The sequence below is a fragment of the Eschrichtius robustus genome, chromosome X, assembly GCF_028021215.1.
Source record: "Eschrichtius robustus isolate mEscRob2 chromosome X, mEscRob2.pri, whole genome shotgun sequence".
In the NCBI taxonomy this organism is placed as follows: Eukaryota; Metazoa; Chordata; class Mammalia; order Artiodactyla; family Eschrichtiidae; genus Eschrichtius; species Eschrichtius robustus.
The window spans coordinates 76,633,585-76,777,763 of record NC_090845.1 but is presented as its reverse complement, the minus strand read 5'-3'; the positions used below and the strand labels follow the sequence as shown (position 1 = coordinate 76,777,763).

Sequence of the window (144,179 nt, the reverse complement as noted above, 5' to 3'; positions counted from 1 at the left end):
TAACAAAGATCAATAAAACTAAAAGCTGTTTCTTTGAGAAGATAAACAAAATTGATAATCCATTAGCCAGATGCATCAAGAAAAAAAGGGAGAAGACGCAAGTCAATAGAATTAGAAATGAAAAAGAAGTAACAACTGACACTGCAGAATTACAAACAATCATGAGAGATTACTACAAGCAACTCTATGCCAATAAAATGGACAACCTCGAAGAAATGGACAAATTCTTAGAAATGCACAACCTGCTGAGACTGAACCAGGAAGAAATAGAAAATATGAACAGACCAATCACAAGCACTGAAATTGAAACTGTGATTAAAAATCTTCCAACAAACAAAAGCCCAGGACCAGACGGCTTCACAGGTGAATTCTATCAAACATTTAGAGAAGAGCTAACACCTGTCCTTCTCAAGCTCTTCCAAAATATTGCAGAGGGAGGAACACTCCCCAACTCATTCTATGAGGCCACCATCACCCTGATAGCAAAACCAGACAAAGATGTCACAAAGAAAGAAAACTACAGGCCAATATCCCTGATGAACATAGATGCAAAAATCCTCAACAAAATACTAGCAAACAGAATCCCACAGCACATTAAAAGGATCATACACCATGATCAAGTGGGGTTTATTCCAGGAATGTGAGGATTCTTCAGTACACACAAATCAATCAACGTGATACACCATATTAACAAATTGAAGGAGAAAAACCATATGATCATCTCAATAGATGCAGAGAAAGCTTTCGACAAAATTCAACACCCATTTATGATAAAAGCCCTGCAGAAAGTAGGCATAAAGGGAACTTTCCTCAACATAACAAAGGCCATATATGACAAACCCACAGCCAACATCGTCCTCAATGGTGAAAAATTGAAACCATTTCCACTAAGATCAGGAACAAGACAAGGTTGCCCTCTCTCACCACTATTATTCAACATAGTTTTGGAAGTTTTAGCCACAGCAATCAGAGAAGCAAAAGAAATAAAAGGAATCCAAATTGGAAAAGAAGAATAAAGCTGTCACTGTTTGCAGATGATATGATACTATACATAGAGAATCCTAAAGATGTTACCAGAAAACTACTACAGCTAATCAATGAATTTGGTAAAGTAGCAGGATACAGAATTAATGCACAGAAATCTCTTGCATTCCTATACACTAATGATGAAAAATCTGAAAGTGAAATTAAGAAAACATTCCCATTTACCATTGCAACAAAAAGAATAAAATATCTAGGAATAAACCTACCTAAGGAGGCAAAAGACCTGTATGCAGAGAATTATAAGACACTGATGAAAGAAATTAAAGATGATAGAAATAGATGAAGAGATATACCATGTTCTTGGATTGGAAGAATCAACATTGTGAAAATGATTCTACTAGCCAAAGCAATCTACAGATTCAATGCAATCCCTATCAAACTACCACTGGCATTTTTCACAGAACTAGAAAAAAAATTTCACAATTTGTGTGGAAACACAACAGACCCCGAATAGCCAAAGAAATCTTGAGAACGAAAAATGGAGCTGGAGGAATCAGCCTCCCTGACTTCAGACTATACTACAAAGCTACAGTAATTAAGACAGTGTGGTACTGGCACAAAAACAGAAGCATAGATCAATGGAACAGGATAGAAAGCCCAGACATAAACCCACACACATATGGTCACCTTATCTTTGATAAAGGAGGCAAGCATATACAGTGGAGAAAAGAGAGCCTCTTCAATAAGTGGTGCTGGGAATACTGGACAAGTACATGTAAAAGTACGAAATTAGAACACACCCTAACTCCATACACAAAAATAAACTCAAAATGGATTAAAGACCTAAATGTAAGGCCACACACTATAAAACTCTTAGAGGAAAACATAGGCAGAACACTCTATGACATAAATCACAGCAAGATCCTTTTTGACCCAGCTCCTAGAAAAATGGAGATAAAAACAAAAATAAACAAATGGGACCTAATGAAACTTAAAAGCTTTTGCACAGCAAAGGAAACCATAAACAAGACAAAAAGACAACCCTCAGAATGGGAGAAAATATTTGCAAATGAAGCAACTGACAAAGGATTAATCTCCAAGATTTACAAGCAGCTCATGCAGCTCAGTAACAGAAAAACAAACAACCCAATCCAAAAATGGGCAGAAGACCTAAATAGACATTTCTCCAAAAAGATATACAGATTTCCCACAAACACTTGAAAGAATGTTCAACATCATTAATCATTAGAGAAATGCAAATCAAAACTACAATGAGATATCACCTCACACCGGTGCGAATTGCCATCATCAAAAAATCTAGAAACAATAAATGCTGGAAAGGGTGTGGAGAAAAGGGAACACTCCTGCACTGTTGGTGGGAATGTAAATTGATACAGCCACTATGGAGAACAGTATGTAGGTTCCTTAAAAAACTAAAAATAGAACTACCATACGACCCAGCAATCCCACTACTGGGCATATGCCCTGAGAAAACCATAATTCAAAAAAGTCATGTACTAAAATGTTCATTGCAGCTCTATTTACAATAGCCAGGACATGGAAGCAACCTAAGTGTCCATCATCAGATGAATGGATAAAGAAGATGTGGCACATATATACAATGGAATATTACTCGCCATAAAATGAAACAAAATGGAGTTATTTGTAGTGAGGTGGATGGAGTTAGAGTCTGTCATACAGAGTGAAGTAAGTCAGAAAGAGAAAAACAAATACAGTATGCAAACACGTATGTATGGAATCTAAGGGAAAATAAAAAGGTCATGAAGAACCTAGTGGCAAGACGGGAATAAAGACACAGACCTACTAGAGAATGGACTTGAGGATATGGGGAGGGGGAAGTGTAAGATGTGAAAAAGTGAGAGAGTGGCATGGACATATATACATTTCCAAACGTAAAATAGATAGCTAATGGGAAGCAACCGCATAGCACAGGGAGATCAGCTCTGCGCTTTGTGACCACCTAGAGGGGTGGCATAGGGAGGGTGGGAGGGAGGGAGATGCAAGAGGGAAGAGATATGGGAACATATGTATATGTATAACTGATTCACTATAAGTCAGAAACTAACACCCCAGTGTAAAGCAATTATACTCCAATAAAGATGTTTTAAAAAAAATTATTTATTTAAATTTTAAATTTATTGAGTTTAAAATTGTATTTAGTTGATGTATAATATTATATAAATTATAGGTATACAATATAGTGATTCACAATTTTTAAAGGTTATATTCCATTTATAGTTACTATAAAATATTTGCTATATTCCCTGTGTTGTACAATATATCCTTGTAGCTTATTTTATACCTAATAGTCTGTACCTCTTAATCCCCTACCCCTATATTGTCCCTCCTCCCTTCCCTCTCCCCACTTGTAACCACTAGTTTGTTCTCTATATTTGTGAGTCTGTTTTTGTTATATTTACTAGTTTGTTGTATTTTTAATATTTCACATATAAGTAATATCATACAGTTTCTGTCTTTCTCTGTCTGATTTATTTCACTTAGCATAATGTCAAGTCCATCCACATTGCTGCCAATGGCAAAATTTCATTCTTTTTTTATGGCTGAGTAGTATACCGGTGTGAAAATATATATATATATATACACATACATCTTCTTTATTCATCTGTGATGGACCCTTAATTTGCTTCCATATATTGGCTACTGTAAATAATGCTGCTATGAAAATTGGAGTGTATGTATCTTTTTGAATTAGTTTTATTTTTGTTGTTGTTTTTTTTTGAGATATGTACCCAGGAGTGGAATTGCACAAACTCATAAATTTACTCTTTTTCTTCCTTTTCCTTTGTAGTGTTCCAGGTGATTAGAAAAAGGATGGGTTGATTTTTCTGTTTTATTGTTTTTTCTATTTTCCTAAATCACGTCCTCCTTCGCATTAAGCTTTAAGGTTACATTGTCCTAAAAAGACATAGTGTTATTTAAGACTTCATTTTTAGGGTAGTTTTAGATTCACAGCAACATTGAGAGAAAGTTACGAAATTTCCCTATACGCCCTTCCCCCCACAAATGCATAGCCTCCCCATTATCAATATCATCCACCAGAGTGGTACATTTGTTACAATAGATGAACTTACACTGACATATCATAGTCACTCAAAGTTCATAGTTTACCTTGGGCTTTACTCTGGGCGTTGTACATTCAGTGGGCTTATACAAATGTATAATGACATGTATCCAGCATTATAGTATCATACAAAGTACTTTCACTGCCCTAAAACCTCCCTGTGCTCTTCCTATTCATCCCTCCCTCCATCACTGACTCCTGGCAACCACTTATCATTTTACTATCCCTGTAGTTTTGCCTTTTCCAGAATATCATGTAGTTGGAATCATACAGTATGAGCCCTAACAGATTGGCTTCGTTCCCTTAGTAATATGCACTTAAAGTTTCTCCATATCTTTTCATGACACAATAACACATTTCTTTTTAGTGCTGAATAACGCTATTTATCCCTTCACCTATTGAAGGACGTGTTGTTTGCCTCTAAGTTTTGGCAATTATGAGTAAAGCTGCTATAAACATACTAGTGCATGGTGCATGTTTCTTTGGACATAAGTTTTCAATTCTTTTGGGTAAATACTGAGGAATGAGACTGCTGGATCATTTGGTAAGAGTATGTTTAGTTTTATAAGAAAAACCAAGCTGTCTTCCAAAGTGGCTGTACCATTTTGCATTCCCACCAACAATGAATGAAAGTTCCTGTTGCTCCAAGTCGTCACCAGTGTTTGGTGTCGTCAGGGTTCCAGCCTCATGATTGTTTTCACTTGCATTTCCTAGATGACATATGATGTGTAACATCTTTTCATATGCTTATTTGCCTTGTATATCTTCTTCTTGGGTGAGGTGTCTGTTAAGGTCTTTGGCTCATTTTTAAAAGTGGAGTATTATTTTTTTATTGTTGAGTTTTAAGCGTTCTTTTCATATTTTGGATACCAGTCTTGATATTGTCTTTCACAGAGCAGAAGTTTTAAATTTTAATAAATTCCAGCTTATCAATTATTTCTTCCATGGATTGTGCCTTAGTTGTGGTATATAAAAAGTCATCACCGTTATCTGTATACACATTAAGGATTTTTATGTCTTGGAGAATTGACCCCTTTATTATTTGTAATCATTATCATTATGTAATGCCCTTATTTATTCCTGATAACTTTTCTTACTTTGAAGAATGCTGTATCTGAAATTAGTATAGCTACTCTTGCTTTCTTTTGATTAGTTTTAGCATAATCTATTTCTCTCCATCCATTTACTTTTAATGTATATGTGTTGATATATTTAAAATGGGTTTCTTCTAGACAACATATAGTTGAGTCTTGTTTTCTGATCCACTCTGACAATATCTGTCTCTTAATTTTTACATTTAGACCATTGACATTCAAAATGATTATTAATATAGTTGGATTAATATCTACCATATTTGTTACTGTTCTCTATTTGTTGCCCTTGTTCTTTGTTCCTATTTTTGCCTTTCACTATTTTTCTGCCTTTCGTGGTTTTAATTGAGCATTTTATATAATTCAATTTTCTCTCCTTTATTACTATACAGGGTTTACATTCTCTGTTCTGTTAAGCTGTGACTCCCTATATTCACCTGTCTCTCTCTCCAAGATTGATGGCTGCTCTTTTCCCTGTGTCCTCTCGTCTCTTATGGATCCTAGAAGAGTTGCTCATTTTTCAGTCTTTTCTTCTTTGTACTTCTTGTTAGGATGGAATGGTGACTTCCAAGATCCTTACATGCAGAACCAGAAACCCAGAAATGGTATTTTTTATAGTACAGTTTAACTGGGCAGGACCCTATGCGGCCTTCCCAGGACAGACCCCCCTCCACCATATCCTCTGCTGTAGCTCCTCTCTGATGTACCCAGATAATAGTATCTCATGCATATTTCTTGAGTTGTTCAGATGCTGAAAACCCCCACCAAATGGAAGAAATAACTACTTGATGATCATGAGCACATACCCCCAGACCTACTGACAGCTAAGGATTGATAAAGTCAACCTCCCTGTTACCTCAACATCAACCAATCAGAGAATTGTGCACGAGCTGGTCACATACCCTGTGACTCCCCTCCCTCACTTGGCCTTTAAAAATGCTTTTCTGAAACCCTTCGAGGAGTTCAGGGTTTTTTGGACACTAGCCATGCGTCTCCTTGCATGGCTCTGCAGTAAACCTTTCTCTGCTCCAAACTCCGATGTTTAAGTTTGTTTGGCCTCACTGTGCATACAGCACAGAAACTTGTGTTCAGCGACAGGAGAACTCTTAAGTGTGGATTCATCTAGGAATATCCTGTCATATGTTAAAGGATGGTAGAGGAATCTAGAAAAACCTTTCTTAAGACATAGCCCAGATGTCAATAAACTTTTTCTGTAAAGGCAAAACAGTAAATATTTTGGATTTTGTGGACCATATACAGTCTCTGTTGCACCTACTTAACTATGCCATGAATGTATATGAATGAGCACGGCTGAGTTCCAATGAAACAAACAAAAAAACAGTGAAGAAAAGCTGGTATGACCAAAGCAGTGCTACTTTTCTAACACTGAATAACCTCCGACTGTCTCATTCATACAAGTTTGAAAGGGGCTCATTTAAGTGAAATTTTTACCCAATACTCCAGAGGTTCCTATATGCACAAATGACAGACTTATACTGTTAACCCTGATATTTAAATTCTTAACTCCTAATTATGTGCTAAATCAGTGGTTTCTTTTTTTAAATTTGTTTCATTTCATCAGTGAAGCATCTCTCAAAATCTCCTGATTAAGAAGAATAGCTTCTTGTTCTGAGAGTTCTTTTTGACCCCTATAACTACACAACTGTGTAACATGAAATGTTATGTTTCATCCATCACTGGGGATGATGACCAATAAAATTTAATGAGACTCACACAGAAGTGACCCATCTGACCCAGAAATGACAACAATAAAATAATGGAAATTTTTCAAAGCTTGAAAATCTTTACTTCTCTAAATAAATATGTAGAAGTGGAGACATCTAGTGTATATCTTCAACATTGATTTCTGTTTGTCTGTTAAAAAGAGAAATTGTTGAGTACCAGTTGTTAATTCTCCTAATCAGGAGAGCACAGAAGCCTAGGTTTCTGGGGATTATAGATTCTGGGGTCATTAACACTATGTGATTTTCCTTTCCTGGCCCCCTTCCCTGGTAGCTGATCCCAGAAAATCAATTCTGATTTCAATCCTGTTTTGTTCCTTCTCTCCTGAAATCTGAGATGTGACTCATCAATGGACCTTATTTCCATGCCTTTGCTTCTTGGTACTATAGACCTTGGAAGAGAAATTTCCTCAAGTTAAGTAGCTGAATAACTTCCTGGAATCCCTCTATGATGTTCTGTGGTTTTCCTGCTTTGACTGTCCCTAGTTACCTCCTCAGCATGAGTCACTGTGGCCAGCCAGACAGTCCTTACAGCCTTGTGAGAAAACACAAGCCTCCTTCACTCTAGCAATACAAAAGTTGTCTCCGGATTACATCTGGAAGGAGAATGTCCAGGTTTAGAGAAGATACTTGACCAAACAATCTCCAGTCTGTCACACATTTTGCAAGTTTAGCATTTCTCTTCTCATTCTCTCACTTATGGATAAATGCCACCACCACCATGCTGGCCTGCAAGGATAGGATTTAGCTCCACTTAAATGTGTTGTTTTAAGCATTGCCTCTATATGTTTCATGAAACCACCTGCCAAGCTGGGATGTACTTCACAGAACTTTATTGAACATTGTGGAAGAGGCACAAGATATTAGGTCACATAGAGCTGGCCATAAGTCTACAAACAAAATGCCTGACAAAGCCTTTAAGTTGTTTACGCTGACATAGTCAACAACTATGAGCATAGATTATTCTCCATGATCTGTAGGCCATGTGCTACTGTATAAATGCCACTGGGGATATTTACACTGTACCTAGAGTTAGAAGTTTTAGTAAATAAAGATATGGGATACCAGTTAAATTTGTATTTCAGATAAACAATGAATAATGTTTTAGTATAAGTATGTTCCATGTAGTGCTTGAGATATAATTATACTAAAAATGTATTCATTGTTTATCTGAAATTCAAATTTAATAAAGTCTTTTTTTTTTTTTTTTTGCAACTCAGATTCAAGCCCCCAGGTCTTACATTTAGGTCTTTATTCCATTTTGAGTTTATTTTTGTATACAGTATTAGAGAATGTTCTAATTTCATTCTTTTGCATGTAGCTGTCCAGTTTTCCCAGCACCACACCAACTTTGTTCTTTTTTCTCAAGATTGTTTGGCAATTCAGGGTCTTTCGTGGTTCCATATGTGGACAAAAAAATGTTGCCTGTCATTTCAGTAAACAAGGAATGTTGCAGCCATCAAGCCATCAGCCACTACAGCAGCCCCCAGTGGTGCTCCCTGAGGGGAATTCAGGGTGGACAAAAACAAGATACTTACTGGCCCTAGATAATTAAGAGGCATATCAAACAAATAATTTAAATGAGCCCAAACTCTTGCATCTTCCCAGAGAAAGGCACTAACATCATTAACTTGAGATGTCTGTTTTTTTTTTTTGATTACCAGTAATCTTTTGATGTTCGACTACATGTGTTTGTTGTTGTTGTTGTTTTGTTTGTTTGTTTTCAGAAACAACTCCTATATATCTTGGCTCTTCCCTTACTTCTTTGGAACAGTCTCTCAGAGCTATCCTAGAGGATGTCTTCCCAGGCTATAGTCCTCAGTAATATCCGTGAATAAAACATAATTCTCAACTTTTAGGCTGTACATTCTTTTCAGTTGACACATTTAAATTTTAGGATTATTTGTTCTAGTTCTGGAAAAAATGTCATGGGAATTTGGTAGCGATTGCATTAAATCTGTAGATTGCTTTGGATAATATGGACATTTTAACAATATTAATTCTTCTAATCCAATACATGGAATATCTTTCCATTTCTTTGTACCATTTTCAAATTCCTTCATCAATGTTTAATAGTTTTCACAGTATAGTTCTTCCACTTCCTTTGTTAAGTTAATTCCTAGGTATTTTATTCCTTTTGATGCAATTTTAGACAGGATTGTTTTCTTGTTTTCTCTTTCTTATAGTTCATTATTAGTGTATAAAAATGCAACATATTTCTGTATATTAATCTTGTGTCCTGCAACTGTACTGAATTTATTTATTAGTTCTAATAGTTTTTTGGTGGAGACTTCAGGGTTTTCTATATACAGTATCATGTCATGTGTAAAGAGTGACAGATTTACTTCTTCCCCAAGGGAATGGTTTCCTTCTTGCCTAACTCAGGGCATTGACAGTAATGGTGACATAGTTTGAGTGTCAGATTGGAGGCCAATGAAAGCAGTTGGTGTAGGCTTAAAAATGTTCTTAAATTTTTTTGATTGTAAATTATTAGTGTATAGAAATGCAACTGATTTGTGTGTGTTGATTTTGTATCCTGCAACTTTGCTGAGTGTTTATTAATTCTAACAGTTTTTTGGGTAATCTTTAAGTTGTCTACATATAAGATCATATTGCATGTGAACAGAAATAATTTTATTTCTTCCTTTCCAATCTGGATGCTTTTTATTTCTTATAAAATTACTCCAACTAGGACTGGTAGTACTGGGTTGAATAGAAATGGTGAAACAAGTATCCATGTTTTGTTGAAAACTGAGGGTTTGAAAAAAATATTCACCTCTCCCAGTCTTCACAGACTGGCTCTGTGCAGGGGAACACCTCCTCTAATCCACCTATCATGAAAGCTGAAGGTTTTCTCAGGCCTTTTCTGAAGATGCATCTCCTGTAAGTATATGTGTCCTTTTTTTTTTCTTTTTTTATAATGCTCCCAAATACATGCCTATTTTTAAATGTCTTAATTTACTGAGGAGTCTCACCCTTGCTTCTTCTCAGGGCCATAGATGTTCTATTGTTTTCATCTGTCTGTTAATTTCATCCTCCCAGGCACCCACACATCTGAAATCCCCTTGAAGCTCTCTTACATTGAGGCCCCCATCAATTGCTTTTATTCGCCTTCAACCTGATATCCAAACTATGCCACCATTCCTGTCAGTGCCCTGAGTAAGGCAAGACAGAAACCATTCCTTTGCACAGCTCCCAGACAAGCCAGAATATAGCAAGTTATACTCTATGTCCTGAGTGAAGAACCAGGAATTGGGACTGTGCCATCCTGTGTAGCTCTGGAGATGGTTGGGGCAAAGGAGATCAAACACTTCATGAAATTTCCTACTATTTTGAGTGTGTCTTTTTCTTGGTTAGGCTTTGGTTACTGCAGCTTATTAAACTATTTCTAGAGATACCACATAGCTACTTTTGTCTATATATTGTTGTTTATTTGGCATTTTCATGGGGAAATAGGGACTGAAGCTTCCTAGTCTGCCATCTTGCTGGTGTCAATCTCCTCAAATTATCTTTTAATTCTCAAACTACAGTGGCTTGGGCTCCCATCCATATGATAACAGTACAAACTCCCTTATTTCCTTGTATCAGTTTATTTCTGAATCCTCAAAGATGACCTCACATGTGCCCCCCAAACCGACATCTTAGTTACAGACACCATATGGCATTTCTCTCCACACTGATTCCTCTTCTTCTCTAGTTGCCACTTGTTTTTGAAACTCACTGTTGCCACTGCTGAGAATGCCTAACATTCTGTGCAAAGGATGGGTATCTCTATATTCCTAAATTTGCTCCTGCTATGGCAATGTCAGACTAAATGGTGTCTCCATCCCTAGCCCCTGCCTGCAGCTCTGAGCTGGCCCTTATATCTGGGTTGGCAAGCAGCTCTGTTTATGCCCAACATATCCCAGTCTCCTTTGATTTTCTTCTATTAGCTTTTGACCCTGATCTCTTTAACCACAGTGAGTCAAACCCCATCTGTCTTATGGAGGTGCTCCATTCAGGGTGCTACCTGAATACCACAAATTGGGTAGCTTTTAAGGAACAGAATTTTATTTCTTACAGTTTTGAAGGCTGGGAAGTCTGAGATCAGGGTGCCAGCATGCCACCAGACCTCTTCTAGGTCACAGACTTCCTGTATCCTCATGTGGAGGAAGGAGGCAAGGGGGCTCTCTGGCTTCTTTTTTATAAGGTCATTAATCTCATTTATGAGGATTCTGCCCTCTTGACCTAATAACCTCCAAAGGCCTCACATACCAATACCATCATATTGGGCATTACAGCTTCAACAAATGAATTTTGAGGGAACAAAAACATAGAACCATCCAAAATACTGAGTTTGGAATACCCATCTTTTCAATGCATTCACTCTTTTCCTTACAGCCCAGCCCATGCTCTACAAGTGAAAAATCTCCTTCAACTCTCAGCTATAAGAATTATTTTATCAGTGGAGTACTATAGATTTTCATGTAATTTAGGTAAGTTATATATTCTATACTAATTTTGCCTAGGCCCATATGAATCATCCAAAAATGCCCTGATGCAATCAGAAAAGGCTCTATTGTTCCCAAGAGGACAGATATTAGTGTGACTTGGTAATATTTTGAGATATTAACTTATTACTTTTTCTCATTCTGTTTCCCTCTTTCCCTTCTCCTAATACACGAAAGCAACTTGGTTTTCATTGCCTTAGGGGAAATAGGTGGCAGGTAGGAAAACAGATACAGCTTAAACTTCTTTCTGACCTTGGGATTGTCATATCTTAAATCCTTAGAGGAAAGGGATGTACAGTCAGATACAGAATATCTTTAAGAAATAAGAAAAGAGAGAACTTTCTACCAGATAGGAAAATTACACTTCATGGTGGGAAAAAAAAAGCAGATATTCAAGAGAAGTTTGTGAGATCCAAAAGCATAGATGGTCTGTGTACTTGCAAATGACACCACCTTAGTGACAAAAATTAAGAGAGGAATGACTGAGTAGTGCATCACAGAGAACTGAACAACTCACAGCCTTAGTGGATTCAAGGGTGTCATGTAGGGCATAGAAGTAGCAAAAAAGTCCAGTCATGAGGAGACCATGCAAGTGGATACCCTTACTCCTTCAGCCAGAGGGGAGAATACTGAATTAACTTTTTGCTTTCCATTTTTTGTATTGGTTTCTTGACAGCCTGGTAGAATGGAAGTTTGGATTCAGAAGGTTGTTGAGTTATAAGAAAAAAAGAAAGCTGTCTTTTCAACCTGAGTTTGCATTTTAAGATTTATACCCACTAAGTAAATATTCAACTACGTGACTTGGGACAAGTGTTAAAAACAGAAAGTATTGCCAATATGTCTAACTTATCTAAAGAATAAGACATGCAATAAACTTATGAATTATACCATCCCTTTTAGGAAAGTACAGAAAGGATAAAGTAGAGGAATGAAGTCAGCAAGGTGTCAGAATAGGAGGTCCTGAGCATTTGTTTCCCCACAGAAACACCATTTGGTAATTATCCACAGACAAAAGAACCATTGTAGGAGCTTCAAGATCTGAGTAGGAGTTTGTGACAGCTCAGTGGAGCCCACGGCCAAGGAGAGTGCTTTGAGAAGGTGGGCCTGTGCCCCAGGGAGGTGGTCCACCAACCACAGACCCAACTGCAGACACAGAGTCAGCCCCATCCCACGTGGACTCAGCTCCAGCCCTACTTGTCCATGGTCACAGAAGCAGTCCTATCTTCCCGGGGTACCCAGCAGAAACCATGTCCACCTATATCCCTGTAATAGGCCTGCTGATTACAGACCTGACTGCAGACATAGATGAAGCCCCATGGCCCAGATCCAACCCCACTTGACTGCAGTCCCAGAGGCAGTCCTGCCTGCCTGGGGACCTGGCAGGAGCCATGCCTACCTATAACCCAGGTAACAGGCCAGCTGGCTGCATACTTGTCTGTGGAACTGGAATCAACTCCATGATCTGACTCCATCCCCACTCAGACATGAACCCACGGCAGTTCTGTCTGCTGGGGACCTTGCAAGAGCCAAACCTACCTATGACTCTGATAGCAGGCCTGCTAACTGGACCCAGAAGCATCCCTACTGTCTACAGACCTGTCTCCATCCCTGCTTGCCTGTGGTCTTGGAGGCAGACCTGTCCACTCATTGACCTGGTTCCAGACCTGCTGGCAAACATGCCTCCAGCCCTGCCCACTTATGACCTGATGCTCCCACTTAAGGATCCTGGCAGTAAGCCCACCTTTGGAAACCACCAACAGGATCATTCACAGATCCTGTCTGCTAACAATACCATACTCTCTGACTAGGCTGAATGGTGAAGGTCTTTACCTTCTGAAGCCAGTCTGTAAAATGTAAATGACTCGAAAACTGCTCCTCCAAATGCACAGACACAAACCCAAGGCTACAAGTATCACAAAGAATCAGGCAACCACCAAAAGAAACTAATAAAGCTCCAGTAATTGACTCTAAAGAAATAGAGATCCATAAACTGCTTCACAAACAATACAAAATAATTGTCTTAAAGAAGCTTAATGAGCTACAAGAGAACACAGATAGACAACTAAACAAAATCAGGAAAACAACATATGAACAAAAAAAAGTTCAATGAAGAAATAGAAACCATAAAAAAGAATCAAATAGAAGTCTTCAAGCTGAAGAATGCAACAACTGATCTGAAAAATTTAATAGAGAACTTCAACAGCAGAATCAGTCAAACAAAAGAAAGAATCAACAAACTCAAAGAAAGGTCATCTGAAAATAACCATTAGAGGAAAAAAGAAGAAATGGAGAATGCCCACAGTTCTTATGGACATCTTCAAATATTAGTATACATATTACAGGATTTCAAAAGGAGAAGAGAGAGAGAAATGGGCGAAAAACTTATTTGAATAAATAATGGCTGCAAACTCCACAAATATAGGATCTGAAATGGACATCCAGATTCATGAAGCCCAGAGGATCTCAAGTAAGATGAATCAAGAGAAATCCACACTGGGTACATTATAATTAAACTGTCAAAAGTCAAAGACAAAGAGAGGATTTTGAAAGCAGCAAGAAAGAAGTGACACTTCATGTATAAGGGAGCCTCCATAAGACTATCAGTGGATTTCTTAAAAACAAACACATAGACCAATGGAATAGAATCAACAGCCCAGAAATAAACACATGCATATATGGTCAACTAATACTTGAAAAGGGAGCCAAGAATACTCAATAGAGAGAAGACATTCTCTTCAATAAGTAGTGCTGGGAAAATTGGATATTCACATGTAAAAGAATGAAAATAGTACCCTACCTTATACCACTCACAAAAGTTAACTCAAAATGGATTAAAGACTTAAATTTAAGACCTGAAACCATAAAAGTCCTAGAAGAAAACACAGGGAAAAAACTCTTTGACATTAGTCTTGGCAATGATTTTTGGGATATGACACCTAAGCACAAGGAACAAAAGCAAAAATCAACAAGTGGTACTACATAAAACTACAAAGCTTCTGCACAGCAAAAGACGTGATCAAAAATGAAAAGGCAACCTAGAGAATGGGAGAAACATTTGCAAACCATCTATCTGAGAAAGGGTTAATATCTAAAATATATAAGGAACTCCAACTAAATAGCAAAAAAACAAAAAGAAAACCAAACAAAAAAATTGATGAAGAAATGGGCCAAAACCTGAATAGACATTTCTCCAAAGAAGGCAAACTAACAGCCAACAGGTATATGAAAAGGTACTCAATATCACTAATCATCAGGGAAATGCAAATCAAAACCACAATGAGATATCAATTCACATCTGTTAGAATAGATATTATATGAAAACACAAAACAAAACAAAAGACAAATGTTGGCAACAATGTGAAAGAAATGGAACCCTTTTTGTATGCTACTGGTAGGAATGTAAATTGGTGCAGCCACTATGGAAAACAATATGGGTTTCCTCAAAAAATATATAGAATTTCCATTTGATCCAGCGATCCTACTCTTGGCATATATCCAAAGTAATTGAAATCTGGATCTCAAGGAGATATCTGGAATCCCATTTTCATTGCAGCATTATTCATAATAGCCAAGATACAGAAACAACCTAGATGTCCATGGATGGATGAGTGGATAAAGAAAATATGGTATATACGTGCAATGGAATATTATTCAGCCTTTAAAAAGAGGGAAATCCTGACATTTGCGACAACATGCATGGGCCTGGAGGACAATATATTAAGAGAAATAAGCCAGACAAAGACAAATACTGTATGATCTCATTATTATATGGTATCTCAAATGGCCAAACACATAGAAGCAGAGAGTAGAATGTGGTTCCCAGGGACTAAGGGCTGGAGGAAATGGAGAGGTCTTGTTCAAAGGGTACAAAGTTTCAGTTATGCAAGATAAATAAGTTCTGGGGATCTGCTATACAACGTAGGGTCTGTGATTAGCAATATTGTATTGTGTACTTGAAAATTTGCTAAAAAAGTAGATCTTAGATTATGTGCTTTTAGCACAAAAGGAAACATAATAAAGCAAAACAAAATAAAGGGAGCAGGAAGAAACTTTTGGAGGTGATGGGTAAGTTTGTAGCATCAGTTGTCATGATGGTTTCATGGATGTATAATTATGTCCAAACACATCAAGCTGTATACAGTAAAAGTCCACAGCTCTTTGTATGTCAATCATACCTTAATTTTAAAAAAATACCTAAGTGTTGAAAGTTATATTAAATAATACATGTAAAGAATTTAGCACAGGGTTCAGCACATAATAAATACTTAAATATTAGTTATTAAAAAAAAATGGGTAACCTGTGAGTCCCTACTAACTACTTCACTCACCACGTGTAGCCTCCAGAAAAGAAGGTCCCTACCAGGTCAAAAATAATGTAGGGGTATCGATTTTCCTTTTACAACTTTCCTGTGTTTTTCTAATGTAATTCTGGTTATGCCTGGATCATTAAGGCCTCAATGTAGATAAATAACAATTATTTCAAATATGTTGATCTACAAACCACTGCAGAAGTGTGGAAAATAGTAGTACACACCCATGTTCAGTCCCCACCTCCTTACTGAATAAACATGAAGACCACTCTCCCTTACGCCTCTCCAGTTAATGGGTGCCATGTGACTGGTTCTATTTAATGAAATGTTAGTGTGTGTCTCTTCTGGGCTGAGGAATTTAAAAGTCACTATGCTACTCTACACTGTCTTCTGTATTAGTGGTCTTGAGGTCACGTGTTGGGATGTTAGTGTCACAAGATGTAGAGAACCCAAGTATCCAAGTCACAAGACGAAAGAAAGTCCATTCCCATCTTCAACCCATGCTACCATCCCCCAACTGTGCACGTGCACGTGCACACACACACACACAAAGCGTGCATCAGGATTTGCATGAATGACAAACATGTGATATGCTAATCCAGGAAGATTTTGAGGTTTCTTTGTTAGGACAGCCTTGTTTGACCTATTCTGATGACTGTAAATATTGTTACAATTTTGTTTTCCAATGGCTGATGAACCCGATTCTATGAATTCCTTGGACATAGTATCCTTTTTGTACAGAGCATCTTTATGGCATAGTATCCTTTTTGTACAGAGCATCTTTATGGTGCCATATAGTAAATTTAAAGCTTCCATAGTCAGCAGTAATATGTGAGCAATCCTGGGATTTGCTAAGTAATTCATGAGCCTCATTCTGTACTTCTTTACAGTCACTTTTAGATAATAAATCTCTTCCAGAGAGATAATTATGACATTCATATATCACATTTATGTGCTTTGGATTCAAATAAATCCGGCCCCGCTACTTAGTAGCTGTGTGGGTTAGGGCAAGTCACTTAACCTCTCTGAGGTTCAGTTGTCTCATTTGTCAAATGTAACTAAAACAAATCTATCTAGGGATGCTGTGAGGATAAAATGAGGTAATACATGAAAATCATTTAACATGGTACCTAGTAAATATGCATACTATAATTTAACTGTTAGCTCATTATACAAGGGGATTTTCAGCACTGATGTCTGTAGCAGAGGCATTTGAAGAACTTAAAATGCTTTTCATGTTGGCCCAAATCTGGCCCACCCTAACATAGTGATAGGAGCATTATTATTCCAAGAGTCAATTAGTGCAGATGACTCCATCCCATGTCTACTTTCATGGAAGGCAGTCCAAACCAAGGAAAAGTATTATATCTGGGAACAATGGATGGTTAGGTATCTCAGGATTAGCAATGATGAGTAACCTTAACCAGCTCTAAACCTGAAGGACAAGGGGAGGATGTAGTTAGTGAAATCCAGAAAAATATGTAGCTATAGGAGAGAGATGCCCAACAGAAGCTGTGGTTTTCTGTAAAACACATATACTGCCACAGTGCCCTGGCAGAAAGAGAGCCGGGATAATAAATAATCTTTCTCTCCTCTTACTCTCTCCTACAATCTCCTTCCAGTGCCTCTGGTTGAATAGTTCCCCAAATGAAAGTCAGAGCAAAGGTGCTGTGTTGATAGAATCCTTAGAAGTCAGCCTCCCAGGGCACAGAGCAGAGTGGAAAAGGGCACAAGTAGATCTAGAGGAGCAACCAGAGAATAAAGAGCAAATCTATTTGCTTACCCAAAGCCTGAGTTTCTAGAGAAGGTTGCATAGGAGGAAGGTGGCAGAGAGGCTGAAAGAAATTTTCTCAAGCTAGAAAGGCTGCAGAGGTGTTGCTACCTGAACATGCTCTATGGTGGAAGAAGGACAAAAGTGGAAAGACCTCAGAGGGGACGGCTGAGGGTTGAACAGAGGGAGGCTAGGAACTTCTAGGTCAGTGTAGAATATGACTTAGTTCTTTTAAAATAAAGAAACATGACATCTGACTTTATGGAATAAGAATCATATCTACGAAACACATACTATTACTCTGTGTGATTTTCCAAATTGTAACAAAAGAAACCTAGTTATTTTGTGCTGGTAAAAGTTATAGGTTATCTTCCTAAATCCATCCTATATAGCAATGTTATAAGTTATCTTCCTATATAGTCCTTCCACTTATCTTCTTAAAAAATGACTACTAGACATTTAAAACTGGCACCAGTATATATCTGTTAACATTGTGCTATACTTGTTTCCTGTCTTTTTTTCTCCAAAAGTGCCAACCACTAACATAAATTTAGTGTATATCCTTTCAGTCAATTGTTTTGTACTTTTACATACACATGTAATGATTTTTTAAAAAGGTTTGTGGAAGTGGAATTATATTATCTTAGCCCTTTTGAGAAACAACCTATCCTATCTGGTTCTTGAGTACATTCCTCTCCAGTCTGACATACAGAAATCAGAAGAACATCTGAGTGTTTAGCTCTATGGTTCCCTACAAATCTTCTGTATCAGGTGTATCAATTGTTCCAGCAACAAGACCACCCTGCAGGTACACAGGTAACTTATATCCTCATTTAGGGGGCCATGGGAACTCCTGGACAGTCTCCTACCACATTTATGGTCACAGGAAACTAAGAGCTTATTTTTATCCACTTTACCCCTAGACCTACATACTACACAATGATTTCTGATTTACAACTGCTTCAGCATAATGCTGGAGATTGCTATCTCCCTAGGATTTATCCTAGAAAATAAGGTATATACCCTATCTGAGGGGTCTATTGCCCCTAGGTCTCAGCCAAAGAAGGTAAGGACATGGCCAGTTCCCTCCTCCCCCAAATATATACTCATGTCTGTCTTGTTTCATCACCAATCCTCTCCTCAAGAATCTTTCCCTCCAAACTCATGGTATCTTTATCTACTCTTAGTGGGGAACCAGGAAAAATCCTGCTTCTAATTTAGCATAACTTTTTGGTAAATCTTTCTTTCTTATACCTAGATCAATGGTCTTTTGAATTTATAAAGTAAGATTTTATTCTTTACTCCTGATTGGGACTATAGTGTTCCAAAGTGCAGATGGTTACAGAATGAGAGTGAATTCCAAGAAGCAAAGAACATCTCAGATAATATGTAAATCATTACTCTGTTACACAAGCAAAATCATACAATATGTGACATTTTGTGTCTGACTTCTTTCACATATCATAATGCTTTCAAGGCTCATCCATATTTTAACACATATCAATAGTTTTTCCTTTTTGTGGCTGAATAGTATTCCATTGTATGGATATACCACATTTATATAATTATTCACCAGGTGATGGATATATTGTTTTTTCCCCCATGCTTGACTATTATGAATAAATCTACTATGGACATCCAAGAACATATTTTTGTGTGAACAGATGTTTTAATTTCTCTTAGAATGTGCCTAGGAGTGGTATTGTTATTGGTTATTATAGATATCTATATGGTAGATAACTCTATGTTTAACATTTTAAGAATCATCAAATTATTTTCCAAAAAGACTGCATAATTTTACATTTTTGCCTGCAATGTATGAAGGTTTCAGTACTCGCCATACCTGTTATACCCTGTCTTTTAAAATTTTAGCCATCCTAGTGGGTGTAAACTATTACCTTATGGTTTTGACTTGCATTTTCCTGATAGCTAATGATTTTGAGCTTGTTTTCATGTGCTTATTGGACATTTGTATATCTTCTTTGAAGAAATGTCTATTCAAATCCTTTGCTCATTTTAAAATTGGATTATGTATCATTTTATTAATGAGTTATATTTGTTTATAAAATTCTGGATACAAGCCACTTACCAGATATCAGATTTATCCCAGTCTGTGGGTTGTATTTTCACTTTTTTGCTAGTGTCTTTTATAACACCAATGTTTTAAATTTTGATGAAATGTAATTTATTTTTTTCTTTTATCACTGTGCTTTTGATGTCATTTCTAAGAAAACATTATCTATCAGAGTTCATGCAAATTAACTCCTATATTTTGATCTAAGAGGGCTATAGTGTCATGTCTTACATTTAGGTCTATGATCCATTTATTTTACTTTTTTTATTTTAGTAAAGTATACATGACATAAAATTTAACATTTAAACATTTTTAAGTGTAAAATGTAATGGCATTAAGTATATTTACATTGTTGTGTAACCATCACCACTATCCATTTCCGGAACTTTTTCATCATCCCAAACTGAAACTCTGTGCCCATTAAACATTAACTTCCTATAATCCCCTGCCCCAAACCCCTGGTAACCACTACTCTATTTTCTGTCTTTATGAATTCTATTATTTTAAATACCTCATATAAGTGGAATCATACAGTATTTGTGTTTTTGTGAGTGGTTTATTTCACTTAGCATAACTCAAGTTTCATCCATGTTGTAGCATGTCAGAATTTACTTCTTCTTTAAGGCTGACTTGTTTTTTGTATTTATATTCATCAGGGATATCGCCAGTATTTTTCTTTTCTTGTCGTGTTCTTATCTAGCTTTGGTATCAGGGTAGTGCTGGCCTTGTAAAATGAGTTTGGGAGTACTCCCTCCTCCTTGCTGGAGTCCTTGAGTGCCATGGTGCTGAAGTGGATTGTGAAAGCCTGGGACACGGTAGTCAGCTTGGCAATGGGCCCTCCTGGATTCCCCCTGGAGCCTGTGTCACAGGCATTGATTGGGAGCCTGAGGCCACAAAAGCCATCCAGGGCAGTAGGAGCCAGCCAGTGCTGGAATGTACTGGGAAACTGCTGGAGCTTGATGGAAGTCTGTTGTCACAAGGGCTACCTGATGCCATAGGAACCAGCTGGTGCTGGTGCAAGCTGGGAGTCTGCATTCATGGGAGTTTGTCAGGAACCTGATTCCAGCTGAGTCAGCTGGCACCTTGCTGGGCTGTGATCCTGGGACCACTGGAGATGCCTAAGACTGTGGGAGCCAGTAGGCACCAGAGTAGATTGAGGGCCTTGGTTCATGGAAGCATTCTAGGAGCCTGGAGACAAGGAAGCTGCCTGGAGAGGAAGAATCACCTGTGGCCACCGGCCACCTGGGACTACTGAAGCTGGCCAGTTCCTTGGTGGGGAACTGAGTTTGCAGGGGCCCTCTAATAACCTGGAGCCAGGAAGCTGCCTGAAGTTATGGATGTTGTCTGTGAATGCTGGAGTAGCAGACACCAATGTGAGATGGGAACTTGACTTCCTGGAAATCTGCTAGAAGCCTGGTGCTGTGGAAGCCACCTGGGTCCTTAGGAGCTGCCTGGGGCCACTAGAGTCAGCAGATGTCAGATGAGCTGGGAGCCTACTGGAAGCCTGGTACCACAGATGCTACCCAGTGCTTTGAGACCCACCTGGGGTCACAGGAGCTGCCAGATGCCAGGGTTAGACGGGGGGACCTGGATTCACAGGAGCCCATTTTGTGCCTGGTACCATAAATGCTACCTGGTGCCACTAGAGCTGGCGGGTGCCAGGGTGAGCTGGGGCCTGGCTTCCTCAGAGCTCACTGGGAGCCTGGAATCACAGGAGCCACCAGGGGTCACAGGAGCAGCTTGGAGCCCCCAGAGCTCTCAGGTGCATGGGTGTGATGGGGGCCTGTGTTCCCAGGAGCCTGCTGGGAGCCATCCTATAGAAACCACCTGGAACTGTGAGAGGTGTCTGGGACCACTGGAGTAGGCAAGTGCTAGGGTGAACTGGAAGCCTAAATGTGTGGTAACCTGCTGGGAGCTCTAGAATGGAAGCTGCTTGAGATGCTGGAGTAGGCATGTGCCAGAGTGAACTTGGGTCTGGCTTCACAGGAGCCCATCAGGAACTTTATACCAAAAGTGTCACTTGGGGCCACTGGAGCCAGTAGGCACCAGGGTGAGATGGTGGCCTGGGTTCCTGGGAGCCTTTGGGGAGCCTGGTGCCAAGGGATCTACGCGGAGCTGTTAGAGTTGACAAGTGAGCGGGGACCTTGGTTCCTGGGAGTCCTCCAGGAGTCCTGTCATGGAAGCTGCCTGAGACTGCTGGAGTAGGCAGGCACTGGGGTCAGCTGGGGTCTGGGTTCATGGGAGCCTGCTGGGAGCTTGGCGCCAAGGATGGCATTTGGGGCTGCCAGAGCTGCCTGTGGTCACTGGAGCCAAAAGGTACCTGGGTGAGTGGGGGTCTGGGTTTTCAGGAGCCTGCAGGGAGTGACCTACAGCTGTGGGAATTGGCTTGGTGCCTGGGTGGGTTCTTTCTGGGGTTTGTGGTAAAGTTGGGTACTCATTTTACTCCCCTCTCATGGGGAAGGTGTCTTTCTCCACACTGAGCTGCCTTAGCTTAGGAGAGGGGTAATGAGGTAGTGTGAATCTGTCTTTCTTACACTCCTCAATGTGTCCTTTCTTATTTCTTATTTCTGTGGTTCACCCAGGTGCTGTGATTGCCTCACCTAGAGTATTTGCTCTTGTGAAGGTATTTTCGTGTTTTCAGACCTATTTTTAAATAAGACTAGTTGTTCTCTGATGGCCAGAACCTCTATGTGTTCCAATTCTATCAAGGTCTAGTTAATTATGATCCAGATATAGGATTATTTAACCACTCGTATAGATACTAAAGCTTATGGAATCAGGCTGTTTGTATGAGGGTCTCCATGACCTTAGATGAAATGTGAATTGGGAAAATTCAGCTGGCCTTTGTAGAAAAGAAGCCACCAAATACTGATTCTCCATTACTTGGAATATAATCTAAATTACACAGACCTGGATTTGGTAGAGATTTCATAAACTTAGCCCTAATTTATGTATATATCACTAGGGCCTAAGACACAGTAGATCCTTAATAAATATTTGTGATGCAGAGATATTATTTTCAAAGACTATTAATGTGTTTTTCTCCTTTTAATGTTTACTCATGTATGAGATTCCAGTATTTTGCTAGATATGCTCATTTCACCCATTGTTTGTGTATAATCTGAGTGTGTGTGTGTGTCTGTGTCTGTGTAAGGGAGGGGATTAGGATTACAAAAGGAAGGCAAAAAAAGTGGATATCAATATTAAACTTTAAGCATGTCAAATAGGATTTTTTCCCTAGTCTGTAGTAGACAATAATCTTGAAAAACAAGTATTGTCAAGAGAGGAAAAATATGCTATAGATTTTTAAAAGTGTTTCCTTTACATATGGAGAGGCAGGTTGATGAAATATGAAGTTTATGTGGTATCTTCCGCAGACTAGAGAGGAGATACTCCTTCCATTATTCAGTTGGGGCTTAGTGTCTCTAGCAAGTGGTATATGATGTAAAAGAAGTCCATTACAAAGAGGAAAAGTAACTGAAAAACCTGCCCTCTTCCTCAGGTGACTGTGATAAGAGAAAAATGACATCTGAAAAAATGTATGTTTTATGGTGTTTTTTTCTTTTCCTGGAATAAGATCTTGAGGTGGGAATCTTGTTGGAGAGCTTAAGAGAAAATCTGAAATCAGAGGAGTTTTTGTTCTCTTTTCCATTTGGGACTATAGGAGGAGACTTCCTTTCAGTGTTCCCTCCATATCAAAACGTGGCCGCAACCACATCTGAGTCAAGTTGATGTATGGTAGAGTTAGACAGAGAGAGAAACTGAGTTTAGTGCCCCAGAGTCTCCTCTAAGGTCCTGTGTAGTATAGAAAGTATCTATAAGTTCCTTCATGCCCTATGGAAATACTGGGAAAGTAGCTGATGATGTTGTCTGGAGAGTCATCATAATATAGGTTGAGGGCTGCAGAGCAGGGGGACCCTGAGAGCAAGGTCATAGTGATTACAGAAAAATCAAGAACCAATATTTTCTTTCCAATCTGAGTATAATGTCTAAATGTATCAGCCTTTACACTTGTTGAAAGAGTATATAAATTAATAACTCCCTTTCTTATCTTTGTTAGCTTAAACCAAACTGATAGGTCATCTCCACTATGCTATGGTAGCAAAGGTCCTGCCCCTATAACTCCTTTTCCAAACTAGATTTGACTGAAGCAAGCATAGTTATGTTTCAGTACTCTGAGCCTCTGCAGCTCTCCATTCTGACTGCTCAACTCTGCTCAGATTTTGGCAGCCCAGCTAAGCCATAGTAGCCCAAGCACAATTTTTTTCCAGTTTTTTTTGACACATAGCAAATACATCACTGTATAAGTTTAAGGCCTACAGCATGATGGCTTGATTTACACATATTGTGAAACGATTATCACAATAGGCTCAGCTAACATCCATCATTTCATATAGATACAATAAAGGGAAAAGAAAGAAGAAAGGAAAAAGAAAAAAAAATTTCTCCTTATGATGAGAACTCTTAGGATTTATTCTCTTAAAAACTTTCTTATGTATCATATAAAAAAGTGTTAACTATTATCATTGTTGTACATTATATTCTTAGTACTTCTTTATCTTATAACTGGAAAGTTGTACCTTTTGACTACCTTCCTCCAATTTCCCTTTCCCCCACACTCTGCCTTTAGTAAGCAGGTCTGATCTCTTTTTCTATGAGTTTGGTTTCTCTTTCTCTCTCTCTCTCTCCCTCTCTCTCTCTCTCTCTCTTTTAGATTCCACATATAAGTGAGATCATAAAGTATTTGTCTTTTTCTGACTTATTTCACTTAGCATAATGCCCTCTAGATCCATCCATGCTATTGAAATGGTAGGATTTCCTCATTTTTTATGGCAAAATAATATTCCATTGTATAGATAGATAGATGATAGATAGATAGATAGATAGATAGATAGATAGATAGATAGATAGAAAGATAGATATACCACAAGGTCTTTAACCATTCATCTATCAATGGACACTCACTCTGTTTCCATGTCTTGACTATTGTAAATAATGCTGCTATGGACATGGGGATGCAGATATCTTTTCTTTCTTTTATTTTTATACATCTTTATTGGAGTATATTTGTTTGACAATGTTGTGTTAGTTTCTGCTGTATAACAAAGTGAATCAGCTATATATATACATATATCTCCATATCCTCTCCCTCTTGAGCCTCCCTCCTACCTACCTTATCCCACCCCTCTATGTTGTCGCAAAGCACCGAGCTGATCTCCTTGTGCTATGCTGCTGCTTCTCACTAGCTATCTATTTTACATTTGGTAGTGTATATATGTCGATGTTACTCTCACTTCATCCCAGTTTCCCCCTTCCTCCCCGTGTCCTCAAGTCCATTCTCTATGTCTTCGCCTTTATTCCCACCCTGCCTCTAGGTTCATCAGTACCATTTTTTAAAAAAATTCCATATATATGTGCTAGCATATGGTATTTGTTTTTCTCTTTCTGACTTACTTCAATATGTATGACAGATTCTAGGTCCATCCACCTCACTACAAATAACTCAATTTCATTTCTTTTTATGGCTGAGTAATATTCCATTGTATATATGTGCCACATCTTCTTTATCCATTCATCTGTCGATGGACACTTAGGTTGCTTCCGTGTCCTGGCTATTGTAAATAGTGCTGCAATGAACATTGTGGTACATGTCTCTTTTTAAATTATGGTTTTCTCTGGGTATATGCCTAGTAGTGGGATTGCTGGGCCATATTTTTAGGTTTTTAAGGAACCTCCATACTGTTCTCCATAGTGGTTGTATCAATTTACATTCCCACCAACAGTACAGGAGGATTCCCTTTTCACCACACCCTCTCCAGCATGTATTGTTTCTAGATTTTTTTATAATGGCCATTCTCACCGGTGTGAGGTGATACCTCACTGTAGTTTTGATTTGCATTTCTCTAATAATTAGTGATGTTGAGCAACTTTCCATGTGCCTCTTGGCCATCTGTATGTCTTCTTTGGTGAAATGTCTATTTAGATCTCCAAAATATGCAAACAGCTCATGGAGCTCAATATCAAAAAACAAACAACCCAGTTAAAAATTGGGCAGCAGATATCTTTTCAAGTTAGTGTTTTCATTTCCTTTGAATATAGTCCCAAAAGTGGTATTGCTGGATCATATGGTAGTTCTGCCTTTAATTTTTTGAGGAACTGCTAAACTGTTTTCCATAGTGGCTGTACCAATTTGCATTCCCACCAACAGTGCACAAGGGCTCCTTTTTCTCCACATCCAGCATTTGTATTTTTGATGATGGCCATTCTAATAGGCATGAGGTGATATCTCATGGTGGTTTTAATTTACATTCCCCCAATGACTAGTGATGTTGAGCATCTTTTCATGTACCTGTTGACCTTTTATATATCTTCTTTGGAAATATGTCTATTCAGGTTCTTTGCCCATTTTTTAATTGAGTTGCTTGCTTTTTGCTACTGAGTTGTATGAGTTCTTTATATATTTTGGATATTACCCCCTTATTAGATATATGTATGGTTTGCAAATATTTTTTCCCCTTCCATAGGTTTTTTTTCATTTTGTTGATGGTTTCTTTCACTGTACAGAAACTTTTAAGTTTGATGTAGTCCCACATGTTTATTTTTTTTATTTTTTTGCTTGCTGAGCATGATTTTCAAATGCAGCCCTGGGCAACATATACATACCTCTCCTACTAGTCAATATCTGATCAAAATGAAGCAAGCCTAACTGGACCATCAAGAAGATGGTATTCTTTCTCTGTTTGCCTGACCAAGCATGACTCTGGACATGATTTCCCTATTGGTGCCATCTAGCTGTGACTGGAGCATTGGCAAGCTGAGCTGTGGTAGGTCCTTTGACCTTTCTTTTTCCCACTGGCTCACACTCCAATTTAACTTGACAGGCCAAGCTTTGCTCTGGAGATAAAAGTTTAAGTAACTCTACTTCTGCATTGACTTAGATAAGGTATGAATTTAAAGATCCAACAGAACTCTCTGCGTGTGTGTTTATTATTTTTTACAGCATCTCTATGTTTCCATCTCTACCCCTAGAACTGAAGATGTCTATAACCCTTTATTTAGAATTAAAGACAATGGCAGGAATAAGAAACAAAGCAGGGGGATTTTATTTTTGTATTTAAATACATTAGCTACTGGAAAAATAAATATCAAAAGGTCAATTCAAGCTGCACTTGACATAATGTAAAGCCACACTTTATAAGCAGAGGAAATAGATTTTATTTAAATTCAGTTTGTCAAAGTACAAATATCTTTGTACAACCTATGTTGCTCTTTTTTAAAAACTTAAAAGGTAGTAGTACGTTTTATAAGCATCTCTGGATTTTATTTGTTGGTTTCACATACTACAATACAAAGCCCATTTAAAAGGACATATTGCAGAAATTCTAAAATCGTAATTTAATTGAAAAGTTACTTTCATAAAGAAGGTTTTTCAACATTTTATCTTAAATATTGGGTTGGCCAAAAAGTTCGTTTGGGTTTTTCCATAACATCTTATGGAAAAACCCAAACGAACTTTTTGGCCAACCCCCTCCCCCCCTTTTTTTAAATAATTGGACACGGAAGTGAGAATTTAAAGGTAAAATACTACCCAGCTAGTCTTTTTTGTTGTTTTTTAATTTAAAAACATTTGTAGTGCATATATCCTTAACATTCTCTACTGGATGAATATAAAATTGACAGAAAACCATGTACTGGTACATAAAAGATAATTATAGAATTAACCACGGATGTTGAACATTTTGGTGTTTCCATGTGTTAATATTGTAGAACATCGCGATTTTACTGCTGTTGAAAAATTGCTTTGTTTTTGAAAACTGGTTTAACTTAATGGCAGGTGTTTTAAGAGTTCACAGAAATGTTTGAGGAGAATGTTACTGTCTATACAAGTGAGGCCCTGACACTCGAAAGCTGAGGTCACAATTTGTATCAATATGATAAATATTCACCATTTTATTGTATAGATTGTGTATATGGAATTACAATAATATTTTACTGGTAAAATAAATGTTATCTAACAAGACAACATGTTAAGGAATACCAAATCTATATGTGTGCTTTGGAAAATGGTACTGTAAAAGAGTAAGTCTGTGAAAATTTTAACCTACTGTGATCAGCATAACAAATTATGTCAATGAGTTTTTTTTAAAAAAATCTCACCACAGTAAAAGCTTTCTTCTTGGTAAATGCGAAGTATTACTTAGCTATTTGGGATATTGTTCAGAGAAAAGAATGATGTCTTACTGAAAATCAAACCTTATAATTTAAGCTTTAGATGTTCTCTTTTATGTTAGTTACGTTCCAAATGATAGGGTACCTATTTTTTTTTTTTGAAATAGAAAATGTTTTTAACTTATTAGACTCAAAATTACCAATGCTTTTATAACCTTTTATACTTTGGTCACTATCAATTTCCCTTAAACATTTTAACATTTTAAAGTAACGAGGCTAAACCTAGACTATTGGATTTTCATTTATATTATTAGCTGCAACAACATATACACTAAACACCTATATGTAATTAATGTTTGAAAACTTGCTTTGGCTTCACAAATGAGAGCATTTATAACTACATATTAAAATGACACAATAATTTTCATGTTTGATTACTAATTGAAGGAAAGAACGTATTTCTTCTTCCTCTCCTCTTCCTACTCCACTTCTTGAAATTATCCAGTTTCCTTCCTTTTGATAAAGATAGCTTTATGGTAGCTTCACCACCACAACACATGCACCAGCTCTTCCAATGTTAACAGGAACTTCCTAACACAGAAAACAAAAACAAGGAAAGAAATGCTGTTTGAATGAACTCTGCCTTTAGCATAATATATTGGAGTTGAAAAAGTCCTTAGCTATTCTGGCCCAACCTTCATCTTGTATAAAGATATGGGAAAATGCAGCCCAGATAATAGTCCAATGTGGAACGAGCATAGTCTTTAAAATGAAGTAGGCCTGAGTTTGAAGAACAGGTGATCTTGGGTAAATTTCACCTCTCTGATAATTTTCTCACTTTAAAAATTACAGCTAATAATACTCATTCTTCAAGGTTTTTGTTAGGGTTAAGGAAGATAATGAATGAAAATAATTAGGCATATAGTAGTTATAATCTCATTATCTATTAGTTCTCTTTCAACATTTTCAAGGTCACACAATGAAACAGTGAAATGCCTGGAATAGAATCTAGGTCTCTTAGCTACTGGTCTATAATTTTCTGAAAAGTAAATTACAAACATTTTGATTATTGTATTTGACCTACATCCTTGTTTGCTAAATGTTTTCCTCCATTTCTAGCTGGTCCTAACCATTGTAAAGAGCTACCTACATGGCAGAACTTGAATATTTCTGAGGGTCTTCATGAATCATATTTTTGGAGGAAAGAGCTAGGAACCCATTATCAGGTGTCAGTATATTAACACATAACTTATTTAGAACAGTAACCAGCTTACTAAGTAGAAAACAGAGCACCATGAAGTTAGTATAAGGGAAGGTGACGTTTGATACCAAATACAAGGTTTGCTTGTTTGTGGAAATGGTGAAGAGTTAATCATACTTCATATTTTATTAATCCGTCATTTAATCAACAAAACACCATTAGATATTTTGGAATAAGTATAGAGCTATCACTGCCAAAGCTGTCAGAAGCATTAAGTTTCCTTTAGCACCCCCAAGATGTCCTTTCAGTGCCCCTTCTTGTACTTTCCTTAAAATTTCTTCTGTTAGATGACCAGCACTCTTGAGGGAGTTAAATTCCAGTCTCTTACTGTGCACCAAGTCCCTTGAATGACTGATCAGTAGTTAGGAGTGTTGTAATTTGTAGAACCTCTATAAGGAGGGGACTGAAGGATTTTCCTCCTGGGCACCAGCCAATAAGAAGGGGCAGACATTTGTGGGTGAGGACATTATTCTTTGCTCCTCAAGTCATAATACATACACAGAAAGTTGGTCAGAGAGTAAAGCTCTTGGATTGTTGAATCTGATTCACTTTTCTATAAAAGGAATGAGTCCATCAAGTTAAGAGAATGTCTTGTCATCACTTTATATAAGTGCTGATGGATCCTGCTAATGATCAAACAGCTCAGTTAATAATTCTCTATAGGTAAATAAAGCACATGCTATAAATTTCATTAAAAGAATTTGATTCAGCCCTAGAGAGGAAGAGAATGGGATTAATTCCAAACACATATTTTAATTTTTAAATTAAAACCTGAAATATATCAATTTGAATACTTTAAATGAGAGTACCTCTTTCCATTCATCTTTCTGTGCATCATATGACTCAACAGTGTTCAAATAAGTATGTCCATCATATCCTCCAACCACATAGAGTTTGTCTCCAAGGGGACATACAGCAACAGCATCTCGAGGAACACTCAGAGGTGCCACAGTTGACCATGAATCATTTTTTGGATCATACCTTAAGAGGTTTAGGAAGACAATTGAGAAGAAAGTTCAACAGTGTTAAAATTAAAAATAATAGACATTAATAAAATGTACTCTTATCTAATATAAGAAATTTAAAATACCTTATACATACCAAGTGTAATCTGACTAATAAACGTTAAGGATAACTAAATGACAGAATTCTCTTCAGCCACCAGATGTCACTCAAAGCATAGTGAAAATGAATTTCCTTTTAAAAATACCACACATTTCTTTGATCAGTACTCAGATTCTCTATGAGGAAATTTCACATATTGGCATCTTAACATTATGTGGAAAATGCCCCCTCTGTCATTTAGTATGCTAGCTGGAATGGGTTTTTCTTATTCTTTGTTATCCACGTTATATCTGAGATGCCTGATCTTGTTTATATGAGAGCTCACATGTTAAGTAATTCTGAATATAATTGCCTTTTTGTTTTATAAACTATAGTACCCTGGTTTTAATACTCTTTGTAGTTACGATGACCACAGTCGTATTCTTTTTCCTCTATGAGAGTTCTTATTTATATTCACAGGACCCTAGGATTTTTTTCCATTTTAATTTGAAGTTAACTCCTTATCCCCAAACCTATTCTGTAAGCAAAATGAAAGAGAATTCAGTAAGCAATATTAATTAAAATCTTCTCCAGGAATTCTTTCCTAAAATTTGAAACCAATATAGAATACTAAGATCTAAAAGGGGTGAACAATAAGAAAAAACTTATATAATTATATGTGGAAATTATCTCTGATTTTATATTGGCCTATTTGTAAAGCCCAATGAAAAATATTTATTTTACAAAATTTCATTTATTACCATCTACTAATTTCCTTACATTTGTATTACTCATCTTATTTCTGTTTTTCTCTCTTTAATCATAATCTAAATTATCTGATCCCAGCTTCCATTTGAACTTGGTCTCACATCCAGTAATATTTTTAATAATATCTGAAATCAGCAATAATTAAGATATCCTCAATATCCACCATATATTGTTGGGTGTCACCTTAAATTCCTATGTTATATTAAAAAGCAGAACCAGAAAATCCACAGCTGTATGCTTTAGCTAATCTGAATCTTTAACACAATTGCTATTGTTAATTGATGCTGCGCTCAGCTGACACAGTACACACATATATGAATGGTGAACCAGGACTTGCAGAAGGATTCCCTTATAGATTTGCATCCAAAACCCAAGATTTTTCTTCATGTGCATGATAATGAATGCTCAAAAATCTGGCTAATGTTAATATTATCTGGACATTGCTTTATTAACAAGAGAAGTTTGGGGAATGTAGAATCTTCTGAAGAAAAAAAAATGGCACCTTGGTTGTTATCTGTAAAGACACAGAGGATCAGTTATTAAAGAAAAAGTTAGCCACTACCTCACCTTCAAATTAAAACAGCACCCAATTTCTCCCCTTTTGTTTCTCTTTTGCTTTTCTATTTCTCCTTACTTTGGATATAAGTAAATATATTCTAGTGGAAATAAAAAGGAGACTGAAGTAAAGAGAATTAGTCATGGACTTATTCCTCCACTTAGAGTAATTACAGACAATTTGCTTGACTTCTTTGCCTCAATTTTCTCGTCAACATTATAGAAATAATAATCCCTGACCCAGCTAACACAAGTTTATGTATTTTAGAAACCTTTAAATTAAATGATTATCTTAATTAATTGGATGAGACTTCTAAGGTACTGAGTAGGCCATCAATGTTTTACCAGAAAATAGTGTCAGGAATATTGTCTAAGACATGGAAATGAGGATTATCTGATTCCACAGAGTGTGCATCTTTGATTGACTTTCTAACTGACAAGGCTATTTTACAACTCTATAGGTGTAGAAGTTAAGCTGTAGAAAACTGAGTTTTCTTGTGATTCCTATACATAACAATAAAATAAACTTTGCCTGATAGAGATAGAATTAATTTCTAACCCCGAATGATGACCCCCCCCAAATATTACATTTTATTCCCTATAGGTTATTAACTGCTTTTGCATCTATTAACAATTTTTTGCAGCATTCTTAATTGTTTTTATGTCTTTTCTTCAAAGATTCTTTGAAGCAATTTTAACATCTTATGGGTTACCTCATTTATTAATGAATCACACAAAATTCTTTGACACGTTACTATTATATTTGTATGAAAGTCATAATTTTCAAAAACTATACTTTAGCACTAGTTATTTTCTCAAGATCTTTACAAGGAAAATGCCAATAAGGGGATAATGTTAGTAATAACAATAATACTAATTACAAAAATAATACAAACAAAATAATAATATGTGCCAGGCAAGGCACTAAGTGCATTAACATTTATTATTTTATACCCTATGAGGTTGATACTAAAATTATTCCCATTTTTCTCATGAGGAAACAGATGATTAGAGATGTAAAGTAACTGGGTCAAGGTCACATAACTTGTAAATAACAGATCTGGGATTTGAACTCAGAGCTGTCTGACTCCAAGTCTAGTGGTTTTAACTAGTATACTATACATTTTTTGTTATGTATAAAGTGCTTTTTCCCGTTAAAAATTAAAAATAGTATATTTGGAAATATAATTATATCATTAAATAAAGTTAAACATTTAATTATTAGGATACGTTTGTAAGCATTTAATTTTGTAGTCTGTATTATGAAATTTTCTATATCAAAAAAATATGAACTGAGTTTATATTTTCCTAGTTGTGTGTGTAAATGCCTATTTAAATTGGTATAGACACGTCAAGCTATTGTAAGGCTAATTTCATGGTGATCACTCTACAGTGCTAAAACGCACCCCAATTCATTTCTCTTTCAGGTCTTAAGATAGAATTTCCCAGTTTCAGGGGTTCTTGGTAAAGCCAGGAAAATGCTGGCATAATAATGGGAGAGAAGAAGGTGATTTAATTAAAATATTTTATGTATTCTAGATTTTTTTCTTATGAAATGTATTCTTTTTGGACCAAACCTAGTTTCTTAATCCCATACATTTAGCTACAAGGAACCAAGTAAATGCAACACAATTTACGCCACTAAGATACAATAAAAAGTCTCCAAAACTGAAATAGAAAAAAAGCATAGACTTCAGTATTCTAGAAAGAAAATCTCTTACTAATTTGAATTTATTATAAGAAAGTTACTATTATAAGAGCTGAGAGTATTACCTGTCTCTCTGTCTATATATTTATATGATTTAACTTTTAATTCAGATGAAATTTTTGTGAAGTCAGGTTTGATTTTCATAGTAACAAACCTTCATGACTTTTTATTTACTAGATATAATTTTTATAGTATTTCATTAGTTTGTATAAAATCTTTCTAGACAACTTTTAATATTTCTGTAAAGAATGACATGAATTCTCCATATCAGTATCACTCTTTGACCACTGCTTCTCATGAATTTATCACTCCAATATAGTTTAGGCATTAATGGAAATTTGAGAAAGCATAATTATTTTTACATGGATTTGTTTGTACATTTGATCAAGTTTTCCCAAATATAATAATTCCTGATGCTGTCTGTTTAGCTTATAGGAGGTGATATAGTCTTTTCCACGCTCAACTCATATAAAGAGGTGGCTACAGTTATTCTTAGGTATAGAAATATGCATATTTTTACAAGCATAAGAATAGAATTCAATGCCTACATACCCTTTTTTAAAATGAAAGCTACACTTACCTTTTTTGAATACAAGTATCAGTTTTTTGAGAGTATGTATACATTCATTCGACAGGTGGGCCTAAACTTTTGTGAATTGTGTGTTGTCTGTAATTTTTTGTGGTCTATGGAGGGCATCAATAAATTATCTAAGCAATTTGAAATTTCAATGGAATCTATCCTTTTTCGACCTTACAGTGAACTTTAACAAGTATTGAGTCTATTGTATTCCTTTGGCCTTTCTAAAAGGGAAACATGATTCCCATCAGTTATACACACACAAGCACAGAGTAAATGCTTAAAAGTTTGTACACATGATGAAATTCTGTATCTATAAAAGTAGAAAATAGTGGCTTGATGTTTAATTCTATCAATAATACTGAGTGTAGAATAGTGAACTTTTAGTTTTATAATGAAATGGAAAGTCAAATATGACTGGCTTCCAAACTTTTAAAAACTCCAGTTATATGAAAAAAATCCTTTAGCCACTATTTGTCATTTAACAATAGAGGGGTTCAACTGCCACTTCTGTAGGGTGATAGGGATATACTGGATTTTCAAGATCTTTTCCATTTATAATTACATATAATTTCATTATTGTGCTTCAGGATATAAATAAAAGGCAGAGCAAATTCAGCTTTATCTTTTAAATATACAGGTAAGTCAAGGTGATTTTCATGTAGTTTTTATCTTGTTAATGCTGCATCAGTAGGGAGTGATGTCAGCAAGATGGTAGACTAGGAAGCTCTAGGATCTTATTCTGTCACAAAAATATTAAATAAACAAGTAGAGACTGGCAAAAATAACTTTGTAGGAGTTCTGGAAATCAGTCAAAGACCCACAGCAACCAAATGCCAGCTCAGTCAAGAAAAAGATGTAGGCAATTTTGTGAAATTTTTTACTTTCTCTGGCCCCACCCCCTCCTAGAAAGGCATGGCATGGATTGGAGAAAGTAGTGGCCCAGCCCCAGTTCCTTTCCTTGAACCAGAGAGAAAAGAGCAGAGCTAATATGCAGCAACACAACCTGTCTCAGTTGTTGCCAAAGGGATTATCTTCTGTGTTACCTAACTCAGAGCTCAGTCAAAAGTGGGACAGCTCAGATTTCAGGCTAGGAAAAGCCATGGGAAGTACTGTACATGGTTCATGAAAGCTGTCGGGAGATTACAGATGCATAGACAACTGGGACAAGAGATTATTGGTACTATGAGAGATTACTGATTACTCCAGTAGAATAGCTAAGGCTCTGAAAGGCAGCAGGGCTGAGAACCTTAAGGAAGTTAAGGCATTTAAAAGCAGCCATGTATACAGAGAATCAACACACACACACACACACACACACAAACACACACACAGGCCCAGGAAACAAACCCAGTAAAGGTCTGAGAAGACCTCAAGCCTTCAAGCTGGACTTATCCCAAGCATAGGACATAATTAGTGATTAAATAACGATAGTCTTCCTATGCATGGAGTCAATCTGCAAGGACTGGGAAAGGTATCTGTTATTTCAAATGGCCAGTTTTCAACAAAAGACCACAAAGCATACAAATAAACAAGAAAATGAATTTCACTCAGAAGAACAAAGTAAACCTCCAAAACCATCCCTGTAGAAACACAGGCATCTGTGTAACAAGAAAAAGACATTTAAGCAACTGTCTTATATATTCTCAAAGAGTGAAAAGAAGAACAGGCAAAGAACTAAAAGAAATCAGGAAAATGATAAATGAACAAAATTAGAAGATCAACAAAGGAAATAAATTATAAAGAAGAAAAAATAGAAATTCTGGTGCTGAAAAATGAAATGACTGAATTAAAAAACTCACTAGAATTTTCCACTGGAGACTGAAGCAAGCAGAAGAAAGAATAAGTGAACTTGAAGACAAGTTTTTTGAAATTATCAAGTCTGAGTGAAAAGAATGAAGAAAAGTCAACAGAGTCTAAGGGACCTCTGAGACAACATCAAGTGGGTCAATATATGCATTTTAGGGAAAAAAGAAGCAGAAGAAGAAGAAAAAGAAGAAGAAGAAGAGGAAGAAGAAGAAGAAGAAGAAGAAGAAGAAGAAGAAGAAGAAGAAGAAGAAGAAGAAGAAGAAGAAGAAGAAGAGGAAGTAGAAGAAGAAGAAGAAGAAGAAGAAGAAGAAGAAGAAGAAGAAGAAGAAGAAGAAGAAGAAGAAGAAGAAGAAGAAGAAGAAGAAGAAGAGGAAGAGGAAGAGGAAGAGGAAGAAGGAGAAGGAGGAGGAGGAGGAGGAGGAGAAGGAGAAGAAGAAGAAGAAAGGGAGGAGGAGGAGGTGGGGGAAGAGTAAGAAGAAATAGTTCTACAGTAATAGTAGGAGAATTTGACTTCCCACTTTCAATAATGGATAAAATAAACCAGACAAACTATCAGTAAGTACATGAAAGATGAACAACATTATAGACCAATTGGACCTAACAAACATATATAAAAATTTCTACTCCCCCAAAACTCAGAAGACATATTTTTCACAAGTAAGCATGGAACATTATCTAGGATAGACCATATGTTAGGACATAAAACAAGTCTTAACAAATTTAAAAGGCTGAAAACATGCAAGGTATTTTCACAGTGGGATGAAACTAAAAATCAACAACAGAAGGAAAAGTGATATGTCCACACATATGGAAATGAAAGTACCTACACTTAACCAATGAGTCAAAGAATATATTGTAAGGGAAATTAAAAAACATCTTGAGACAAGTGAAAATGAAAACATGGCTCATACAGTGTCTTCTGGAATGCAAAGAAAGCAATGATGTGATATGGGGAATCAATAACTGTAAAGGCTTACATTTAAAAGGAAGAAAAATTGCAAGTCAAAAACCTAACTTTACACCTTAAGAAACTGGAAAAAGAAGAGTAACTAAACCCAAAGCTAGCATAAGGTAGGAAATAATAGAGATTAGATCATAGATAAATAATATAGAGAATAACAAAACAATAGAGAAAATCAATGAAATTAAGAGTTGGTTCTGCAAAACATCAAAATTGATAAACCTTTAGCTAGATTGAGTATGAGAAAAAGACAAAACTCATATAAAATCAAACGAAAGAGGCAGCAATTAGTACTGATTTTACAGAAAGAAAGGATTATAAAAGTACTATCAAGAATTGTTCACTAACAATTTGATTAACTGTCATGAAATGGACAAATTTCTAGAAACACACAACCTATCAAGATTGAACCAATAGAAAATTTCTATTTTCAAGATGAAATAGAAAATCTGAATAGACCTCTAATGGTAAGGAGATCAAAAGTCTCCCAAGAAAGTACAGTTCATCCTCAAACAACGTGAATGTTAGGGGGCACCAACTCCCTGTAGAGTCAAAAATTCGTGTATAGCTTTATAGTCATCCCTCCATATCCAAGGTTCCACATTTTTGGATTTAACTAAGGATTGTATAGTACTGTAGTATGTATTTATTGAAAAAAACTCCACATCTAAGTAGACCTGTGCAGTTCAAACCCCTGATGTTCAAGGGTCAACTGTATTCAAAAATCTCCCAAAAAATAAAAGCCTAGGGTTAGTTGGCTTTACTGGTGAATTTTACTTTAGATTTAGGAAAGAATTAACACCAATTCTTCTCAAAATCTTCCAAAAAATTGGAGAAGAAGTAACACTTACTCATTCTATAAGGTCAGCATTGCACTGATACCAAAGCCAGACACTATAAGAAAACTACATACCAATATTCCTAATAAATACTGATGCAAAAAATTTTCAACATAAGACTAGCAAATTGAATTCACTGGCATTATTAACATGATTATTCATATGGAATGCAACAATGGGTTATCATACGAAAATCAATCCATGCAACACACCACACTGACAGAATGAAGGAGGAAAAAACACATGATTATCTCAACCGATGCAGAAAAAGTATGTGACAAAATTCATCACCCTTTAATGATAAAAACCCTACCCATAGCAGGAATAGAATAAAACCAACTCAACATAATAACGGCCATATGTGGAAAACCCAGATCTATCATATTCAATGGGGAAAGACTGAAGGCTTTCTCTCTAAGACTAAAAACAAGACAATAATGAGAATTTTCATTACTTCTATTCAACATAATACTGAACTACTAGTTAGCGTTGGAAGAGAAATAAAATGCATCCACACTGGAAAGGAAGAAATTAAAGAAGACACCAATAAGTGGAAAGATACCTCGTGTCCCTGGATTAGAAGACTCAATGTTGTTCAGATGTCAATATCACCCAAGTGATCTACAGATTCAATGCAACATCTATCAAAACCCCAACAACATTTTTTGCAGGAATAGAAATATCCATTATAAACCCATATGGAATCTCAGGTACCCAGAGTAGCCAAAATCATTTTGAGAAAAGATGAACAAAGATTGAAATCTCACACTTCTTGATTTCAAAACTTACTAGAAAGCTACAGTAATAAAGAGTGTGGTACTGGCATGACAACAGATGTAATTACCAATGAAATAGAATACAGAGCCCAGAAATAAACCCTCACATACATGGTCAAATAATTTTTGACATTGGGGCCAAGATGATTCAATGGGGAAAGGACTGTTGTTTCAACTGCTTCAAATGCTGATGGGAAAACAGGATATCCACATATAAAATAATGAAGTTGGATCGTTACCCTACTCCATATATAAAAAATTTACTCAAACAGATCAAAGGCCTGAACATAAGTCCTAAAACAGTAAAACTCTTATACAAATACATAGGGGAAATTATTTATAACATTGGATTTGGCAATGATCTTTTGGATATGACTCTCTAAAAGTACAAAGTATGAAAAAAATAGATAAATAGGATTTAATATAAAAAATTTGCACATCAAAGGGTGTTATCATCAGAATGAAAAAGCAACCGATGGAATGAAAGAAAAAATTTGCAAATCACATATCCGACAAGGGGTTAATATAGAGAATATATGAAGAATTCCTATAATTCAACAGCAAAAAGAAAAACAACCTGATTAAAAGATGGGCAAAGGACTGGAATATACCTTTCTATAAAGAAGATATACAAATGGCCAATAGCACCTGTTAAGATGTGCAACATACCTAATCATTAGAGAAACTCAAATCACAACCACAAAAAGGTACCACTTAAAATCCATTGGAATAACCATGAAAAACAAAAGAAAACAATGTTGGTGAAGATGTACAGAAATCGGAATCCTTCTGCTTTGTTGGTGGGAATAGAAAATGGTGCAGCTGCAATGGAAAACGGTATGGTGGTCCTGCAAACATTTAAAAATAGGGAGGACCTTCAAGATGGCAGAGGAGTGAAACATAAAGATCACCTTCCTCTCCACAAATACATCAAAAATACACCTACATGTGGAACAACTCCTACAGAACACCTACTGAACACTGGCAGAGGGCCACAGACTTCACAAAAGGAAAGAAACTCCCCACATACATGGGTAGGGCAAAAGAAAAAAAGAAAAAAACAGAGACAAAAGAATAGGGACAGGACATGCACCTATGAGAGGGAGCAGGGAGGGAGGAAATGTTTCCACACACTAGGAAGCCCCTTCACTGGTGGAAATGGGGGGTGGGCGGGGTGGGGGAAGCATCGGAGCCACAGAGGAGAGCACAGCAAAAGGGGTGCAGAGGGCAAAGCAGAGAGATTCCCGCACAGAGGATCAGTGCCGACCAGCACTCACCAGCCTGAGAGGCTTGTCTGCTCACCTGCTGGGCGGGTGGGGGCTGGGAGCTGAGACTCGGGATTCGGAGGTCAGATCCCAGGAAGACGACTGGGGTTTGCTGCGTGAACACAGCCTGAAGGGGGCTAGTGCGCCACAGCTAGCTGGGAAGGAGTCCGGGAAAAAGTCTGGAAATGCCTAAGATTCAGGAGACTATTTTTCTGGGGTGCACGAAGAGAGGAGATTCAGAACACTGCCTAAACAAGTTTCAGAGACAGGCGCGAGCCACGGCTATCAGCGTGGACAGCAGAGACAGGCATGAAACTCTAAGGCTGCTGCTGCAGCCAACAAGAAGCCAGTGTGCAAGCATAGGTCACTATCCACACTTCCCCTCCCAGGAGCCTGTGCAGCCCACCACTGCCAAAATCCCGTGATCCAGGGACAACTTCCCTGGGAGAACACAGGGCATGCCCCAGTCTGTTGCAATATCACGCTGGCCTCTGCCACTGCAGGCTCACACTGCATTCCATACCCCTCACTCCTCCTGCCTGAGTGAGTCAGAGTCCCCTAATCAGCTGCTCCCTTTAACTCGCTCCTGTCTGCATGAAAAACAGATGCCCGAGGGTGACTTACATGCAGAGGCGGGGCCAAATCCAAAGCTGAACACCAGCAGCTGTGCAAACAAAGAAGTGAAAGGGAAATTTCTCTGTGCAGCCTCAGGAGTAGCGGATTATATCTCCACAATCAAACTGATGTACCCTGCATCTGTGGAATACCTGAATAGACAATGAATCATCCCAAAATTGAGGCAGTGGACTTTGGGAGTAACTGTTGACTTTGGGTTTGCTGTATGTGACTGAATAGTTTCTGATTTCATGTTTACATTGGTATAGATTTTAGTGCTTGTAATCATTGGTGGATTTGTTGATTGCTTTGGTTGCTCTCTTATTTTTTTTATTAAACTGTTTTTACTATTTTTATTTTAATAATTTTTAAAATTTTTTATTTTAATAACTTTATTTTATTTTTTTCTTTCTTTCTTTTTTTTCTACATGTTCCTCTGAGCCGTGTGGCTGACAGGGTCTTGGTGCTCTGGCCAGGTGTCAGGCCTGAGAGTCTGAGGTGAGAGAGCCGAGTTCAGGACATTGGTCCACCAGAAACCTCTTGACTGCATGTAATGTCAAATGGTGAAAGCTCTCCCAGAGATCTCCATCTCAACGCTAAGATCCAGCTCCAGTCAACGACCAGCAAGCTCCAGTGCTAGACACACCATGCCAAACAACTAGCAAGACAGGAACACAACACAACCCATTTGCAGAAAGTCTGCCTAAAATCATACTAAGTTCACAGATACCACAAAACACACCACCAGACGCAGCCCTCCCCACCAGAAAGCCAAGATCCAGGCCCACCACCAGAACACAAGCACCAGTCCCTACCACCAGGAAGCCAACACAAGCCACAGAACCAACCTTACCCATAGGGGGCAGACACCAAAAACAATGGGAACTATGAACCTGCAGCCAGAAAAAAGGAGACCCCAAACACAGTAAGTTAAGCAAAATAGGAAGACAGAGAAATACGCAGCAGATGAATGAGCAAGGTAAACACCCACCAGACCAAACAAATGAAGAAGAAATAGGCAGTCTACCTGAAAAAGAATTCAGAGTAATGATAGTACAGATGATGCAAAATCTTGGAAATAGAATGGAGAAAACACAAGAAACATTTAACAAGGACCTAGAAGAACTAAAGAGCAAACAAACAATGATGAACCACACAATAAATGAAATTAAAAATTCTCTAGAAGGAGAATAACTGAGGCAGAAGAACGGATAAGTGACTGGAAGTTAAGAGAGTGAAAATAACTATCATAGAGCAGAATAAAGAAAAAAGAATGAAAAGAATTGAGGACAGTCTCAGAGACTGCTGGGACAATATTAAACACACCAATATTCAAATTATAGGGGTCCCAGAAGAAGAAGAGACAAAGAAAGGGAATGAAAAAATATTTGAAGAGATTATAGTTGAAAACTTCCCTAATATGGGAAAGGAAATAGTCAATAAAGTCCAGGAAGGGTAGAGAGACCCAGGAAGGGTAGAGAGACCCATACAGCATAAATCCAAGGAGAAACACACCAAGACACATATTAATCAAACTATCAAAAATTAAATACAAAGAAAAAATATTAAAAGCAGCAAGGGAAAAGCAACAAATAACATACAAGGGAATCCCCATAAGGTTAACAGCTGAACGTTCACCAGAAACACTGCAAGCCAGAAAGCAGGGGCAGGATATATTCAAAGTGATGAAAGGAAAAAACCTACAACCAAGATTTCTCTACCCAGCAAGGATCTCATTCAGATTCGACAGAAAGTTAAAACCTTTACAGACAAGCAAAAGTTAAGAGAATTCAGCACCACCAAACCAGCTTTACAACAAATGCTAAAGGAACTTCTGTAAGTGGGAAACACAAAAGAAGGAAAAGACCTACAATAACAAACCCAAAACAATTAAGAAAATGGTAATAGGAACATACATATCGATAATTACCTTAAATATAAATGGATTAAATACTCACACTAAAAGACAGACTGGCTAAATAGATACAAAAACCAGACCTGTATATATGCTGTCTAAAAGGGACCCACTTCAGACCTAGGGACACATACAGACTGAAACTGAGGGGATGGAAAAAGTTATTCCATGCAAATGGAAAGCAAAAAAAGCTGGAGTAGCAATTCTTATATCAGACAAAATAGACTTTAAAATAAAGACTGCTACAAGAGACAAAGAAGGACACTAAATAATGATCAAGGGATCAATCCAAGAAGAAGGTATAACAATTGTATACATTTATGCCCCAAACATAGGAACACCTCAATACATAAGGCCAAAGTTAATAGCCATAAAAGGGGAAATCAACAGTAACACAATTATAGTACAGGATTTTAACACCCCACTTGCACCAATGGACAGATCATACAAAATGGAAATAAATAAGGAAACACTTTAAATGACACATTAAACAAGATGGACTTAATTGATATTTATAGGACATTCCATACAAAAACAACAGAATACACTTTCTTCTCAAGTGCTCATGAAACATTCCCCAGGATAGATCATATCTTGAGTCACAAATTAAGCCTTGGTAAATTTAAGAAAATTTAAATCATATCAGGTATCTTTTCTGACCACAACGCTATGAGACTAGATATCAATTACAGGAAAAATACTGTAAAAAATGCAAACACATGGAGACTAAACAATACACTGCTAAATAACCAAGAGATCAGTGAAGAAATCAAAGAAGAAATCAAAAACTACCTAGAAACAAATGACAATGAAAACACGATGACCCAAAACCTACGGGACGCAGCAAAAGCAGTTCTAAGAGGGAAGTTTATCGCAATAAAATCCTACCTTAAGAAACAAAAAAATCTCAAAAAAACCCCCCTAACCTTACACCTAAAGCAATTAGAGAAAGAAGAACAAAGAAAATCCAAAGTTAGCAGAAGGAAAGAAATCATAATAATCAGAACAGAAATAAATGAAGAAGAAATGAAAGAAACAATAGCAAAGTTTAATAAGATTAAAAGCTGATTCTTTGAGAAGATAAATAAAATTGATAGACCATTAGCCAGGCTCATCAAGAAAATAAGGGAGAAGACTCAAATCAACAGAATTAGAAATGAAAAAGGAGAAGTAACAAATGACACTGTAGACATACAAAGGATCAAGAGAGGTCACTACAAGCAACTATATGCCAATAAAATGGACAACTTGGAAGAAATGGACAAATTTTTGAAAAGCACAACTTTCCGAGACTGAACCAGGAAGAAATAGAAAATATAATCAGATCAATTACAAGCACTGAAATGGAAACTCTGATTAAAAATCTTCCAACAAACAAAAGCTCAGCACCAGATGGCTTCACAGACAAATTCTATCAAACATTTAGCGAAGAGCTAACACCTATCTTTCTCAAACTCTTCCAAAATATAGCAGTGGGAAGAACACTCCCAAACACATTCTACGAAACCACCATCATCCTGATACGAAAACCAGAAAAAGATTTCACAAAAAAAGGAATTTACAGGTCAATATCACTGATGAACATAGATGCAAAAATCCTCAACAAAATATTAGCAAACAGAATCCAACAGCACATTAAAAAGATCATACACCATGATTAAGTGGGGTTTATCCCAGGTATGCAAGGATTCTTCAATATATGCAAATCAATCAATGTGATACTCATATTAACAAATTGAAGGATAAAAATCATATGATCATCTCAATAGATGCAGAAAAAGTTTTCGACAGAATTCAACACCCGTTCATGATAAAAACCCTCGAGAAAGTAGGCATAGAGGGAACTTACCCCAACATAATAAAGGCTACATATGACAAACCCACAGCCAACATCATTCTCAGTGGTTAAAAACAGAAAACATTTCTACTAAGATCCGAAACAAGACAAGGTTGCACACTCTCACGACTATTATTCAACATAGTTTTGGAAGTTTTAGCCACAGCAATCAGAGAAAAAAAAGAAATAAAAAGAATCCAAATGTGAAAAGAAGAAGTAAAACTGTCACTGTTTGCAGATGACATGACACTATACATAGATAATCCTAAACATGTTACCACAAAACTAATAGAGCTCATCAATGAATTTGGTAAAGTAGCAGGATACAAAATTTATGCACAGAAATCTCTTGCAATCCTATACACTAATGATGAAAAATCTGAAAGAGAATTTAAGGAAACACTCCCATTTACCAGTGTAACAAAAAGAATAAAATACCTAGGAATAAACCTACCTAAGGAGACAAAAGACCTGTATGCAGAAAACTATAAGACATTGCTGAAAGAAATTAAAGATGATACAAACAGATAGAGAGATATACCTTGTTCTTGGATTGGAAGAATCAACACTGTGAAAATGATTTTACTACCCAAAGCAATCTACAGATTCAATGCAATCCCTATCAAGCTACCAATGGCATTTTTCACAGAACTAGAACAAAAAATTTCAAAATCTGTATGGAAACACAAGAGATCCCGAATAGCCAAAGCAATCTTGAGAAAGAAAAATGGAGCTGGAGGAATCAGGCTCCCTGACTTCAGACTACACTACAAAGTTACAGTAATCAAGACAGTATGGTACTGGCACAAAAACAGAAATAAAGGTCAATAGAACAGGATAGAAAGCCCAGAGATAAATCTACGCACATATGGACACCATATCTTTGGTAAAGGAGGCAAGATTATACAATGGAGAAAAGACAGCCTCTTCAATAAGTTTTGCTGGGAAAATTGGACAGCTACATGTAAAAGAATGAAATTAGAACACTCCCTAACACCATACACAAAAATAAACCCAAAATGGATCAAAGACCTAAATGTTTATAGGCTAGACACTATAAAACTCTTAGAGGAAAACATAGGCCGAACACGCTATGACATAAATCACAGCAAGATCCTTTTTGCCCCACCTCCTAGAGAAATGGAAATAAAAAGAAAAAGAAGCAAATGGGACCTAATGAAACTTAAAAGCTTTTGCACAGCAAAGGAAACCATAAACCAGATGAAAAGACAACCCTCTGAATGGGAGAAAATATTTGGAAATGAAGCAACTGACAAAAGATTAATTTCCAAAATATACAAGAAGCTCATGCAACTCAATGTCAAAAAAACAAACAACCCAATCCAAAAATGGGCAGAAGACCTAAATAGGCATTTCTCCAAAGAAGTTATACAGATTGCCGACAAACACATGAAAGGATACTCAACATCACTGATAATTAGAGAAATGCAAATTAAAACTATAATGAGTTACCACCTCACACAAGTCAGAATGGCCATCATCAAAAAATCTACAAGCAATAAATGCTGGAGAGGGTGTGGAGAAAAGGGTACCCTCTTGCACTGTTGGTGGGAATGTAAATTGATAAAGCCACTATGGAGAACAATATGGAGATTCCTTATAAAACTAAAAATAGAACTACCATATAACCAAGCAATCCCTCTACTGGGCATATACCCTAAGAAATCCATAATTAAAAGGGTCATGTATCACACTGTTAATTGCAGCACTATTTACAATAGCCAGTACATGGAAGCAACCTAAGTGTCCATTGACAGATGAATAGATAAAGAAGATGTGGTACATATATACAATGGAATATTACTCAGCCATAAAATGAAATGAAATTGAGTTATTTGTAGTGAGGTGGATGGACCTAGAGTCTGTCATACAGAGTGAAGTAAGTCAGAAAGAGAAAAACAAATACCGTATGCTAACACATATATATGGAAACTAAAAAAAAAAAAAAAAAGGTTCTGAAGAACCTAAGGGCAGGACAGGAATAAAGATGCAGATGTAGAGAATGGACTTGAGGACAAGGGGAGGGGAAGGTAAGCTGGGACACAGTGAGAGAGTGGCATGGACATATATACACTACCAAATGTAAAACTGATAGCTAGTGGGAAGAAGTCGCATAGCACAACGAGATCAGCTCGGTGCTTTGTGACCACCTAGAGGGGTGGGATAGGGAGGGTGGGAGGGAGATGCAAGAGGGAAGGGATATGGGGATATATGTATACGTATAGCTGATTGACTTTGTTATACAGCAGAAACTAACACACCGTTGTAAGTGGTTATACTCCAATGAAGATGTTAAAAAAAACATTTAAAAATAGAATTGCCATATGATAAAGCAACTCTACTTCTGTGTATATACCCAAAAGAATTGAAAGCAAAGGATTAAACAGATATTTGTACACCTATATCCTAGCAGCATTATTCACAGTAGCCAAAAGGTGAAGCAACACAATTGTGCATTGACAAATGAATGGATAAAGAAAATGATGTGGTATGTGCATATAATATAATATTTTTTCAGATTTAAAAGGAAAGGAAATTTGGATAAATGCTATAACATGGATGAGCCTTGAATAATTATTGCTAGGCTAAGTAAAATAAGCCAGACACAAAAGGATTATTTATTATTCCACTTTTATGAGGTACCTAGAATTATGAAATTCATAGAAAGGGAAAGTAAAATGGTGGCTGCCAGTGACTGTGGTGTGGGAAGAATGGGCATTTATTTTTTAATAAGGATGGAGTTTCTGCTTGAGGAAATGAAAAATATTTCTGGAGATGGATGATGGTAATGTTTTCACAACAATGTAAATGTATTTCATGCCACTGAATTGTGCAGTTAAAAATGGTTAAAAGTGTAAGTTTTATGTGATGTATATTTTGCCACACTAAAAATATCTAGCATAATGAAGAGGTGATCAAATACTACTTTGCTAACTTTGGGGAAAACTGATATGGATAATCTCAGTGTGACATATATTTGACTATAATATATTATATATTGAGACAGTAATTGAACTCTTTTATGTTTTGCATAATGTTAAAATAAAATTTGTTTGCATCTCTTAAGATCCAATCTCAGGAAAAACATTCCAGATATACACTGAGTAGCAGGGAGCTGGTCACTTAGGATTAAACTTTAAAAAAACAGAAAAAAAAAGAAAAAGTCTATCATAAATCAATTATTCCCTATAAGAAACGAAGTATTAGCATCATCAATTATGCTTTTCAGAAGAAAAATAATATTCATATTCTTTCCTTTAGTCTTTTTTCCCTACATTATATCCTACATATCACTGCTAAATCAATTTCCCCCAAATTATTTTCTTTGTGATATTCCATTTCTCCAAATTTAATTATCCTTTTGCCTACAAGATGAAATCCAAAAGTTTCCACCTTGACATTTCAGGCTATCAAAAAATCTGGTGCTTAATTGTGTTTTTGAATTGCTCTTCCAAATTGTTTCAACCTAAAGTCTCTGCTCATATCTATGAAGTTTTCTCCTTTATATTCAGGGTTTTGGCTGTGCTTTTTCCTAGACCTGAAATTCCCTCCATTCTTTTTTATGCCTACAAAGTACAAATTCTAACTAGTTCATGAATTTCCCTTGAGGACTCCATTTGTATTGATCTCTGTCTTCTGAATTCTGATAACCTTACTGACTGTAAATTTGTCACTTGGATGTGGTTAATATTATCAACTGTTATGTTTGTGCATATAGATATATATTTTTCTATCTTGAAAGGGAACATGAATGGTAAAACAACAAAGTAATATGACTGACATTTTAAAAAACACAGTGCACTTTGTTTGTCCAGATGAATGTCTCCCATTCAAAGAAGTTACCTTTGGGAAATTAAATACTTAATGAAATAGAGTCATTGTTCAGAACATTATTAACACCTCTGGGAATTCTTCCAGTTTATTTTGTAGTGATAAGCCTTCATCCTTTGAGGATTGATTTTGTTTTCAAAACAGTAAAGTTATTTTGATTTGAGCTGGTGAATAGTTGAATGATATAGCTTGTAATAAAATTTATTTATTCTTACATTTCTTTTGTCTCATTTTATAGGGTGACTATCAAATGATAAAACAACATATTCTTTTTATACATTTCTTATGATGAATCTGGAACACATAAGGAGGATTTCTTCACAACATTTCGAGCCTAGGAGTAAGTGTACAACTTTACAAAGGATTATACCTCTGTAAGAATTAATACTTATTTGGAAGACTACTTTCTGGTAGCTTAAAAATCCTTCTTATTTCTGAAAAAAAAATAACCAAATAAATACATGAATAAAAAGGAATATTTTACCGTTCCACACAGTCAGAAAGTCTGGAGCAATGGTTAGAAGCAGGGGCATCATGACCCCCAACAACATATAAGAATCCATTGTATGTTGCAACTCCCACACCTCCACGTCTTTTGGACATTGGAGCACACAGACTCCATTTGTTAGTATGTGGGTCAAAGTATTCCATAGATTTGAGGCAGGAACTTCCATCACGTCCACCAATAGCATATAGCCTAGAAAAAAGACAGAAGTGTGTGTGTGTGTGTGTGTGTAAATTTGTGCATAGAATGAAAGTGACAGAACCTTGTGCAAAACATTGAACTGTGTATTCTACTCCCTTAGTATTTTACAGTGAATGGCCTGAATTTGTGAATGGATAGTTACCTAAAGGCATTTGTTAAGGTCTACCTTACCCTAAACCTCTCTGTTTCATCATTTTTGTGAAAGTTACTTTGACATAATATAATAGATTAAAGGATCCCATTGGAAATGAAGTACAGAGGAAGAAGGGAGATATCAGAATTGTTGGTAGTATTTGTCAGTTAAACCTCAATAAAGCTAAACATTTTTAAAGAAAGGTAAGATGTTTCCAAAACCCAACTATGGCAACCTTACAATTTTAGCTAGGTTTAATTGCCTAGCATTAGAATCCCTGTTGTTTTCTATGAACTATTTTATTTAGTGTAAAAAAAATTGTAACTAAGAAGATATTAATTTAATAAGTAACTAAGGGAATAGAAAAAAACCTAGAAACCAGATTTTTTTCCTAGAAAGATATATTGGCTATGACATTTCTCTCATAAATTTTAAATGCCAATTCTTTTGATGAGCAGTATTTTTAATCTAATTTAAATTTAATCCTGCATCAATAAAGAAGATAAACATTTATTAAACTATAAGTCTATAATTGCCCTTCATGCTCAATTGTGAACAATAGCAAGTCAGAAAGATAAAATTAAATTAGTCAGATTCTATGATTTCAGCTTCTTCTGTAATAGGTAGGAGATTGCTACTGAGTCACCTGATATCATTCAGGTTAGACAAGAGATAATCAGATTTAGGAGAATTTTAAGCTCTAAGACACTGTAAGTCTGGGTCTCCTCTTAACTATAGACATTTCTTACTCCTTGCACAAGGTGCTAAAATTGAAATTGAATTTTAATTGAAATTGTATTGAAATTTCTACTGAACCCAATTATGTGGTGAGATATTGGCTTTATGCATATGCATAGTCAGTACAGACACACAAGGCTGTCTCCTGCCACTGACCCATCCTGGTGTCTGAATTTTTCATCATTCAAGTCTCTCCTATATGCTGGTCATTATCTCCAAAGGTTCCTTGTCAGAAAGCACATAATTACCTGCAAGAAGAACAATTCAAGCTCGTAGAAACCTCTAACATCATTGGGTTTCAATATATTAGCTTCTCTTATAGGCAAGCGATCAGGAAGAGGGAAAGATTCGGAAAGATGGTACTAGTTGTAATTCTAAAACACTCAGGAGGGTGAGTAGTAAAGAACAAAAAGACTTGGCCTTTTACAAAGACTTACCAAAGTTTTGATAAGTCAAGAATAAGTTATAATGTAAAAAATGGTAGCTTCTTGAGGGTAAGATTGGAACTGGTTTGCTTCTCAAATTTAATGTACACACAAGTCACTTGAGGATCTTGTTAAAATGTCTATTCTGATTCAGGGGGTCTAGGCTGGGGCTAAGATTCAGCATTTCTAAATAGATCTCAGGTAATGCTGATGCTACTGGTCTCAGGACCACACTGGAGTAGCAAAGGACTACAGGATATTTAATTAAATGTTCATTTTAGATAAGTATTTTCCATCATAATGAAGGGAGAGTTCCAACAAAGGCCTTTTACTATCGATAACTAGGATGTCCTGGTCACTGGGAATGCTTATTGATTGGTGGATCACATCACTGAAGTGCTGTACCACATGAAATGGGAGCAAAAGCATGCATGCTTGGGTTTACTCACTTGTTGTTTAATGCGACAACACCAACGGTGCTTCTAGGAGTTGACATACTGGCCACATAATTCCACTGACGTCCCTCAGGGTCCCATCTTTCTACAGTGTTTAGATAACTCCATCCATCATGACCACCAACAGCATACATTGGTCCTTCAAGTGTGGCTACGCCTAAAGGGTAAAAATAGCATGAGGGCTCACCTAGGTAGGCCACACACAATGGATGTTGTTTCATTTTGCGAGGAACTGACTGCTTAAAAATGTGTTTTTATCTCTTAAATGGTTTTGTAAATAATCATTTAATGAATAATTTACTGATCTTGATTTAAAAGTGAATATGGTCTTTTAACCCTAGGAAATTTTCAGGCATAGTTAGGGTATCATGATTGTAATGCTGAAGTCAAAGGAAGTAGTGGGACACACCTTTTCTCAGAATTAATAGAAAAGTGAAGATGATTTTTTTTTCTGGCATAATTTCAATGTTATTTTTCGAATGTAAGTGATAGATGAGATATGATATTGAATCTTAGATAAATCTTAGAATTGTAGGCTAACTGTGATAGGTCTTTCTACTTCCTGATTTTTATTATAGGGATAAAAAAAGATTCCCATGAGATAACTAAGTAGACAGGGATTTTTGAGGTTTAGTTAGAAATTTGTTCTAGTAGATACTATAAATAGCCCCTTTCTGCTTCTCATCTGCTCTGGGAATTCACGTAACTGGTTCCTCCCCACCTCACCTTCTTCACCATCTCAATCCGCCTCTCAGAGGTATACCCTCATCACTTCTCCTGTCTCTTTAGTAATATCAATTAGAATTTAACAATTTGCTCTGATTTCTCTGTAAGATATGTTTTCTAAAAATCACACTGACAGAACTGAGCTGAATAATTACATAGTCTATCATTTGATATAGATAATTTATCAGATATTTTGGGGCAAACGATACCAGTCGTGGATATGGCATGCTTTATCTGTGTAAAAGTCAGTTCTTAAAGAACAATGCAATTATTCGGCTTTTTTTTTTTTTTTAAGAAACTCTATGTTATTGAATCGTATGGAGTCTAGCATGAAGAAAGATATACCTTGAAAATACACAGGAGAATCAAAGTTCCCCACTGTTTCAGAAGTCTCCATTCCTTCTTAAACTTTTTTTGAACCTCTGGATTAAGTATAATTTAGAGCTGCTCTCAACCAAAGTGTTTTTTCTAAATATTTCTGCCTTCAAACTGTATCCTAAGGCTTTTGCCTAAATATAGATTTGCTTCTTATATGAAGGGACACTAGAAACTAGTCCCTTGAAACAATGAAACAAAGAAACAATGTCTCTCCATTATCAAGTGTTCTTTTCTCTAAATTGAGTTTACAAAAAAACTCGCTGTTGTAGTTTCGTGCTCTTCAACAATATATTCCTTCTAAAAGATTTTATCCTTCCTGAAGTGGGACCCCTTTAAAATACCGGTAGAATGGAGATAGGATTACAACAAGTATGACATCTGAAACAAGAAAAAACTTTCACAGTCTTTTATCATTTGCTTAAGCTTTTCAGCATTTTGGAAACATTTTCACTAAGCGTTTGGCTACATCTCAGTGATGTGCAGCTTAATTTAATTGTAATTTTATTTTTTTTTTCAGATGGATGACCTTTATTATTTATTTTTAATTGGGGTATAGTTGTTTCACAACGTTGTGTTAGTTTCTACTCTACAGCGGAGTTCCCTGTGCTATACAGCAGGTTCTCATTAGTTATCTATTTTATACATATTAGTTAGTGTATTCCAGCTTAATTTAATTTTTAAAAAGCTCTACTAACTGTACATTCTTTAGAAAGTATGTAATGTTAAGCTCTTACCTAAGCCATGCCTATGTGTTGACATGGGAGGCATCACCGTCCAGATTTTGCCAACTGGATTAAAACATTCCACAGTATTCAAAGTTTTTAAACCATCTCTTCCTCCCACGACGTAGAGCTTATTATCAATAACAGCAACTCCAAACTGAAGCCTACGGCCACTCATGGTGCCAATATGTAGCCAGCTGTTGGTCCTGAGGTCATATTTTTCTATTGTAGTGGTACCTGTTAAAGAAATATTGAACAATGGTAAAAACTGCTTGTATAAAAATTTTAATTGGCATCATTCATATTATATTTATGTATCTATCATTTATAGCATAGAATCAGTGATTGCAACTCAAATTAAAATAAGTAGCCCAGATGATTCTCCAACCTGGGAGGCAAGATAAGGATAATATTTCGCCACTTCTGAATCCAAATAGAGGAGTCAGCATAAAATAGTTTATTTAATATATATAGTTTATATGCTTATAATGGCTTCTTTGGCTATAATAAGCTGTTGGTAGTACTAACACAGGTGTCAAACACCATATTTTACAACCACAAATTACTTCGGAATCTAGTACTGACTGTCTACATATCCATTACGGTTTTAATTACCTATGACCATTCAATATATTAATGTATGCCCTTTTATTTTGTTCAGTTTGGTGTGTGTGTGGGTTGACTTAAAATACAAACGACTAAAAGAACAGAAATGAAAATTCCTTTTAAATGGAACTTCAGTGTTGATTCACATAATGTTCCATGATGGTAACACAAAGGATTATAATTAATAATATAATTATTTATATTTATATTATTTATGTATTATAATTAATAATGAAATTCTGATGTATTACCTTCTTTATGTGTTAATGAAAGTTCAATTTTCTACTCAATTACTGAAATACCAAATTTACTACCATAGTATACTGTCACTACTGCCATAGTAAATTGTCACTACTTCATAATAAATTATTACCCCTGTAGGCAATGCTTTTTACCAGTCATCAACAATAGCTGTTGTTATTTTTTAATAAAAATTGATTCTGCACAACAGGAAAGTTTCTAATAACCAAAGTGAGAAATGAAAGAATTAGACGATTCACATGCATAGCGCACCTAAGAGAGCTTGTGACAGATTTAGGGAATTTCAACCCAATTTCACAATGCCAACCATAGGAATAAGCAAAAACACTTTTCGGTTGTCTACTGGGAGATTTGTGGAGAAAATATAATCCATTAGTTAAGATGAAAGCATAGTTAATATCTGAAGCCTTTTCACTGGCGAATTATAAGGCTACAGTATAGGGATTTAGGCAGAGTGTATATTATGTCTATGGCTGCTTCTGAAAGTTTTTCTTTTTATATTGGACTAATGGAAACAGTGTTTATATCTTTTTAGGTCTTTTCTGGTGAATAGTGCACTATAAATATTTTTGTCTCAAGAGTTTGGATTTTCACAATAAAAACATGCGAATATGCAGGCACTCATTTACTCTTTCTCTTTAATCCCTGCATCTTTCATTGACAATGTGGATTTGGCTGAATGCTGATTTACAGAGAGCAATCGCTCTATTGACTATATTTATTGCTGAGAGGTCAAATAACACCACCTAGCTTTTATATAATAAATGTCTCTGGATGATACTGTTACAACTGGAATACCTACAAACAAACTCACATCTACTTTCACTCGTCAAGCAGTCAATATTCTCTGTCTGTTTTCATACCTTTCCACTTCTTCATTCCAATCTTCCCACATCTGTCTTCCTATCCACTCTTTTCTATTTTAACTTTTCATTTTGAACTCTTTTCATTAGTGGAATTTACCAAAAAGCCAATTTAGATTAGGAACTGAAGGCTAGGGTGCACTAATTATTAAGATTATGGAGTTATTAATGGTGAAGTAATTAGGAAATTGTAGAAGGCTACATAAATCAGCTGTATGTTGAAGATTTACATTGAAATGATGAAGTCTGCTTCATGCCAAGTTCATTTTTTCCAGACATTAGATAAAATATAAAAGACAAATTGACCCCATATCTACTATTTGCATCTATGAACATATATGACTTGTAGTTCTGTATCTTGAATTCTGAAAATTTCTTTATCCCATTTGCCTACTTCCACAATTGGTCCAACTAATCAAAATGTAAATCCTCTAGCTAGCTTATTATGGCAGCTCTATATTTGATAGGAAAACTTAGATTTTTTTTTTTTTTTACTAATCTCTCTCTTTAGGACTCACTTCATAATTTTTCTGTGTATATTGGCCTTCTGCACTTAAACGTTGCAAATATTGTTTCTTATTTCATTTCAAAGCTCCTATTCAACCCTCACTTATGATCTATTCAAGAGGGAACAAAACCAGCCAAACTTTGTAGTATTATTTGGAACATGATAGTTCCTGCAGTTGTGAATATATCTGATGTAGTGATTTCCTCCATCTATTTTTAAAATGAAATAAAAATCACTATATTAGCTTTTAATTTGTCCCTTGCCATATTGTCTCTCAGAATTCATTGTTTTTAATAAATGAAAGGTTACTGAATACCTTGTATTCACAAAAGCCCACAGTTTACCATTTGGCCATTTAAAATTTTTGACTCTGTGATCATACTTACAACTTTTTGATGACTCTTTTAATATAATGGTAGGAGTTATAGTTAACTCCAGCCACTTGTCTGATATCTATATTTAGCAACTAATTCCAAGTTAACTGTATGAGTCAGAAAGGTAATTAAAGACTGAGGAAGTACTGTATTGCCTAAACATCAAAATGTGAAAGTTCAAAAAGTATCTTAAAAAAGATAAATGAAACAACACACCGTAAGAAAAGGCATGCATATAGAAATTTTTTTAAGAATGTAAATTGATATGTTTTAAATGTAATACTGATTTATATAGATAAATGCTAACACTTTAATGTTTTTGCTTTACTTAGTTTTTCTTTCTTTCTTTCTTTTCTTTCTTTCTTTTTTTGCTCTTAAGTGTTCACCCTGATTTTTAAATAGATTCTAAAACCTTCAAAGAGAGGGGTCAGTTTTGTTGTTGTTGTTCTTTCATCTAAAATAGTGGCAGTATAGCAAAAAGGAACACAAAATTTGAGTAATAATTCTCTTTCCCTTAGTTATAGATGTTTGCCCTTGGCTTGACTATCTAACCTTAAGGACCTTAGTTTCCTCATCTGCAAAATTGGGGTAATAAAATCTATCTTGTAGCATTATTGTGAGGATTAGAAATGATGCTTGCAAAATGCCAACCAAGGATCAGGTACTCAAAAATAATAGTTTTTACTATTATTGTAGTTGTCTGCAACTTCCCTTAGAGATTTTTATATTTCCATACACTAGGTATTCCAAGAGTCTCAAAATGATGGTTTTACTTCCTTCCATATAAAACTGTGGTAGTAGAGTCAAGGGATCATAGGCTCACATTTCACTCATTTCTGTAAGCTAATAAGGAGTTGTAGATACTTATTACCATCTTGTGCAACACATTCATTTGTGTAATGTTAACTTAAAAAAAACAGGAACCTGAAAAAATAACAAAAATAGTAGCAAACAGAAAAACCAAACAAATAAACATAAAGTTTTCCATTTCTCACTCTGCAGGTTAGGCTTTTTTTTTTTTTTTTTTTTAATCAGAAACTAAGCATAGCTGTGCTTGCATTTTGTACTTAGTACCCTTTTGATATAAATATCAAATAAGACACCTTTTAAATTCTGTTAATGTTCATTCTATTCAACAAAATGCAATAAAATATCATTACTAGACTTGAAATTAATTATAAGATTTCATTGTATTTGTTATTTTCTGAAGAACACTAGTTCTGTGAAGTTTCTCTACTACTTTGGAAATAACTGCATTTGCAAGCTCTTGTTTTATAGGTTTATTATTAATTGACATGTCTCCTATATGGTCTTCCAATTTCCAGTTACACATACCAAAAGAAAGAATTGGTTTCCAGAAGCACAGAACTTTGACTTTTGCAACATTTTCTACAAGGTGTCAAAACATTTCTATGTATGACTTGGCAAATTTTAAGTGGTTGATCTTATTTCCTACACAGCCAATTCTTAATTACAAAGTCCTTGTCTCATTGTTTTGGCAACATGGGTCTATAGACTGAGAAATCAAGTGTAAAAAGACAGAACTATAGTAAAACAAGTTCTAAGAAGTATTCAAGGTAGACATGATGGCTTCAGAAATTTTTCCCTATTCCTATTTGTTGAAATTCTTCTGTAAAATCATTATTTTATTCCAGGATGGAATTGCTGATCTTGTTATCAACACTTCAAGTTTATTTGTAACTGGTCTTTGAGCATCTATCTGGAAATTGACAGCAAGAAGTTAGAGACCACTCTCCTATTTCTGTCAAAAAACAAATTTGGAGGACCCCATCTCTTCCATTTACAATAAATCTTTAAGTTTTCCCTGAAAAGATCTTACATTGCAAAGCAAATACTCAAATTTAAAAATTGTTGCCATAAGAACCACAAAAGACCCCAAATTGCCAACACAACCTTGAGAAAAAAGAACAAAGCTGAAGGTATCACCCTCCCAGACTTCAGACTATACTACAAAGCTAAAGTCATCAAAACAGCATTGTACTTGCACCAAAGCAGACACGTAGATCAATGGTACAGAATAGAAAGCCCAGAAATAAGCCCACACACCTATGGGCAATTAATCTATGACAAAGGAGGCAAGAATATACAATGGAGAAAAGACACTCTTCAACAAGTGGTTCTGGGAAAACTGGAAAATGAGATTAGAATATTCCCTCACACCATATACAAAAATAAAATCAAAATGGTTTAAGTACCTAACTGTAAAACCTGAAACCATAAAACTCCTAGAAAAAAACAGGCAGAACACTATTTGACATAAATCATAGCAATATTTTTTTGGTTCTGTCTCCTAAGGCAAAAGAAATAAAAGCAAAAATAAACAAGTGGGTCCTAATTAAACTTAAAAGCTTTTGCACAGCAAAGTAAACCACCAACAAAATGAAAAGACAACCTATGGAATGGGAGAAAATATTTGCAAATGATGTGGCCTACAAGAGGTTAATATCTAAAATATATAAATAGCCCATACAACTCAATATCAAAAAAAAAAAAAACCCAATCAAAAAATGGCAGAAGAATAGACATTTATCCAAAGAAGACATACAGATGGCTAACTGGCACATGAAAAGATGCTTAGCATTGCTAATTATTAGAGAAAGGCAATCAAAACCACAATGAAATATCACCTTACACATGCCAGATGACTATCATCAAAAAGTCTCCAAATAACAAATGTTGGAGAGGATGTGGATAAAAGGGAACCCTTGTACACTGTTGTTGGGAATGTAAAGTGGTATAACCACTACAGAAAACAGTATGAAGTTTCCTCAAAAAACTAAAAATAGAACTACCATATGATCCAGAAATTACACTCCTGGGCATATATCCAGAAAAAACGAAAACACTAATTCAAAAAGATATATGCACTCCAATGTTCACAGCAGAATAATATACAATAGCCAAGACATAGAAGCAACCTGAGTGTCATCAATAGATAAATGGATAAAAAAAAATATGGTATATATACAATGGAATAGGATTCAGCCACAAAAAGAGTGAAATTCTGCCATTTGTAGTAACATTGAAGGACCTAGACAATATTATGCTTGGTGAAATGTCAGAGTGACAAATACTGTATGATATCACTTATATGTGAAATATAAAATAATACAAATGAATGTATATCCAAAACAGAAATAGACGCACAAATATAGAAAACGAACTAGTGGTTACCAAAGGTTAGAGAGAAGGAGGGAGGGACAAATTAAGGGTATGGGATTAACAGATACAAACTACTATGTATAAAATAGATAAACAGCGAAGATATACTGTGTAGTACAGGATATTATAGCCATTTTCTTGTAATAACCTATAATGGGGTATCATCTGCAAAAATACTGAATCACTATGCAGTTCACCTGAAACTAATATAATACTGTAAGTCTATACTTCAATAAAAATAAATTAAATGTATCCTGAGAGCAATAAATAAATAAATATTGCCATCATAAGAGAGAAGTACCTATTAAGAGTTGAGGAAACACTAATGAAAGGGTTATATACCACAAGGTAAGAATAAAAAAGGTCACAATATTTATATTACCTTATTTATAAGAAATAGCTTTAGATGCACACATTTATATATAGCTTTAATACCGCCCTCATAGTTTGGAGGGTGTTGAGAATACATCTTTTTTGAATGATACTTTCTAAAGTAATTAATTTGTTCCTGTTACCTTTCATGGCATCCATGCCTCCCACAGCATAAAGTGCTCCCACAGTTGATTTTCTAGGCTTCGTCCGAGGGCTTTGCATCATGGGTCTTCTCTCAGGTAAGAGATGATACTTCATAGCTTCCATCAGGAGCTTCTGACACTCAAGATCACCAGTAAACATGGAACTGTTTTCAAGATCTGCCAGTAACTGAAAAGTAATGATGCATGTATATGAAGTAAAGAGCAAACATTAGAAATAGCATTTTCATTTATATAACTTTGGAGAAAACTCAAGCTAATTCTAATGTATGTGTTATTATTTAATATTTTAAGTTACTTAGTAACATATTTTATGATTAAAAGCCTCATGGTAGTAGCGAATTTATTAATGCACATTTATTTGACATATTTTTCCTCTTTTGAATATGTACGTGTAATCTCCAGGAGTGAAAGTGAAAAAGCACTCATAAAATGTGTTACTGAAAGCAAAGTGAATGGCTGTGTCTGCACAGAGCAAGCATCTCCTGCCCCGCTAGAGAAGCAGCCACCTTTTTGGTTGATTTAGGGGAAATGGCACAAACATGCGCAATTAAAATAATATCAGGACTTCACTGGTGGCGCAGTGGTTAAGAATCTGTCTGCCAATGCAGGGGACACGGGTTCGAGTCCTGGTCCAGAAAGATCCCACATGCCGTGGAGCAACTAAGCCTGTTTGCCACAACTACTGAGCCTGCGCTCCTCAACAAGGGGAATCCACCGCAATGAGAAGCCCGTGCACCACAGCGAAGAATAGCCCCCGTTCGCCGCAACTAGAGAAAGCCCATGCACAGCAATGAAGACCCAATGAAACCCTAAATAAATAAATATATTAAAAAAAATAATATCACCATGGGGGCTGCATCTTTATCATCAAATCAAAGCACGAAGCAGGTGCTTTTTATCTGTACATGTACATGTGTACACCAGTAAAGTACATGTATTAGTAACTAGGTAATTCATCATCAATGGTACGTGAGATCAATCCTTTCTAACCATTATTGCCCGGCAGCTAATATGACCCTAATTGAATGGGATAAAAGCTAGGTAAAGTATTCTTCCTGAGATGAGTTGAGGAGAAGTTAAGAGTTTTGTTCAGAATTTTCCAAGGGTCATTTAGATTGGTTCCTTGGAGTCTGGAGTCCACAGTATCATAGGAATTGACAGGAAGAGCAAGCAGGTTGTTGGAATGGAGGTGCTAATCTTACCCCATAAAACTTCCCTGAAGTTTCCTGTTCTTCACTGGTTAACCTCAACCCTGTTCTCACCCCACTTTTTATCCCTGATGGATCACTCTTTTGACTTGGCTGGTGAGACCCCAGGTATTTCCTTAATGCATACTCTGTAGCAAATAGGTTTGAAAACTAGGCTATGTAATTTTTTTTTCTTTTGAAAGTATTCTTCAGACATTTATCACCAGTCTCTTCATATATTCCATTTCTAGAATATTTGTATAAGATTACCCACTACTACCATCGTCAGGAAAAGTTCACACAATCCCACATTCTAGGCATACTCAGGAGTGGGAGGCCAAGGTACCACTGGTTGTGTGTTTCAGCTGGATATTTCCTGTTATTCCAATAAATTAAGAAAAGTCCAACTAAGCACTTTGCTGAAAGAATGTCATGTAGACTTAATAGCAGTATAAAGTTAAGGGCTTCTGATCCTTTACACCAGTGTATTTCAAATTTTTGCATATCTAAGAATCATCTGGAGAACTTGTTAAAATACAGATTCCTTGGCCTCAACCCAATAACTCATTTCAGTTGGTCTGTGGTGGGGGCCCGAGAAACTGAGTTTCAAAGAAGCCCCTGGCTTAAGAGTAAATATGTACTGGGAGTTCAAAAGATGGAAGAGTATAAAGACTCTGAGCTCATCTCCTCTCCCAGGCACACAAAAATTGCAACTATTTATAGGATAACTATTGATGAAAAAGACCAGAACGTACCAGAAAAGATCATCTACAACTAAAGATGTAAAGAAGGAACCACAAGTTGGGTAGGAGGGGTAGAGTCACAATATAGTCAAGACCCATAATCCCGGTGTGGGTGACCCACAAACAGGAGAATAATTACAACTGCAGAGGTTCTCCCCAAAAAGCAAGGGGTCTAAGCCCCACATTGGTCTCCCTAGCCCAGGAGCCCTGCACCAGGAAGACAAGCAACCAGACTATTTGGCTTCAAAGGCCAGCGGGGCTTACATTCAGGAGACTGAGAGGGCTGTGGAAAATAGAGACTCCATATTTAAAGGTCGCACACAAAATCTCACATGCTCTGGGATCCAGGGCAGAAGCAGTAACTTGAAAGGAGACTGTGTCAGATCTACCTGCTGATCTTAGAGGGTCACCAGGAAAGGCAATAGGCAACCAGAGCTCACCCTGGAGTCAGACACTGGCAGCAGCCATTTGTGGGAGCTCATTCTGTAGTGTGGACACTGGTCCTGGTAAGGGCCATTTTGGAATCTTCCCTCTAGCTTATTAGCCTTAGGACCCAGACCTGCCCCCACCCAACAGCCTATAGGCACCAGTACTGGCATGCCTCAGGTGAAGTAACTAACTGAGCAGGGACATAGCCCCACTCACCAGAAGATGTGGTATATATATATATATATATATATATATATATATACACACACACACACACACACACACACACACACACACACACACTCTATACAATGGAATACTACTCAGCCATAAAAAAGAATGAAAATTTGCCATTTGCAACCACAAGGAAGGTCCTGGAGGGTATTATCCTCAGCAAAATAAGTCAGACAATGACAAAGACTGTATGTTATCACTTATATGTGGAATATAAAAACAGTGATACAAACTAGTGAACACAACAAAAAAGAAACAGACTCTACAAAAAATAAATACAGGAGAGGATGTGGAGCAAAGAGAACCCTCCTACACTGTTGGTGGGAATGTAAATTGGTGCAGTCACTATGGAGAACAGTATGGAGGTTCCTTAAAAAACTAAAAATAGAGTTATATGATCCAGCGATACTACTCCTGGGCATATATCTGGAAAAGAAGAAAACTTTAATTTGTAAAGTTACATGCACCCCAATGTTCATAGTAGCACTGTTTACAATAGCCAAGACATGGAAGCGATCTAAGTGTCCATGGACAGATGAATGGATAAAGAAGATGTGGTATATGTATACAATGGAATAATACTCAGCCACTAAAAAGAATGAAATAATGCCATTTGCAGCAACATGGATGGACCTAGAGATTATCATACTAAGTGAAGTTAATCAGAGAAAAACAAATATCATATGATATCACTTATATGCAGAATCTAAAAAAAATGATACAAATGAACTAATTTACTAAACAGAAACAGACTTGGAGATGTAGAAAACAAATTTATGGTTATCAAAGGGGAAGAGGGGGAGGGATAATATAGGAGTTTGGGATTAACAGATACACACTACTAAATATAAAATAGATAAACAACAAGGACCTACTGTATAGCACAGGGAACTATATGCAATATCTTGTAATAATCTATAATGGAAAAGAACCTGAAATAGAATATATATATATGTATATATAACTGGAACACTCTGCTATACACCTGAAACTAACATAACACTGTAAATCAACTATACTTCAATTAAAAAAAAAAGAAACAGACTAACAGATATAGAGAACTAGTGGTTACCAGTGGGGAGAGGGAAGGGGGGAGAGGGAAGTTAGGGGTAGGAGATTAAGAGATGCAAACCACTATGTACGTAATAAATAAGCTATAAGGATATATTGTACCACACAGGGAATATAGCCTATGTTTTATAATAAATATAAATGGCATATAATCTATAAAAATTTTGAATTACTATGTTGTACACCTGAAACTAAGATAATATTGTAAATCAACTGTAACTCAACTAAAAATAAGAGTAAATATGTACTTCCATGGGATTTAATTAACAGCTAAAAGTAAAAAAAAAAAGTAGAGAAGTCATCAGCAAATTAAAATCTATTTTTCAATGTTAACATTTAATTAGAAATTTTTTGCAAATTGATTAATTTTAACGTTTATGAAGCTACTGATCCATTAAGTCCAGAAAAGTCCTTCTTTCCAATGTGAATGATGTTTGAGGACTTTAGCCACAAGTTATATAGCATATGAAGTGTGCATATGTGCCTTATATTCATATATATATATATATGTATATGTATATATATAATATAAATGATATATACTACTGATCAGTTGGCTACAGAGAAATAATTGTGGTTATCACCAATGTTAGAATTATATAGTGAGACTGCACTCCAACCTCACTAAACTTCACATACTAAAATTCAGTATGAGGTGGGTCAATCCTGAGTTTTATCCAAGGGCGTTTGTTTTTAGGATCATTTTTCGTACAATCCTTCTACATGCATGGTGAGGATGCCATTATAATGATGCTCCAGTGCATCTGAAACAATTATAGTATGGTTTCAATCATAGTAGCTAATTACTCATGTTAGTTAGTAGGCATTATCCAGAATCTAACTCCTTCCTAGGGTCTCCTCTGAGATGCTACTGTAATGATTATTATCACCTTGCCTAGAAGGTGGCAGGAAAAGAAAAAGAGTTAAGTTAGTCATTTTCTCTGCTTGTTACAAGTGCTGTTTGGTGAGAGAGGAAACTGAAACTAATGAGTATTCTGAAGTTTGGGGATTATTTGTAGGTTTTTTCCTTAAACCTTTTTCCCTCGCTCTTCATCATTATTAATATTGTTAATTGAAGGCTGTACATGTCCTTCTGTGAAACAAATCCTGTACCAGAAACTCTCTGTATAAAATTAAAAAAAAATAAGGAATGGCTTAATGCCTAGTTGTTGTTTAGAACTATAATTTACATTACCTGGGTAAGTTTCCATACCTGTGGTGGAAGTAATGGCAGTCTGATGTAAGAAAGCAGCATTGCTAGGTCTCGTTGCCTAGCCTGCACATCATGCCTTACCCACTGCATTAGAGCATGGAAAATAGTTTCTTCATTAGGAACATTAATGTCATCACTGCATAAAAGTTTTGAAATCTCATTAGCTGGAAGCAGGAGGAATTCTTGGTTCTTTACTACCTCGATGAAGTGTTCCTAGAAAAGAGAAGTCTTCTACTGAAACTTTGTACTTTAGAAACTTCTTAACAAAATAAGCTTACCAAAGCATTTATTTTTGTTAAACTTCAGAAAAAGCCAGAGAGACAGATATATGCATTCATAGAAAATAGATGTTATTGCTGCCCGTGACAAGGGATTGGAGGAGCCTCTGAAGCTGAGGAACAAAATGCTTCCACTGGGAATTATTTATTAAACACAAGGAAAGGCCTTAACTACTTCACAGGCCACATGGGTAGTGTCTGAGTTGATGCCAGTGCTTTACTCTCTGATTTTGTAGGTGACAACAGTTTATGACTCCATGACTGACTGATGTCAAGTTGGCCTTTAGCCAAAAACCTTAAGAGAAAGGCTGAAAATTTTCAAGGTGGAGTCTATCTTGAAGGCCTGGTAGAGGCAGCTTTGGCTGTGCATTTGATGGGGCAACATACTGAATTCATTTGAGATGAGAAAAAGAGACTGATTAAAAACTCCTTTCTCTTGTGAAAAATCATGATCTTCTATTAACCAAGGTAAAGTTATTTTGCAATGGATAAACATCTACAGATTCAGGTTAATCTAAAAGTGACTCCTATTGAGTTATTTTTTGAGGGGGAGAGGGGTTATCTCTCAATTTTTATGTTTTATAACTTGATTCTCTCTTCTGTCATTTGTGTTGTATTTTTGTCAAGTATCAAATTTCAGGCAGCTGTGTTTCAATTTTTTTCATCAAAACACCAATATATTTTTCCTATTTATAATGTTATATATTTTTCTTTGACAACACAATTATCATTTCCAACATTTTTCATAGTAAAGATCTTAAGTTTTAAATGCAATAAAATATACTTCTGAAATTGATATAAGCAAGTCTAGTTGGTAATTTATGTTGCCCAATAAATAGATATTCTGGAAGCAGCTTAAGACAGCCTCTGAATAACTGGGGGATCTGGATAAATCAAATCACTCCTTCAGCTCCATTCTGAGTTTAGTCATTGTAGGAGGCAAGACTTCTGCCAGTGAACCACCAGTGCCCTTGAGTTTAGTCATTGTGGGACTGAGTTAACCTAATAGCAAAATTATCCATACAAGAATCATCAAGTTTGATAGACCCATCAGGAAGCTCTGATACAATAAATTCCAAGTTAACTTGCCTATTTAGACAAAGAGCCCTCTTGTGACTAATGCAAGTAATTGAGAGAGAACTGCTGATTTTACTATAGCAGATGTTCCTGGTTGAAAACCCTCTCATCTATAGCAAAATGGTGGAGCGAGTACTAAAACTAAAAATACATTACACTTGTACAGCACTTCACACTTTACAGATTTATTTCACAAACATTAAGTCATCACCAATGCAATCTTGTGGGAGGTGGAATTATTCTGATGAGACAACAGGCTATGTGAATTGTTTGATCTCTTGTGCAGTAAATGGCTAAGTATGCACTCACACCTATGCCTTTAGGTCTACTTCATTTTGTTCGATACTGCAACTGCCTTTCATTAATGACATAATTTTTATGAAAGGATTAAAAAAAAGATAAAACACTCTAAAACTTACGGTTACCTATTACTGGTAGTGTATGTAAACTTTGAAACTGTGTAAATATTATGGAAGACTCCATCTCTCATTCTTCTTGCTATCCACTCTCCAAGGAAAGAAAAGAAAAAAAAAAGAAAGTGAGAGAGAGTGCCCTTGGTTTGGTGTTCATTTTTAAAATCCACACTTACATTGTTGCAAAATGTATTCAATGAATATAGCATATCTGTTGAATGTTTCATCGATGCAGACTACTATTTATATGATTGTGATGGTTAATTTTATGTCAACTTGACTGAGCCATGGAATGTCCAGACTTTTGGCCAAATATTATTCTGAGTGTGTCTGTGAGGGTATTTCTGGATGAGGCCCACTCACATTAGAAAGGGCAATCTGTTTTACTCAGTCTATGATTCAAATGACTGAAACTGAATCCTTAGAGTTTAACATTATTCTTAGAGATTAAAATTATTTGCATTTTTATACTATCAGTACAGTATTATAAAAGCAGTATTTTAGCAAGATCTTGACATCTTTTGCTGCATTTATAATAGATACTAAAATAACTAAAGAGGGATTAAAGGAGGTAACAGTATTGCATTTTTTTGCACATCCTGCTTTAACACTCAGTTTCAGTCACATAATAGGAAAGGGAAGACAAGTTCATTTTGAGCAACAAAAATAACTCAAGCTGTTTATCGGAATGTGTTTTGTCTGCAAGAGTGAGATACCAGACAGGAAACTGTTAATAGTTAGTTCAAGAATTTAAATAATTTAACAGGAAGTTTTCATGTTTGGCATTTGTGGTAGGATTAACCTTTGAACTGCTGTTCCTATAGATTATATAGCATCTATATTTAGGACATAGGAATATAAATAGCATAGTTAAATGACATGTTAAAATGTCAATCTATTATAATATGATTCTCCATATAATGGTATTGTTTCAGAAATATGTTTAAAACTTCAAATTTTGAACAATGACCAAGGGTGGGAAGAAGAGAGGGGAAGTTTTACAAGATTTTTTTAGAGAATTCAAATATTACAAGCTTGAAAATTTTAAGGTCTGTATGAAACTCTAGAAATACTTTTTAATTATATGCATCTCAATTCTAAAATTGTACTGTTAATTTTATTGTTTTTAGTTGTGATTCTCTATTGTTCATTTTTATGTACTTGCCTTTATTTTTGAATCTTAAATAAATGTAGCTATCTTCTTAGCTTGAAATTTTATCTTTTAATTTGGTTTCACAGAAAGATCCATCTCTTGTGTTGTTCCCTGCTTCAGAGGTTAAAAAGTTCATTTTCTTCTTTGCATAAGGGAATTAGCATGAATGGCAAGGATTTATTTAATATCCTCTAGCTACTTTTACTTGCCTCCCTACAATCTATATTTCATGTCACTGTCACTTGACTGAATAAAGATAGTCTTATCCCATGCAACTTTTAAAGAATTAACACATCAAACATGTTCATTTAATTTATTATAATTACTAATAGAATTGAGAGGGATTTTAAGTTAATTAAAGAATTGAACTGCAAGTTGTTTTAACCGAAATAACATGTTTTCATTAAGAAATAAAAAGTCCATTCAATAGAATGGTCTGATCTACTAATTTTGATAGTTCTTAAGCTCTTCCAGTTAATAGTGATCCAATAATATTACTTTTTTACTTATTGAATGATACCTATTGGGTTAGCCAAAAAGTTCATTCGGGTTTTTCCATAACATCATATGAAAAACCCGAAAGAACCTTTTGGCCAACCCAATAAATTCCATTAGAAATAATAATTTGTACAACTTTATGAAGTAAAGTTCTAATAGTACAAAAACATCAGGGAAATTATGTTTTCTTGTTACTGTGGATTCTACTTGAAATATGTATTTGTCCAGTTTAATTGTTGGCAATATTTTCATTTCTCCAAGCTCTGAGATTTAATTAAATGTTTTTAGTTTGAAAAATGTGAAACTTGCTTGTGTACAGCTCAACCAGACAAATATTTTTATCTAATATCTATTTTGTGCAATTCATTTGAAAATTATGTAAATATATATTGCTTTTTAATTTTATCCCAACATTATAATCTTTACCTTGGAATGGTTCTACACACACAAACATACACACACACATAAACACATATCAGTAAACATATAATTAGTTTAGACATTGTGTTAATATATTATCACTACAAGTTAACATGAAGCAATTGATTTTACCATTGTGTATTTATGTGCCACACTCAGGAGCTCTGTACAGCCCTGGGCATCTCCAAACGATCGAATCCCTAAGCAGTTTGAAGGGTGGAGCTGTTTTATAAGAAAATTGGAGCAGACTTCAATGACTTGAGTCAGCTGCAGGAGACAAGCTGCAGCCAGCAAATTTTCAATAGTATCTTCTTTCAATTGCAGGACACCTAAATGGTTTGAAAAAGTAAAGAATGATTATATATTCCGTAAAGTAAGACACAAATATGCTAGATAGTTAAAATTTTCAATTTCTTTCATCAATAGGGCTATTTTTTCTAGTGTACAGTAACTATTCAGGGAATACCTTTTGAGGTGAATATATGCAAGTGAGTATGTACAAGCACTAATGAGATGGCTGAAGGGAGCCATACCAGATTATCAAAAACAACTGGAGCAAATGAACAGTGAGTACCACCATTGCAACAAAAAGTAATTTCTTGTTTCTTTATCATCTTAGACCTGCATCTAAATCTAATATTAAAAACTGTCTACATTATGACTCAAGAAGCATTATGTCATATTGTATAAGGATCATACAATGGGCAATACAGGTACCTGTCATTTGTGTGGGAAAATGTCTGGGTAAATAACACTAGGCTTATATGTCCATTTTTTTGCATCTGTATTTATTAGCTGATAAGGATGACTTTGCCCAAATATTACACCTGGAATTAATGCCCAGCACTGGTTTAAAAGAAATAAAATATTGCCAAGAGTCCTCAGATAAAGAATTGCTTATATGATTATTTTCTTAGGTGTAAAAAACAGACTCTGTTTAAAAATATCTGTAAAGATTTTTAAAAGCCAAGATCAGAGCAATTTAAGCTGTTTCCTTTATATTGATATATCTGTATTATTTTTGAAGCAAGAGTTATTGATGAATTATTGCAAATGTTGTAATTATTTTGATAAGATATATTCCTATATTTCTGTTTTAGCCAAGCTATAGGGAAGTTATAAAGAATGATATTTCATATGGATTATATAAACTATAAAGTATTCTTTTATAATTTTGCTTTGTAAAATACCTTAATATGAATTCTATCTGATTGCATAACCATAAAAAAGAATAATAAAAACTGTAAGCTGCTATGTATTTGGTTCAACCTCTAAAATGTGTTGTAAAGGGATCCAGCCCATTGGCAAAGTTTCTTGTGTTGTTTCTTATCCTGGATTTTGAAGGGAGAGCCCTGCCTATATTTTATGAAACTCAGAGCAGTATGAACTATTCTCAGATTCACCTGCTGTAGACATTGAAACTTGGCCTGTTTATTAAGAATAATATTTATTTCTCAATGAATGAAACAATAAAACTCACAGAAGAAAACATAGCATAAAAGTTCCTTGGGTCTTGGCAATAAGTTCATGGGTAAGACACCAAAAGCACAGTGAACAAAAGCTAAAATAAACAAGTGGGACTACATCAAACTAAAGATCTTCTCCACAGCAAAGGAAGCAAAAAATAGAGATGGAAACCTACAGAATGAGAGAAAATATCTGCAAACCATATATATGTTAAGGGTTTAATATCCAAAATATATAAAGAACTCATACAACTCAATAGCACAGAAGCAGATAATCCAATTAAAAATGGGCAAAGAACGTGGATAGAAATTTTTTTCCAAAGAAGACATACAAATGACCAATAGGTATGTTAAAAGGTGCTCAACAGCACTACTCATCAGGGAAATGCATATCAAAACCACAATGAGATATTATCTCATACTTGTTAGGATGGCTATTATAAAAAAGAGAAGAGATAGTCAATGTTAATGAGGCTTTGGAGAAAAGGGAACTTTTGTGCACTTTTGGTGAAAACGTAAATTGGTTCAGCCATTAAGAAAAACAGTATGAAGGCTCCTAAAAAATAAAAAAAAAATAGAACTACCATGTGATCCAGCAATCCCACTCCAAAGGAAATGAAAACAAGATCTTAAAGAGATAGCTCCTCTCCCTTGTTTATTGCAGCATTATTCACATGATATGGAAACAACTTAAATGTTCTTTGACACATGAATGGAAAAATAAAATGTGATATACACACACACAATGGAATACTATTCAACCATGAGAAAGATGGAAATCCTGCCATTTGTGACAACATGGGTGAACCTGGAGGGCATTATGCTAACTGAACTAAGGTAGACAGAGAAAGACAAATACTGTATGGGATCACTTGTATGTGAAATAGGGGCGGGAAAGGGAAGATGGAGAAATGTAGATCGAAGGGTAAAAACTTTCAGTTATAAGAAGTTCTCAGGATAAGAAGTACAGCATGGTGACTCTAGTTAATAATACGGTATTGGGTACTGCATACTTGAAAGTTTCTGAGAGTGTATCTTAAGCAGTCTCACCAAAAAAAAGAGTTATCTATATGAGATGATGTGTGAATTAATTACCTTGATCTTTGTAATCATTCCACTATATATATATATATATATGTATATATATGTATATATCTGTGTGTATATGTATATATATATACACACACATATATGTGTATATACATGATATATATATATACAATCAAGTTGTATACTTTAAGTATCTACAATTATATTTGTCAATTATTCCTTAATAAAGTTGGAATGAATAAATAAATAAATTTTCTTGGCCCCCAAACTCATCCTGTTACTTTTGTTACATAGTTTGATTAAATATGACTTTATTATTTCAAAAGAAGAGACTAAGTCTATAGAGTTAGAATACCCCACTTCCACTCTCATTTTTACAAACAAGAATGTACCCACACCTTTCGAAAGAGAAAGAGAGACATGCTCCTGTAGCTTTGTGTTAAAATAGCTCTATTTTCTCATGGTCAAAAATTTTATAGCATATTATTTACCTCTTGCTCTTTTATACTACTGTATCTAAATACTGATTCTGCCACTTACTACTTTAGGAAATTTACTTAACTGGTCTATCCTTCAATTTTCTCACTTGCAGAGTTAGAATAATAATAATGTGGGTTATATAATATAGAGTTATTGTGAGGATTGAATGAGTTAATACATGCCAAGCACTTACCTGTGTAAGCATACTGCACCAAGGAATTAAGTGCATTAGGATCGACTCCTTCCATCCTGACCTCTTCTTGTTTGGCTTCAAGCACATCATTAGTAAACATTGCAGCAAAATAATCTGACACTGCACTGAGAACCAACCTGGAAATAGGAATGTTTCATAGGAAATTAAATCAGTCCATAATCTCACTGAAAAACATGAAATATAGTCAGTAAGTTTTTAACACTGATGAGTACGTTTTCTGCATAAATCTTTCATAGTTCAGTAAAGTGTAGTGAAATTAGAAAGGTAAATTAAGTAAGTTGATTTTGTTTAGACAATTTGTGCTGTTTCTCTTCATCAATTTCTCTAAAGTTTGGCTCTTCTAAATATCACACAGGGAAACAGATCATATAGGCTAGTGCTTTTTCAATACAAAAACATAAAAATCTATTTTCCTCAATGCTCCAATTCGTAATCAATGGACTAATTCTTTCTCATTCATGCTAGCTATAGTCATTAAATGATCTGTCTGCATAAGGATATTTACCGATGGGCTGGGATTCGGAGGTGTCCAGCAATGAGTAGCACATCACACAATTGTTTCTCTTTCAGGTAGTTCTCCATTTTATGAAGAGTTTGTTCCGCATGGTTTACAGCATGGAACTGCTCCTCAGATCTGCTAACATTCATTTCTTCAGGATGCTGTGTATCTAATCTAAAAAGGGGATAAGTGTGAGAATATCTTTTTTTCTCCTAGTGGGTGTGCAAAAATCCAGTAGAAATTTAGGCACATCTACTTCTAAAAGAAATAAATCGAATTAAAGTAAACTTAAAATTTGCCCACCAATCCTAAATATTTCACTATTATTGCTCCCTAACCTCCATTAAAGTGAGGTGTCATGATTATTATTTATGTCTGGAATGTAACCATAGATGTGACTATGCATGGTTCAACAGCAGGGCTAGTGTTAATTGTTATATGCACAAACATAAACTTCAAGATACAAGCCTCTTTCTTTGATTTTTATTGGCATCACAATTATGTCATTTGGCATGAAATTGTAGGCATGATTCAAAATACTTTTCAAATTTGATTATGTTCTGAAGCTTCTCCATGGAGTACTCATAACACATTAGAGATATTTCTTGAAGAATCTCAAGGCCAAGACTTCCACAACGTTGTTTACAATATGTCATTCCCATCAAGAAAATAAACATATTTCCATCTTTTATCTTTTTTCCAGCTTTACTGAGATATAATTGACATACTACATTAAGTTTTAGATATACAATGTGATGATTTGATATACATATATATTGTGAAAGGATTACCACAATAAGGTTAGTTAAAATATCCATCATCTTACATAGTTACCATTTTGTGTGTGTGTGGTGAGAATATTTAAGATCTACCCTCTTAGCAATTTTCAAGTATACAACACAGTATTGTTAACTATAGTCACCATGCTGTATATTAGATCCTCAGAACTCATTCATCTTCTAACTGGAAGTTTGTACCCTTTGACTGTTTAGGCAAAGATGATGACTGTTGAATTTGCAATAATGAAAGCTGTTTACATGTCTTTTCAACCTCATACAATGGTGGAATTTAAGTACTAACACAAGCACATAGAGGTTTACAATGAGTAGAAGCTTAAAAATTTGATGGTAAGATGAACATACTTTTCTTGTTACTATTCTAGCTTCCAGGCATCATTTTCCAACCACCAGTTAAGATTAGTTTTGGGTCCCCCGCACCATTTAGGCTGTGTTTCTTTGAAGACAATTGGCCCAGGGTGGCATTACTCTCTTTTTGTCTGTGTAATTCAAATAAATGATTCATCTGCAAATCTTCTTAATCTTTAAAGATTCTTTTGGACATTCTGTCACAATATTGTATGGACAATCGGGTAATAGGATATGAATATCCTTAAAAATTACTTTTTTTTTTTTTTTTTTTTTTAGAAAGGAACAATCCCTTGGCACCATAGAATGGAAGGCATTCAGGTTTCACTTAACTCACTTATCCTAATCTTTCCTTTGTTCAAGAAATGGTTTGATTCACATTGAGTCAATCAAACATTCAATATCTAATTATCTAATTATCTTAGCTGTCCTTGTGTATACTCCAGCATGTATCGGAGATGGGCATATTCTAAAGGAGCAATATGCTTTGGGAAGTTCTTGCTGGGAAATATTTCTTTTTCATTTCCTATGTGGATGCCTGTGTGTGTGTGTGTGTGTGTGTGTGAGAGAGAGAGAGAGAGAGAGAGATTTCCCCGGCAAGGACCTCCAGTACTATATTGAGTAGAAGTGGCAAAAGTGGGCATGCTTGTCTTGTTCCTCATCTTATAGGAAAACCTTTCAGTACCATTGATATGGTGACTTTTATAATGGCCTTTATTATGTTGTGGTAGCTTCCCTCTTTTTTCTAGTTTGTTGAATTTTTTTTTTAATAATGAAAGGGTATTTAATTTTGTAAAATGCTTTTTCTGCATCAGTTGAGATGATTTTTTTTCTGTTATATTAATTATAGGGTATTGCATAGATTGATTTTTATATGTTGAAACAACCTCACATTGCAGGAATAAATCCCACTTTATCATGGCTTATAGTCCATTTAATGTGCTACTGAATTCTGTTTGCTAGTGTTCTGTTGAAGATTTTTGCATCTATATTCATAAGAAATATTGGTCTGCAGATTTCTTTTCTTGTAGTGTCTGTCTAGCTTTGGAATCAGGGTAATGGTGACCTCATGGAATGAGTTAGGAAGTGCTCCCACCTCTTCAATGTTTTGAAAGAGTTTGAAGAGGATTGTTATTAATTCCCCTTCAAATATTTTGTAGAATTCACCAGTGAAGCCATGCTGGTTCAGGCCTCTTCTTTGTTTGGAGGTTTTTTGATTACTGATTCAATCACATTTTACTAGTTACAAGTTGGTTTATATTTTCTTTTCTTTCATGATTCATTCTTGTGAGGTTGTGTATTTCTAGGAATTTGTCCACTTCATTTAGTTATCCCAAAGCTGGCATACAGTTGCTCATAGTAATTACAATGTGTTTTTTTTAAATTTCTGATTTTAGCTACTTGAGTCTTCTCTCTTTTCCTCTTAATGCAACTTAAGGTTTGCCAATTTTGTTGATGCCTTCAAAGAACCAACTATTGGTTTCATCGATTTTCTCTATTTTTTAATTCTTGATTTTGTTTATTTCTGTGTCAATATTTCTTATTCCCTTCCTTCTGTTTCTATTTAGTTTTATTTTTCTTTTTCTTTTTTGCTGTACAGTAGATTCTTATTATCTATTTTATGTACATTAGTGTGAATATGTTAATCCCATTCTCCCAATTTATCCCTTCCCCTGCCTTTCTCACTTGGTAACCATAAGTTTGTTTTCTACATCTGTGACTATTTCTGTTTTGTAGATAAGTTCATTTGTACGTTTTTTTTTTTTAGGTTCCACATATAAGTGATATCATATGATATTTGTCTTTCTCTGTCTGACTTACTTCACTAAGTATGACAATCTCTAAGTCCATCCATATTGCTGCAAATGACATTATTTTGTTCATTTTGATGGCTGAGTAATATTCCATTGTATATATGTACCACATCTTCTTTATCCATTCCTCTGTTGATGGACATTTAGGTTGCTTCTATGTCCTGGCTATTGTAAATAGTTCAGCAATGAACACTGGGGTGCATGTATATTTTCAAATTATGGTTTTCTCCAGATATATGCCCAGGAGTGGGATTGCTGGATCATATGGTAACTCTATTTTTAGTTTTTTAAAGAACCTCCATACTGTTCTCCATAGTGGCTGAGGAATGAAGTTAGCTTTTTGATTTGACATCCTTTCTCTTTTTTAATGTAAGCATCTATAGCTAAAAATTACCTGCTTAACACTGCTTTTGCTGCTTATGATAAGTTTTGGTATTTTGATACATCTTTTCACTGGCTCAAGATATTTTCTAATTACCATTGTGATTTCATTTTTCCCTATTCGTTGTTTAAGAGTGTATTGTATAAATAAGCTACAAGGATATATTGTACAGCAAAGGGAATATAGTCAATATTTTATAACAACTATAAACAGAGCATAATCTATAAAAATTTTGAATCACTATGCTGTACACCTGAAACTAATATAGTATTGTAAATCAGTTATACTTTAATAAAAAATGTGCTTATCTTAGAACCCCAACCCAAATCACAATAAAAAGTTTAAGTGAAAAAAATGTATTGATTTCCACACATTTGTGGGTTTTCTAATTTTCCTTCCACTGTTGATAGCTATTTTCATGCCACTGTGATCAGAAAGAGTACTTCATATGATTTCAATCTTTAAAATTTATTAAGACATTTTGCAGTCTAAGATATGGTCTGACCTTGGTAATATTCCACATGCATTTGAGAAAAAATCTTATTTTTCCATTGTTTGGTGGTTTGTTCTATATAGGTCTGTTAAGTCCAATTATTCTACAGAGTTGCTGAAATCCTCTATTTCCATATTGAACTTATGTCCAGTTGTTCTATGGGTTATTGATATTGGTATGTTGAAGTCTCCTAGTATGATTGTAGATCCACATAATTTTCCCTTCAACTCTGTCAACGTTTGCTTCATATATTTAGGAGCGCTGATATTTGTTTCTTCTATTTTTATAATTATTATATCTTATGGGTGAATTGACCCTTTTATAAGTAAAACCTCCTTTGTCTTTTGTAAAAGTTTTTTACTTAAAGTCTATTTTGTTTGATATAATATAGCTAGCCCTGCTCTCTTTTGGTTGCTATTTGCATGAAATATCTTTTTCCATTCTGGAATGTACTTACTCTGAAGTGAGTTTCTTTTAGACAGCATATAGTCTGATCCTTTAAAAAAATCTGTTAATCCATGTCTTTTGATTGAGGAGTTTAATTCATTTATACTTAAAGTAATTACTGATAAGGAAGGACAAAATTGTCATTATGTTCTTTGTTTTCTGTATGTCTTATAATAGCTTTTCTGTACCTTACTCCATATCACTGCTTTTCTTTCTGTTTAGTTGATATTTTTTTGTAGTGAAACATTTTGATTTTCTCCTCATTTCCATTTGTGAGTATTATATATTTTCTTTGTAATTACCATGGAGATTACATATAATGTCCTAAAGTTATAACAATCTATTTTAATGGATTTCAACTTAATTTCAATCACATAGAAAAACTCTACTCCTTTACAGCTATGCCCCTCCTTTTTTGCTATAGACATCACAGATTACATTATGGTGTATTGTGTACTCATTACCATAGATTTATAATCATTTTTTGTGGTTTTGACTTTTAAATCTTGTAGAACAATAAAAAGTGGTGTTATGAATCAATATTAATAATAATGGTTTTTATATTAGTCATGCATCTTCCTTTATCTGAGAAATTTATGTAGTTTTTTGGCTTTGAGTTACTGTATAGGATCCTTTCATTTCAACTTGAAGGACTCCCTTTAATATATCTTGTTGTGAAGGTCTAGTCGTAATAAACTTTCTCAATATTTGCTTATCTGGGAATATCTTAATTTATCCCTCATTTTTGAAGGACCGTTTTCACAGATATAGAATTCTCATTTGATATATATATTTTTTCTTTCAGTACTTTAAATAGAGTCAGGCCTCCATATCCCTGGGTTCCACATGTTGAACCCATCCACAGATTTTTGTATCTGCGGTGGGTCCTGGAACGAATTCCCCATGGATACTGAAGGACAAATGTATATCATCCCACTGCCTTCTGTCTTGCAAGGTTTCTGATCAGAAAATTATTAATAATTTTATTGATGATTCCTTGTATGTGTTGAGTCACATCTGCTGCTTTCAAAACTGATCTGTCTTTTACTTTCAACAGTTTCATTACAATGTGTTTGGGTCTCTTTGGGTTTATCCTATTTGAAGTTCATTTAGCTACCCGTATTTTAAATCTATATCCCTCCTCAAATTTTGGGAATTCTTTATCATGATTTCTTCAAAGAAGGTCTCTGCTCCTTTTCTCTCTCTTCTCTTTCTGGGATTTCAGTTATGCATATATTGGTCTGTTTGATGATGGCTCTTAAGTCTCTAAGGCTCCATTCACTGTTTTTCATTCTTTTTTCTTTGTGTTCTAGGTTTGAAAATTTCATACAAGTTGTCTTCAAATTCACAGGTTTTTTCCTGCTGGTTCAAGTCTGCTATTGAAGCCCTCTAGTAAATTCTTCAATTCAGTATTGTATTTTTCAGGTCCAGAATTTCTGTTTGCTTCTTTTTTGTAATTTCTATCGCTTTCTTGATATTCTTATTTTGTTCATATGTTGCTTTCCTGATTTCTTTTAGTTCTTTTTCTGTGTTTTCCTTTAGCTCTTTGAAAATATTTAAGAAAGTTGTTTAAGTTATTTGTCTAGAAACTTTAAAATCTGTTGTTCTTTAGGGTCAGTTTCCTGATATTTATTTTGTCCCTTTTGAATGAGCCATGTTTCCATGTTTCCTTGTGATCGTTTGTTAAAATTGGGTATTTGGAAAAACAGCCACTTTTCCTAACCTTTGCCTAATGGCTCTGTGTGGGGGAAGTATTTCACTAATCAGCCCAGCATGAAAATTGAGTTCTCAGGCCTTTTCTGAGAATGCATCTCTGTGGACTTGCATGTGTGCTTTTTTATTCCAATCTCACATATACACAGTTGCTTATACATATCTTAATTTCTCTAAGTCTCACCTCTGCTTCTTTGTCAGACCTTAGATATTCTTTTGTATACCTTTGCCTATAATCGCTTGCCCCCAGGTATCCATGGTCTGTAGTCCTGCAATTTTCATGTGCTATTGTACCTGCCACTACTTTTTGTGGCTTCCAACTTGGCATCCAAACCATACTGCTATTCTCATCTGAGCATTGAGTTAGGCAATACTGAAATTAGTTTGTTGCATACCCTACAGATAGACCAGAATGTGGCCAAAAATTCCACTCATTTCTTGTATCTTAAGGGGGAAATCAAGAAATAAGTTGCCTTCTTCCAATTATGTTGTGCTACCCTGGTACAAGAGCAAGCATAAATGCCATGAAATTTCTATTGATTTGAATGTGACTTTTTCTTGATCAGACATTTACTTGACTGCTGTATATCCTTGATTTGCTTCCAGAGCTCTCACGAAGCTTTTTAAATCAATCTGTAGTTGCTTACTTGATATTTCCATAGAGGACAAGGGTCTGGAGCTTCTTAATCCACCATTGTTCTGAAATCACAGAAGTTACTGCAGTCTGATTTTATTTAATTTTAAGGATAATACTTGAGTTTCTTATGTTTTTCTCAGTAGCAGTGAAACAGATATCAGAACAATAAACCTTTGAGATTGCTTTTGCTGCAAAACTCTTTTGTAAAAAATTTACCTTGAGAAAAAAATGGAAGGCATTATCTTAAAAAATTGGTGAAGGTGTCGTTAATTTTGGAGGTCACTTTGGAAGGCAATTGGGAAATATAAATTTAAAAAAATTAAAATATAGATACTTTGTAAAGACATTCTTGGCAAACCTCTGAGTTTGAAGTTGAAAATCTGAATGCAGTTATTTTAGAGAATGTGCCTTTTACCATAGTTCAAATGTTGTAAAGACACAGAACCACATGCTGCTAACATAGAGAGCATAACTTCATATTTAGGCATTTCTCAAATAGCTTCATATTTTTTTCTGTTTTTCTTTTGTAAATTCCATTTCTCAAGTGAGCCATGGAGATTAAATGGAGACTTAGCCTTCTTCTAATGGTGTTAACTTAGTTCCCAAAACTCATTATAGAAAAGATAATTTTCTTGGGGCTTCCCTGGTGGCGCAGTGGTTGAGAATCTGCCTGCCAATGCAGGGCACACGGGTTCGAGCCCTGATCTGGGAAGATCCCACATGCTGTGGAGCGACTAGGCCCGTGTGCCACAATTACTGAGCCTGCGCGTCTGGAGCCTGTGCTCCGCAACAAGAGAGGCTGTGATAGTGAGAGGCCCGCGCACCGCGATGAAGAGTGGCCCCCGCTCGCCACAACTAGAGAAAGCCCTCGCACAGAAACGAAGACCCAACACAGCTATAAATAAATATATAAATAAATAAAATTTAAAAATAAATAAATAAATAAAATGTCTCCCTCCCAGGTTCATTTAAAAAAAAAAAAAAAGAAAAGATCATTTTCTTACTGAGGGAATGTAAAACTATGCAGAAAATTAATTTCTATTTTTTTGTATATGGTGATGCTGGACCATATGAAAAATTGCTCTCTTAAATCCAAGGGACAAGGTTATTGCTTAAATAAAATTTTTGTGCTGACTCTCTTTTGGAGAGCTGTTAAAGCTTCATCCATGTGCTTTTCCTGGCAAATAGAAGGCACTCAGTAAATGTCTGATGAAAGTATTAATTTATGCACATTTTTAATGCTATTGTAGCTTGAACTTTACTACATTTGGAGTCTTGGAAGTGTATGAATTAAATCTCAAAAGCAAATCACAAACTTAAAGCTTCTTCTTGCTAAGATAGCTATGCAGATAATATAAACTTGCAATCATGCAGATAATATAATGATCTGAGTGGCATAAATTAAGCCAACATTCTAAACCTATAGTAGGTAGAGATTTTTCTCTGAAGAAAAGATGTATCCTTCTGTGTGAAATAAATATTTTAATATATCATATGTGATTATATTTTAAGATATCATCTGTTGTAAATGACTGAAATTGTTATTTGAAAGGAAATATTATATTTGGATAATATAAAGCAAATGCCTGCAATGTTTCCATTAAAACCAAAACATATTGCCATTTATGAAGGCTTATCAGTTATTAATATTGGGGATAATATATTTTAAAATTTTGTTGTTACTTAATTATGATAAATGATGATGGCATCAAAGTTGAAATCACTTTCATCTAGGACTCTAAATTTATTTGATCTTGGAATTTTAGCCTCCAGAATTGTTAGAAAGTACGTTTATATTGTTTAAGTAATCAAGTCTGTGCTATTTCATTATGGCAGTCCTAGAAAACTAATGTAAGCTATATATAAAATTAAATATGATAAGCTCAGGTAATTTTTTCCATTAGCTTATAAACATTTACTGAAAGCAACTATATGTGTTTAACAATAATAAATGACAAAATCTCAAGATGTCAAAAACTTATTAAATATTGCATTAATTGCATTTTAAAAATTAATAAAATTTGAGAGGACACAGTGTGGTGTAGTTATCAAGAACTTAGGCTTTTTACTCAAATGCTTAATTTCCATTCTGACACTTAATTAAGTGACTTTAAAAAATTTGCTTATCTTCCCTAATGCTTAACTCCTCTCATCAGTAAACTAGTGCCAATTCCAAAGAGGTTTTTCTGAACACAACAGGAAATACTCATTAAATATTAGCTATCCTAGTCACTAAAAGCATCAGCACCAACACCACTGTCATCATTGTAATCTCATCATCATAATCACCATTTAGGGTTGCCACAATCAGTGAAAGCGGCAGAAAAAAAATACAGGGTAGCCTTAGAAGTGTACAAAAAGAATACAAGTGAGCTTAGCCTTGAAGGATGGACATGGCCTGGATGAGCAGAAAAGAGTGAAAAAGGTATTTGAGGAATGGAGAACAAGGTGAACAAAAGTTTGTAATTGTTGTAACTGCTGTTATTTTTCCCCAGCTAGATTTCTCATAACATGTTAGAAGGAATGTAGAAGTAGCAAAGTAAAATTTAGACTAGGAACAGAGGTTAAACACCAGGAAAATCATAGATCTTTTATGAAACCTGATGTGGGCAGTGAAAACTGAGAAAAGGGAAATCTGCAGTCAGGAACTGAGTCAATAGGAAGGAGTTGCTCCGAATGAGTTAGTCTGAAGGGCAGTTCTAGATTACAGCTGATAGTGACTTGACAAAGAAACAAGGAGAGTGAAACTGTTTAGCATTTGGTTGCAGTGAGACCCCATTTGAAGGTCTTCCCTGAGTGAAATAATGGCAATTCTGAGCCAGATGCCTGGCAGCAGAAAAGTACACAACATGTTCAGCACCTGCATTTGACTATCTTCATTGGGGTATACAGATTACATGTGGAACAAAAGTGAAAGCAACAAGTAACATTCACAGATTTAATGAACTACAGCAAGGACAAGAAAGATAATAATATAGAATTGTGATTTAAACAGCAGTAGGGTCAAGAGAAATTGGTGGTCTTTTTGCTTCTTTGTTGTGTGTTATTTGGGGAAAAGTTATTTAACTGAAGGGAACCTAATGCTTTTTTTATTTATATTTTTTTGGTTACACCATGCTGGACAAAAAGTATCTGAAAAGAGGTTTACAAACCAGAATGATGAGACATTCACACAATCTATGCATACATGATAGTCCCTTAGATGTGAAGATTGATGTGTGAAGTTTGTTTGAGGCTGGTGAAAGACTTTTATGTAGCAATTGCTAATGCTTTGGGGTTTCCAATGGGAACAGTGTGTGAGGCAAGGGAAAGTAGACAGTCTCCCAACCAGTTTTTAATATGGTTTTAAAATGTTTGCTTATTTATTGCTTTAATATGGTTTTCTAAAGACTGTTGATAGTATTTTGTTACAATGTTCCTGTAACAAAGAAGAAAAAACCTGAAATATACATAATAGCCCATTCTCAAGGCTGTGCCTTCCAGGCTTGACCTTTAAATCTATGACACATTTCATTCATATAGAGGTAAAAAGTTGTGGAACAGAGAATAACATTTGTCTTGTTGGAGGTTTACAGGAACATTGTGACCTGACCTACACGGACAGGTGCAAGAACAAAGGATTCTGGCACCAAGAAGTTTGCAACAACCAGCCACCCCCGCCCCACCCCTTTTAGTATTAATAAAGAAGTCTGAGTTCTAACTTGGGGAAGATGGTTCTTTGGGACACTAGTCCACTATCTTTTCAGTCTGCTGGCTTTCTGAATAAAGTCGCTATTCCTTGCCCCAAAACTTCATCTCTAGATTTATCAGCCTGTTGTGAGGGAGCAGTACGAACTTGGACTTAGTAATATTACTATCCTCCATTTGCTTTATAAGATTCACGAAATTTGTGAGTGATTTATGTTAAATACAGAGGTCAGATTTCTGCATCAATGATAGAATTCTTTTAATAAGGCGTATTTTTTAAAATTTAAAAATATTTTATCATGAATGATCCTATCTTAGAAAATATATTAATTTTCTTATAGGAATTACATTTGTAATTCTACCTAAGTTTTTTGTATTGTATATGAATATATTTCTATTCAAAATAACAATTTCAATCTACTAATGGAAAATTAACAATTATAGAATGCTGAATAATAAGTTATGAAATCTGGTATAATCATTTGCAAGTAAAGCAGCCAAATCACTCACTAAGTATTGGTACATGTTGACTCAAGATTCCTTTTGGATAAGTTATTTTAATTAAGGCACATTTTCCATAATATATTGAATCTGTGATGTCTATCAAGTGTTTCCTTTAACGTAAGCAAAAAGCTGTTAGATTTGAAAATAAAACATATCACAGTGTTTTCAATGTGAAGAGCTATACTTGTTTCCAATATGTTTGTAAGTCTTCCAGGAGTGCATGTAGCTTTTTCCTTTTTGGAATCATCATGGAAGGCTATTTGTTATATATAAAAAGACTCATTAACACCCTCCTTTTCCAAGTTTTCTTGGTAAGACCTTAATGTTGTTTTACAAAAATTGTCTGAATTTATGTCTGTGCAGATACACACATCACAGTTCTAGTCACCTTAGTGAAAATGTGCTACCTAGTATAAGTCAATATCAAGATCAAGTCCTAGATCTAGATTAAAAAGAAAAATGTATATTCTCATCTATACACCAAACAAAAATTAGAGACTGTAATAAAGATAATTATGTAGAATATAAAACTAAGGCTTTGCATATCATCATATAAAGACAAAAGAATATATCTTAAAAGATATTCTCAGGAGAATGCTGTAAACTGAAGTGTTACTACTTAGAGCGCCCTATACTCCAAATGCTATTTGATTTTGCTGTTGTCTTTCTTAGTTTTGAAATAAAATTTAATGAAAGAGAGAAATAATCCAAAGGACAAAGTAAATAAAACTAATGATAGTGCATTTTAATGATAATCATTATAGAAAAATGTTAGCTCTTAAATAATTGTTTTACTTGTTGTACTTGTGACCTTCCTCTCTTCATTCTAAAATACAGTTAAAGAATTTCTATCCATTTTACATGCCTAAATGAACTATAATTAAATTAGTAATAGGGAGAGGCTGACTATCATACTAATATATTTACTGTGGGTAACGTTCAAATGTCTTCCAAATATGCATTCTTCAAGCAGAGTAAAATAAATATTAACATGCTAACCAAGTGAAAATATCTATTTATAAAAATAACTTTAGCTCTTTTAGATCCAAAAGAGCTTTTGTGAAAATAACAACAAAACTTCTTCATGAGGCTGAAGTGGGAGCTGACAAAACTGACACTTGCCTTATGGGATACCTGTTATGACCTATTTCCCTTCAGAGTTGCTATATAGTAGGAGACACAATTTGAACAACAATATACCTAAATTAATTTTTAAATGAACTATGTACTTTATAATTTTAACTATGGTGCAAATTCCCACATAAATATAAAACAGTCTTTTATGTTGGTCTTCACTATCAGAAAAGGAAGACTTACATATCCTCATATATTAACAGTATAATAGTAATCATAATCATAATTACAGACTAATGAGTGTCAGTTACGAGCCAGACAATATACTATATATTTTCTTATATATTAAGTCTTTTAATATTCACTGTCTGTAAGTTAAAAATTTATATCTATTTTTCAGATATGGAAACTCAGGCTCAGAAAGATTTAAAAATTGCCTAATATTATGTAATCTAGTAAATGAAGAGTTAGGTTTCAAGCCAAACCAAGATCTGTCTGATCCTAAGGCTGATTTCTTTCTAGTACTCCACAATACCATTTAACTACTTACATTACATTGCACATTTAAGTTACAGAAGGTTGGAATTCTAAATAGTTGGTACAGATAAAGTCCACATTTATTCTAAAGAAAATCTCAGAAAAGATAAATTTGTTGATAGCAGTTTTATAATTTATGAACTAAAAATTCAGAAATTATAATAACTTCTGAAAGCTTCTTAAATCATTTATGATACTGATAAAATGTAAGGATTACAAATTAGTGACCTGGAAATCACGTTTTTAACTCAAGATATTTTAAGGTAGGAAGATAAGGGATCTGGGGATTGCTTGGCTTAGAAGTCATTTGAGAATTGTGTTAATTACCTGGGCTGACCTACTAACTTCAGCATTTTACAGTCTTTACTTTTAGAACTTGTTTCAGAAAGACAGGGCTCTTGAAGCTATGTCATTTATTGTCCTCTAAAAAAAAATCTTACCTATGGATATTTTAAAAGAAAAAAACTATGTTCTTCACTACCAGATTTTAGAGGAGACACTTGAAAAGGGAATGGTATTTCTCTTTGAAAAAATATTTCCAGGTTGAAAATGAAGTGTTTTGATTTTGATTTATATTTTTTAGATTCTTGTACCAAATCATTGATTTGTAGCTTACTTGGAAAACAGGAAATATAAGAAGAAACAAAAGCAGAATAATGGGTTGCATCTTAATCTAATAGAGTTGGATGGCTTTATTGCAATTCACATATATGTTCTATCTGAATACTTAGGCCACACACAGTGTTCTTGGTTCTTTTTTCAGAGTGATGCTATTCCCAAACCCAAAGTAGAGCTGCTGATGACATAGTGACAGAAGTAGAAATGATGAACTGAAATAATCACTCCCTCTCAGTGATTTAAGAATACTCTATTAAAAGCAGCACAATACAATCCTCTAAACCCATGTTTGGCATTCTCTGAGAATCACATCACTGTTTTGTTTGCTACTTATATTTTTCTTATTTCTAAACCATTCATAGGATCAAATGAATCTGATCATATGTTTACATCAGATGTTTTTAAAGTATTCAAGGCCTGTGATTGTATTAATAGAAAAAGAACACAGTGGTATTTTTTGGAGTGTTGTTGTAAGAACAGAATTAAAAGATAAATGTAATTCACACATGGTACATAAGTTCTTGATAAAACATTATAATAGGTTGTTCAGTTCTCAAAGCTTGATTAAATTTGAATGTAAAAAGCAAAATATATTTTTTAGACTGAGTTCAATGTTTCTGGGAAACATTTTTATTTTGTTTTTTGTTTTCTCTTTCATAGTACTTGTGAATTTGGCACCTAGATGTCTAGGTAAGGCAATTTGTCAGGACCTAGTCAGTCATTAGGAACTACTGGAGGACAAATGAAATGCAAGTCTCAGAAAGTGAAAAGCCAGCAATACAGGCAGACAAATGAGGATGAAGTGGGCTGAGAATTATGGAAAGATAAGGCACAGGATTAAAAGTATGAACTATATTCAGGAGGAACCAATGGAAAAGAAAAAAGTCACAATAAAAACATTATATACCATATCATATTATAAATTATCTTAATTGCAATAATCATTAGAGCAAATGAAGCCACCTAAAAACATAAAGATGAAATATGGCTGTCTTATTCAAAATATGGGAGTCTTATTTCCCATGATTTAGCCATAACATGGTTATTATTTCTGGTTCCCATGCAGGTTATAAAATATTCTACTCTACATATACATTTTTTGGAGGTTTTAGTTTTCCATTTTTACTATGCATAAAATATCTCAAGGCCCCTTAGTGGTCACCAGGGAAGTATAGAATGATCTAGCATTTTACTAGTCTTTGGATGGAAAAAAATATCAAAATTAAAGTATCAGAATCTATTATGTTAGGATCGTATATTTTTAAAAAAAAATTATTGCAGTATAGTTGCTTTATAATGTTGTCTTAGTTTCAGTTGTACAGCAAAGTGAATCAGTCATACATATACATATATCAATTCTTTTTTAGATTATTTTCCCATATAGGCCATTACAGAGTACTGAGTAGAGTTCCCTGTGCTATACAGTAAGTCCTTATTAGTTATTAGTTATTTTATATATAGTAGTGTGTATATGTCAATCCCAATCTCCCAATTAATATCTCCCTCCCCTACCCTCTGGTAACCATAAGTTTGTTTTTTACATCTGTAGGGATCATACATGTTTTAATATTTCCATAAGAATGGGAATTTAAATTTTGTCATCCCTCATTTGATTGGGTTAAAAACTAAGCTCAGAGTTTAGTTAATCCTCAAAATGGCATCTAATTTTTCTAATATGATTAGTGATTTTATGTATTTCTGTCTTTTCCCTAGATCAGTAAATTATCCCCTTTCTAATTATTTGTAGAAATTAAATGACCTGAATTTTAAGGAAGTGGAAAATAAACTATTCTATTATTTGCATTAAATTGTAGGATTGCTTTACATAATTAACCTATTAATGGTTAATTCATGGAGATATCACCATTTGTTTTTACTAAATGGAATTCTAAAGTATCAATATATTCTATACTCACATTAACTATTATAATGGCCCTTTAGAACTTCTTAATTTGGACTTCACTAATTCAAAATTTGTAATAATTCAAACAAATGGTAAGACATAGTGGCGAAGCCTGTGGCAAATCCTCACTCATCGTGGAGTTGAGGAGGCAAAGGTGTTTTGCCACGATTTTTCTGGGCACCTCAGGGTCTTGGTGCTCTGGTGTGGTGTCAGGCCTGAGCCTCTGAGGCAGGAGAGCCGAGTCCAGGACATTGGACCACCAGAGGCCTCCTGGTCCCAAGCAATATCAAACAGCAAAAGCTCCCCCAGAGATTTCTGTCTCAACACTAACACCCAGCTCCACCCAATGGCCAGCAAGCTCCAGTGCTGGATGCCCCATCCTAAACAACTAGCAAGAAAGGATCACAACACCACACATTAGCAGAGAGGCTGCCTAAAATCATACTAATTTCAGAGACACCCCAAAACACACCACCAGAAGCAGTCCTGCCCACTAGAAAGACAAGATCCAGCCCCACCCACCAGAACACAGGCACCAGTCCCCTCCACCAGGAAGCCTACACAAGCCACTGAACCAACCTTAACCACTGGCGACAGACACCAAAAACAATGGGAACTACGAACCTGCAGCCTGCGAAAATGAGACCCCAAACACAGGAAGTTATGCAAAATGAAAAGATAGGAAAATATGCAGCAGACGAAGGATCAAGGTAAAAACCTACCACACCAAACAAATGAAGAGGAAATAGGCAGTCTACCTGAAAAAGAATTCAGAATAATGATAGTAAAGGTGATTTAAATCTTGTAAATAGAATGCAGAAAATACAAGAAACCTTTAACAAGGACCTAGAAGAACTAAAGAGCAAACAAACAATGATGAACAACACAATAAATGAAATTAAAAATTCTCTAGAGGGAATCAATAGCAGAATAACTGAGACAGAAGACCAGATAACTGAGCTGGAATATAAAAGAGTGGAAATAACTATCGCAGAGAAGAATAAGGAAAAAAGAAAGAAAAGAATTGAGGACAGTCTCAGAGACCTCTGGGAAAATATTAAACACACCAACATTCAAATTATAGGGGTCCCAGAAGAAGAAGAGAAAAAGAAATGGTCTGAGAAAATATTAGAAGATATTATACTTGAAAACTTCCCTAACATGGGAAAGGAAATAGTCAATCAAGTCCAGGAAGTGCAGAGAGTGCCATACAGGATAAATCCAAGGAGAAACACGCCAAGACACATATTAATCAAACTAACAAAAATTAAATACAAAGAAAAAACATTAAAAGCAGCAAGGGAAAAGCAACAAATAACATACAAGGGATTCCCCATAAGGTTAACAGCTGATCTTTCAGCAGAAACTCTGCAAGCCAGAAAGAAGTGACACAACATATTTAAAGTGATGAAAGGGAAAAACCTACAACCAAGATTACTATACCCAGCAAGGATCTCATTCAGATTCGACAGAAAGTTAAAACATTTACAGACAAGCAAAAGCTAAGAGAATTCAGCACCACCAAACCAGCTTTACAACAAATGCTAAAGGAACTTCTGTAAGTGGGAAACACAAAAGAAGGAAAAGACCTACAAAATCAAACCCAAAACAATTAAGAAAATGGTAATAGGAACATACATATCAATAATTACCTTTAATGTAAATGGATTAAATACTCCAACCAAAAGACTTAGACTGGCTGAATGGATACAAAACAAGACCCATATATATGCTGTCTACAAGAGACCCACTTCAGACCTAGGGGCACATACAGACTGAAAGTGAGGGCATGGAAAAAGATATTCCATGCAAATGGAAAGCAAAAGAAAGCTGGAATAGCAATTCTCATATCAGACAAAATAGACTTTAAAATAAAGAGTATTACAAGAGACAAAGAAGGACACTACATAATGATCAAGGGATCAATCCAAGAAGAAGATACAACAATTGTAAATATTTATGCACCCAACATAGGAGCACCTCCATACATAAGGCAAATGTTAACAGCCATAAAAGGGGAAATCGACAGCAACACAATTATAGTGCAGGACTTTTTTTAACACCCCATTTTCACCAATGGGTAGATCATCCAAAATGAAAATAAATAAGGAAACCCAAGCTTTAAATGACACATTAAGCAAGATAGACTTAATTGATATTTATAGAACATTCCATCCAAAAACAACAGAATACACTTTCTTCCCAAGTGCTCATGGAACATTCTCCAGGATAGATCATATCTTGGGTCACAAATCAAGCCTTGGTAAATTTAAGAAAATTGAAACCATATCAAGTATCTTTTCCAACCACAACGCTATGAGACTAGATATCAATTACAGGAAAAAAATCTGTAAAAAATACAAACACATGGAGGCTATACAATACACTACTACATAACCAAGAGATCACTGAAGAAATCAAAGAGGAAATTAAAAATACCTAGAAACAAATGACAATGAAAACACGATGGCCCAAAACCTATGGGATGCAGCAAAAGCAGTTCTAAAAAGGAAGTTTATGGCCATACAATCCTACCTCATGAAACCAGAAAAATCTCAAATAAACAACCTAACCTTACACCTAATGCAATTAGAGAAAGAAGAACAAAGAAAACCCCAAAGTTAGCAGAAGGAAAGAAATCATAAATATCAGATCAGAAATAAATGAAAAAGAAACAAAGGAAACAGTAGCAAAGATCAATAAAACTAAAAGGTGTTTACTCAACGGTAAAAAGAAACGAAATTGAGTTATTTGTAGTGAGGTGGGTGGACCTAGAGCCTACCATACAGAGTGAAGTAAGTCAGAAAGAGAAAAACAAATACAGTATGCTAACACATACATATGGAATCTAAAAGAGAAAACAAATGGTTCTATTTATCCTAGGGGCAGGACAGGAATAAAGACGCAGATGTAGAGAATCTGCTTGAGGACATGGGGAGGGGTAAGTGTAAGCTGGGATGAAGTGAGAGAGTAGCATTGACATATATTCACTACCAAATGTAAAATAGATAGTTAGTGGGAAGCAGCTGCATAGCACATGGAGATCAGCTCGGTGCTTTGTGACCAATTATATGGGTGGGATATGGAGGGTGGGAGGGAGACGCAAGAAGAAGGGGATATGGGGATATATGTATACATATAGCTGATTCACTTTGTTATACAGCAGAAACTAACACAACGTTGTAAAGCAATTTTACTCCAATGAAGATGTTAAAAAAAAACAAAAACAAATGGTAGACTGACACTGTTGAAAAGAGTTTACCAAGCCAAAGGAAAATATATATCATTTAAAGAGAAGACACACTCTTACGATATATGAGAAACAATCATTTATTAATACAATCCAAAAATATAACCCTCATATAAACAGAGAAGAACCGTTTGTTTTTTGATGTACTCATTATAGATAATTTTTGAATAGATATAGAATTAATAGTCCTAAGAGGGCATATGCATTTAAAACAATTTTATTCCTTTTCCAAATAGAATATGAATCCCATTTGTATAATACCCTACCATCTAAGAGTGATTAGTGAAAATAAATCAAATTTGAATGAACAGACTTTTCTACACAGACGTATTCAGAATGATTCCTCTTTACCTAAAGTCAAATGATGAGAAGATGGCACTTTCTCAATTCTTGTGGAAAATAATATGTATAATGCTGATTCATTCAATTCAGCAAGTTTTATTGAGATCCTACTATTTACAAGTGCTGATTAATCATGCTGCGTAACACGTCCGAATAGCCTACCACTTTCTTTAGAAGGTCTTTTGGACCGATTCTCAAGAAACAATAGTTACAGCCTAGTGTTGTCTTATGTTTCTACATACATTAAAACAAATATGAAATATGAACCAAAAGGGAATACTGTTGCCTTGAAGTAACCATTATCTTATCCCCTCTCCACATGTATTCTGTATGCCTAAAACTTACCATAATTCATTTTCTTCACTGAATTTCAGTTAAACTAACTTTGAATATTGAGAATAAATTCAAGCGGAATAAGGTTAGATAAAACCTAAGCTTGGAATTGTCACGGCATCTTTGAACAGGTTTTATACCAGAAGGTCTGTGCTAATATCTGTAACACCTAGAAATATAAGCAGACTTAGACAAATCTTGATTTTATTATTCTTCCTATTTATAGAAATGTGAGGAGAAGGTATGAGAATTTCAATTCCTTATGTTAAAGCAATCTTTATGTTCTGGAATGAATTCAAGCTACAGTGTCAATATCAATAACAATCATAGCTAACACTGAATAATCACTTTCTATATGACAGGTACTTCTCATAGCTCATGTAAAGTAACTCATTTCATCCTCTTAACAACTCTATTCTTATACTAATTACATTGATAAGGAAATAGGCTGTGCAGATTGGTAAACTGCTGGTCATAAAGCTGCTAAACAACACAATCAGAATTTGAATCCAGACAGTCTTTCCTTAAAGAGCCAGAATATTAACTACTAAATAACACCACCTCTCTTTCTAAAGCATCTTGTTTCATTTGTCTCTTTCATGATTAATTTTGGAGATTAAATGCAGACTAATAATGTCTAACCATATATTAAATCTTATCAGGATCTGGTTAATTATAACAGCTGTAATACGTCAGATTTTTTCAGGCATCTCAGAAGTTGGAAGGTTGCCCAAAAGAGACAGTTTGTGGGTCCAATGTTCATATATATATATTTGAAATAATAGTTGCAGAAACTTAAGAGAGAGGCAAAACTTCAAAAGCCCCACTGGGTTCTGCTTTTCCTCCCTGTAAGCAGATATGTTAGGGGGGTCCCCAGAGAATGAGAAGTAGGAATGGCTTTCTTGACATAAGAGAAGCCATTTTTGCCTAAGCCATTTTGTGATCTAAGCCTAGCCGCAACCACAATGCTTGCCCTTGAACAGGTCTTAATGATCATTTTTTGGAGGGGAGGGGTGTGCGTACGGCATGCGGGATCTTAGTTCCCTGATCAAGGATTGAACCCGTGCCTCCTGCAGTGGACCGCCAGGGAAGTTCCAGTAACTTATGATCTTAAGGGAACAAAGGAATGCAGGAAAAGAGAAAAGGCAGTCAGACAATAGTGTAGTGATAAAGCAGTGTCCTAGTTCCTCCTCAAGGGATATACATAATATATCTTGGAGTTCTGCAGGAGCTAAGGCCCCCAACCAGGCGGAGGATGGAATGATGATGTTGACTCTCCTGACTTCAATCAACTAAAGCTTGGACTCTGTAGACCTTTGCCCCAATTCTATGCTGAATTCTCCTCTGCTTAAGCCCCTTCATGAATATGCATGTACCCTTAGCTTAAAACTTCCCCAATTTTTGCTATTCAGGGAGACACTGTTTTGGGAAAGACCCCTGGTGTTCTTACTTGCTGCAGGTAATAATAAATACTTCCTTCTCCAGATCTTTGGCTTGGTCGTGTCTATTGGCTCAACACCCACCAAGAGGCGAAACCACCTTTCAGGTAACATCCTCACAACCATATTTTAACTCATAGTTGTGAAGAAATTGGTAGTATCCGTACTATATATTGTATCTATACTATATTTGGAGGTAAACTACCCTTCCACTCTTATATAATTGATTTTTCTAAACACCTTTGAGACACATTTAGGTAATTTTGTTATTGAAGGCTATTTAGTCTCTAGCTAACTGAAATATTTTCTAAAAAGAGTACAAGAATTTATTCATCCACTTAAACACTTATTGAATGCCTACTCAAAAAGGAAGGAATACATGGAGGGCCTTCCCCATTCACGGCTTCATGAGAGGAATTATTATGTACTGTGTAACTAAACTGGGAAAAAGGACCAAAATCCATATTATCATGAGTAACCAGTAATTTTAGATTCACGACATTATAGTTTCTGTAAAAATATTTTTAAAAAACATAGTATAACATTGTATTTTGCATCTATATTTAATATAATTAGTTTGCATTATTATATTTTCATTATTATTATGCTACAACAATCTAATTGGACACTAATCTGCATCATATTTCTAATTTCTTATATATTTATTGAAATATAGTTGATGTATAATATTATGTTAATTTCAGATGTACTACATAATGATATGACATTTGCATACCTTATGAAATGATTGCCATGAAAAGAATAACCTTAACCAAGGTGGTGAAAGACATATACTGTGAAAACTATAAAACAATGATGATGGAATTTGATAAGGATACACATAAATTGGAAGATATCACATGATCTTGAATTAGAAGAATTAATATTGTTAAAGTGGCAATAATACTCAAAGCAATCTACAGATTTAATGTAATCCCCCTATAAAAATACCCGTGATATTTTTCACAGAACTAAAAAGTATTCCTAAAATTCATATGGTACCACAAAATAACCAAAATTGCCAAAGAAATCTTGAGAAAAAAGAGGCTGGAATTATGACCCTCCCAGACTTCAGACTATACTATTGGGGTTGCCAAAAATTCATTCAGGTTTTTCTGTAACATCTTACGGAAAAAAACAAATGAGCTTTTTGGCCAACCCAATACAATGCCACAGTAATCAAAACAGTATGGTACTGGCAAAAAAACAGATACATAGATCACTGGAACAGGATAGAGAGCCAGAAATGAAACAACACTTATATGGTCAATTAATCTATGACAAAGGAGGCATGAATATACAATGTGAAAAAGACAGCATTTTCAATAAATGGTGCTGAGAAAACTGGACAGTGCCATGTGAAAGAATCAAACTGGAATACTTTTTCACACCATACACAAAAGTAAACTAAAAATGTATTAAAGGCTTAAATGTAACACCTGAAACCATAAAACTCCTAGAAGAAAAGAGCCAGTATGTTCTTTGACATTGGTCTTTGCATTATTTTTTTTTACATATATCTCCTCAAACAGTTGAAATAAAAGCAAAAATAAACAAATGAGACTACATCAAACTAAAGTTTTTGCATAGTGGAAAAAACTCCCAAGAAGATAAAAAGGCAGCCTACTGAATGGGAGAAGATATTTGTAAACAGTATATCCATAAGAGGTTACTATCCAAAATATACAAAGATTTCATACAACTCAGCACTAAAAAAAATCAACACAATTAAAAAATGGGCAGATAACCTGAATAGACCTTTTTCCAAAGAACACATACAGATGGCAAACAGACACATGAAAAGATGATTGACATCACTAATCATCAGGGAAATGCAAATCAAAATCACAAGGAGATACCACCTCACACTTGTAAGAATGGCTATTATCAAAAGACAAGAAATAACAATTGTTGGTGAGGATGTAATATAATACTTTAAATCAACCTACTTCGATAAAAAAATAAAAAAACACCCACAAAGAAAAGGCTAGGACCAATGGCTTCATTTGTAAATTGTACCACACATTTTAAGAAGAATTAACATTAATCTTTCTCAAACTCTTCCAAAAATTATAAAAGGTGGGGGGGGGCAATTTACAACTATTTTATGAGGCCAGCATTGCCGTATTAATAAGGAAAAGTTATCACAAGAAAACAGAAAAACATCTGTCATGAATACAGATATAAACATCATCAACAAAGTACTAGCAAACTAAACCCCACAGCATTTTTAAAAGGATTATATCCAATGATCAAGTGGGATTTATCCCAGGAAGATTGAGACAACAATCAAATGTCAATCAATATAATAAAGCATATTAGTAGAATGAAGGGAAAAGATACATGACAATCTCAATTGATACAGAAAAAAACACTGAACAAAAGCCAACATTTTTTCATGATTAAAATAAGACACTAAGAGTTGAAGGGACCTTCGTCAACCTGATAAAGGGCATTTATGAAAACCTGACGGCTAACATAATACTTAAAGCTGAAATAAACCACAGTGGGTTACCACATCATAGCCATTAGAATGACTATTAAAAAAACAAATGAACAAACACAATCAGAAAATAACAAATACTGGTGAGGATGTGGAGAATTGGAACACCCATACATAGTATGTAAAATGATACCACTGGGGATAACTGTATGACATTTCCTCAAAAAGTAAAACAAAGAAATAGTGTATATTTCAGCAACTCCAATTCTGGGTATATACCCAAAGAATTGAAAGCAGAAACTGAAGCAAATATTTGTTCAACAATGTTCACAGCAGAATTATTCCACAGTCAAAGGGTGGGAAGAACCCAAATATCCATCAACTGATGAATGCATAAACAAAATGTGATATATACATACAGTAGAATATTATTCAGCCTTAGAAAAATTGAAATTCTGATATATGCTGCAACATGGATGAATCTTGAAGATATTATGCTAATGAAATAAGCCAGAAAAAAGGACGAATATTGTGTGGATCCACTTATACTATGTGCCTAGAATAGTTAAATTCATAGACATGGAATATAGAATAGTGGTTATCAGGGGCTGAGGGAGTTATTTTCAGTGGGTACAGACTTTCATTTTGGGATGAAGAAAATGTTCTTGAGATGGACAGAAGTGATGATATGAGTGTTCTAAATGCTGCTGAACCATACAGTTGAAAATTGTTAAAACAGTAAATTTTGTTATGTATATTTTATCACAATGATAAAAAAAGAAGTATTGTTGAAAGAAGTTAAAACAGATATAAATAAATGGAAATATATCCTGTGTTCAGGGATTAGAAAACAATGTTTTTATGATGGCAATACTTCTCAAAGCAATCTACAGATTCAATGCAATCCCTATCAAAATTGATATTCAAATGAGTATATAATAACAAGGGGCACTGCATAGCCAAGACAATCCTGTAAAAGAATGAAGTTCAAGTACTCATACATCCTGATTTCAAATCTTAGTACAAAGCTACAGTAATCATGAGAGTGTGGTACTCCCATAAGGAGAGACTTACAGACCAATAGAATAGAACTGAGAGTTCAAAAATAAACCCATATATCTTTGGTCAATTGATTCTGCACAAAAGTGTCAAGACCATTTAAAGGGGGGAGAATATTCTCTTCAACAAATGGTACAGGCAAAACTGGATATCCACATGCAAAAGAATGAATTTGGACCCTTACTTCAAACCACATTAAAAAAAAAAAAACCTCAAAATGAATCAAAGATCTTAAATGTAAGAGCTAAAACTATAAAACTATTGAAAAAAATGGGGCATATCTTCATTACCTCAGATTTCACAATGGTTTCTTAGATATGACACCAAAAGTAGAGGCAAAAAAAAGAAATTAATACATTGGACTTCACCAAAGTTAAAATATTCTGTTCCAGAGGATATGATCAAGAAAGTAAAATGACAACCCACAAAATAAGAAAAAACATTTTCAAACCATGTACCTGATACAGAATGTGTATCTATAACATACACAACTAAACACCAAAAGACAAACAACCCAGCTAATACATGGGCAAAGGATTTGAATAGAGAGTTCTCCAATGGAGATATACAAATGGCCAAGAAAAACATGAAAATACGCTAAACATAATTAGCAATTAGGGAAATGCTAACCAACACCACTAGATACCATTTCATACACTTTTGGATTTTGGAAACCAGGTGTGGGAAGGCAGAGTGTGGCATACTGTCTATAATGATAATATGCGTGTTCCAATTTTGTGTTTAAGTTAGTAGAAAATTGGGATTCATTGACAGTTTTCTAAAAGGGCAGTACCATAATCAGAATTCAATAACCTTATTATTAGGGATAAGTTATCTAGTAATTCATGTAAACCCTTACAAAGTAATTAATTTTAATTTGTATCAAATCTCAGGGCACATACTTTATAACTTTAGAACTAATCTCTCTTGGAAATGTATTCTATTTTTCATTCATTATACTTCTGTGAGCTTCAGGGGTTAAACTGCAGTTTATGAATAAATTTGTAATCAACTATTTGTGCATTTAATAGTTTTATAATACTGAAATTATTCTCCATCAATTTTATTAAATTTGTAAAGTATCCCTTTTAAAACTATTTTTACCTTGCTGCACAATAAAAAATGCCCTTTCAAACCCCTCTTTAGGTGATTTAAGCACAATGATTAACATTCTCCTACCACTAGTCAAAACTCAAAGGATAAACTTTGATTAAAAGAGATATGGGAACATATGTATATGTATAACTGATTTACTTTGTTATGAAGCAGAAACTAACACACCATTGTAAAGCAGTTATACTCCAGTAAAGATGTTTTAAAAAAATTAAATATATAGGCTTCCCTGGTGGCACAGTGGCTAAGAATCTGCCTGTCAATGCAGGGGACACCGGTTTGAGCCTTGGTCCGGGAAGATCCCACATGCCATGGAGCAACTAAGCCCGTGTGCCACAAATACTGAGCCCGCGTGCTGCAACTACTGAAGCCCACTCACCTAGAGCCCGGCTCCACAACGAGAGAAGCCACAGCAATGAGAAGCCTGCTCACCAAAACGAAGAGTAGCCCCTGCTTGCCGCAACTAGGGAAAGCCTGTGCACAGCAACAAAGACCCAATGCAGCCAAAAATAAATGAATAAAATAAATGAATTTTTAAAAAAATTAAATATAGAACTACCTTATGATCCAGCAATCCCACTTCTGCTTATATATCCAAAAGAACTGCAGTCACTCTCTTAAAGAAATCTCTACACTCATGTTTATTGTAACATTATTCACAATAGCCAATATATAGAAATATATAGCTTAAAAGCATTATTCTGAGTGAAATGATTCGGACAGGGAAAGACAAATACTATATGTTCTCACTTACATGTGGAAGCTAAAACAGCCAAATTCAAAGAAATATAGAGTAGAATGGTGATTGACAGGGGCTGTGGTGTGGGGGAAATAGGTTATGATGCTCAGAGTTTACAAATGTCTAGCTATAACATGTAAGTCCTGGAGGTCTAATGTACAGCATGATGGCTATAATTAACAATACTGTATTATATACTTGAAAGTTCTTTAGAGAGTAAATCTATAAGTTTTCTCCACAAAAATAAATTGAAAATATGTGAGAGGCTGTAAGTGCTAACTAACTTTATTGTGGTAATCACTTCACAATACATATGTGTGTTACATCATGTTGTAAATCTTAGACTTACATGTATGTCAATAACATCTTAATAAAACTAAAACAATAATATCTCAAAAATATTGTCTAAGATAAATATTTCAATACAGTGAAGCCAAATTCTTGAGTATGAGGCAGCATAATATAGAGTTTAAGAGCAACATGTCTGCTGTGCACCAGAGGTTAGAATCTTTGCTCTTTTTTAATAGCCATGTTAAACTGGTCTTGTTATGTAGCTCTCTATCTTTACATTTGCTTTTAGTGGGTATAATAACTAACAAATGCACAAGACTTTTACAAATATTAAATAATTAATATTATAAAGTACTCATAATTGGTTTTTGCATACAATAACTGCTGTATGTGTTTGCTAAATAAATAAAAATATTTTAATGAAAACATTTGCTCATAATTCCAATAAAAAAAAAAATCTTCCAACAAACAAAAGCCCAGGACCAGAAGGCTTCACAGGTGAAATCTATCAAACATTTAGAGAAGAGCTAACACCTATCTTCCTCAAACTCTTCCAAAATATAGCAGAGGGAGGAACACTCCCAAACTCATTCTACAAGGCCACAATAACCCTGATACCAAAACCAAAGATGTCACAAAAAATAAAATTACAGGCCAATATCACTAATGAACATAGATGCAAAAATCCTCAACAAAATACTAGCAAACAGAATTCAACAGCACATTAAAAAGATCATACACCATGATCAAGTGGGGTTTATCCCTGGAATTCAAGGATTCTTCAATATACGCAAATCAGTCAATGTGATACACCATATTAACAAATTGAAGGAGAAAAACCATATGATCATCTCAGTAGATGCAGAAAAAGCTGTTGACAAAATTCAATACACATTTATGATAAAAACTCTCTAGAAAGTGGGCACAGAGGGAAACTACCTCAACATTATAAAGGCCATATGACAAACCCACAGCCAACATCATTCTCAATGGTGAAAAACTGAAAGCATTTCCTCTAAGATCAGGAAAAAGACAAGGGTGTCCAATCTCACCACTATTATTCAATATAATTTTGGAATTTTTAGCCACAGCAATCAGAGAAGAAAAAGAAATAAAAGGAATCCAAACTGGAAAAGAAGTAGTAAAACTGTCCCTGTTTGCAGATGACATGATACTAAACATAGAAAATCCTAAAGATGCCACAAGAAAACGGCCAGAGCTAATCAATGCATTTGGTAAAGTTGCAGGATACAAAATTAATGCACAGAAATCTCTTGCACTAACAATGAAAGATCAGAAAGAGAAATTAAGGAAACACTCCCATTTACCATTGCAACAAAAATAATAAAATACCTAGGAGTAAACCTACCTAAGGAGACAAAAAGCCTGTATGCAGAAAAATATAAGACACTGATGAAAGAAACTAAAGACGATACAAACAGATTGAGAGATATACCATGTTCTTGGATTGGAAGAATCAATGTTGTGAAAATGACAATACTACCCAAAGCAATCTACAGATTCAATGCAATCCCTATCAAATTACCAATGGCATTTTTCACAGAACTTGAACAAAAAAATTTTACAATTTGTATGGAAACAAAAAAGACCCTGAATAGCCAAAGCAATCTTGAGAAAGAAAAATGGAGCTGGAGGAATCAGCCTCCCTGACTTTGGACTATACTACAAAGCTACAATCATCAAGGCAGTATGGTACTGGCACAAAGACAGAAATATAGATCAAGGGAAGAAGATAGAAAGCCCAGAGATAAACCCACGCACATATGGTCACCTTATCTTTGACAAAGGAGGCAAGAATATACAATGGAGGAAAGACAGCCTCTTCAATAAGTGGTGCTGGGAAAACTGGACAGCTACATGTAAAAGAAAGAAATTAGAACACTTCCTAACAACATACACAAAAATAAACCCAGAAAGGATTAAAGACCTAAATGTAAGGCCAGACACTATAAAACTCTTAGAGGAAAACATAGGCAGAACACTCTATGATATAAATCACAACAAGATCCTTTTGGACCAACCTCCTAGAGAAATGGAAATAAAAACAAAAATAAACAAATGGGACCTAATGAAGCTTAACTTAAGACTTTTGCACAGCAAAGGAAACCATAAAGATGAAAAGACAACCCTCAGAATGGGAGAAAATATTTGCAAATGAAGCAACAGACAAAGGATTAATCTCCAAAATATACAAGCAGCTCATGCAGCTCAATATCAAAAAAACAAACAACTCAATCTAAAAATGGGTGGAAGACCTAAATAGACACTTCTCCAAAGAAGACATACAGATGGACAACAAACACATGAAAAGATGCTCAACATCACAAATCAAAACCACAATGAGATATCACCTCACACTGGTCAGAATGGCCATCATCAAAAACATCTAGAAAAAATAAATGCTGGAGGGGGCTTGGAGAAAAGGGAACCCTCCTGTACTGTTGGTGGGAATGTAAATCGATACAACCACTATGGAGAACAGTATGGAGATTCCTTAAAAAACTAAAAATAGAACTACCATATGACCCAGCAATGCCACTACTGGGCATATACCCTGAGAAAACCATAATTCAAAAGTATACATGTACCAAAATGTTCATTGCAACAATATTTACAAAAGCCAGTACATGGAAGCAACCTGAATGTCCATTGACAGATGAATTGATAAAGAAGATGTGACTCATATATACAATGGAATATTACTCAGCCATAAAAAGAAATGAAATTGAGTTATTTGTAATGAGGTTGATGGACCTAGAATCTGTCATACAGAGTGAAGTAAATCAGAAAGAGAAAAGCAAATACCGTATGCTAATGCACATATATGGAATCTAAAAAAAACGGTACTGATGAAACTAGTTGCAGGGCAGGAATAAAGACATAGACATAGAGAATGGACTTGGGGACACGGGGTGGGGAGGGGAAGCTGGGATGAAGTAGAGAGTAGCATTGACATGTATACACTACCAAATGTAAAATAGATAGCTAGTGGGAAGCAGCTGCATAGCACAGGGAGATCAGCTGGAGGCTTTGTGATGACCTAGAGGGGTGAGATAAGGAGGTTGGGAGGGAGGCTGAAGAGGGAGGGGATATGGGGATATATGTATACATATAGCTGATTCACTGTGTTGTACAGCAGAAACTAACACAACATTGTAAAGCAATTATACTCCTATAAAGATATTAAACAAAAAACTCATGATGACAAGGTCATAAATATTCTCCAATTTATGTATTCAGTAAATAGACAATCTGAGCTATTTCATAGTTTCATAAATTCTGGTACTGGCCAAATAATTTAACAGTATGGAGAAATATTTGGTCTCAGTCTTGTGAAAAATGTGGTGGTTCACTGATTTGATTTAGACAAGAAATCACTGCATGAAATAAGATCATGAAAGTAATAAAAAACATTTCTAATTTTAACAATGCTTAAGTGCTTCAGAAATATGGTTTTCTTTAGTTTTTTTTTACAGCACATATATTTTTTATCTTCATCCTTTAATTTTACTTTTTTACTACAGCTTAGCCATTCTTTGCAAAACATTGGTGGTTGTTATTTATTTTCTCAAATAAATCAACCTTTATAGAAGTATTTTCTTATGGGTGTCTTTATCCCCATTAGAGTTGTTGATTTATGTTTGTTTATGTCTGTGTGATGTGTTGATTATTTTAATGAAGCTATCTTTCCACACTGACTCCTGTATGTTTCCTAGAATTCAAAAACAGATATGCCAAAATAACACCATGAAAGATAATGTAGAAAATCTAACACTTTGCTTGGGGAAGGGTCAGGTAAATGTACGAACTAAGGAAGAAACACTTGCTGTAACTGCAGCAGAAAATAACAGTTAGCTAAGGAGTAAGTTGAATTTCTATTTGTGTTTCTATTTCCAAGGATAACAGTTTTAAAGTGAAGATCTCTGGTTCTTGGTAAACAAAAGTGTATTTGAATTAACCCTTTTTGCATTTCACACCTGAGACCCAGGTTCTGCAAAAGCTTTCACAGACACACATTTCTAAATAAGGCATAAAATATTATGCAAAGAGCTATTGGAAACTAAAGCACATACAGAGATAAAATTCACAAATTGTCTACTTGTTCTTTGCCTCCTCAGGTATAAATTGCAATTTGATCATTAGTTTACACATGTAGTCACTCATTTAACAAAATAAGTACCTATATTGAAGGCTCTATGCAAAGTGTTTGGTGGCTATCTCTCTCTCTCTACAAAGAAATTGTTGCTTTTCATTGAGCTAATACACAGGCACATGTATACTTACAAAGAGACATGAGAAAATATAAGTTTAATATTTCTACATCAAAAGTTCTGTACTTATCATTTATATTCTACTTTTTACAGAAATGATTGTGGTGCCTAGAAACATTAAAATATATACTAAAGAACCATTGCAATCAGACGTAAATTATACAAGATAGCTTTCAAAACAAGCAAACAACTGAAACAAACAGCAAATTACCAAGCGTCTAGTGTAAATTAGTTATTATAGTTGAGCAGTAAATTTTTTTTCTGTGTTTGCTATAAGCCAAATCAAAAGGAAGCCATGTTCTGTCATATAATTCTTTGAGAAACAGAAGCATTCAAGTTAATTGGGAGAAACAGGCTTCTTTTTCTTGGCATAAAGCTAAAAAGAAACCTTTTTGTTGACATTAAATAATGAACATTTTGTTACTCAAAGACACAGAAAGATTTCACAAGCCAAGTTTCCTCTTAATGCCTTTCTGTAAAAACTGAAGTCATTAAATTAAATTATAAATTCAGAAAAGTTTGGGTTTACCCAAACTTTGGGTTTGTTTTACCATATCGTAACATTCATGATTGTTGCTTTTGGATGAGCTAACATAATACAGAGCATTTACAAAATCTGATGAATGGAAAGTTAGCATGTGGCCTAGTCCAACGGTTCTCAAACACCAATCAGTTGTATTCAGTAGAGCTGTTACATCAGTATCACTTGGTGATTTTTAGGTCCTTGAGGCATGCCCCCTACAGATTCTGATTCAGTATGCCGGGTGCAAAGCCCAGGTATCCTCCTTTTCAAAATGGTACTTAGGTGATTTTGATACTTTATATTGTCTCTCTCAAATATCACTGGTTTCAATTGAACATGTAAAGTACTGGAAGATAATTAATTAATAGTTGAATTCCCTGATAAAGTACAATTCAACAAATATTCATTGAGCACCTTCTATGTACCAAGCACTCGGATACCTAGGTGAGCAAGATAGAATTTCAGCTCTCGTAGAACTGGTATTCTGGAGTGAGGGAGGTTATCAATGAATAAGATAATTTCAACAGTGAGTAGTGTTATGAAGAAAATAGAACAAGACAATGTAAGATAGACAATTAATGAAAAGATGGGAATTGATTAGTTGATGGAGGGAAGATAAGTACCTAAAGTACTAATAGTGTTTACTGTTGATTAAATTATAAAGACCAGTATTGGATTTAATTTCTGTAGTGAAGACTGAAAGACTGATATTTTATTTTTGTTTAGTGTGAGACCAATCATAATCTGTATAGAAATGGACTGCATAAACACCTGCAGGTTTTGTAAAAATTTGGGCTCAATAAAAAGCCTTCAATATACCTGATAATTTTAATACATCCTTAGCTGAGACCCCAGAGTACTAAGTCATAAAAATATTTTGGGTCTAAATATTGTAAAGTCCTAAAAGAATCTCAGTATGTCTCCGTATTCATGTAAATAACATGGTAAGCTAACAACCTCAAGGGACTGAATGATTTGAGCAATTAGATGGGGGTCATTTAATATTATCTATTAAAGTACTGAAGAATGTATTCTAAATGCAACAATATCATTAAAAAATAGTTAATGTAAGCTGCTCTTTGTGACAACAGATAACTAACAGATTAATCTGATTCTTAAAGTCAAGCCTAATTCACAATTTAAAAAACTCATTATCATCATGGAGGTTAATACTTAACTCTTACTATTAGGTGTGTATATATCCAGTTCATTGAATACAATTAGAATTTTTACGATATATTAAAACAACTCCTTAAAAGAGAAATCTTTTTGGTCCAACTAATAACCTAAGCCATAATGATTCTAGAAGTCTTATTTTATTGTATAGACTTTTAAGAACTAGTAATACTCATGTATACGGAAAGTGTACAATTGGTCCATGAATAAATCTGGACTATAGAATCCAAGGCCAACAAGAGTTCAAATCATGCTTTAAAAAATCAAATGCTGTTATTAATAATTTTTCCATGTAAAATAAAACAGCAGTGATAGCTAAACTAATAGTTGTTTTCCAAATACATATTATATTAAGAGATCCAATTTCTTAAGAAGAAAGTGGGCAATAAGGTTTTCCTAAAAATCTGTATTGAATTATAATTCACATACCATAAAAGTCACCTATTTAAAGTGTGCATGCAGTTAGTTCAGTGTGCACATTTAAACTTACTTCAACCCTTTTTTGGAGTAAGACATGATATAACTAAATAAATTCATAAATAAATAAATTTACATTTGTGGCAAGCACAAAAATAAGACTGGGTAATTAATCTGTGTGTGTGTGTTTGTAAAGTGGTTGGCATCAGCTGGAGAGGTTGCATGGCTCAGGCAGAGAATATTGGATTTAAAGTCAGAAGAATTCAGTGAGAATATCAGACCTGTCATTTGTTATTAACTCATTAGCTTAAAAGGGGTAACAATCACAACCTACTTCACAGTGTTGAGACCAAATGAAATAAATGTGTGCCACTGTTCTGTAAACTGTAAAGCACTCCCATGCATGGAGAAGCAATTATCATTTGAAATTATTTATAATCTAGAATGTTATGTCAGGGCCAACAAAATGTGATATAAAAGGAATTAATATAAAGCCCTAGGTTTAGGTCCAAAATATATAAACAAGATAATTGGCTTGCCATTAGCAGTTCAAAGTTAAAAAGCCCTACTAGATTAGTTGACCACATCACATTATGAACCAATAGAGTGTAATATGGCTGACAAAATAGGCCAATACAGTCTTTGGATACTTTACTACAGAAGTTTCCTGATACAGGGCTGGGGGCAGGGTACAGGTGATAGCAGACTTATCGGACTCATTGGTCAGATTATATGTGCAGTTTTAGGTCTAATTATAGTTACCATCCTCTAAATGAGGTATTTTGAAATTGAAGTATATCCAGAAGAGAATATCTAAGATAGTCAGGACCCTGGAAAAATAGGTGATATGAGGAGGAACAGTTGAAGAAAGTAATATACATATAGTATGTTCTATAGTTGCAGAAAAGGAAGAGATCATCGTGGCTGGAGTGGTCAGGGAAAGCTTTAGGTGACAGGTAGAATCTACTTTGGTATGAAAATGGAGTTTGAAAAAGAACTGTCTACTGGTGAGAGCTAATTATATAGTCAGCAAATCTTGGATTTCACTTCTATTAAACTGAATTTGAAGGACTGAAAAGCAATACAATGCTGAGTCAATATAAGCTATTGAAAACACTTGCTCCAGCAATAGGGAAAAGGAGAAATTTCTTCCTAGACAAGTTCATGGGTTAAAATGTTTGTACGAAAATTTAGAAAAAATGTCTCAACGCAGAAACATTCATTAATAAAGGCAGAAGGTGATATATGCCATAATGATAATCATCAGAGTCTGCCCTTTAAGTGAGATTTCTACAATTCTGTGATATTACAAAGTAACTGGAGTCTTTTGTTTTCATAGAAACAATGACAGCTGAGAGCTAACCTTTATGATGAGGTTGGTGATCACTCTCACACTTTACCCCTGATGGCATAAAGGAGAGATTGTATAGTGTTACTTGCTGGAGTTTTGGGTATTTGAGGTAAAAAGTGGAAACTGAAATAAAATGTTTGTGTATCTGTATTTTAAATCAATAGTAATAAAGGAGAAGAAAAAAAACCATTCATGCCAGGTAAGAGAGTTTTAAAAACAAAATAAACAACCTTAAACAGTTTACTTTAAATAAAATATTATTTAAAATAAAACTATAATTGATTATTTATGGGAAATCTATTCCATTATAAAATTACTTTCTTAGATGTATTTCTAAAGTAACCTAAACCATGGTTCTTGTGAAATGGTTACCATCTGTCATGAAATCATTAGAGTTGTGATAATTTTATATAGTCCTCTACTAGTTAATATATAACATTGATCAACTGCATGGCAGTAACATTCAGGACCTCTTAAGAAGTAAATAAGTAAATATTTCCTATGTAGTCTTTCTCTCTCTCTCTCACTCTCTCCATATATATGTGTATATATATATATATATATATATGTGTGTGTGTAAAATGTTCACCAAATATGTAGATACCAATTAGTTCAACACTACAGTTTGAAATGAAAGCTCATATATTTAACAATGCATTTTCATTAAAATAACAAAACAATAAATGTAGTTCATGAGAAAACAATAATAACTGGCCTTTAAGTATGATATTGATTGAATCCTCATGTGAAAAAAAAAGCTTTTTAAATGTCATCTTCTTAATTAGTGCACCCTTTAAATAGTGTTATAAAGTTATACACTAGGGACTTTCAGCTATACTGCATTAGATTACTACCGGTGGGTGTATGCTAAAATGCTAAAATGTACAGGGTACGCTAAAACATTAAATAAATTTACCATTCCTTTTTTCAGCTTTATTGAAGTATAATGGATAAATAAAATTGTAAGATATTAAAGTACACATATGATGATTTGAAATACTTATACATTGTGAAAGGATTCACCCCATCTATTTGATTAGCACAACCATCACTTCAAATTTAATTGATTAATTAACTTTTGATGAGAACATTTAAGTTCTACTATCTTGGCAAATTTCAACTATACAATATGGTGTTATCAACTATAGTCACCACGTTAAATTAGATCCTTAGACCGTATTCATCTTATAGTTGAAAGTTTGTACGCTTTTACCAACCTCTCCCTATTTCTTCCATGCCCCAGCCTCTGTCAACCACTTTTCTATTCTGTCTCTATTCCTTTTTTTAAAAACGTACACTCAACAACTCTAGCTATTTTTGAATAATAGAGTTATACCTTGTTTCATTGTACAACTTCCTTCGTCATTCTAGCTTATATCTTTATATTTTATTCTTTTTTGCAACTTTTCCCCCAGCTATATTGAGATATAATTGATATGTAACATTGTGAGAGTTTAAGGTGTACAACATGATGGTGTGATATTCATATATCATATATATTGCAAAATGATTACCACAGTAAGGTTAGTTACCACCTCTATCACCTCACGTAATTATCACTTATTTTTTGTGATGAGACCATTTACGTTCTACTCTCTTAGCAACTTTTAGGTATATAATACAGTATTGTTAACTATAGTCACCATGCTGTACATTAGATTCCCAGGAACTTATTCATCTTATAACTGGAAATTTGTACCCTTTGACCAACATCTCCCTATTTCCCCCACTCCTCAGCCCCTGGCAACCACTAATCCACTCTCTGTTTCTATGAATTTAGCTTTTTTAGATTCTGCATATAAGTGAGATCATACAGTATTTTTCGTTCCCTGCCTGACTTATTTCACTTAGCACAATACCCTCAAGGTTCATTGCTGTTTCAAATGGCAGATTTCTTTCTTTTTCATGGTTGAATAATATTCCATTGTGTACGTTTATGTATATACATATATAGATTTAGACAGTGTATACATATAACTATGTATATGTATCACATATCACATTGTATACATATGTGTATACATTGTATACATATCACATTTTCTTTATTCATTCATCCCTCAATGGACACTTAGGTTATTTCCATGCCTTGGCTTAGGTGATTAACACTGCTATGAACATGGGAGTGCAGATATGTCTTCAAGATACAGATTTCATTTCCTTAGTATATATATCTAGAAGTGGAATTGATAGATCACATGGTAGTTCTTTTTTAATTTTTTGAGGAAGCTCCAAACTGAGTTCTATAGCAGATGCACCATTTTACATTCCTACCAAGAGTGTACAAGGGTACCCTTTTCTCAACATCTTCACCAAAACTTGATATTTCTTGTATTTTTTAATAAAAACCATTCCAACAGGTGTGAGGTGCTATCTCCTTGTGATTTTGATTTGCATTTCCCTGATGATTAGAGATGTTGAGCATGTTTTCATGAACATGTTGGCCATTTGTATGTGTTCTTGGAAAAAGGTCTATTCAAGTCCTCTGTCCATTTTTTAACCTAATAATAACAATATTTTACTATTGAGTTCCTTATATATTTTGGATACAAATCTCTTATAAGATAAATGGTTTACAAATATTTTCGGCCATTCTGTAGGTTGATTTTTTTTTTAATTTTGCTTTTCATTTTTAACTCTTTTAAACATACAATAGAATTTCTTATTGTGTTTTTCTAGATTTCATTGCTTTCCATTTTTTTTTCTTTTATTTTTTTAAATTTATTTTTTATTATTTTTTTATTTTTTATTTTTAACATCTTTATTGGAGTATAATTGCTTTACAATGGTGTGTTAGTTTCAGCTTTATAACAAAGTGAATCAGTTATACATAAACATATGTTCCCATATCTCTTCCCTCTTGCGTCTCCCTCCCTCCCACCCTCCCTATCCCTCCCCTCTAGGTGGCCACAAAACACCGAGCTGATCTCCCTGTGCTATGCAGCTGCTTCCCACTAGCTATCTATTTTACGTTTGGTAGTGTATATATGTCCATGCCACTCTCTCACTTTGTCACAGCTTACCCTTCCCCCTCCCCATATCCTCAAGTCCATTCTCTAGTAGGTCTGTGTCTTTATTCCGGTCTTGCCACTAGGTTCTTCATGACCTTTTTTTTTTTTTTTTAGATTCCATATATATGTGTTAGCATACGGTATTTGTTTTTCTCTTTCCGACTTACTTCACTCTGTATGACAGACTCTAGGTCCATCCACCTCACTACAAATAACTCAATTTCGCTTCTTTTTATGGCTGAGTAATATTCCATTGTATATATGTGCCACATCTTTATCCATTCATCTGTTGATGGACACTTACATTGCTTCCATGTCCTGGCTATTGTAAATAGAGCTGCAATGAACATTTTGGTACATGACTCTTTTTGAATTATGGTTTTCTCAGGGTATATGCCCAGTAGTGGGATTGCTGGGTCGTATGGTAGTTCTATTTTAAGTTTTATCAGGAAACTCCATACTGTTCTCCATAGTGGCTGTATCAACTTACATTCCAACCAACAGTGCAAGAGACTTCCCTTTTCTCCACACCCTCTCCAGCATTTATTGTTTCTAGATTTCTTGATGATGGCCATTCTGAATGGTGTGAGATGATATCTCATTGAAGTTTTGATGTGCATTTCTCTAATGATTAATGATGTTGAGTATTCTTTCATGTGTTTGTTGGCAATCTGTATATCTTCTTTGGAGGAATGTCTATTTAGGTCTTTAGCCCATTTTTGGATTGGGTTGTTTGTTTTTTTGATATTGAGCTGCATGAGCTGCTTGTAAATTTCAGAGATGAATCCTTTGTCACTTGCTTCATTTGCAAATATTTTCTCCCATTCTGAGGGTTGTCTTTTCGTCTTGTTTATGGTTTCCTTCGCTGTGCAAAAGCTTTTAAGTTTCATTAGGTCCCATTTGTTTATTTGTGTTCTTATTTCCATTTCTCTGGGAGCTGGGTCAAAACGAATCTTGCTGTGATGTATGTCATAGAGTGTTCTGCCTATGTTTTCCTCTAAGAGTTTGATAGTGTCTGCCCTTACACTTAGGTCTTTAATCCATTTTGAGTTTATTTTTGTGCATGGTGTCAGGGAGTGTTCTAATTTCATACTTTTACATGTACCTGTCCAATTTTCCCAGCACCACTTATTGAAGAGGCTGTCTTTTATCCACTGTATATGCTTGCCTCTATTATCAAAGATAAGGTGACCATATGTGCCTGGGTTTATCTCTGGGCTTTCTATCCTGTTCCATTGATCTGCATTTCTGTTTTTGTGCCAGTACCAAACTGTCTTGATTACTGTAGCTTTGTAGTATAGTCTGAAGTCAGGGAGCCTGATTCCCCCAGCTCCATTTTTCGTTCTCAAGATTGCTTTGGCTATTCGGGGTCTTTTGTGTTTCCATACAAATTGTGAAATTTTTTGTTCTAGTTCTGTGAAAAATGCCAGTGGTAGTTTGATAGGGATTGCATTGAATCTGTAGATTGCTTTGGGTAGTAGAGTCATTTTCACAATGTTGATTCTTCCAATCCAAGAACATGGTATATCTCTCCATCTATTTGTATCATCTTTAATTTCTTTCATCAGTGTCTTATAATTTTCTCCATACAGGTCTTTTGTCTCCTTAGGTAGGTTTATTCCTAGATATTTTATTCTTTTTGCTGCAATGGTAAATGGGAGTGTTTTCTTAATTTCACTCTCAGATTTTTTATCATTACTGTATAGGAATGCTAGAGATTTCTGTGCAATAATTTTGTATCCTTCTACTTTACCAAATTCATTGATTAGCTCTAGTAGTTTTTTGGTAGCATCTTTAGGATTCTCTATGTATAGTATCATGTCATCTGCAAACAGTGACAGCTTTATTTCTTCTTTTCTGATTTGGATTCCTTTTATTTCTTTTTCTTCTCTAATTACGGTGGCTAAAACTTCCAAAACTATGTTGAATAATAGTGGTGAGAGTGGGCAACCTTGTCTTTTTCCTGATCTTAGTGGAAATGGTTTCCGTTTTTCACCATTGAGGACGATGTTGGCTGTGGGTTTGTCATATATGGCCTTTATTATGTTGAGGAAAGTTCCCTCTATGCCTACTTTCCGGAGGGTTTTTATCATAAATGGGTGTAGAGTTTTGTCAAAAGTTTTATCTGCATCTATTGAGATGATCATATGGATTTTCTGCTTCAATTTGTTAATATGGTGTATCACATTGATTGAATTGCATATACTGAAGAATCCTTGCATACCTGGGATAAACCCCACTTGATCATGGTGTGTGATCCTTTTCATGTGCTGTTTGATTCTGTTTGCTAATATTTTGTTGAGGATTTTTGCATGTATGTTCATCAGTGACATTGGCCTGTAGTTTTCTTTCTTTGTGACATCTTTGCCTGGTTTTGGTATCAGGGTGATGGTGGCCTCGTAGAATGAATTTGGCAGTATTCCTCCCTCTGTTATATTTTGGAAGAGTTTGAGAAGGATAGGTGTTAGCTCTTCTCTAAATGTTTGATAGAATTCGCCTGTGAAGCCATCTGGTCCTGGGCTCTTGTTTGTTGGAAAATTTTAAATCACAGTTTCAATTTCAGTGCTTGTAATTGGTCTGTTCATCTCTGGAGTTCCTTTAAGTGGTGCTCTTAATCCCCTCTCCTACCGCACCAGGAAACAAAGAGGCAAGAAAAAGTCCCTTGCCTCTTAGGCAGCTGCAGACTTTTTCCCAGACTCCCTCCTGGCTAGCTGTGGTGCACTAGCCCCTTCAGGCTGTGTTCACACAGCCAACCCCAGTCCTCTCCCTGGGATCTGACCAAAGCCCAAGCCTCAGCTCCCAGCCCCCACCCATCCCAGCGGGTGAGCAGACAAGCCTCTCGGGCTGGCGAGTGCTGGTCGGCACAGATCCTCTGTGCGGGAATCTCTCTGCTTTGCCCTCTGCACCCATGTGGCTGCGCTCTCCTCCGTGGCTCCGAAGCTCCTGGCCTCCTCCACCCGCAGTCTAAGCCCGCGAAGCGTCTTCCTAGTGTGTGGAAACCTTTCCTCCTTCACAGCTCCCTCCCACTCGTGCAAGTCCCGTCCCTATTCTTTTCTCTCTGTTTTTTCTTTTTTCTTTTGCCCTACCCAGGTATGTGGGGAGTTTCTTGCCTTTTGGGAGGTCTGAGGTGTTCTGCCAGTGTTCAGTAGGTGTTCTGTAGGGGCTGTTCCACATGTAGATGTATTTCCAATGTATTTGTGGAGAGAAAGGTGATCTCCGCGTCTTACTCTTCCGCCATTTTCCGTAGGTTGATTTTTCATTTTGTTGATCATTTTTCTTTTTGCTGTTTCCTGTACCTTTTTAAATGTAAATAAAGGCTTTCTTTTAAACAAGTGAACACTACATTAACAGTAGTATTTCATAAGATTTACATGGATCTTGTTTAAAAGCCCAATTGATCTTACTCTGATGATGTGATTATAAAAAATTCTGTTAGAAAAATCCTACAAAAATGCATATTCATGTCTCTGTAATTTGGTTGTCAGTGCATTACAGCTAAATAACTTTTTCAAGATACCTAGACACAATATCCGCATTTCAATACCAGCACCATGTTAAGTGTTTCTTAATACAGGCTTCTAATTTTCAAAATGTAGTGGTCATTTCTAGAATTTGTTCTTCTTAATTAAGTTCCTTTTCTGTCTTTTGGATTGTATTTCCAAATGCATCCCTATCTCAGGTTTAAATCAATTTAAAATATTCTCTTATTTGCTAAAGTGGATTTCTGGGATGATATTGTTTACAAGTAACATGTTCTAGTAATTTAAGCAGTGGATGGAATATGATAAATTTAAGGATTCATTTTGATACATGATTGACTTATTTGGATTATGATAAAATTAACCTAACAACATATGGAAAACAGGATCAGAAGCCTGCAAATATATATGATCCTTATAAAACCAGTAGCAGAAAAGCCAGGGCTATTTACAATGACTGCCTTGAAAAAGAGGAAGTAATCTCCCCCAAAATGTGGAAATTAGCAAGATGGATAAGGGCAGAATCTTTCAAGCTTGAGGTATTTTTCTAGCACTCCTCAAATTACACGGTGCCTACTTACGGGACTGCCATTAGGAGTCCAGAAGCAAGACTGAAGCATTATCGTCACTGGGCTGTAAAAGCAAACGCTGGTCAGCAACACTCCCTTTAGGTATCTGGCTTTACCTTAACACAAACATTTTCCCAATATAGAGAAATAGCCTGCTTTTTATGAAACTACTAGGCACCTAATTATTGTCCAAAGGGATAAATATGTCACACACACACACACCACACACAATGCATCAGTAGTTAACATACCGGGACTAAGGATATAGCTGTTGTTGTTGTTTTTTAATACTAAGGGTACAGTTTTGTAAGGATTTTTTTTTCTTATTTACTTCACAAAATACTAACATTACCTATGGCTTATTGGATATGCTACTATTATAGCACTTATTACATTTCATCTTGCATTACAGTTATTGGTATACATATTTATGTTCTCTACTAGAATGTAAGCAACTGGAAAGCAGTTATTTTATACCTCATTTTCTCTGTCAAGGTACTTGGATATATTATGCATTCTAAATGTTTATTGACATATGAATGAAGTAGTAGTTTAAAGAGAAGTTTTATTTTCATGTGATTTTTGTTTTCCAGACAGGAGAGGAATTTACAGTAAATACACCTTCTTGAGTTTCATTTACCATTTTGTGTCAGTGTAAAAAACGTGCAGTCTGGATCATTTTAGCTTCTTTAATAGTAGTGAGAGCATTTTGACATACAAAATTGAATCTAAATAGAGTGTCAAATCAAAACACTTCTGAAAAAAGAGCAAGACTTAGTTAGTGGGAAGGTCCAAGGCTTAAAGTGTCTCAGATAAGGCTGTCAACATGACAGAATTTTCATGGTTATCTGTTGTGGAAAACATTCCCTTCATGTCTCACAAAGTGCTTCTAGATCAAGAGTTGACAAACTATAGCTGGTGGTACCAAATCCAACCAGCCATCTGTTTTGTATGTTCTGTGAGCTAAAGATGGATTTTACATTTTCTTACTGGTTAACAGAATCAAAAGGACGCAAGAAAATTGTGTACAATTCCAAATTCAATGTTCATAAATATGTTCTTATTGGAACACTGTCACACTCATTCATTTACATATTATCTAAGGCTGCTTTTGAGCTAAAGTCAGAGTTAAGTTGTAGCAACAGAGACTGGATGGCCTGCAAAACCCAAAATATTTACCCTCTGTTCCTTTACGGAGAGTTTACCTACTCTTGTAAAACATTCATTGCTTTCATGTCCCACAATGTGTTTCTAGAATATCAACAGACGTAAAAGTTTTTATTATTTTATATGCTGTATTTTTAGTTTGATTTTTACCACAATCCAAATAACACAATTATGCATTAAAGTGGATCTTTAAATTTCTTTAATTCCATCCACTGCTTGGATTACTAGATAATGTTACCTCCTAAACATTACCATTCCAGATATCCACTTTAGTGAATGCGAGAAGGATGTGTGTAATTGACTAGATTATATGTGGAAATCTCCTCAAATGAGAAATTAAATGAAAGAATTGGTAAAATAGCAATGACTTTTTATACCTATTATAAAATAATTAAGTGAATGATTAAGCAATGGCTAAATAATTAGGAGGCAGTTTCTATCACCTATAAGAAACTATAGTATGCTTAACAATCAGCATTATCACATAAGATGAATAAGGCAAGATGAAAATTGTTCAAAATGTAAAATGATAATGTTAACATTAATTGAATACTTATATGTAAGACACTGTTTAACGACTTTATACTTATTGCCTCAATTAATCTTCCACACAACTATATGAAATAGGTGCATATACTTTCCTCATTTTAAAAACAAAGAGAAACTGAGAGGTTAAATAATTCACTTGAGGTCATAACACAAAAAAGTTGCAGAACTAGCCTTTGAATTTTGATACTTTAACTCCAGGGTGAATCTGATCATGCTTTTTTATATAGGATGTGGAAGGAAAATGTCCCTGGACACAAGCACACTTGGGTTGGTTATGGAGCCATATATATATATATTTTTTTTTTTTTTGCATAAAACAATGAGCATTGTAGGTTTGTTAGCATGAGTTGAAGATAAATTCCATTGCTCATAACAATTAACTTTTTCTTTGCCGTATTAGCCATTTCATTAGCGTGCTTTTTCATTTCCATTGGTTTTACAAAATAAGTGATGCCTGATATTTTGAGCAAATCAAATACAAACTGTGGTAGACTACGAAAATAATGATTCTTCTAAGGAGAACAAACAATAAACTACAAAGTCACACTTTGTCTGCTGTCCATAACAATTAACAATTATTCTCTATGTTTGCAGCCAGCAGCATAGAGAATATCAAGAGACAGGAGGAAAACTGGTTTGCATTTGGCACAGCAGCGAGAGAGTATTATTATGTACAAGCTCAGGTCTGACCTTTCAATGATGCCTGCTTAAAATTCATAGATATTGATTCAAGAAACTAATATTTGCAAATTTACATTGGTGCTTTTCAGTCACAGTTCACTTTGAAAATCAACTAGGTATATTTTTATAATCGCATATTATTTTAGATGTTTTGTAGAGAAATGGAAAATTATGAAAAAAATCATAAACACAGGGCATTTAGTACTGCTGAATCCCAGAAAAAAATCATTGAGTGTAAAAATCAGACACTTCAAGCAAAACATAAATTGCCATGAATATGATGTTTTAGTAGAAGGGATCAAACTACTTTCCAGATAGGCAGGAGACATAAAGGGAACTGGAAATACTGGGGAAAAATTTATATTTAAATAAAAATGATGACAAAAAGTTTTAATTGAGAAAAAATAGTTTTATGTCCTCCTTATTACCTTCTATTAAATGCAGCAGATACTGGATAATGATGTCTTCAATAGAAGATTCCAGAGAAACCAGCATGAAAACAGTCTAAACCAAAAATGACTCAAAGTTTTAACACTTCTAAGAATATGTGAACATATATACATATATATATATACTGTATATTATACTGCATATATGATATGCAGATTATAACCTATATATTCTTGGTCATTTTTGAATTGTCTAATCTCATTAAAATGACAAATTCTTGTATCTACTCTGCAGTACTCTCTTCTCAAATGTTAATGCATATTTTAACCATAATTATTTATAAAATAGGGAAGTAAAATGAACATCTCATGTGATTTGTTTAATTTTAGTACTTAAAGAGTCTATGCTCTTTAATGAAACCTGAGAAAGTCAAAGGTTTGGGCAACAATGTCCAGCAAGAGAAGCAACTCAAATACAAGATTAGGTGCAGCTTTGGGATCCGTAGTGTTATCTCTCTTCTTTCCAAGTTTTCTCACATAACTCCTTGTAATTTAAGAAGAGAAAGGCAAACGAATGAGGATGAAGGATGTAGAGCTAGGTGAAGCTCATACTCAAAACCGCATGAGTGATATACTGTGGCAGAATTTAAGGCTTTCCCTTCTATTTCACCCTGAGACTCTAGAGAGTATCCACAAAATAAACATATAAAGAAATAAAATAAAATGAGTTCAGATTATTAATTCCCAAGGTGATCAGTATGAGTAGAATTTACTAAGTAAAAATTTCTAAAAATCATTCTCTCTTTTAGTTAGATGTTCTAACTATAGTAATAGTCCCCCAAAAGTTTAATTGCCACTTTTTTTCAATGCCAATTCTGTCACTTTAACTTATGTTTTTGCTCTGCTAATTAAATTACCATACCTAGCAAACTTTAGTGGGATATAGTAGATTCCAGAAATAAATATCAATAATACTCATGGTTCATACCCAGTTATGTAGGCATGATCTTTTGACATGGTTGGTTCCTGATGCAACCCTGACTTAATAAGCCAGAACATGTTTGAGGCTTAAATTAGAATCTCCTAATTCATGTTGACTTCTGTAGCACTCTGTAGTCCCTTCTTAGAATACCTGAATTAATTATAAAAACCAAATAATTATAAAAGTTCCCCATGTCCCCCCTTTTCTGGCCATGTACTCTTAGTTTCCATTAAATGAGAAGAATGAAGTTATAGCTATTGACAAAAATAATTAAATAGATATTGAACAATTTTTTAAAAACACTTGAGTAAAATCTGAAAGTCATGCATGATATTTAAGCTAGTTAAGATTTATTTAAGAGTTTCATGAGTAAAACAAATCATATTTATTTAATTGTACCTTGAGATGAGGGCATGGCTTTTGAAAGCTTGACCTTTTCTAGGAAGTGTGTGTGTGTGTGTGTGTGAGAAAGAGAGAGAGAGAGAGAGATTGTGTGTGTATGTGTGTGTGTGTGTGTAGGTTGAATACTATTTTGGGACCTCTGAGATGAAAGTCACAGAGTCATTCCAGAATTTCCATTTAAAGTTGAAAAACTAGAAAACTATGTAAAATATAAAAAATAAAATCATTGGAGAACATATTCTTTAGAATTCAAATTAATATTATAAACAAAAATTATCTTATCTTTTATTACATCTTCTTGATGTAGTCAAAGAGATGTGTTTTTAAAGGACAACTTGCACCAAGTCAATGATCTCTTGGTTCCAACATATCAACTAAAGCAAAAAAGCTTGGAAAATGTCTAGAAATCTTTAGTTTACTCTTTTACACACATATTCACTTGATTATTTTTCAGCAGTGTAGGTATGACCTTGACCTTAATGGCTCTCTTAGTGATCTGAACACTTATTTTAAATTCAAGAGCCATTCTTCTTTCTAGGGTGATGGAGGTAAGGAGGAGAAGAGATATTATTGTATTAGATATAATGTGTTTTATTTCTTTTGATTGCACACATAGGTCAAAACAAGCTTTCTGGGAAATAGCACTGTAACAGTGGTAGCATAGATGAGTGATTAAGATGTTTCTCAACATAAAGATAATTTACAAGTCAAAAAAATTAAATAACAGGCTTGAATTCAATAAATAGAGTGTGTTCTGATGTCACAGTGTATACCGTTCTCACTACTATTAATAAACCATTTCATGTATCCTGTGATTTAAAGCCTTCAGTGTACTTCACTAATGGTACTGCATACATCAGTAAAAAATAAGAAAAACCTTAAAAATACTAAAGATGCAAATGGTTTAATCATTAAAAATGCTAAATAGTCCATTAGCTTATAAGTGCTTCTTAGATACATTTTCAGAATTAAGCAATCATCATTCAACAAACAAAAGAAATTCTGTTTCTATTTACCTATAAATTAATATATGTGATTTAGTGTAAAATTTTAAAAAATACATATACATGTTTAAATTCTAACTTTTGCAAACAACTTTAAATTATATTTTACCAGTATGTGATGATCAAGCTATTTAAGAATGACTTAATCAGCTATCCTCTACAGTTTTACTTTAATAGAACCTTAGAAACACTATCAGTTTATTCATTCAAAATAAAAGACAATGAAACACTACTTATTAATTTTGCCAAATATGTCCCCCACATAAGCCTTTTCCACACTTTTTGGCAGATTGATGTTTTAGCTAAATAATGACTAGAATTCTCATGCACCTGTAAAAATCTATGCTATGCTGGAAGGATAAAAGGAAATAATTTTATGCAAGGGGAAATAACTATTATTTAAGCTTGACTGGAAGCAATACCAGATGTTTTATGAATTTTCATGTTTTTGCCAGTATTTTCTTCCCATTTTAATGGCAAAGAACTTTTAGTACCACCAGCAATTTTTATCCATTTATTTTTACAAGCCTCTTTCAACACAAAAGTAAAAAATTCTGTGATAGTCAGACCCTTACTAGGTGTATAGCTGTCAACAGAAGACTAACTAAATTATCTAGAGGGCAAGAAAGGGGATTTTAAGACTTTTTGGGTTTGAAGAAGAAAAAGTTGCAGGATAACTTTAAAAGTTATCTTAAATGTTTTACATAGATATATTTATCACCAGTTTTATATTGCTGAAAGGAAAATAAGAGAATAGGGCCTAATTGTTTTAGTATATTTGTTGGTTAGCTTACAGAGAAACTGTCAGTGTTATTTGAATTACCTCCTCATCTTTGAATAAAGTTGCAACATTGATCTACTTAAGAATAACAGCATAAATATGATCTCATTCATTTCTTGATTACCCATACTACTAATGGGCAGAAGCCAAAAGAGTAGATGATTCCTTGACCAGAGACACTCTTTGTGTTGTTCTTGAACTCCTGAGTGTATGGAGAAGCCCCTGTGTGGTGGCAGACAATTTACAAAGCAAAACATCTATTCTCAAAATGACTGAATATTTTAGATATTTTCTGCAAACAGTAGAATGAACAAGATGATTTAACTATTTTTTATGGTAAAAAGGTATGTAAAATGTCCTAATTTATGTCTTTGATGTGGCAGTTATCTGATGTGAAGTGTAAAAATTATTTCATGTATTTACTTGTAAGAAATTCTGTAAACAGGCTAACATAGGCACTTTTAGACATCAGCTATAATGATGATTGCACACTCAAAAACTTATCAAAAGGAAGTAGCTGAATATGCTATTAAGAGAAGAGCGTGGGGCTTCCCTGGTGGCACAGTGGTTGAGAATCTGCCTGCTAATGCAGGAGACACGGGTTTGAGCCCTGGTCTGGGAAGATCCCACATGCTGCGGAGCAACTGGGCCCGTGAGCCACAACTACTGAGCCTGCGCGTCTGGAGCCTGTGCTCCGCAACAAGAGAGGCCGCGATAGTGAGAGGCCCGTGCACCGCGATGAAGAGTGGCCCCCGCTCGCCGCAACTAGAGAAAGCCCTCGCACAGAAACGAAGACCCAACACAGCCAAAAAATAAATAAATAAATAAATAAATAAATAAATAAATAAATAAATAAATAAATAAATATATTAAAAAAAAAAAAAAAAAAAGAGAAGAGCATGGTTAAAGTCCAGGAGTTAGGAAATTTGGCTTATAGTTACAGTTTTGCCACTAATTAGCTATAGTCATTCTATGTTTTAGGCTTTTACCACACCTGTCCATTTCTTTAAAAGTCCTTCCTAACCAAAATCCTAAGATATTTGTAAATGTGCAGTTTTTATAAACTTCAGTCAAATGAAAAGGGATAAAAAATTCAGAGCATAAATTTCCTTTTTCTTCATCTATATAGTAGTTATGAAAATAATTATAGCATATATACTTACTTTGATCACATGTGGCAAATTCAAATGTATGTACTTTTATTTCTTTAATATAGAAATAAAAATCATCTTGATATTGATACATTAGTAAGATGTACGCTAATTGCTATCAAACTTGTTTTATCCTTAAGCAAGACAAGTTATTTAGATCAGCCAAATGCTTCTGAAAGGAGATTACTTAACATATTAATTATCTTAATCAGATTCATAATTTGTAGAGAAAGGCTTAATTTTTCATCTCATTTTCTAGCTCAGAATGACAAAAAACAATTTCTCCTTTTTACTGTTTTTGTTTTGGGTTACAATTTTATACTTACGTACTTTGAATGTATTACCTCATATGGAGAGCAAAGAAAACATAGAAGGTGAAGAGAGCAACTCTGAATTACTAAAAAAAAGTAAGGAGAAAGTAAGAGAAGAACAGTGAATTAATTATGAGAACTGAGGGGGGAAAGCAGGTCTGCAGGCAGTTTGTCAAAATATAATCAGTATTTTCAATAAGTATCTATAGTATATATAGCATTATATTAGTAATCATTGTCCAACCTTCAAAATACCTCACCTGAGAGTTGAGGGACCACAGTGATGATAAAGTGTCTGTTTCTGAGTTGAAACATTAACAATAATAAAAATTTTCCATGTGGTTGAAATTTGTTGCTATTCTTGGATTAAATTTTCTATGTTTGCATTTCAACACGTCTTGAGTCATTAACCCTACTTCCATCTTAATTATCCTGGGTAGCTTCTATATTAAACACTAGGAGATCTGAACTGAGTTGCTACCTTGTAACTGCTTTTAAAACTTTTATTGGGAGGCTGTGTTTTTCCATTCCAACTGGAAACTCCATAAGGGTAGGATATATGTTTTTATTCCTTTGTCATCCTTTCACAGAACTTAATAGAGTTCATTACACACGGAAGAATGAAAGGCTAAATTAATGCTGCTGTCTATTTTCAAAGCATTTTCTTGGTCAACATTTGAGAACTTAATGTAAATCATAGATTCAAGTGAATCTACAATTCTGTATATAAAGTACAATCAATTATTATGCTTTATAATCTATTATACTTTATATAAGGCCTTGCTGTTTTATTTATTGCATGTTTACAAATATATCAAGTATTAGGATCCTATAGGAATCCTGACAAATTAGGCTTGCAGGAGCTGACGAAGTGTTTTTTTTAAAGTTTGGTTCAGAAATTTGTTAAAAATTCAGATTCCTAAATCTCACCTCGAAACTAATAAGTTAAATTCTCTGGTAGTGGATACTGAGTAACTACATTTTTAACAAGCTCCCCAGATGATTCTTGGGCACAGTGAAGTCCAAGATTCTATCTGCACTAACAGGAAAGAGAATTGCCCCAGGTATAGCTCATTAATCTAGCGTCTCTGAAAATGATCTGCCTCCCACACTCCATTACAACCAACATAATACTGGAAGTCCTAGCCAGAGCATTTATGAAGAAAAAGAAATAAAAGTTATCCCAATCAGAAGAGAAGAAGAAAAATTATCTATGTTTGCAGACGACATGCTCTTATATGTAGATAACCCTAAAGACTCCTCAAAAAAGCTGGTAGAACTAATCAACAAATTCAGTAAAGTTGCAGGATACAAAATCAACATTTAAAATCCTTTCTGTTTCTACACCAACAACGACCTACCTAAAAAGGAAATTAAGAAAACTATTCCATTTGCAAAAGTGTCAAGAAGAATAAAACACTTAGGAATAATGAAATTGGACCTTATGGCATACACAAAAATCAACTCACAATGGATTAAAGATTTTAATGAAAACCTGAAACTATAAAACTCCTAGCAGAAAACACGGGGAAAAAGCTTCAAGACATTGGTCTTGGCAATAATTTCTTGGATATAATACCAAAGCACAAGCAACAAAAATGAAAATAGACTAGTGGGAATACATCAAACTAAAAAGTGTCTACATAACAAAGGAAGCAATAAATATTCAAAAGGCAACCTATGGAATGGAAGAAAATATTTTTAAACCATCTGTCTGATAAGGGTTAATATCTAAAATATGCGAGGGACTCACACAAGTCAATAGCAAAGAAACAAATAATCTGATTTAAAAATGGGCAAAGAAATAGACATTTCTTCAAAGAAGACGTACAAATGGCCAACAGGTATATAAAAAGGTGCTCAACATCATTAATCATCAGGGAAACACAAGTCAAACCCACAGTGAGATATCATCTCAAATCTGTTAAAAACACTATTATAAAAACAACAACAACAACAAAACAAACGATAACAAGTGTTGGCGAGGATGTGGAGAAATCAGAACCTTTGTACAATGTTGATGGGAATGTAAAATGGTGCAGCTGGGAAGGAAATCAGTTTGGAACATCCCCCAAAAATTAAAAATAGAACTACCACAGGGTTCAGCAATCACATTTCTGGGTATATATCTTTAAAAAAATTGAAATCAGTTTCTTGAGGAGATATTTTCACTGCCATGTTCATTGCATCATTAGTTACAATATCCAAGACATGGAAACAGCCTAAGTTTCCATTAACAGATGGATGCATAAAGACAATGTGGTATATACATACAATAGAGTATTATTCGCCTTAGAGATATCCTGCCTTATACAACAATATCGGTGAACCTGGAGGACATCATGCTAAGTGAAATAAGCCAGTCACAGAAGGACAAAAGCTGTATTCTTTCATTTATATAAAGTACATAAAATAATCCAACTCATAAAAACAGAGAGTAGAATGGTGGTTTCCGGGGACTGGGGGGGAGTGGGAAATGGAGAGTTGTTGTTGAATGGATGGAGTTCCAATTATAAAACTTGAATAGGTTCTAGAGATCTGCTCTACAACTTTGTGTCTATACTCTATTGTGTACTTAAAATTTTGTTGAGAGGATAGAACTCAATTTAAGTGTTCTTGCCACAATAAAAATAAAATAAAGCTAAAAAGATATTTTTGAAAATTAAAAATCACTTATTCAAATGTATAGTGAACTGTTCAGAGTCCTGGAATCCCATTCAACTAGACCTTGATAAAAAAAAAAAAAAAAGCATCATACTTCTTAAAATCTAAACATCCTAAAAGGATATTCCACATGTCAAGTCCTATATTTTCTATTTTTTCTCACCACATTTTTCCCTTAAAGCATTATATCTATTAACATGCTTTCTTTGCTACCATTCATTACTTTGTTTTTCCTGTGTAATGGAATTTTGGAGAATCTGAGGAAAGCAGGTGGAATTTCTCCCTAAAATTATTCACAGACACAAAATATTTCAATAAATTCTTAGAGGTTAAAAAACCCAGACCTCTAAGATAAAGTCCAGATACTCCTTATTCTGTCTTTTAAGATCTTCCATAATCTATGCCTGACCTTCCTTTCTTGCTTAACTTTGTACTCTTCTCCAATGTATATCATTCACTTCAGCCAAACTGAAATCTGCCATTTGAGCACACCTTAAATTTCTATGTTTCAGTGCCTTTTTCAAGGTACTGTGTTTGTCCTCCTACCTAGAATTCATTCTTCCCCATATCTGTATCGAAACGCTATCCATCCTTAAGACTGATCTCAAATCATGTTCCTCCATGAAGCATTCTAAGATTGCTCTGGTCAGAAGAATTATTTCTTGTCTTTGAATGCCTAGCGGTTTCAATGACCAAGCAACTTAAACTGTTTTTGCAATACACTCTTTTTTTTATTGCCATAAACCTTCCAAGTGGATGCACTTTATCTCCCCAATAGTATTTTAAGTATCAAGTGGGAATCAACATCTATTATTTATCTTTCATCTTTAAAGTGCCTAAGAAAACATAACACATACAATTGGGATTCAATAAACACTTGTTGAATGGCGGAAACAAATGAATATCAACATCTTATTTAAGCAATTGGCTTGTTGAATGTTACAACAGAATTCAGACTAAAGAGTTGCCTAAAGTGTTATGTGACAGTCTGTTACACATGCAATTGTTTATTAGTATTGTTATAGCCAATGTAATCAACATTAGCCAAAAAAGGACATCTAAATGCCACTGTGTTGAAGCAATCTAGTTATACAGGGAAAATGTGGACAAAAGACTTAACAGTTAGTTTCTATTGAATGAGCTAAAAGTGTAATGACCAAGAACCAATCACATGTTAAAGACCTGCCAAAAACACTTGCAAGGTGTATAGTATGGCTCCTGAAGAAGCAATAGCAATACACAGTGTGTAAGGAGGGCAACAGATCTACATTCTGTACAATAGCATTTGAAAGCATGAAAAGGATAAGCCACTTTGACTAACAGTAACGGGCTAAGAAAAGTTAGCCAGGAGTAAAAAAGCATTCACTTCTGATAGTTTCAATAAACATGATCGCTGGTATTGCTCTCCTCCAGTGCAAATGCCAGTATTATATCTATATATCTATTTGGGAAATAATTATTTTACAATGTTTTCAGAGTAAAACCTTATGTTGAATAAAATTTCAGTAATACTTTTTCCATCCTAAAACATCAGATAATGAAAACTATTTGATTTTGATTTTCTCACTTTTAGTTACATTTTCTTAGATAGTTCTTTTTAAGTCTATTTACAAAATCTTATTTCTCAACCACTGGGATACACATTTTCCATTCTCTTTAGTGAAATTGTAATCTTAATGGAATGGAATCACCATGAATAAAATATACTCAATGGCTGTATTTTTCATTTTAGCATGGAGTAATAAAGATTTTTATATAAAGAAGTTTGTTTTATATGTTCCATTGTTTTCCTCCTAAGAGATAAACCACAGACAGTAATATGAAGAAATAGAAAAAAAGTGGCAGGCCATATTTTCATTTGAAAGCTCCAGTAAATATATACCACTTCATTAGCAACCACGGTGTTCTGGAGCGATTAAATAAAAATGAGTTTATTTATACCCAACTATGACTGTATTAATTGCTATGCCCTTAAAAGTTGGTCCAAACCAAATGATAGAATCAAGATCATGGGGTTAGGAACTGAAATTGCATGTAGTTTTTAGTTGTTAACAGAACTTTAGCTGATTTCCCTAGGATTGCCCTTAGGATAAAATCTTGTTGCTAATGTATAAGATTTTTGCATGGAGGAGGTAACAGCCCACTGATTTTGATTCGGTATCCTTCTATTCAGTTGCCAAAGAACAAAAATAAACAAAACTAACAAATAACAAACAAATAACATACTCAATTCTTAAAATTGGGTGGTCTTCTAGTATTTATTTACTAAATCTATTTACTAAGATAGTCTTTGCTAAAATACTGTACATTTTTAAAGAAAAATTGGGATAGTATAATGATAGTATAGGGAGTTCCTATAAACCCCACATCCAATTTCCCCTATTATCAATATCTTACACTAGTCTGGCACATTTGTTACCATTAATTGACCAATTTTGATACATCATTATTAATCAAAGTCCATTCTTTATTCAGATGTCCTCAGTTTTTACCTAAAGTCCTTTTTCTTTTCCATATTGCATTTATTCATCATGTCTTCTTAGGCACTTCTTGGTTGTGACTGTTTCTCAGATTTTCATTGTTTTTGATGACATTTACAGCTTGAAGATTAAACACCAGGCATTTTGAAAAATGTTCTCCTATTTGGATTTGTCTGATGTTTTTCTCATGATTAGATTGGGATGGGGGCGATGGGTTTTATGGAGGCAGAAGACAGAAGTAAAGTGCCATTCTCATCACATCATACCAAGTATATATACTGTCAACACTACTGAGCAGTTTTGATGTCAACCTTGATTACCTGGCTGAGAGAGTATTCTTCAGCTTTCTCCACTGTAAATGTACTCTTCCCCCACCACGCTTCCATGCTATACTCACTCTTTGAAAAGAAGTCACTATGTGCAGCCCACACTTAAGGTACAGTGTTCAGCTCCACCTCCTTGAGGACAGAGTATGTACATAAATTATTTCAAATTCTTCTGCACCAGAGATTTGTTTTTTCTGTCTTATTTATTTAGTCATTGATTTATATCAATACAGACTTAAATGTTTATTTATTACTTAGGTCTATAATACTTTTTTTTGTTTGTTTGTTTGCTAATATTGTTCCAGCTTGGCCATTAGGAGCTTTTTCAGTTGGCTCCTGTGTCCCTTTGACATACCCCCATGATTACTTTTTTGAGGACTTTCTACTTTATGGCACAAGATATTCCAGATTCATCTTGCAGAATATTGACTTATGTTTCTTTATTAAGGATCCAGTGTCCCCCAGTCCTCCACTTCAATTTTAGTTTTTCATCTCCTTCAAATATAAGAATTTCACACTGATATACATATACACATATAGATGTATACATATGTGTGTATGTATGTGCATGTGTGTATATGTGCATATATATAGCATTGAAACTATTTTTACTTATAAGGTCATAGGAAAGAAATCAAAAAGATTAGTATTAAGGGGTAGATGTCTTACAAAAATCAGAAAGGAGATATACAAGTTTAAAAAATAAACTTTAAAGTACTAAGTGGTTGAATATTTAAGCAATGTGTAACAGGTCAATGCAATTAATATGCTGCTCCTGAAGTCACATATTAAGTAGTACCACATACTTTAAGTTCTTTATTTATATTTCCAAATGCAGAAGAAAAATGATTCTTATCTTTCAAATATCAGAAATAACTAGAGGTGCTTAATCATAATACTTAAAGAAACATGGCCCTAACATATTGCCAGATGCCTAGATGGAAAGGAGTCCCGATTGTCTCAAATATTAAATATATTTTAACTAATGTTAACTTAAATATATATGCAATACCACAACGTTAAGAATGAGTCGTGTGGACCATGGTACCTCACTCTCAGGAAAGAGGCTGTGAGTAGCAAGGATTTAAAATCAACCAACATAAGTTCCATTAGGAATTAGGAATGTTAGGAATCATTGCACTAAGTTTAAATTATATGTTAAAATATTCTAAATTTAGTAAAGCAGTTGAATAACTTATGTAGTTTTATATGGTACATTTTAACCCATCGACAAAAGGATTTAACCTTAAATTTTCTATAAACAACAATAAAACTGTAGTTAGCTCCTTATTCTTTCCTTTGAAGTAACAGTTTCTACTGAATAATGCAGTGTGAAATTAAGTAATGCAGGCCTAGTTCTGAACTTTAGAAGGCCACATTATTTTTGCCTTGTAAGAAGATAAGCAACAACAACAACAGATATCCAACAAAATAATACCCAGAGAAAGATGTGAATGTGACCTTTACATTCCAAAATTTTCCTTAGGAACATGAGAAAATATATGTAAAATATTTAGTGCCTGGAACATAGTAAAGGTCTACAAAAGGTACTTCTTATTATTTTTAATGTTGTATTATTATTGTTACTTTTCCAAAATCATCTGCTACCACTCTCCCCTTTGAAAACCCTACTCCAGCTGCACTAGCCCCCTTGTGTTTAAACATATCAAGCACACTCCCATCTCAGGGCTCTTGAAATTGCTGTTCTGTCTTCCTGGAAAGCGCTCCCTGTAAATACCCAGGTACCTTACTTCTTACTTTATGAGAAACGATATTACAATAGGCTTCATTATTTAAGATTTCTCTTATGCATAAATATTTCCCAAGCATATTCCATATCACAGATGTATCTGTGTTGAGGATAAAGACTCACAATACACTTTGGCCCTATCTGAATTGGTTTGTTAAGAAAGCAAACACACCATCATGTGTCCATTTTCACAAAGGACACAGGGGCCACTGTACATGAGGCATATGGTCTGCTGGCTGAATAGCCAGAACCTCAGAGGACAAAATGGCACCATGGTTAACAGGATGGCTGGAAAGCCTCCTCTGTGACCATGGGATATGCATGTGATCTTAAAGTCACTATAATAAACAACAAGTCAGGACACATTTTTGAATTCACCAGTTAAGGGTGTTCGGAACATTAATCAATGGACTGTGTGGGGACATGTGGCATTGATGTGAATAGAAAAAATATGGTTGGAGGTTAGGGGCTCCCCTGTAGCACAGCAGCAGTAACCTCTCATTTGTTTGAATTTTTGAGTCAGACATCCTCATGGCTGCCTCTTCATTTAGATGACCTCACTTCATTTAGATCTCTGCTCAAATGTTACCTCATCAGAAAGGCCTTCCCTATCTGAAGGAGTATCCCTTCTTCACTCTATTCTCTCTAATTATTTTTTCTTCATACTACTTACAACCACTTAAGTACCACATTTTGGTTTATTTTTATTATCTCTCTCTCCCCATTAGAATGTATACTCTATGAAAACACGTTCTCTGTTTTGATCCTGTTTTATCCCCAGTGCCTAGAAGTGTGCCTGACACCCAATGGTGCTCAATATTTGTGGAATGAATTATTAATTAATTCTAAGTCTTATTCTTCCAATCCCCCCTTCTTTGGGATATCAAAGTATATAGTGCCAGCTGCTCTTTTTTTTTTCTAGGCAAGCTCACTTGAAAATTGAAAAGGTCTCAAATGGAGGGAATTTGGAGTCTTGTCTAACAGTGCAATACTGGCAAAGATATACAAAATCATATATCATACAGTTAGTAATTTATGCAAAGACCAAAAGCCACAACAGGTAGTATGAGGTTATGATCCCCATTCCTGCTAATTCTTTAAAACTAAACACCCCTGTGAATCTCCAGCTTTGCACTGGGGCATGTTGTTCCGGGCCCATACACAGATCATCAGCATTTTATTCAATGTTCTCAAGCGCAATGAGGAGATAACCGCATTTGTCTTGGCAAATGCAGTTTACCACTTTATACACCTGGGTACTTAGGCAATCATCTCTTTATGAGCAGTTAAAATATATATTATATATATATATATATATATATAATCTTATAACTAAATATTCTGTAATATAAAGGCATAATCATAATACACTTAAAATATTCTGATTTTTGGAATTCTAGGGATGAAATAAAGAAAAGAAAGGACGTTGAGCAAGGTCATTATGGGGAAGCAAAGATGCAGAATTAGTAGATAACTAGGACAAAAAGAAAATGATAATTGAGTCCAGACCTCTGATGACAGGCATACTGATATATGCATACTCACGGTGTGGGATCATGATACAGAGTTGCTCATAAATGAAGTACATACTATACTTCAATTACATAGGAATGTATTGGGGTTTTTAAATCCCATAAAAACATATTAATATAACTTTAATACCTTGGCTTTACTATCTGTTTTAGTAATAATGGTAGTTTATTCAACTATATTACCTGCTAGTAATTTAGTCCATTCTCTCTATTAATCCCCTGCAATATTTGTAGGAAGCAGGATGGCTTAAAGACCTTTATTTTGCCCCAAGTGTTAGAGCCCATCTTGTGTTCTCCACACTGACTGCCGTTTTTGTTTGTTTGTTTGTTTTTTTAACCACAAGAGTTCTATTGAGGGGATAACAGGTTGCTGCCAACTTCGCAGGATTTTTTCCTCCTGCTTCTCAATTTTGTTGAAAAAGAGAGGCATTAGAAAAACGGGGAATAAGAGAGTTCCTTATCAAACTCTCTTTACCCAAGATGAAACAATTCAGAACGGGTAATGATAGATTAATAAACCATCATATTTCAATTAATAAGGTCCTCAATTTACCCCTTCTGTTCTGCTTAAAATATCCTTGGCACATCTATAAAACCACTTCCTGTATTTATTTTAAGAAAATATTAACTTTCCACTGTAACCATATGATATTTAACAGAAAATTTTTTAGAACATGAACACTATCAAGAATAAAATAAAAAGAGAAATATATTTAAAAAATATTACTTGGTGACACTTTATATTTGACATTTTATCTGGCATTTTTATTTAGCAGCTAATTTATTGTAAATATATTCTCATGCTGGAAAATCAGTTTAGGGATCCTCAAAGAATTTTGTCAGGAAGTCACAGTGGATAATTTAAATTACTCTACAACAGAGTCAAATGTGCTTAATATTAACTTCCAAATTCAGTTTTTAAAATTGTTGTTCATGGTGAGGGGAAATAATTTGAAAACCTGCTGAATCTAAAGTATAGATTATATATTACTTTGAAATCCAAGTATTTGTACTAAATACAACCTGCAATCCCAAAAGTTATATAGCATTTTCTGGAGTAATCACAAAAATATTCAGGAAAATTCTTACATACACATTTTATTTCTTAAGACATCTGTATCACAATCTATTATTATACTTAAATTCATTTCAAAAAATCATTTCATTATTTACATTTCATACAGAAAGACTGAGTTCGTATAAAAGTATCATTTTGCACAGTTGCTTTGTCTTTTGCCATAATGTTGTTATGCTATTTTTTCTATTGATTATGTTTTGAAATTATGGAAGCAAGGAACTGTCAGGTAGATATACTGCAAAAACATATCTAGAAGCAAATTTGCCAGTCCTTCTCCTCTAAACTTATGTAGAGACACAGTATACAGATACACAGTATACACAATATCCAGATTTCTAAATAAGTTAGCATACCTTCACGTTGAACTGCTATAAAATTTAAGACATTTCAAAAATACCTTTTTCTGTAGCTCTTTTACACTTTAATTACATTACCAAAATCGTTAATTGTGTCTACAACATTTTGGGGAAATAAAATCTGATAATGAAAAAAGAAAAAAAAAGTAAAGATCTACTAGATTAAGTTATGTTAGACAATATTAGAGGAGGGAACATAATTTCCTTCGACGCAAATAATTCTGGTGGACAGAAAAATAAAGTCAAATATTTTATGAGCTATACTTAAACTATACTTTATTATCACTTCTTATTCAATTTTAATATTCTGAAACACCCGACATGTCCATTTCCTACTTTAAGATCTCACTGCTGTAAGCAACATTTCATTACTTGCTTTATGCAAAATATTTTCATAATTGAAAACTAGCTATGAAACTAACACAACTTGAAATAAATCTCAAATGCCAAAGGAAACTGTTCTGTACTCTCACATAAAGATAACATTTATCAAGCGTCAATATAGCAACCACGTACTAAGGAGCAGATAAGGATGTGCTGAGCAGTCGGTGCTTGTATTTTGTCAGAGTTGGCCTGACAAAGTCAGAAAGAGTTCTATATAACTCATCACACTTGTACAAAAAATCATAACTATTTGAACATTCAAGCCATAGAGGATATATACAGAAAATTAGCAATTATAATAAACATCTCTTAGAACTGAAACAGTATTCTTAATGGAATCGGAATGGAATAGGAAAAGTAAACTCACAACTCTAAAGCATATATCCCACTAATTATCAAAATGAATGTATTATTACTATTTTCCTTTATAGACTTAAAGGAGGGGGTTACTTGGAGACCCTGATTGGCTGCATACAAATTCAGAGATTATTATAACACTTTTATTTAAACATTAAATAAGAGTTTTAGAGGATAAGTTAACCTAAGCTATGACTTTGTTGTTATATTTTCGAAAACTCCTACCTTGCTGTAGAATCTTCTGTATTGTCATCAGCCATCATCTCCAAATCTTGTGAGTGTTTCTCACAAGCTTCTTTAAACAAATTCTCCTCTGGAACTGCTTTAGGAGTATCTTCATTTGATCGAAGATGTTCTATCAGGTTTTGTGAGTGCCAATTCTGAAGGGCTCTTTGATGGGCAGGGGCCGATCCTGGCACTGGTGCCAGTATGTTGTGGTGGACAGGACTATTGCTTTTCTTCAGTCTATTTCTGTCCCGAGAGTGGTTCTTCAACCTGCCCTGAACCGGGGTCCCTCTATGCTCATATCCTTCCTGCTGAAGGCAGTTTCCAGTGTTGGGCGAACCTTGAGAAGGATGACTAAACCACCTCCAGCGTAGCCTTAGGATCTGTTTCACATCAAACTCTTTCTTGCCAGACACTGACATCGTTGCAGGAGGAAAGACAAAAGCCTTCTCTCACAGAAAGGAAACAGCCTTTGTTATCTCTTGTTTCTCTGCCTCTTCTGTAGGACTAACAAAAGCACAAGTGCCGAGAGCAGTCTTTCTTGCTCCCCCCTCCCCCGCTGTCTGTGGTATACTGTGAATACTTCTAGCTTTCCAGCTGAAGCAGAAAGCTGCAGCTAACAGTGTAGGTGGGAACCCATACTGACAGGATGATGAGGTCAGACCTTAAACAAGTAAATCAGCTTAGCACAGGAAAGCAGCTACCACAACACACTCCAGCTGCTAGATTTGCACGCTCCCAGCCCTCCCGCCTGGACTTGCAAATATCTAACCCAGCTCCTTCCTAACTGAAGTACAGTAGCTTCAGCCTTTAAATCCAAGCAAGTGAGCAAAAGCAAAGTGTTTAAACTAACTTCCTTCTAGATCCCACTCACCCCATCCCCTGCCAGATTTCATTTCCTGGCAACCCACTTTTAAAAATGTGCCACTTTGTCCTAGGAGAATTTGTAACAAGGAATTCATTATGATCTATTTTGGGGTTCTTATGGAAAATTTTATGGTGGTTCATTAAGGGAAAACATCTTGTCATCAGTCCCCTCATGCACGTTTGTAGTTATTTTCACAAAATATCTGAAAATGTGAGTGTCTTTATAGAAATATTTGCTTGAAAACCTGAACAATTCCAGAAACATAAGAAACTGTTGTTTACCCATGACTAAAAACACACACTCCACTAGGGAATGTAGTAACAGTATTTTAAGTCTACAGCTGAAGGAAGAGAGCAGTGTTTTTCTAAGCTCATTAGGTTAGAAGACATGTCTTCTCTCAGGAACCAAAACTTGAAAACCAATAGTTCATCCTGGCTCCATGCCAGTATAAACACTTCCTTATCATGCTCTTTACTTTCACAGGCAGTGTTAAAGGTCTATTTTCTTTGTTCAAAAGTCCGTATGAGAGGATGCAAAAGCATGTTTTGAAGTAACTCCAAATTGTCACATAACTCAGTAATAACTGTGCACAAAGTACTTTGAGGTATGAATCAGGATCACTACTCTGTGTACAGGGATAAATGTTTCTATAACAGTATTGTATCAGGAATGTATTCACCAATGCCATTTTGAAATTTAGTTTGAATTTTATAACTTCCATGTCATGCATACATGTGATAAGGGGGAATTGTACCACTGGATCCTTAGAAAGAATATTGTAATTGTAAGGCTTTGATTTTAGTTCTGGCTTTACAGTTAATGAGCTGTATGATCTTGGACAAGTCATTTTACTTCTTTACATCAGTTATGAAGAACTGATATGGAGGCTGAACAAATTTCCAAGTTTATACTTGCAATGGATTTTTAAAAATTTGGAAATAGAGAATAAAATGAATATCTTTTTGTAAGTTTTGGTAGATATTTTACCTGCAATTTTCTATAAATCTAATTATACCTTTTCCTTTCCCCTCTTGCTGTGGTAGGTGTAATGGGAAATTTATGTGTCAACTTAAATGGGCTACAGGGTACCCAGATATTTGGTCAAACATTGTTTTGGGTGTTTCTGTGAAGGTGTTTTTGGATGAGTTTAACATTTAAATCAACAGACTAATAGATTGTCTTCCCTAGTGTGGGTGGGCCTCTTCTAATCAGTTGAAAGCCTGAATAAGCAGAATACTGACACTTCCCCAAATAAGAGGAAATTTCTCCTGCCTGACAGCCATCAAGCTGGGACCTCATTTTTCTTCTTTTGTTTTCCTGACTTCAGGCTCAAACTGAAATATTGACTCTTCTTGGGTCTCAAGCCTGCTGGCCTTTGGATTAAAACTATATCATCAGCCCTCCTGGGTCTCCAACTTGCTGACTACAGATCTTGGGACTTGTCAGGCTCCATAATTATGTGAGCCAATTCCTTATAATAAATCAATTTCTATCTATCTATCTATCTATCTATCTATCTATCTATCTATCTATCTATCGATCTACCTATCTACATCTCTATCTCTCTATCTATCTATATTTTTCTAATACTAAGCAATTAATAAATACACACTGATAGATATATAGTTGATTTTTATACCAATTACAAGCAGGTTACTCCCATCTTCAATTTTCCAAACTATTTTCCAATAGGATCCTTAAGCCTCAGTGCTCGCATGTATCATCCTTTCTCCTTGGTGAATGTGTTGTCTGCTGCTGTTACTTAGCATATAAATAATTGAAGAGAATCTCAAATAGTTCTTTTGATGAGCCCCAGACACAGTGAGTCCTGGCAACTAAACATGAATTACCTTTCTGTTATCTGGGTAGATAACATTCCAAGTAAATGTCTAGTCAAGGTTTGTATTTTAGGCCTTTGTATTCCCCACTGTGCCTAAAACACAATGTTGGACATAGAGTAAGCGAACTGTAAATACCAGGCAGAATGAATAAAACATTATAATAGAAGTGTAAATAGTATGTGGTAGGCACAAGAAGAATTACTGATTTGGCCATCTAAGCAGCTCTAAATAATACCTTCTTGGATACTAAGAATCTACAACTTTATTTTCCTAATATGTTCCCTGAGCTTGTTAATGATTCAGATATAATTGTGTATTTCCCTGTGTACCTTTTATAAGATGAATAGTAACTAATACCTGTCAAAATCTAAACACTGATAGTACAGTACTCTATATGATTCTACCGAGAATGCACTTTATTAAAGTATGCAGATGATGGCCATTTTCTTAGATCTTGGACACGGAATTGTAGAATGACTAAGAAAGTATTGTCTAGACAATAAAGAGAATAATATTTTATGAAGCATGAGGGTTCCTTTTAAGTTTCTCATTATAAAGGAAAGATTTAAGCATATTAAAACAAAAATAAAGATGTCTGTGAGGATAGGAACCATATTTTATTAATCATCTCCTACCCATTGCCTTACTATCTACTTGGTATCTAATAACTATTTAATATAGGTAGAATTAATGAATGACAATTTCTAAATGATTTTATTATCACAGAACTTACTGTCTCAGTAAGTGCTGGAATTTTAAGATGAAAATGCCAAAATGGTTATGGGCTAAAATACCCTTCTAAATAATTAACGATTATACAAGTAGGGGGACAAGCCTGCAAACCAATTGAAATCTCCCAGTAACTTAGCAGCCACACACTCTCTTGATGTTGCATTCTGAGTAAAATCCTGGCCAGTAAATTAAATTAGTCAGCTTCTGGGACACTTCAGAAGTTAACATTATTCAAATGTACTTAGGAATACTTAGTTTTATTTCTTTCCCAGAATTATATGATTATACAACTTAAAGAAAAATAACATGGTTATAGATTTCTGTGTAGTAAAGGCTGTACATAACAACTTATCACGGTCCTGATGTGGAACTATTCACTTGGCACAGACCACAGCAGGTAGTGCTATGGTGAAAAGAAAAGCAATATCAGATTTAGAAAGCTTGGATGCTAAACACATGGCTCTTAACCAATCCTGTCTTAAGTTACTGCACCCAAAATCACTACAAAATGTTGAAGGAGGCTAAAAAACATTAACATTGACTCATAGTCCCTGTCAGTTTCCTGACCCTGCAAAAGGAGATCAAAGAATTGAATGATACTGCTATAACAAAACTTCCTCAATTTATATCCACTTATTTAGGTGAACTAACTTTTTTCAGTGCTCATATCTGTAAAAACAAACAAATAAACAAAAATAAATTTTGCTCACACCTGTCTCATTCCAGCAAAAAGTAATATCCATTGTTGTTACTTGAACTTAGCACAAAAGCAAGCTCATTTGTCCTTACTAACAGTACATTCCCAGTAAAATTTTAATATGTGTTTAATATCTTTTATAAATATAAAATGCACCTATGTTGTTTTGTTTAATTATTAGACTAATAGTTATAATGCTCCTTCAAGGAAAAAAATTATACTTAGAGTCAAAGGAAATTAAAAATAATCAACTTATGTATATATTTTTGTTGCAGGAATTATAAGATAATCAATAAAATACTTTTTGACAAAATATATTATGTTAGGAAATGATTATTTTAGAAAAGTTGAATGAAAATATAGGTTCAAGGAGAAAGTGAACTATTTAAAATTTCTGCTTCTAAAGAAAGTTTTCCCATGTATTATTAAATTAATGATAGAGTATCAAATCACCACAGTATTTATTATATTCCATTGGATATATTTGAAAGAGTGATTTAAAAGATTTATTTTGAAATACCAATATTTTCAAATATGCTGGAAATTACACTCCTTGCAGCTATTTAAATGTATGATACAATATTTTAAATGTGAGCTTTGTAATGTATCAGGCTGTACAATGTTTTTCAAACTTTTTGTAGGGGTTATGTGGAGCAAAAATGTTTGAAGACAACATTTTGCTAAACGCTAACATTTGCTCAAGGCTAACTCAAATTTGAAAGAACTTAACTTGATTTTAATCCCCTTTCCGTTCCATTTCATAGGTAAGTTAATTAGGGATGTTCTACAGTAGCTTTCTACAAATGCTCCACATTTATCCCTCACTTAGTTCCCTTGAAATTTGACTGCTGCCCCTTCCTCTATATTGAAACTGTTCATTCCAATGCAACTGTTCTCAGACTTTAGTGAATCAAGACTTTACATATGTTACTTATTAAAACTATAGATTCTGATTAGTTTTGAGGTAGGGTACAGAAATCTGCCTTTTCAACAATCACTCTAGATGATTCCCTTTGTAGATGGCCCACAGATCACAATTTAAGTAATAGTGTTTTAAAGTAATCAATAGGAATTGAAAGACAGGGATGATTATCTTCATTAAATAATGTTCAAAGAACAGTGGGAGTTAAAAATAAACTTGTGCTTTGGTCACAACCCACGTGTCACCTTTGTTCAACATAACAACTCATACACTTTAAACATTTTTTATTCATTTGGAGCCTCAGTTTACTGTCTGAAGATAAACTTCAAGCTGTGTACAAATATTTTCTTTTTAATATTTTGTACTGGAAGCTAAAATCACTCATTGCTGAGTTACCAAATCTATAATTGACTTGGACCCAGGTAGGTAATAGGGTAAACGGGAGAGAGATGTTTTGTGTTTCTTCTTTATTACCTACAGTGGGTAGCAGAGTGCTGAACAGAGAAACAAGTGAGTTCTATCATTTGGTAGTACTGTGATGATGAGCTAACTGATTAACTCTAATTCCTTCATTCAACAGACAAGTGATGGAGAAACAAGAAGTCGAGAAGGAACATTCAAGTTGGAGGAGGTTGACAGATGAAGTCTAGGGATAAAGCTGGTTGAGATCAAAAGAGAGCAGCCAGAGCACATGGGAGATAATATGTAAGGATAAAGCCATTGAGAATCCCACCAAATATTGAATTAATGCCCCATTAAACCCTGTGGGAGGGCATCTCTGTTCTGGGAAGACTTGCATTATCTTCATCTTGGATTGCTAGGTATGCCACCTGCTATCTCAGTCCCTGTCTCCTTTTTATGCTACCCATAAAATGGTGGCCAAAAAAAAAGTAACCAATGATATGTCCTTAGTTGAATACAACTATTCTCATTGCTTATTTACTTAACGGCTTTTTTTTTTATTTATGACTTCATTCATTCATTCATCCAACAGAAACTTATTGAGTGCGTACTATAAGCCAGGCTTTGAGGATGCAAATATGATTGCATTGTTCTTGCTCACAAGAACTTACCTTTTGCACTACTGACCACCCCATCTTTTTTGAAGCCTCCTCCTCCTTATCTTTCTTAAAATACTGTCCTTCCCTACCCTCTGTGGCCTGGTTTGCATTATTCTTTCCTCTTCCCCTGACATCTACCAGTGAGCAAGTCCTAAGTTTCAGGTTTGTATCACTGCTTTTACTAATTTACACTAACTGTCTTGTAAAGTGTATTCACCTTCAGATTTGAGCTATGATCTCTATGTCAGTGATTCCTAAATCTTTCTTTTAAGACACTCTATGATCTATATTTTGGATCCAAATATAGCTAGTTCTCTAGCTGCCTACAAGAACCTACTATATAAAAAGTGTTTACCTCTATTTCATGACTATTGAACCCTCAAGAATCTGTATGCTGAGATAACAGTGTATAACAGAAAATGAATATCAGTTATTCTATAGGGTGATTACCTTGGATTAAAATTTTACTGACTTTGGATTAAACAGAAGTGGTTTTAGAAACAAAATTTTACTCTAAATATTTTTTTAAATTATCTTGGCCCTAAGCAGTGTGAACCTGACTGTAAATATAAACATGGACATTGGTCTTTAATTATATGAAATTATGATATATTTTAATGTTAGCTACCATAAATAAATACATGTTCAATATCACAAATATGTTCAGATGTAGTCATAACCTATTTTAATATTTAGTAAAATACAATCCTTTATTTTCAATTTTATTGAATAGATAAAAAGTTATTCTTATTCATTGTTTACCTTCAGTCATGAAGAAATGAAATGAAAATATGATTTGTTGAGACAAATTAAAATCATAAATTTTCACATTACAACTATTTAAATTCATTTCCAAGACCATGTGAAGTGGGAAATTGAGAACATAATCCAGAAATATTACACTACCAAACATACTAGGGAGGAAAGAATATCTAAATTACCCCAAATTGCTTACCATTATGATGGAATCCATTAAAAGACTAATTGTATACATTATATTTAATCATGAGTAATAAAAATAAGACCAATTTTACTATTTTAAACTGAAGCCCTTTTCCTCATTTCAGAATGGAAACTTGAAAAGAGTAAAGTAATATACAATGGCAGAACAGAGTTTTTTTTTGTTTTCTGCGACTGTGTACATATGTATGTATGTGTGCATTTAATAGATCCTTTTATTTTTGAGGCTGTTTTTGGCCTTTTTAGAAGCCTCATGCCAGATATCTCATATATAATGAAGAAACTGCATATGATACAACTGAAGCAGGCAAAGGATGAATCTGAATTATCTATAATAGCTTGTATTAGTAAGTCCACAGTTATAGATGAAGTCAAAATCTAAATTCCACAAGGATTTTAATTATATTTGTTTTCCAAACATTTTGTAAAATGAGAAAAGAGCTTCTGGGAGAAACTTGAAAGATAATTTAGAAATTACAACATAACAACCTCCCCCAAATTTCTGTGTACAGAACAGTATAATATTTCATAAATACAAATCCTGCAATGCAGCCTTCATGTGATGTGTATGTGTGTTTGTAAAAACACAGAAAAAAATATATATATAACATGAACCAAATCATGTCCTGTAGACTAAAAAAAAAAACAAAAAAACCCCCCAAACTTCAAGCAGCACATTCTATGCCAAAATGTCAATAATACAATTTTTCTTCTCCGATCACTACACAAGTACACAGATAGGCAAACAGTCCCTGTCAAAGGCACACAGGTATAGTTATATGCTGATAAGCACACATGTATACAAACACACATTGAATTCAGGTAGTTAGAAATTTAAGAGAGTAAAGAACTTTAATCTCTACTAAATTCTAACTCAATTGTATGAACATACAAGTCAGACCTACAAAATCACAGTTACCTGGTTAGCAACACACTTTGGCTTTAAGAAATTCATTCAAAATAATACACATACATGCATATGTATTATGTACATTCTCATATTCATTACATAGAGAAGAAATTTACATTAATATAATGTCACTTCATCTTGGTAACCTGTCTTTCACAAGTAATTCCTCTATATGTTGATTATCAATGCCTCATTTAGAACTGACAGTTGAAGTATAAAAATTAACTGTAGTTTCAGAAAATTATTGAGTATATATTTGTGGTATAAATATATTCACTATAGATATTTGCATTCAATGGATTATGAGAAGTAAATTCATATATCGAGGGTTGTACCGATAATTCAATTCAGGCACTATTTACTAACTACTTATTATGAACAAAGCATTGCTAGGTAATGGGAGATATTTACAGTCCAGTAAAAAATAAGAATTTTAGGAAGATAAATAGAGCAATATTGTGAAGGATGGATTACAGCAAAAAGAGAGGGAAACTGAAAATCAGGAGGCTGCTGCAACAGCATAGATAAAAGGTTAAAAGAGCCTGAATCATAATGATGGAAATGGGAAGTTGGGGAAAATCATGAATGAAATCATGAAGTAGCATGAACAGCATCTGATGACTGATTATATATGGATGTTGATATGAAGACAAGAATCACAAATAACTATTTAGTTTCTGCCCTTGGCAACTTAAAGGTGGATGATGCAACAGGAAATAAAAAGTAAATAAGAACAGCTTCTCAGGTGGAATGTGAAAGTACAAGATGCAGAATGATGTAGGTTGAGTTTGATATCCCACTGGCATGGATCTGTTCAGTTGGTATTTGGAAATTTAGATCTGGAGCTCAATACAGAGCTCAAGGGTGGAGATGAAGATTTAAGAATTTTCCACCTAAGAGTTGATTATTAAAAGCTTATGAGTGGATCAGTTCACACAGAGATGTCTGTGAGGGTGGAGGGCAGAGAAAAAGGAAAAGACAGAGGAAACAATTCAGGAAATGTTTTTAGTGAGAGCCCAAGGTTCTCCATATTCTAAAGAAATACAGAATTAGAAAGAAAAGAGATTAAAATTGTTACACCAAAACCTAAATGAATTAGGCATAATAAACAAGACTCAAAGTAATTTCAATAGAGTTTAAGTTATGCTGTTATATAATATAGCACAGAAGACAGAGCTCATGTTCACAAGGTCAGAAATTTTAAGGATAACTCTGTGCTTGGTATCTGCTTAGATATTATAATGTTTCACATAAACAGTAACAGGAGAGCAAATTTCATGAGTCATTTTTTATATTAACTACCTATTAGAATACTGAGGTGCAGGCTGAAGAAATTCACATAATATACATTATGTAAACCATATTTCTAGCTGTCTTGGAGATATGAATCGTGAGAACAGATGAAACTGTGTACACAAATGTAAAATCTTACCTGAAGCTTTCCATAGGCAATTGGAAATCTCAATTTATATCAAGCCTGAGTGAGCATTATATATTGAAGTTAATAATAATTTAAGGGCTCCGTTTAACAGTTTTATTTCTTTAAAATCTGATTAATGTCTCCTTGGTCATGCAGAAATGATGAGTTCCATGAAAAGGTATACTTAGCTTACAGTTAAAATGTTTTGAACAAAATGCCATTTGAAAAGAATGGCCTAGGATTATCAGGGCATGTGGCTTCAAAGACATCTCTGGATTAAATAGAGACATAAAATGGATGTAGCCTAGTCATCAAGAGATAACTAGAGAGATATGACTAAAGATTTTACAGAGAAATCTTTGAACTGATCCTATTTTCAGTTCCCTTACTTACGTGTTCTGTGAACAAAATCATAAAAACTGCCTTGTGACCCAGGTCGTTTTTGTAAAAGAAAGTAAAGAACAACATGCCCTTTCCCTAGCTTGTGAGATATTATGAGGGTAAGAAGAGCAATTTAATCTATAAGGTGTTTATAGTCGTCTAGAAACAAAGTAAAAATACAATTTCTCATTATAAAACCATTATTTCAGAGGATTTTACTGTTGGAAAAAATTTATTTCAGCACATCCCTATGTTTTATGGAATATCATAAAAAATAAAGAAAATTCGTAGCCCTCAATACTGAGTAAATTGCTAGCTAATGGGATGGGCAGAACATATTGGGATGATTGGAAGTGTGGTTAAGAGTTAAAAGGAGTTACTGTTATCTCATAAAGAAGGTAAATGAAGTGTTCTTCTTAGAGTTAACAGTTCTCTTTAATGATGTCATTTATCTCTTCTAAGTAAGCTTATAAACATGGCTGTCAGTTTAGAATGATCAAAGCAAAGTAATAAGGAAATGTGGAGAAGTGCACTATTTGTGCTGTCCAAGGAGAGAGAGAGAGGAAAAAAAAAATGCTAGCCTCTTTCAGTACAAAATATACGAAAGCTAACATTTTAGTCTTGATTTTTAAAACTGTGTTAGTTTACATTACAAAAAAGCTATATTCTGCCAAAACATTTTACTGAATTTTGCTTTAGTATGTAAACTCTGTTCTCATAAAACTGCTGTCTGTACACACACACACACACACACACACACACACACACACAGTTCCCTGTGTAGTAAATTGATACTATCCACAACTATTTTGCGAAAATATGTTAAATTTAGCCAAAAAATATAAAAAGAGGGCAATGTATGTGAAGAGCCAATTCAGAAGTGAAGGAAAAAACTTCATGTCCCCCAAAAATGTGAAGGAAAGCTCAGAATCACGTGTGATCAGAAAAGTGCAAATGAAAAATAAAAGTGAAATCAAATTTCATGTCCATCGAATTGGCACAAATTTAAGTCTTAAAATACCAAGAATTGACAAGGACATGAGGTTATGTCAGAAGAGTTACATTTAAATGATTAGTAAAATCATTTGTGGTTTCCATACAAATTTTAGAATTATTTGTTCTAGTTCTGTGAAAAATGCCATTACTATTTTGATAGGGATTACATTGAATCTGTAGATTTACTTGAGGGATATGGTCATTTTAACAATATTAATTCTTCCAATAGATGAGCATGGTGTAACTTTCCATTTGCTTGTGTCATTTTCAATTTCTTTCATCAGTGTCTTATAGTTTTCTTTTACCTCCTTGATTCAGTTTATTCTTAGGTATGTTATTCTTTTTGATGCAACTGTATATGGGATTCTTTTTCTTCCTTTCTCTTTCTGATAGTTTGTTGATAATATATAGAAGCACAACAGATTTTTGTACATTAATTTCATATCCTGCAACTTTACCAAAGTCATTGATGAATTACAGTAGTTTTTTTGTTGTGTCTTTAGGATTTTCTATATATAGTATCATGCCATTTACAAACAGTGACAGTTTTACTTTTTCCTTTCCAGTTTGTATTCCTTTTATTTCTTTTTCTTGTCTGATTGCTGTCACTAGGACTTCCAATACTATGTTGAATAAAGGTGGTGAGAGTGGACCTTCTTGTCTTGTTCCTGATCTTAGGGTAAATTCTTTCAGTATTTCATCATTGAGTATGAAGTTGGCTGTAGGTTTTAGTTGTGAGATAATAATTTGGAATTCAAGACTAGTCAACTCAGTGTCATGAAAAATGTTAGTGGTACAATACTCACGCACAAAATGACTAGAGAATACAAAATAAAATATAAACATGTATTAAATAGTATAGTGAGCATTAGAAGCAGAAATGGAGAGGGACTTCCCTTAAAAAGAGAACTCACTGGGGATTGAAGTCATCCAGGAAATCTACATGGAGAAGGTCTGGGCATTAAAGGATAAAGAAGTCTTAATAGATGAGTGAAGTTATTCCAAGCTAAGCAAATAGAATGTGCAATCACACTGAGTTGAAGGTACTGTCTTGTGGAATACAGTGAAGAGATTAGCCTGCTTGATGGAACAGCATGCATAAGCAAGCTAATGAGACAGGTAAGTATCTGTAACTAGTTGAATAACTAGAAAAAAGAATTAATTTACCAAGGTCTTACTAAAGGAACATCTTCTATGCTGTGGCAACGCTGTCTTCTGCCCTATTCTGTTTTATAGCTATTGTGAAAGACTTGACTGGAGGCAGAGGTGGTTTTTCAGATATGCAGTGAAGCTCAGAGGATGGTCAAATACATTGTTTGACATATTTAACATGCAAAACTCTCTTAACAGGCTGGAAAAAAATGGCCAGATCTACCAAGAAGAAATTTAATATATACTTGTAATCAAATAAGTACAAAATACAGTGAGATATTTGTAACAGTATGAAAATTACTTCAGGATTTTATTATAAATTCATTCACTGAGTTTTGGTTTCTTTATCTGCAAACTGAGGTGATTAGATTAAGATATTTTGGTGCTTCCATGAGATTCTAAATTTCTATGATTTTTCACATCAATAGTTGAATATCACTGCAAAAATAACCAATGTGATCTTAGGTGAATTAATAAGAGTTTGAAGTACAGAAAAGGAACATGATACTCCAAATCTACTCTGTGATGGTCAGACCACACTTGAGCACATTTCTCTTAAGAACGTGATGAACTGGAGCTTGTCCAGAGGGAATGGATTATATGGTAAAAAAACAAACTATGCTAAGTGAGATACCTGGGAATATTGATCATCATATTTCAAAGGCTCTCCATTGAATGTAGGATACAATTTTAAAAATATAAAAATTTACTATGGCCTACAAAGTCCTACCTGATATGGTTCATACCTATCAAGGCCAAACCTAGAAATGCATCCATGGAACAACTCAACCAGTGAAGGGCCATTCAAGATAATCTTTCATAGGCATATCACTAAAGACAGAAATTTTGAAACTGACTCTAATCATGCTCAGAAAAGAGAAGTAATGTGCACCCTCAGTTGCCCTGCCTGATGTATGTTACTCTGTAGCATCATCTTGATTGACTCTGCCTCTAACTCACTGAATTTCAGCCACATGGCTTCATCCCCTTAAATAAACCAAATGCTTTCCTGTCTCAGAGCTTTCACAAATTTGGTTTCTTCTTCTTGGACAACCCTATTGGAAATGTTCACTTGGCAATCCTAAGTATCTTTCAGGTTTCAGTTTAGAAGTCACTTCATAAAAGAAAGCGTCTAAGATATACCATGCTAAATCAGATCAGATCAGCCTGTTATAATCTCTTTAATGAATAACATAACTCTCTTGTCATACTGTTTAATATTCTTCCATATCAGTTTATCATGAGTTATAATTATATACTTATTTGATACTCTATGAGATCAAGAACTTTATTTTTTGGTAGAGAGTTTATATGTGAAACCTTCTGTTCTTTGTTTATTGTAGCAACTTAAATGAGTTTTCATCCTGGAGCAGAAGTCCATAGAGAGAGAAAAGGGCAGGAGAGTGTTGGAGAGGTGAATTGCTTTGAATAATAAATTTATGAGGAAGGTTCTGAATTTTTGGCATGCCCTGAGAGAGTGAGAATGAGGTGTCAGAAAAGTGGAGAGAAGAAATGTGAAAAATGAGATGAGGTAGACAAAGAGATAGGATCCATCTCAACAGTGGAAGAAATGGGCAGTTAGAAATTTCCAGTGATGGCAATGGCCAAGGGATTTTAAGAAGTGATGTATAATACTCTAAATTTTTCTGCTGTGCCGCAAATTGATGACCCTAGTAACACAGGATATATTGGTTTGCTAGGGGTTTTATAACAAAATACCACGGATTGGGTGCCTTAGACAACAGAAATGTATTTTCTCATAGCTTTAGAGGCAAGAAGTCCAAAATCGAGATGTCAGCAGGTTTAACTTCTGAAGCCTCTCTTCTTGGCTTCCAGATGGACACCTTCTTGCTGTGTCTTCTCATGGCCTTTTATGTGTGTATCCCTGGTGTCTTGTGTCCAAATTTTCTCTTCTTATAAAGACACCAGTCAGATTAGATTAGGGCCCACCCTAATGGCCTCGTTTTAATTTAATTACCTCTTTAATGACCTTATATCTAAACACAGTCACATTCTGAGGTACTGAGGTTTAGGACTTCAACATATAAATTTGGGAGGACACAATTCAGCCCATAATATTGGGGAACAAGGTGAAACAGGCTTTTTTTCCCACTAAATATTGAATGAGGGATAGAGCAAGGTCATTTAAATATCAAGGGGAGGTGTAACTCCACAAAGATCGGGTATCTTTTAGGTAACTGGCTGTTTTGCTTCATTAGTTACTCTCACTTGTGAATATTTACAGAAGGTTAATAGAACAGCACAACTTTCTTTAATCCCAATAACATAACTTATTATCCAGTTTTGCCATATTTCCTATCATTTTTATAAAGT

General features: G+C 34.7%; 1 protein-coding gene across 1 annotated transcript; it reads right to left on the bottom strand.

The window, feature by feature from the left end:
* Positions 1-28,102: 28,102 nt before the first annotated feature.
* On the bottom strand, positions 28,103-130,327 carry KLHL4 (kelch like family member 4). Its single transcript, XM_068533299.1, has 11 exons — positions 129,906-130,327; positions 70,562-70,729; positions 70,036-70,172; positions 66,979-67,175; positions 63,008-63,220; positions 58,110-58,296; positions 51,812-52,036; positions 49,968-50,130; positions 48,001-48,213; positions 29,805-29,976; positions 28,103-28,325 (listed from the first exon to the last, which is right to left on the bottom strand). Exons 1-11 carry the CDS (start codon positions 130,325-130,327, stop codon positions 28,266-28,268), a joined length of 2,157 nt encoding a protein of 718 aa, XP_068389400.1. The 3' UTR covers positions 28,103-28,265.
* Positions 130,328-144,179: the final 13,852 nt, after the last annotated feature.

Bases quoted from the DNA above. Each gene is read 5' to 3' on its own strand.
- KLHL4 (XM_068533299.1), bottom strand. From the start codon at position 130,327: ATGTCAGTGTCTGGCAAGAAAGAGTTTGATGTGAAACAGATCCTAAGG. The intron at 67,176-70,035 runs GTAAGTGCTTGG...CAAACCATTTAG, and splicing joins GGTGCAGTATGCTTACACAG to GTGTCCTGCAATTGAAAGAA. The intron at 63,221-66,978 runs GTAAAATCAATT...TCTCTTTTCTAG, and splicing joins TGGCACATAAATACACAATG to GAACACTTCATCGAGGTAGT.